Source organism: Phacochoerus africanus, chromosome 15 (genome assembly GCF_016906955.1).
Source record: "Phacochoerus africanus isolate WHEZ1 chromosome 15, ROS_Pafr_v1, whole genome shotgun sequence".
NCBI lineage: Eukaryota > Metazoa > Chordata > Mammalia > Artiodactyla > Suidae > Phacochoerus > Phacochoerus africanus.
In genome coordinates this window covers 31,611,062-31,755,240 of record NC_062558.1, presented here as the reverse complement: position 1 = coordinate 31,755,240, position 144,179 = coordinate 31,611,062, and the positions used below count along the sequence as shown (strand labels likewise).

The window sequence follows — 144,179 nt, the reverse complement described above, 5'->3', positions numbered from 1 at the left end:
AAATGGAGCCAGAGGAATCAGGATCCCTGGCTTCACACTATACTACAAAGCTACAGTCATCAAAGCAGTATGGTACTGGCACAAAAACAAAAATATTGATCAGTGGAATAGGACAGAAAGCCCAGAATTAAACCCATGCACCTAGAGTCAACTAATCTATGACAAAGGAGGCAAGAATATACAATGGAGAAAAGACAGTCCCTTCAATAAGTGGTGCTGGGAAAACTGGACAGCTACATGTAAAAGAATGAAATTAGACCACTCCTTAACACCATACACAAAAATAAACTCCAAATGGATTAAAGACCTAAATATAAGACTATAAAACTCTTAGACGAAAACATAGGATGAACACTCTCTGACATAAACCACAGTAATATCTTCTCAGATCCACTTCCTAGAGTAATGACAATAAAAACAAAACAAAACAAAACAAAAAAACAAATGGGACCTAATTAAACTTAAAAGTTTCTGCACAGCAAAGGAAACCCTTAACAAAATGAAAAGACAACCCACAGAATGGGAAAAAATATTTGCAAATGAAGCAACTGACAAGGGATTACTCTCCAAAATATATAAACACCTTCTGCAGTTCAATATCAAAAAAAAAAAAAAACAAAAAAACAAAAAAACAAACTCCATCAAAAAATGGGCAGAAGATCTACATAGACAATTCTCCAAAGAAGGTGCACGGATGGCCAAAAAACACATGAAAAGATGTTCAACATCACTAATTATTAGAGAACTGAAAATCAAAACTACTGTGAAGTATAACCTTACACCAGCCAGAATGGCCATCATCAAAAAGTCTAAAAACAGTAGGAGTTCCTGCCGTGGCACAGTGGAAATGAATCTGACAAGGAACCATGAGGTTGCGGGTTCGATCCCTGGCCTCACTCAGTTGGTTAAGGATCTGATGTTGCTGTGAGCTGTGGTGTAGGTTGCAGATGTGGCTTGGATCTGGCATTGCTGTGGCTGTGGTGTAGGCCGGCAGCTGTAGCTCTGATTAGACCCCTAGCCTGGGAACCTCCATATGCCTCAGGTGCAGCCCTAAAAAGACAAAAGACAAAAAAAAAAAAAAAAAATCTACAAACAATAAATGCTTGAGAGGGTGTGGAGAAAAGGGAACACTATTACACTGTTGGTGGGAATGTAAATTGGTGCAAACACTATGAAGTTTTTTCAAAAAACTAAAAACAGAATTACCATATGGTCCAGCAATCCCAATCCTGGGAATCTATCCAGAGAAAACAATGACTTGAAAAAATACTCCAATGTTCACTGCAGCACTATATAAAATAGCCAAGACATGGAAGCAACCTAAATGTTCATCGACAGAGGAGCAGATAAAGAAGATGTGGTACATACACACAGTAGAATATTACTCAGCCATAAAAAGGAATGAAATAAGGGCATTTGCAGCGATATGGACGGACCTAGAAATTATCACTCCTAGTGAATTTAGTTAGACAGTGAGTCACAACCATCACATGCTATCACTTATATGTGGAATCTAAAAAAAGGATGCAATGAACTTATGTGGAGAACAGACACTGACTCGCAGACTTTGAAAAACTTATGGTTACCAAAGAAGACAGGTGGCAGGGAGATGGACTGGGGATTTGGGATGGAAATGTTCTAAAATCAGGTTGTGAGGATGGTTGTACAACTGTAAATATAATAAAATTCATTGAATTTTAAAAAATATATAACAATAAGAAATGTCTGAAGTTGACAAATTATTTAATGTGGAAAATCTGAGGTGTTAATTTTGCCTGCCATGGAATATAATACTTTTATATAAAAACACATTTCCTGGTAACCAAGACGAAACAACAAAAAAACCACACAAAATACTAGCTAAGTGAATCTAGCAAGGTATAAAAATGACTATATACCATAACCAAGTGGGATTTATCCCAGGAATGAAAGGTTGGTTTAATCTGAAAGTCAATTAATATAATCATAATAATTGCAAGCCAAAACCTACATGCTCTTCTCGATAGATGGAGAAAAAGCACTGGACAAAATCCAACATCTTTTTTTTTTTTTTTTAGTGACAAAAAGCAATATAAGATAATTTCCTTAATCTGATAAATTAAATCTCATAAAGGACATCCAATAAAATCCCACAAGTATGAGCATACATAATGGTGAAAGACTGAATGCTTCCTGCCTAAGATCAGGAACAAGACAAGGATGTTTACCCTTGTCAATTCAATTCAACATTGTTCTGGATGTTCTAGCCCGGGCAACTAGGCAAGAAAAAGAAATAAAAGGCACCCAGATTGGAAAGGAAGAAGTAAAACTATTTCCATCAGTTTACTTTTTTTTCCTTTTTCTTTTTTTGGTCTTTTGTCTTTTTAGGGCTGCACCTATGGCATATGGAGGTTCCCAGGCTAAGGGGTGAATTGGAGCTGTAGCTTGCTGGCCTACACCACAGCCAGAGCAATGCCAGATCCAAGCCACGACTGCAACCTCCACCACAGCTCACAACAACTCCGGATCCTTAACCCACCGAGCAAGGCCAGGGATTGAACCCACATCCTCATGGATACTAGTCGGGTTTGTTAATCACTGGGCCATGATGGGAACTCCTCTATCAGTTTTCTATTAGCATGGTCTTGCAGGAGGTCCCATAGTGGCGCAGTGGTAATAAATCCTACCAGGATCCATGCGCTCACAGGTTCGGTCCCGGCCTCACTCAGTGGGTTAAGGATCCGGTGTTGCTGTGGGCTGTGGTGTAGGTTGAAGACACGGCTGGGATCCTGTGTTGCTGCGGTTGTGGTATAGGCCCAGAGCTGTGGCTCTGATTTCGACCTCTAGCTTGGGAACTTCCATATGCCCTAAAAAGACAAACAAAACAAAACAAAACAAAACAAACCATGGTCTTGCATATAGAAAACTCTAAGGAATCTATTAACAAAAACTATTAGAACTAATTAATGAGTTCAGAAAAGTTTCAGGGTACAAGATCAATATACAAAAACCGGTTTTTGGTGTTTGGTAGCAGTGAACAATCTGAAAACAAGTTCTATCTATAACGGTATCAAAAAGGAATAAAATACTTAAAAATAAATTTAATAAAAATGCAAGACTTGAACACTGAAAAGTACAAAAACTTTTAAAAGCAATGAAAGAATACCTAAACAAATGGAAAGACATCCCGGATTTAATGGTTTGGAAGACTTAATACTGTTAAGATAGCAATACTACCTAAACTGATCTATGGATTCAATACAGTTCCTGTCATTTTGCAGAAGTTGATGAGCTGATCTTAAAATTCATATGGAATTGCACAAAAATTAACTAAAAATGGATCATAGACCTAAATACAAGAGCTAAAACTATGAAAAACTCTTAGAAGAAAACAGAAGTAAATCATTGTGCTCTTTGGATAGGCAAAGCCTTTTTAGATATAACACCAAAAGTACAAGTGTCAAAAGATAAAATGGACTTCATCAAAATAAAAAAACCTCTCTGTTTCAAAGGACACTATTAAGAGAGTGAAAAGGCAACCTAGAGGATAGAAGAAAATTATGTCTCATATGGTACTTGTATTCAGAATAAAGACCTCCTACAACTCAACAATAAAAAGACAAATAATTAATCCAATTAAAAATGGACCAAGGATCTTAATAGACACTTCTCCAAAGAAGATACGCAAATGGACAATAAATACATGAAAATTAGTCATTGGGGTAATGCAAACAAAATCACAATGCGATACTATGTTATACTTAACTAGGTTGGCTATAATAAAAAAGATGGACAATAAAAATATCCTTTTCTCCAACATCCTTGCTGAGGACATGTAGAAATTAGAAACTTCATACTTTGCTGGAAGGAATGTAAAATGGTGCAGCGTTTTGAAAAAGTTTTACAGTTCCACAAAATGGTAAACATAGGGAGTCCCGTGGTGGTCTAGTGGTTAGGACTCAGTGCTTTCACCACTGCAGCCTGGGTTCAATCCCTGGTCTGGGAACTAAGATCCCACATCAAGCTGCTGTACACTGCAGCACCCCCCCCCAAAAAAAAGAAAATTAAAAATAAAGCTATCATATGACGCAGCAATTCTATTCCAAGGTAAATAGTAAAGAGAGCTAAAAACATGTCTATATAAAAACTTATAATTAATGTTCATAATAGTATTTTTCTTAATAACCAAAAAGTGGAAATAACCCAAGTGTTCATCAAGTGATGAATGGGTGAAAAATTAGGTGGCATAGCCATACAATGGAATATTATTCAGCTATAAAAAGGAACAAGGGAGTTCCCATCATGGCTCAGTGGTTAACAAATCTGACTAGGAACCATGAGGTTGGGGGTTCGATCCCTGGCCTTGCTCAGTGGGTTAAGGATCTGGCGTTGCCCATGAGCTGTGGTGTAGGTAGCAGACCTGGCTCAGGTCTGGCATTGCTGTTGCTCTGGTGTAGGCTGGGAACTGATTAGACCCCTAGCCCGGGAACCTCCACATGCTGTGGGTTTGGCCCTAGAAAAAGACAAAAAAAAAAATGGGAATGAAGTAGAAAGGAAATTGTGACAAATGCTACAACATGAATGACAAAATCAACAGGGATATTATGTTAAGTGGAACAAATGACAAAATGACAAATGACAAAATTATTGAGGATATTATGTTAAGTGGAACAAATCAGTCACAAAAGGATAAATACTGAATGATTCAACTTCCATAAGGTACTTAGAGTAGTCAAGTTCATAGAGACAGGGTAGAATGGTGGTTGTGGGGGCTGGGAGAAGGGAAAAATGGGGAACTACTGTTTAATGGGATTAGAGTTTAGTTTTATAAGATGAAGAGTGTTCTGCAAATTTGCTGCACAATTAATGTAAACATTTTTAAAATACTGAAATATACACTTAAAAATGGCTAATATGGTAAATTTTATGTGCCTTTTCCCACAATAAAAAAAGGAATGAAGTAATGATACATACTATAACATGGATGATCTTAAAAACACTATGCTAAGGGCAAGAAGCCAGACACAAAAGACTGCACATTCTACGGTTTCACTTCTGTGAAATTTCAGAATAGACAAATCTACAGAGATAGAAAGTAGATTAGTGGTTGTCTTAGGCTAGAGGGTCTGGGAAAAATAGAGAGTGACTGCGAATTGGTACAGGGTTCCTTCTCAGGGTGGTGAAATATTCTCAAAATGAATGTAGTGATGGCTGCACAACTCTGGGAATATGCTAAAAACAGCTGAAAGTTTGAATGGATGAATTGTGTGATATGTGAATTATATCTCAAAAGCTTTAAAAAATTAAGGCAGGAAGACTGAAAATGAATGAACTGTGTGTTTTTTTTTAAAAAAATTATTACTGTTAGGTTCTGTGATCTAACAATATCTACAGTTGATGAATGCATTCTCTTAATAAACTGTGGGAGCATGAGGCTGTTGCTATGACAGAACAGAGGAGGAGTGTTATTCACAAACAGGAATACAGCTAACTCAACCTAAGAAGTTAGAAAGAATGTCTGCAGGCTTGAAAGGAAAAAAAAAAAAAAAAGCAACTCAGCAGCAGAGATATATTTGAAGACACTTGAAATGAAAGTTGCAATAGGTCAAATACATTTCTAGAAAAGCCTAACAACTAAAAACCTGCAATACAAAGGGCTTGCAAAAGGTCTTTAAGGCCTGATTGCTAATTTAACATCGAATGGCTTTTCTCAAACTGAGTAATTCCTACATTGTTTAATCACTTTATAACCTCTTTTGGTTTCTTGACAAGATAATTTGGACGTTCAAATGTGCATTTCAACTTGCTTCTCATCATTCTGTGTTTGATTATGCTCTGGGACATTAAAATAGACAATTCTTGCAGAGATGTTTAAGAGTAGAATAGACTGTACCATAAAATCAACATTAAAAAGGACAGTGGTCTGCTTTACAAAGGAAGGAAATCCTGTCACATGCTAGAGCACGGATGAACTTTGAGGATATTATGATAAGTGAAATAAGCCAATCGCAAAAAGATAAATACTGTATGATCCCACTTATATGAGGACACTAGAGACAGAAAGGGGAATGGTGGTTGCCAGGGTCTGGGAGAATGTGAATAGGGAATTATTATTTAATGGGTATGGAGTTTCAATTCTGTAAATTGGAAAGCGTTCTGGAGATCTATTGCACAGCAATGTGAATATTCTGAACCGTACACTTAAAGATGGCTAAGATGATAAATTTTAGGTTATGTTTTTCACCATAATTTAAAAAATTTTGGAGTTCCCGTCTGGGCGCAGCAGAAACAAATCTGACTAGGAACCATGAGGCTGCAGGTTCGGTCCCTGGCCTTGCTCAGTGGGTTAAGGATCTGGCGTTGCCCATGAGCTGTGGTGTAGGTTGCAGACATGGCTCGGATCCCGCATTGCTGTGGCTGTGGTGTAGGCCAGCAGCTATAGCTCCAATTAGACCCCTAGCCTGGGACTTCCACATGCTGTGGGTGTGGTCCTAAAAAAAAGACAAAAAAATTTTTTTTTTTATAAAAGGACAGTTGTGAGTTACAAGCCTTAATATAAATTTCATTTTCATTCTCTTAAGGTATGACTGACATGGAAAGAATTTTTAAATTTGATAAAGAAACTTGCTGGCTGTGTTTGTCTTTACTTTTTACTTCTGCTGGAGAATAATGAAAACAGATCCCTTGGTTTAATTTTGTGATTATTTTTACTTCCTGGTTCCTGCCTGATTATGCAATGCTTTTGGTTACACATAGAAAAAAGAGAAAGTTTATGTGCTAGACTATTATTTATATGGTATTAAGGAGGACTGGACTGGACTGAGAAATATTTCTACTTACATTAAGTTATTATACAGATTTTTCTTTTTCTTTTTTTTTTTTTTTTGCTTTTTAGGGCTGCACCCGAGGCATACGGAGTTTCCCAGGCTAGGGGTCTAATAGGAGCTGTAGCTACTGGCCTACACCACAGCCATAGCAATGTAGGATCTGAGCTGCATCTGCAACCTACACCATAGCTCATGGCAACATCGATCCTTAACCCACTGAGCGAGGCCAGGGACTGAACCTGAAACCTCATGGTTACTAGTTGGATATCTTTCTGCTGAGCCACAATAGGAACTCCAATTATACAGATTACTTTCTTTTTTTCTTTTTTTTTTTTTCCCTTTTTGCCTTTTCTAGGGCCACACCCACAGCATATGGAGGTTCCCAGGCTAGGGGTCTAATCAGAGCTGTGGCCATTGGCCTACACCAGAGCCATAGCAACGCAGGATCCAAGCCATGGCTGTGACCTACACCACAGCTCATGGCAATGCTGGATCCTTAACCCACTGAGCAAAGCCAGGGATCAAACCCACAACCTCATGGTTCCTAGTTGGATTTGTTAACCACTGAGCCACGACAGGAACTCCCAGATTTATTTCTAAATAAATTGAAAATTTGGGGCCTTGGTCACTAGGTAAGGAATCTTCCCTAAGGTCTATGAGCTAATGCTATTTTATATTTCCAAGAGTATTCTTACTTTAACTGGTTTTATAACACACTAGCTTCCTCTTTCAGCAAACTTAAAAAGTCACAGAATCTATGTTGAGTAATACATAAAATACTTCATAGATTTTTTTTTTCATCACATTAACTCCAAAATGTAACCATTGCTTGGAACTGTCTCTGACAATTTGATACAAGACAAGCCAAAAAGGACAGATGTTCATTACAATCATGTGCAATGGGTCAACTCTGAGGACAGCTACTAACTATTCCATACTTAGACTATGTACATTCCTGAGTTACCATCTCTGCTTTTAGACAATAATATACATATGCATTTTTTTCTTTTTATGGCTCCGCCCACAGCATATGGATGTTCTCAGGCCAGGGACTGAATCTGAACCACAGCTGCCACTTATGCCGCAGCTGTGGCAACCCCAGATCCTTTAACCCACTGTGCCAGGCCAGGGATTGAAGCACACTCACCTCCGCAGCAACCTGAGCTGTTGCAGTCGGATTCTTAACCCACTATGCCACAGAAAGAACTCCTAAATATGCATTTTTAAGTATGGTAAAGGCATGATACCCATTTTCTATAAACTTTATCCTAAGCGTGATGGGTGTTCTAGTATTAGATGTATATAACATACTTTTGAACACTGAGAGTGAAGTAGTGATTAAGACGTCAATGTCTCCAGGACATACTGGTGATTACTTCTAACTGTAGAGCTACATTATATTGACTTTACTTTCTATCTAGTTAATCAAGATGATAAAAGCAGTTGCTACAGTAAGCTCTTCCTGAATAGCGACTGTAAGCAGCTTGTTAAAAATAAGAAGACAACCTGGAGTTCCTGCTGTGGCAAAGTGGTTAATAAGGATACACTGTTGCTGCAGGGTGTAGGTTGTAGCTGCAGCTCAGATTTGCTCCCTGGCCTGGGAACTTCCACATGCCACAGTGTTTGCCCCCGCCCTCCCGCCCCCAAGATAATCACCTTGGAGAGAGCTCCTGGTCTCACCCACAACCTTCGTACATTACCTTATCTGATCCTTTCAATAATTCTTTGTTGTCCGAGAAAAAAATTGAGGTCCAAAACAATTAGGTGACTTACTCAAGGTCACACTATTCTACTTTCATTCACTCATTATTCATTTAACTAGTATTTATTGATCAAAGGCACCTATGTGCAAGTAGGCACAGGAAATACAACTGTGAACAGAAGCCAGTTCTTCATTCCACGCTCTTAGAGTCCAAAAGGAGAATCAGATAAGGATACATATAATTACCATACACGACTTGTGTCTTTAAATGGCTGATGTATATGTTAACCGTTTTACTGTTCCCCAGGAGTCTACTACATTTTCTGAAGGTTCTTATCCTGTTTACTAATCTTATCCTGCTCACTAATCTCATATCCTGTTTCATGTGTGTGTCTGAGAGAATAATGATTATATATGCACACATAAACATATATAATACAAATGTATATTTACACATACATATTCATTTATATACATATATTTAAAGGAAATGAGTTTGTTCTTTAAGGTATGGGATTCCTCTATCTTTCATGCCATGAAAAGATTATTGAGCTTCTCCACCAAGAAATCTGTTGGCTCCTAGGAAATCTCATCCAGTTTGAGCCCTGTTAGTGACAGGACAGTGTCAAGGAAAGAATGCTAATGATTTTTCCACTAGCTGATCCCAAAAGCTTGGCAGAGGGGAACTCAGTTCACTGAATATTTATACAGCACCTTGATTAAAAGAGCTCAAAGCAATATTCTAAGTAGCTGTATTATAACCTCATTTTGTAAACTGCGTATTTTAAGTTTTTTTTTTTGGTCTTTTTAGGGCTGCACCTGTGGCATATGGAGGTTCCCAGGATAGGGGTTGAATTGGAAATGTAGGTGCCGGCCTATGCCACAGCAAAGCAGGATCCGAGCCGCATCTTCAACCTATACCACAGCTCACGACAACGCTGGATCCTTAGCCCGGTGAGAGATGTAAGGGATCGAACCAGCATACTCACGCTTACTAGTCGGGTTCGGTAACCACTGAACCACGACGGGAACTCCTGTTAACTGCATATTTTAAATACAAGGTAAGCTCCTTTACCAACCCTCATTATTATTATTATCTTTTTGCTTTTTAGGGCCACACCTGCAGTATATGGAAGTTCCCAGGCTAGGGGTCAAATCAGAGCTACCGCTGCCAGCCTACACCATAGCCACAGCAACGCAGGATCTGAGCTGCGTCTGCGACCTATACCACAGTTCACGGCAATGCCAGATCCTTAACCCACTGAGCGAGGCCAGGGATTGAACCCGAAACTGCGTGGTTCCTAGTCAGATTTGTTTTTGCTACACCACAACGGGAACTGTGAACCCTCATTATTTGTTAAAAACAATTTCAAGATAAATTTCATAGAAAGAAGACTAAAAGTAAAATTATAACTGGTAATAATCTCTGGTGGTGAGATTACAGGTTATTTTACTTATCTTCTGTATTTAAAATTTCTGCACTTAACATTATGGATTTCTCCTTGAGAAAAAAAACATTATTTAAGAAACTAAAAAAAAAAGGCATAAAAATTCAACCTCACTTATTGCCCCCCCTTTTTTTAGGGCTGCACTCGTGGCATATGGAGGTTCCCAGGCTAGGGGTCTAATTGGAGCTACAGCTGCCGGTCTACGCCACAGTCACAGCAACGCCAGATCCCAGCCGCATCTGCGACCTAGACCACAGCTCACGGCAAAGCCGGATCCTTAACCCACTGAGCAAGGCCAGGGATCGAACCCGCAACCTCATGGTTCCTAGTTGGATTCGTTTCCGCTGTGCCATGATGGGAACTCCAAAAATTCAACCTCACTTATAATTAAAAAAAAAACCAAAGTAAAATAAATCTTTTTTTTTTTTTTTTTTTGGCCAAACCCACAGCATATAGAAGTTCCCAGGATAAGGGTCAAATTGGACCTGCAGCTGCTGGCCTGCGCCACAGCCACAGCAACGTGGGATCTGAGCCATGTCTATGACCTACACCACAGCTCATGGCAATGCTGGATGCTTAACTCACTGAGCAAGGCCAGGGATCAAACCCATGTCCTTATGGATACTAGTGGGATTCGTAGCCGCTGAGCCACAATGGGAACCCCCCCTTTATTTTCCCTTTGGCCATGTCCAAGGCATGCAGAAGTTTCTGGGTCAGGGATCAAACCCATGCCACAGTAGTGACAATGCTGGATCCTTTAACCATTAGGCCACCAGGGAACTCCTAAAAGAATTCTTTAAACCTATCATATTAACATACCTAGAACAGGCAAGAGAACAGCCAACTAGGCACTGTCATACATGACTGATGAGATTACGAATTGTCACCAGCTTTTTGGAGGGTGATTTGGTAATATCTATAGATCTAAAAATACCTATATAAAATTTTAACTGCACATACTTCTGAATCCAATTTTATTTCCAAGATTTTTTTTTTTTGGCTATAGACATATTTGCATAAGGATGCATAGGTATAAGTAGAAGAAGGTTCAATAAGGACCTTGTTAATTAAAATGTATTATATCCATATGGAGGAATACACTGCAACTGTTAAGAATAAGATAGCTCTTCAGAGTTCCTGCTGTGGCTCAGCGGTTAGCAAACCTGACTAGCATCCATAAGAATAAGGATTCGATCCCTGGCCTCGCTCAGTGGTTAAAGATCTGATGTTGCTGTGAGCTGTGATGTAGGTCGAAGACGTGGCTCGGATGCAGCATTGCTGTGGCTGTGGTGTAGGCTGGCGGCTTCAGCTCTGATTCAACGCCTAGCCTGGGAACCTCAATTTGCCCCAGGTGTGGCCCTAAAAAGACAAAAAGACAAAAAAAAAAAGAGAGAGAATAAGATAGCTCTAGATTACATATGATTATAACTTACTGTTTAATACAAAAAGCAAGTTTCATAACAGTGAATATTACCCTTTTTGCATACAAAAACTTTTGGCTGTGCCCCTGGCATATGGAAGTTCCCCTGCGAAGTAATGAACCTGTGCCACAGCAGTGACCTGAACCAGTGACAATGCAGTGACGCTGCTGGATCCTTAACCTGCTGTGCCACAGGGAACTCCTGCATACAATTTTAAAAGGTTGTAAATACATGTATCTACTTGTGTATGCAATTAAAATGTCTGGAAGAATATTCTAAAACATAACTGTGGGCAACCCCTCAGAGCTATCCAAGAGTCTGTACTCCAGGCTTAAATCCTCAGCAAGTCTGCCCAATAAAACAAATTCTCAAGTTTAAAAAAGGAAAGCAAAAACAAACAAAAGACCTAACTGTGGAAATATCTCTGAGAAGTGAGAAGACTCAGACAGGTGAGAGTTTTTTATCTTTTTAAACTAATGCTTTTTGATATTACCTGAATTTTGTTACACTGAGCTTGTATTTTTATTTTTGACAGCTTTATTGGGACATAATTCACATACCATACAATTCACAGATTTAAAGTGATTTTAGTGTATACACACATTCACCGTTTTTTAGTATATTCTGTTATACAATCACCACCACAGCATGCATTTTTAAAAATGAAAACTATTTTGAAAAATGTCCCAAAAGTAAACTTACTAGTGGCAAAAGAATGTGTATGTGAGACATGATCAGAAAAAAGTCTGAATAGTTAGGGAATGATACAGATAAATATGGAGAAAAAAATGATGGAAAGTCAGAAACAGAAAAAAATAAAGACCTTAAATTGAGTTTTAACTAGGAACATATTAGATCTGCCGTCATTAAATAAACACATCAGGATTCTATAACAAAAAGATCAAGGTAAGATATTTAGGCATATGAAAAAGAAAACAAAGAAACCCTTGATTTGATGGTACTGCACATATTTGGATAAACCAGATTCTGTATAAATCTGAAGAGTTGGAATGACTTCCATCTATGGAAGACAGATAAAAAGTGTTTAAAGAAATACATTTACTTCGTAGTTGCTAGAAATCTCTCCTGTATTAGGAAGTTCACAGAGAGATACTAATTCTCAAACAACAAATACTTACTGAACATCAATAATGTTCTGATTTGGTTAAGAACACTTGAGAATATAAGAGCTGGATAGAGAGAAAAAGGCTCCTGAAACATAACAGCAAACTTAATAAGCACAAACTATGCAGGGACATTCTGACTCTTTAGCTCAAAGTTTTGTATATGGTTTTAGAAGAAGGATAAAGAAAACATACACTTGAGGAGCTCCCATTATGGCTCAGCAGAAACAAACCCAACTAGTATCCTTGTATCCATGAAGATGTGGGTTTGATCCCTGGCCCCACTCAGTGGGTTAAGTATTTGGCGTTGCTGTGAGCTGTGGTGTAGGTCGCAGATGCAGCTTGGATTCTGCATTGCTGTGGCTGTGGCATAGGTCAGCAGCTGTAGCTCTGATTTGAGCCCTAGCCTGAGAACTTCCATATGCCACGGGTGTGGCCTTAAAAAAAAAAAAGGCAAAAAACCCCATACACTTGAAATGTAATATTTTATGAAAACAGTAAGTAAATAATCTCTGCAGTAGTTAAAATTACCTTTTCTCTGAGACTTTTCCCTCATTAAAATCTTTCTTTAGCACTATAGACCTTAGGCACATTTTACAGAATATCATCTTATTTTCCTTTTTTTAATATTTTTAAACAGCACAGTTCAAAATTTGCACAGTTGGAGGAGTCTCTGGCATGAGGAAAAGCAAACTTTAGCACTTATTCTATAAAGTCAATTAGCTTGGGTACTATGAGCACTTATATACTTAAACAGGGCACTGTGGTGACTGTAGCAACTGCTCCAGTTTGGCATCAATAAAATAATGGAAATGTACACAGGACAGCCACACCCATGCAAAACCTGTTTTTTATAAAGAAGTAAATGTCAGATTAAAAATAAAAGTCACTAGTTTTGATTTAGGAAACTGCAAAGTAACACTGGTGCAATTATTTTTTAAGTAGCAATAGTTGTAAAATCTGTTGACTATCTGTTCAAAATTACCTTGTGGCTAACAGCTGACATAATACTTGATTCAAAATCAAGAAACAAGGAATCCTGGAGAGGAAGCTCCCTTTTAAAAATTACAATGTGTTTTTATATTTCTACATGTGCATTTAAATGTGTGCACGTGTGTAACACAATCTTTTAATGGGAATTAATGTACTGTGCATGCTGGATACTGTTGCTAACAACATCATCACCTCTATAAATGCTCTGATTGACTATAACATCTTAGGAAACCATATGAAAATAGAAAATGTTATTATCCCTGGTAATATGCCATATAGAACAATGATCAGTCTATAACTAGTTATTTGCTTAAAAGTGAAACTGCTTTATCAAAAAGGTTACCTAAGTCTTGTCCTGTGACTGTGACAACAAATTAAAAATGGAACTGCTTAAACCTCCAAAATATGCAAAATGGTAACTGAAAGACTATCACTTTAATGACAGTTAAAACCATCCATCTCCATGGGCTAAATGTAGATACATTTGGAAGCTAACCTTGGATTTCAGGCTTGAGGTTAGACCAGTAGGACTTCTATTGTCATCTGGACAGGTGGCAATAACCTTAGACGGGGAAGTCAGAACCTCCAAAGTCTTCTTTTAGATCTTACATCAAGCTACAATGAACCCTGGCTTCAGAACAAATTTTGAATGCCAAAAAGCAAAGGCGAAGGGTTAACTGCTCGTTATTTTTTATTTCTTAGATGGTAAAATATTTTAAAAAGCAAAGACAGCTCACTTTAGATTATAAAAAGGCATCTGATGAAAAGCAAATGTGTTCCTAAATGTATTTTGAAGTAGATGGTTAGAAAGCTAATATAGAGCTTGTGGTCTAAATATATCATTCTTTTAGAGGCAGAACATATTGCTGGAGGAAAAATTCTCTATCATAGGATTTATGGCATATAGTAACAAAAATGTTTTTCCATTCGTTGAATTTTCAATGTTGGGGAATATTATTCAGTAGACCCAGAGAGAAGTCCTAAATTGGAAAAGCAGCTGAGTCCAAGGTCATCTCTCTTGTTTCCAAATATATCTTGAAACAAATGCAAGAAGGGCACTTTGCTGAGTGTTATCTGGACATATATAGTTTCAATCAAATTCTTCAAGAAGTGTCAGAATAAAAGTTGAACATTTGTTTGACACTGCCAAGTCACTAGCAAGTGGGTCTCTTCAAGGGCTGAGGCTCTCCTTGGTGACTTGGCAATCAGTACAACATAAAGGAGATCTTTCTCTTACTCTCAAGAAAAAGAAATCACGCATTGTTAAACACCAGCTCTGATTTTTCTTCTCTTACTGTTTTGGATATACAGGAACCTGTGTAAACTTATAAAAATGCTTCCCAACAAAACTATAACTTTAAAATATTCTATTTCTCAGCTAAATTCCTTGGAATTATCAAATCTTTTATCATATCTAAACATTTTATCATATCTAAAAATGTGCCATGAAACAAAAAAGTGATGGTATAAGATGAGATGACATGGATTGTGAACTGAATCCAAGAATAAATGTTGACTTTTTGAGTTAGTGTAAAAAATATTCCCCAGAATACAAGGAAACAAATAACTGGCTTATTGCCTATACTGCTCCCTTTTGTCACAAAAAAACAAATCAAACTTAGTCCATGATAGCAGTCTCTCATGGAGATGATCATTTATCATCCCCTGCAGTGTAGTGAATCTCTCATTTCACCAAGGGTCCAAAAGGAAGCAAGGTTATCAAGAACAACTCTGACAACTGTACCAGGTCAGGATCTTCAGCAATTTGGTTTCCAGTTCCTTTTGTAGCTTCAACTCTCTTATTCTCTTCAGCCCTATCTGGCTTGTACCTCGGGGCATTCCTTTCTTGGGGCTTCATTTTTCCCATGGAGCTCTTGCTCCCTCCCTAAGCCACATTCTACTCATGCTTCCAGAATGGTTTTAACTTATACCATCTCCTTCTCCAGTCTGCCCAGAATGCTCTAGCCCCACAGTGCTTTTATCTGCCGAATTCCCAAAGGACTACTAACTCTTGATCCCATTCCAAAGAGCTGAGTTGAAAATTAGAGACCCTAAACCCTAACAGAAGTGCAGGGAAGCCTAACAGTTTTTATTTTTCTAACGAAAACTTCTTTATTTTCTGAAAGATCAAATATTAGGGTACATCTGTTTGCCTACTGGATAATCCAGCACTGAAACTGCTTCGATTGCTGGTTCCATTTCTCATCTAGATAACCACACTTTAAGTTCTGAAAGGAGGAGACTGATGGCTTTTCCTTCTTGATGTGCTTGATACAAAGCTGGATGCAGGACAAGGCCAATGATTACTTGCTAGTTTCATTCCTGTTGTCCTCTCATGCTCTTCCATTTACCTATCCAAATTTTGCCCATCTTTCCAGGCCCAGATCATTCCTTCCTCTTTGATGAAGCCTCCTGGACTCCCCTTTAGCCTTTCAGTCTTCCCTAGATCTTTTTTCTTTTCTTCTTTTTTTTTTTTAATGGTAACACCTGCAACATATGGAAGTTCTCAGGCCAGGGATGGAATCAAAGCCTCAGCTGCAATCTATGCCAAAGCTGCAGCAATGCCAGATACTTTAACCTACTGTGTTGGGCCAGGGATTGAATCTGTGTCTCTGCAGCAACCAGAGCTGATGAAAGTGGATTCTGCAACCCACCACACCACTTCCCTAGATCTCTGTTTTATATATATTTTTTCTTTTCTTTTCCTTTTTAGGGCTGCACCTGCAGCATATGGAAGCTCCCTGGTTAGCGGTTGAATTAGAGCTGCAGCTGCTGGCCTATGCGACAGCCACAGCATGGCAGGATCCAAGCTGCTTCTGTGGCCTACAGCACAGCTCATGGCAATGCTGGATCATCAACCCACTGAGCAAGGCCAGGGATCAAACCCGCACCTTCATAGATACTAGTTGGGTTCGTAACCCACTGAGCCACAACGGGAACTCTCTAGATCTCAGGTTTGTCTGTTCATTTTTTTTGTTTGTTTGTTTTTTTAGGGCCACACCTGTGGCATACGGAGGTTCCCAGTCGAGGGGTTGAATCAGAGCTGTAGCCACCAGCCTACGCCACAGCCACAGGGGATTCAAGCTGCGTCTGCAACCTATACCACAGTTCATGGTAACGCGGATCCTTAACCCACTGAATGAGCCCAGGGATCGAACCTGTGTCCTCATGGATACTAGTCAGACTCGTTTCTGCTGAGCCACAAGGGGAAGATCCTAGATCTCTGTTTTGATTGAACTTTGAGAGCACTACAAAATTTAGCACTTGGTTATTAGGATTTGATATATTTGCTGTTGTTTAATGTATTGTTAGTCCTGTTAATGACAGGGGCCATGTCTTATACTTGTACTGTACCTTTTCATAGAGTCTAGCTAAGAGCCCAACACATCAAATTACCTAGCACAAGAGCTTGGCACAATGGGAACTCCATCTTCTGGCCCCATGCAACTGGGTAACTTCTGAGCCATCCTAGACTTCTTGACATTTCCTGAACATGCCATGTCCTTAAATGCCTTTGTCTTCTACCTTTCATATGCCTATCAAAATCTTAACTCATTCTTACAAATCCCATTTAAGTCCAACCTCTTCATTAATCTTTCCTCAATCCTCCACATCAGAATTAATTGCTTCTTCCTCTGAGCTCCTTGTTCTATACATAAAACAGTTTTATTTTTGCTACTTAATACTGGAGTTTTTTAGACTGAGAGGTCTTTGAGAGCAAAAACCAGGTCATGTTCATTTCTATTTTAGTGCTTAGCACAGTGTCGGAGACACGGAAAATAAATATCTGCATACAAATAAATGGGTGAACTTATTTCATTCTCCAATTAATCAAGTAATATCTTTTTCTTTTTGGCTATAGTCATGGCATGTCAAAGTTCTTAGGCCAGGGATTGAACCCATGCCACAGCAGTGACCAGAGCCATAGCAGTGACTATATCAGATCCTTAACCCACTGAATCACCAAGGAACTCCTAATCAAGTAATACCTTGCTATTTTTTTTGGTTTAGCCTTGGCATTTTCATAGAGGAAGGCAAGAAGTGTCCATAAAACTATTTAGTACTATAACCTGATACAGCAGCTTAAGGATTTGGCATTGCCACTATTTCAGATCAGGTTGCTGCTGTAGTTTGGGTTCAATCTCTGGCCCAGGAACTTCCGCATGCCTTGGGGATGGCCAAAAAGAAAAAAAAAGCAAAATTTCACTGTAATGTATTTCAATCTTTTTATTTATCTATCAATCAATCTATTTATTTTAGGGCCGCATGTATGGGAAGTTCCTCGGCTAGGGGTCGAGTTGGAGCTGCAGCTGCCAGACTATGCTACAACCATAGCAATGAAGGATTTGAGTCTTGTCTGTGACCTACACCGCAGCTCACAGCAATGCCGGATCCTCAACCCACTGAACAGGGCCAGGGATCGAAACTGCATCCTCATGGATAATAGTCAGGTTTATTACTGTTGAGCTACAATGGGAACTCCCTTGAATTTAAATCTCTAAGTTTCATCGCAGAGCTGTTCATAAAGTAAAAAACTGGAATCAATCTAAATATCCAGCAACAGGAGACATACATGATTTAAAGACTTTCACAGATAAAATTTTAAATTGCAATCTATAAAGCTTCTATTTGCACTGTATCTAAAACTATTACTCCTTTTTTAATTTTTCTTTTTTGACTGCACCCGTGACATATGGGTTTCTGGGCCAGGGATTGAATTCAAGCTGCAGCTGCGATCTATGCCACAGCTGCAGCAATGCTGGATCCGTAACTCACTGTGCCTGTCCAAGGATTGAACCCAGGCTGCTGAAAAGACAATGCCAGATCCTTAACCTGCTCACCACAGTGGGAGCTCCTCCAATTTTATTTTTGGCTGTACTCGCAGCATGTGGAAGTTTCCCACCAGGTCAGAGATCGAACCCATGCCATAGTAGTAACCAGAACCACAGGAGTGACAACGTTGAATCCTTGACTGCTAGGCTACCAGGGAGCTCCTATTACTCATTTCTTTGATGCGTTTACTTGACGATCATTTTTACTATATTTCTCTCATGTAATTGGTAGAATTTTTTTTCCTTTTTCTTTTTAGGGCCACTCCTGCAGCATATGGAAGTTTCCAGGCTAGAGGTTGAATTGGAGCTGCAGCTGCTGGCCTATACCACAGCCACAGCAATGTGGGATCTGAGCTGCATCTGTGACCTACAACACAGCTCGTGGCAATGCCAGATCCTTTAACCTGCTGAGCGAAGCCAGAAATTGAACCCGAATCCTCATGGATACTAGTCGGGTTTTTAACTCACTGATTTACAATAGGAACTCCAGTAGAGTTTATTTCTAATCATTTAGAAAAGCAGTTAAGTTTGTTCTTCAGGTACAGTAAGGAAACACATTTAAAAAAAAAGAATTGTAAGAAGCATTAAATATAATTTCACACATATTATAGTTCATAAACGGACATCAACCTGTCTGGATATACACAGCCAGTATATTCATGGGTCATACTGCAGGACAACATGGCAGTTAAAGTCTTAGACTCTGGCTCTGCCATGGTTATTAGCTGTGTAATACTGTGGAAGCTTTTCTGTGCCTCAGTTTCCTCATCTATAAAGTGGGGATAAGAGTATCTACACTTCATAGGGTTATTTTGAGAGTCACATTGGTTCCTGTACATAAAGCACTTAGGACAGTGTCTCGTACATACTAAGTGTTCAATAATGAGTTAGCTGCCAGCATCATCATCTTCACCATCATCATGATTATAACGACTACAGAGCTTCAGGGAGTAAAATTTGTTCAATCTTGCTTTGCCTAACTGCTATTTAAAAAAATTTTCCCGTCCTCTGTAAATCTGCTTCACTTTTAGAACCAACAAACTAATCAAGCTGTGTCTTTAACAGTGGAACAGGCTCCCTCGTGAGGAGTGAGCTGCACTGCGGTTATCTACTGAGGCTGGAAAGCAAGTTGCTACAGGCACTACTGTATTGATTTCTGACTGTGTAGAGGTTGAAAGAGATCCCTCAAAGGTTCCAACAGATCTAATGAATGATTACACGAATCATTCTGAGGCTCCTTTCAAACTCCAAAATTCTATGACTTTACCAGGTTATCATGGGCAGTGCTAAAGTAGCAGTCTTGCCAGGAACCTGCCATTAGTTAACACTCTGAAGTGAGGCAGAAACAAAGACTTTCACTGAAAAATAGAGATCTTTAATTTCCTCTGTGTTCCGAATAGTGAATTTCCATAGCAGTAAACCAAGTTCCGTGACTCAAGTCTCTCAGCAATTCTAGAAAGGAAACTGAAATTATCAGTGTTTGCTGAGAAAGTACTTACAGTTTGCCAAAAGAGGGAGCATGGGAGCAGAAAGCATATTTTGTCCATCTTTAAAAAAATGTTTGTTTGGATTTTGTGTTTTAGTTTTTGATTCCTTTTGCAAGGACAGGATGAGACTGCACGACAGTTACAAATAACTTTCTTTTTTAAAGACTGCCTTAAGGCAGAAGGGTCAAAGACAATATATAGATGACTTTAAAGGATCCCTCTCTTTCCTCCTCAGACAAAACATTCACCTCATGGCTGGTTGTGGACATCAAACAGCTATAATTAAACTGCTCTCATTAAAAGGAAAGAGAGGAGGAGCTAAGCCAGTAGCTTCTCCTGAGGAGAGAAATAATCACATATTTAATAAAAGGGCAACTTTATTTCTCTTCCTGGCTGCCATGGATTGTTTAAAAAAGGATTCATTACATGCACAATCTAGATCTCACCTTTACTACAACATTGGAGATGTTATCAATAACAACCCAGTTTAAGGAAAGTTAATTATTGGGGGGTTAACTTACCCACCCCCTAGGGCCAAACACTCCACGCCACTCAAAAGGAATGATGTAAGTGCCTAGAACCTTTTGTAGATACAAGTCTTTGATTCACACTCATTAGTCACTAACGTTGGGTGAAGGCCTGTGTAAGACAAGGAGGTTTCTATAAGACACACACATCCATATGAAGCCATTTTTCAATACAAATTTTATTTCAGTACAAAGGTAGCTCTGGCAAGCTATTCATTTGTGCATAGTTTCAAATTCAATTCATAATTCTGCAAATTTATATATTTTTAGTTTGAGCAACATATTCAGTCTCTTATTCAAATTACCAAAGAGTGCTTTGTATCGTGTTGCGTAAAAGCTTTAGAATTTCACTTGGAAAATGCACAGAGCTTAAAATTTTCCAAAAAAACTGTATGTTACATAAACTAATTATTTGATAGTTTAATGAAATGGCTTCTTTTATTATTGTTCACTACTGCATTAAAGCAAAATGATACAAAGTATTAATCTAAAGAAGAAAGTTAAATATTCTATAATTTCCTGAGATCTGGTTTAATTTCCACAGGTCTTTAAACAATGTTCTAAGAGCATTCTGCTACATTTTCTGGACCTGGAAAATACATGATGTTGGACTGAGTTGTTAATAGATTTATAACCGAAAAGACATTATCTTGTATTATAAGATTCTTCTCAAAGGATAACCTTTAAAGTTGGATTATGTCCTTAACTAATACAGAAAGCAAGATAAGCAGTGGCCTTTTGAAATTTACAGTTTAAGTCAGTCCCATGCAACAGTTGGCAACACTGGATCCTAGGAGGAGAAAATCTGTGAACACAGAAGCATATTTCACAGGCTACATTTTCTCCTTTACTTGGGCTATTATGTGCAAGACAGATTATTTTCCAAAACAATTAAGTACTCTCATCAATTAGCCAGCTAGAGTATCAATCCTGAAGGAAAAATGTAATAAGCTCTTCTTCTGTAAGTGCCACCTGTCAAAAACCATCAGAGTTAGTCAAAGCTTTGCAGTGTTCCAATCGAATCATGAAATGAGTGGAAAGACACTGTACAAAGCCTATTAAGTTGCATTACTAAATGTCCAATGTTACATAAAAACTATAAATAACTCTGTACTTTTAGGGCTTTTTTTTTTTTTTTCTCCAATTTGCTTTTCTTGAAGTAATAATGATGTTCTGCTTCAGTTAGTAAAGTAATTTTGGAGTTACCATAGTGTTTAATCCACATACTCTTTCTGTGTGGAATAAAGATGGCAAGCAATAATCAAATCAGAATTATAAGCATTCCTTGGCGTATCTGTCATTAAAATTTTTTTAAATTAAGAGAAGAGCACCAAAGACAGTGAAGGCTGAAAAAACTAATCACTAGGCTTTATAATCTTATAAACTGAAGTTCCTTTAGGGAATAAAGTGCTGTTTCTGGGAAGAGTATCTAGTCTTTTTCAAGTATTCGTAAAGGAATTCATATACTCTGGTTAAAGGAACATCGCTTACTGGCTTAAAAACAACAAGCCAGTAGCCAACACTAAACAAATACATTTACCTCAGAGTTCTCTTATACAGTGAGTTAAGGACCTGGCATTGTCTCTACAGCTGCTCAGGTCACTGCTATGGCGCAGGTTTGATTCCTGGCCCAGGAACTTCCACATGGTGGGGTGTAGCCAAAAAACCCTCCAAAACCAAATACATCTACTTCAATGTTCAAAAACTGATTTTTTTTTCTTGTCTTTTGTTTTGTCTTTTCTAAGGCCACACCCTGCAGCACATGGAGGTTCCCAGGCAAGGGGTCCAATCAGAGGCACAGCCACCGGCCTACACCACAGCCACAGCAACACTGGATCCTTAACCCACTGAGCAAGGCCGGGGATCGAACCCGCAAGCTCATGGATCCTAGTCAGATTCGTTAACCACTGAGCCACAACAGGAACTCCTCGCCTTTCCTCTTTCTGTATACAGTTGATCTAACAGTTGATCTAAGGATACAAATGAGAATGCTGTTAATTGATATTTGCCTAAGGAAGTAGCTGAGGACAAATGAGTAAGGTGAGGACCACATTCAAACCACTTAATAAACACTTAATTCTTAAGAATTAAGAAATTCTTTTTTTCTTAAAATATGTTAAAAGACTTTTCTTTCTATGCTTTCCTGGTAAATTCTTCCATACTCTAATAGATTCTATCTCTTTTTGCAATATCTCCTGGAATTACAAATAATCTCCATACTAAGAAGTTTCTCTCATTACCACGAAAGAAGCTTTCTAACAAAAACTTAGTAGAACACATTTGGGAACAAAGAGATCCAAGGCTATTAATCAAGTTTGTATATTTTGCACAGGTAGAAACAACTTTATTAATTAAAATGTTTTTTTTTTTTTTCCTCAGGAGAGCTAAAAAGAAATAACCCAGATGGACATACTAACAATTTGAAATGTGAGTTTTCAAATCTAAAGGAAAGACACTTTGAAAAACTATACTGCAACTGAAATGAGGTAAAGTGTGGGATATGAATTTAGTATCTTTCTTTACGGAAAAATCGAAAAAACTTCAAGTACCTTGCTCAAATGAAGTAGATTGGAGGCACTTCAACAATTTCTTATGTTTAGAATGGTAAGCCTTCAAGACCTATATCCTATATTAGTTTTTTGGTGAAAATAAGTAATAATCCTTAACTTTAATACAACACATAACATGAATACTTACTTAAAGAATAAAATTTGACACTATATAAAAATTTAAAAAGTAGCCATGATATGTGCACCAAGTTTTATTTACCTTTTCACAATACAAATAGAACAAATACGTTATTTAAAATTTTAAATTTTCTTGAATTTTACAGAAGAAAAAGAAACTGAAGTGAAACTGTAGGAAATTGCTGAACTTCAGATAAATGTTTCTTCAAAACAAGAGATATTAGTTCCTAAAAGATTCCTCTAAAGTTAAAAAAAGATTAAGAAAAAACATTAAGCTGCTGAGATATTACATTAAAAAAACCCTACATGTTTCTTAATGGACATATGCTTACATTTACACATAGTAAACTCAGTGTCCTGCCTCATAAAACTCAGAAGACACCACTGATGTCTAAACTAAGCAAAATAATAAAAACTCCTTTTTCTTATTAAAAACCTTTTAAAACCTAAAACTATCTTAACATTATTTTCCAAGAAAAGTTAATAGGGAATGGCTAATATGAAACCAAGACGTTGTACAAATCACTTTCAAGAAAAGAAGTACACCATGGAATCATGCTTATAGCTAGCAGTATCGCCTAAAACCCCAACTGATGACACATGAACTCAGAGGATCAGCCGGTCCTCTCCTCCCTCCTGAATTACCTGACCAATGGAAGTTTGGCTTTGTTGTTTCAGAAAGCACTGTTTCTTACATTCCATCAACTGTTCAAAATCACGCCACATTTTTGCTTGTTTCATATTTGGACCATGACTTTCTCGTACAGCTTTTTGTTTTTCCCGGAGTTTCTATCATTAAAAAAAAAAAATCAAAAATAATTAAATCTCACTCACAGGGATTAACTTCTATTGCTCTAATCAGAAGAATATGTCAGGCTTCGTACATTTGATGAAAAAGAGCTAAAAAGGGTTCTCCTATGATAGACAAAAACCAACATGATAAAAGTTAATTCAATTTATGATAGAGCTAGGACAGTTTAAACTTAAAAAGAAGAGGAAAATATAAGAGAAAGGAAGGAGGAAAACTAAAAGGAATAATGAAAGTAGAGCAGTATCATGGTGAATAAACAAATACAGATTTTGGAAGTCAGAAAATATGAGTTCCAACTCGGGCTTTGTGACTAGCTGTAAGGAAGACCCTTAATTTCTCTGGAAAGCAGTTTTCTCAATTGTCAATCAAGGCTAATAACAAGGGATAATTATAAAAGAATCTGCTTTATAAGATTATTTTTTCCACATAACAGATATGGAAATATGTGATTGTTATATATTATTATTAAATATTTTATTCTTTCCTGAATCAGTCCTTAGTATGTTCTAAGGTAAGGTGTGCTTTATGACAAAATAAATCAAATTGTATGCAAATATTTCTCAGGGAGAAGGTCTAGTAGTTTTCTAAAAAGTTCCAATTCCTTATCAGAGTTGTTTTTGTTACTAATAACCTATATAGTTCCACTTGCTAAAACTTTTCTACTTATCTACTCTAAAATTACAAACAGGAATAAGAAAAATTTTTCAATAAACTGCACAACTATACTTTGGTTCTACATTATGGCAAATTGAGAAAGGGTGATGTAAAGAAGGGGTGGCATAAAGTCACAGACAATCAGGGAAAGAGAACGAAGGAAAGAAGAGAAAAACAGAAATGACAGTACACACATAAGGAAACACAGTGTGACAGGAATACATATACTAACACAGAGTGTGAGAAATCACCAAGAAGGACAGAAAAATAAGCAAACGTACAGAAAAGGAATGCACAGGAACATCCCCATCTTTTCCCCTTTCAGTATACATGATTGATCTAATACTTGATCTCAGGACACAAGTGAGAAGGTTGGTGGTTGGTACTTGCCCAGACAAAAAGGCTAAGCTAAACAGAGGCCAGATTCAAACCACCTACTAAAGATTGCCCTCCCTACCTATGGTTAATGAAAGCAAAGTTAACAGTAGATAGAAATAGGAAACAAAATGGAATTAAGAAAATATAATTTAAATATAACCAGCTGATTCTGGACACAATACCTGGCATGCAAATATATCTAGTTAAGCCTATGTTACAAATAAATCTTACAACCAATATTTTTATCCTCATAAACGAAAACAAAGACTATTGAGCACAATTTTAAGACTAAGGTACTACTTAACTGTAACTTTTCTTATTGGAATAATTTCTTCGTCAAAAATTCTAACAACCTATAAAAGTTATTTAAAGAAAAACAGGATTTGGGCACTGTTTGTATCAGAAACAGCAAATATAATTTGCTTCATAACCATGTATGCTTGAAACTTTTAACTTTATGAACACAACTGACTTTATTATTTATTTATTTATTTATTTACTGTCTTTTGGTCCTGTTAGGGCCGCATCCTCGGCATATGGAGGTTCTCAGGCTAGGGGTCTAATAGGACCTGTAGTCACCGGCCTACACCAGAGCCACAGCAATGCCAGATCCAAGCTGCATCTGCGACCTACACCACAGCTCATGACAACGCTGGATCTTTAACCCACTGAGCAAGGCCAGAGATTGAACCCGCAACCTCATGGCTCCTAGTCAGATTCGTTTTAACTGTGCCATGACAGAAACTTCCTATAATTTATTTTTAATATTACTGTCACTTAATACAGATTTATCTATTTAGTTAGTTAGTAGTTTGGCTATGCCTGCAGCATGTATAAGTTCCTGGGCCAGGGACTGAACCTGTGTCACAGCAGTGACTTGAGCTACCACAGTGACAATGCTGGGATACTTAACCCACTGAGCCACCAGGAACTCCAGGTTTTATTGTTTTTTAAAGGAGGAGGTGGTATAGGAAGGGGAAAGTTACAACTTTCAGTACAACATTCTATAACACTTGATAAGGCAAATTCTAGCATACGATAGTGTGAATTACAGCACTATGGCTTGGTCTAATTTCAGAAATTCAGTTGGCCTGAGGAGGCCTGTGGATGTCCAGTCTTGGCTGGTTTGGAAGGCTTAGGCTATTGTCACTTTGAGAGCCTAGGTCTGTTCTGTGTCTGCCTTGAAAATTTAGATCTACTGTAGGAGTGAGAGGATCAAGAAGCTTGTTTCTTAAATGACACAGTCTGATAACTGGGGAATGAGCTAATTAATGCTCATTTTGCTGAAACATGCTTGATGTCAGAATGCAGATACTATTTTCCCCAAAGATCCTAAAATAAAACACTACACTGGAAGGGGAAAGAATAATCTTTAATCATATGTAGCAATTAAGTTTTGGGTCTTTGAAAGGATCCAAGGTTTGATAAATATTTCTCTACACAGAGCATCCATCCAGATAATTTTCAAAACAAATGAAATAATATTTTCAAATAAAAAGTACATAACTTATGAAATATATGGATGAAAGTCAATTATTGACAATCATACTAAGTCCTAAGAGCCCTCAAAATCTCGAGTAAAAATACTGTACAAATGAATGTACAACTTGTTTCAAATACATACTTTCAAACTTGAAAATTTTTTTCCTTTTGAACATAGCATGTCATCTCATAAATGGAATAAGATATATGTAACTAGCAATTTCTCTGATAAAATGGAAGAATCAGCTTTAATGTTTCTTCTCCTTTCTTACTTATGCACATTAATATGATGAACATGTATCCACAATTCATATAAAAGAAACAGATGAACACTCTTTTTTATAGATACGGCTGATTCCAGGTTTGGGACAAGAAATGTGCAAAATGAGCCTGGAACATTTTGTCATCCCAGAAAATAAAAAAGCCATCAAAGCCTAGCAGGATTATTTCAAAAGGATTCAGGAGTGGATTTCAAGAGGCTTCCTCTGGCCAAGCATGGGACAGCTTGAGACCAGATAGAAATAATAATTGTAAAAGATTTAAACATATCAAATATGTTAAATCTAGGAGTCATAAAGACACCTGAAGGATGACTAAAAAAAAAATTCATCATTTTGAAAACTAGTAATAATCAAATTAAGCAGTTATTCTGCCTTTCCTATATGAATTGTACTTTAGTGTAACTGAAGAGTTGATTAGAAGTTGCTCTTAACAGAACTATTCCAGCCAATAAATGAAGGAACAACATAATTAGAATATGACGTTCTGCAACCTCTAATGAATTAATGGATTAAGGAAGTAATTTTCAATGGCTGCCTACATTACAAAAAGAAAGCCTCCTGATAGAAGTACATACTAACACTTATGAAATATGCTTCCCAAGTACTGGTCTTTTAGTCTTTTTTTTTGGGGGAGGGGGGGCACAGGCCGGCAACAGCAGCTCTGATTCAACTCCTAGCCTGGGAACTTCCATTTGCTGCAAGTGCAACCCTAAAAAGAAAAAAAAAAAAGAAGATAGGTAATGGTTATATATGAATTCTTTACATTATTTCCTCTACTTTTTATATAAGCTTGAAACTTTTCATAATAAAGCTTTTTTTTAAGTTTCTTTTAAATATTTTAAAAAAGTTTAGCAATTACTCCATTGCTTTCTATACTATTTGTTATTTTGAAGTTTACCTTTAGAATATTACTTACAGGTTTATGGGAGCTAATTCAGCTTTTATGTAAAAACAGATAAATGTATTTTTTTATTTTTATGGCTGCACTAGCAGCACATGGAAGTTCTCAGGCCAGGGACTGAATCCAAGCTGCAGCTGTGACCTATGCCACAGCTGTGGCAATGCCAGATTCTTTAACCCACTGTGCTGGGTTGGGGATTGAACCTGCACCACTGCAGTGACCCAAGCTGCTATAGTTGGATTCTTAACCCAGTGTCATAGTGGGAACTCCCATGTGAGTTTTTTAATAATGATTCAAATGAAAAAATTTAAGTAAGAATGGATAATCCTGCCATCAGCTAAATTGTACAATGCATTGAGACTAAATAAAACAAAGCCATATTTCTCAGTTGTACTTTTGGAATAGATAAGCTTATATCTGTGTATTATAAATACATAAATATGGAGTGGATAAGCAATGATATAGCACAGGGAACAATATCTCATCTCTTGTGATGGGATATGATGGAGGATAATGTGAGAAAAAGAACGTGTGTGTGTGTGTGTAAACTGGGTCACTTTATTGTACAGCAGAATTGACAGAACATTGTAAATCAACTATAATAAAAAATACATATATAAATAATCATTTCCAGGTTACAGACTCAAAATATTTGAACACTGAAATTAGACATATATATATATATATTTATTTGGCTGTGCCCACAGCATAAAGAAATTCCCAGGGCAGGGATGGAATTTGCACCACAGCCGTGACCTGAGCCACAGCAGTGACAATGCTGGATCCTGTTTGGCCACCAGGAACTCCTAAACATCCATATGTAATCAATATTAAAAAAAAAAAACCCCGCAGCTAACAATTCCTAACTATAATGCTACAAACTTGTCACCCCTATTAGAAAAACTTACAAGAAACATCAATTTTTAATAGTGAAACCAAGTACAGATAAAATGGTATATAGTGAAGGAAGAACTTAAAATTATTGAAGATGATCTTAGAACTCGTGTAGTTATTTATTTAAAATTTTTAGTCTACCTATTTCAGTTTAAATAGGAGGAAATGAATTCCAAAATGGTCAAGGATTTTCCCTAGAACCACAAACTTAGGTCTGAAGCCAGTATACTTAATGACTTGGTGCTGATAAACACAGATCTTAAGGAAAAAAAAAAAAAAAAAGAATGACAGAGCTGGTATCTTTATAATGACTGTCAAATAATGCTTTCTGAAGTCAATTATGAAAATCAATCATTTGAATCCTGATGGTCAAGGCCCTTACTGTCTACTACCTCTTCTAATAGGACTGGCTCAAAGAACTGAGAAAATGAGACTCAGTCTTACACTCCTACTTTCAGTAACCACCACATAAGACTGGCAGGTAGGGAGTGAATATCTTAAGTATTTTGATTATTTGTATTAATTGAATAAATGTTTGCAAAGGATTTAGACCAGCCCCTGGCTCACAGTAAAAGCTTTGTGTTTATTAAATACAATAAATGGACAATTTTATACTTATCTAATAAAGAGATACCTGCAAATAATCTAAAACTTCACTACCTATGGGGTTTTTGCTTGTTATATATGAACTCTTTGTTCTTTAAAACTAGATTTTGCCCATTCCACCTCCCCCACCAAATTCATATGCCTTCACTTTTATAAAACTAAATTCCTAAGGAAGAGTCTTCATCTTTGAAAGGGAATAAGAAGCTGCCCCGAAGGTGGGCACTGTTGCTGCTGCTACCTCTTAGACAAGGATAAACCAATTCAAAGGCTAAATAAACCCTCATGGAGTTCAGTTTGAGGTTTGAAGACTTTGTAGCTTGTCCTATGGACCTCAGTACCAAGAACCACAAATTGCAAATTTAATTGGTCATTTTGTATCAAAAGGTCAATTACAAAGCGCCTAGAATTTTTTAATTAAAATAATATATTCTCTGGGTTCTGATACAGCCCAGACAGTGTTAAATTTTTTTTTCTATTGTGGGTTTTGGTTCTTTTCTCCCCCAAATTGATTTTATTTGATGTACCCAAGTCTTAAGTTTAATAAAGAAAAAAATCTCCATAAAAAAAGAAAGTGAATAAGAAGGTTCTAATTTCCTCTTGAAAACTATACTACAACCTTAAAAAAAAGGCAATGGCATAACCATGTCCTGAAAGCCTGAATTAGACACATTTTAAAAAATAATAATATATTCTTACCTTTCCAAGGTTTTCTTGTTCAGTAATATTTTTGGTATATTGTTCCCTAGGGAGTCAACATAATGATTTAGTTCACATTTATTTCAGTTGATTTGATAATACAACTAAATTATAAACTAACACATCTATCTAAATATATTAGACAATACAGTTTAGAGTACTGGAGTCAGAATGAAACCCATTATCAAACACTCCTTTTTCCCATCTTTAGTCAGCTCATTTAATAAATAGTAATATAAGGAAGAAACAAGGCAAAATATCCCTTAAGAAATTAAGAGAATGAAAATATTAAGAACTATTTCTAGTTAATCTACACTTCAAACAATGGTAACCCAATTTGCTTAAATTGCTTTTGTTTTTGAAAAGATTTGCAGAAGGGAGAAAAGATACACATTTTAAATAAACATTAAATACCATCTAACCCTGCAATCCAATTTCTAGGAAGTTATCCTACAGAAAACCTCTCATAATTTAAAAAAGATAAAAGCAAAAATATTTACCTCACCACTGCTTATAATAGTGAAAAACTACAACCAACTTAATATTGATAGATAGGGATGTTTAAATAGATTGTAGTACATCCATTCAAAGGAATAATACAGAGTTGTAAAAAAAAAGAATGAGGTAGATCTATTAATACTAAAGTTGAAAGACTTCTAGATAATTAAGAAAAAACTGTATATGTAGTTTAATTTTTTTATGTGTACACACACATATAGATATATTAATAAAAGCATGGGAAAAGAATATGGGATAATATATACCAAAATATTAACAGTAGACATTTGTGAGGCATGGCAATGTGGACAATATTCAATTCTTGTGTACCACACTTGATAATGGTTACTTTTTGTTTTTATAGGTATTTCTTTTTAGGCTAAAAAACCTACAAATTTTTAATGTAAAAACAAAAATACAAATAACAGTATTGTGTTTTTTAAACAAAATATAATTAGATTTTTATATTACATAAGACAAAAAGGAAAATTTAAAGTGTTAAGGACAGGGAGTTCCCATTGTGGTGCAGCGGAAATGAATCTGACTAGGAACCATGAGGTTGTGGGTTCGATCCCTGGCCTTGCTCAGTGGGTTAAGGATCTGGCATTGCCATAAGCTGTGGTACAGGTCGCAGACGTGGCTTGGATCCTGCATTGCTGTGGCTGTGATGGAGGCCTGTGGCTGTGATGGAGGCCTGCAGCTGTAGCTCTGATTAGACCCCTAGCCTGGGAACCTCCATATGCCTTGAGTATGGCCCTAAAAAGCAAAAAAAAAAAAAAAAAAAAAAAAAAAGACTGAGGATGAGGACAAAGGAACATGGGACAAAAGAACCAATGATAAGAGAATTTTTAGTCTTCAAATTTGGATGGAAAAAGATTCTATTTTTGTGTAAAGCTACACAGTGGCACTTATGAAGAAATTAAACAACATGGAATTGGGAATCTAAAAAAATCATACACTGCAAAGAGAAACTCTGACAGCTTGAGTGAAGGAAGATTTGCACTCATGCAATAAGTGAGGCAAATGTGATTAGACGTGGAGTTCCCATCGTGGCTCAGTGGTTAACGAATCTGACTAGGAACCACGAGGTTGCGGGTTTGATCCCTGGCCTTGCTCAGTGGGTTAAGGATCCAGCGTTGCCATGAACTGTGGTGTAGGTTGCAGATGCAGCTCGGATCCCGAGTTGCTGTGGCTCTGGTGTAGGCCGGTGGCTATAGCTCCGATTCAACACCTAGCATGGGAACGTCCATATGCTGCGGGAGCAGCCCAAGAAATGGCAAAAAGACAAAAAAAAAACAAAAAAAAATGTGATTAGATGAGAGAGAATGGCAATCAGAAGTGAGGTCCTTACAGAGCTGAAGTTAAGGTAGAATTTGTGCACAGGAATAAGGTTGGAAAGGAAGAGACATATCTTAATGAACTTTGATTGTGCCCTTGACATTTATGAGACACTAAGTCAAACTGTTTGCCTTTCTAGCTTTCGCATGAAAAACAGCAAGGAGGATGTAAATGAATATTACTCAAGAAGACTGTATGCTTATAATTCAGACAGCTTTAAATAATTCATTTATTACCCTAGGCCTGAAGAAAGTCCAAATTGTTTTAGAACTGCCGTTTACATTTTATCAAGAAATCATTGGGGAGAGGCTGGTTTCCCATAACACTAATATGTAATTTTAATTTATTCAATGAATTTTTTTTTTTTGGTCTTTTTGCCTTTTCTAGGGCCACACTCATGGCATATGGAGGTTCCCAGGCTAGGGGTCGAATCGGAGCTGTAGCCACTGGCCTACGCCAGAGCCACAGCAACAAGAGACCTGAGCCTCATCTGCAACCTACAGCACAGCTCACGGCAACGCTGGATCCTTAACCCACTGAGCAAGGCCAGGGATCGAACCCGCAACCTCATGGTTCCTAGTCAGATTCATTAACCATTGCGCCATGACAGGAACTCCTATTCAATGAATTTGTTCAAGAAGTAATTACAGAGCACTTGTTATGTACCAAGCATGCCCTGGGGTTTTAAGAAGAAAATGGATAGACAGGATCCTTGCTCTCCAGGTACTCATACTATATCATTTCCAAAATACTGCTGTATACGTTATATTTAACTTGAGCCTCTGTGGTGTATGTTGTTCTTATTTTATAGATGAGGAAGTGATTTGCCAAGGCCACAAAACTAGGAACTGGAAGTACCAGGTTAGAAACAAAATTTTATGAGACTTTCTAGAGTACTTTGATAAAAAACAGGCTGCCTCTTTAAATAAAATTAAATTTGCAGATGGTGTTTCAAAACCAAGCTAAGTTTTCTATTTCTTAGAGTCCTTTTTGTAATATTTATGTATAAGTCACTAAAAACTCAACTGTAATCTAGAAGAAATGTGAATCCTATACTTCATTTGATGTCTCACTGAATGATAAAAGCAAAACATTTGAATTATGATGGGGGCAAAGAAAGTTTATCCTGTTTGATTCCTGCATTTTATCAAAACTAGTAATTCAATTATAAATGATTTTTTTTCCCCTTCTTTTTGGCTTTTTAGGGCCACACCCTTAGCACACGGAAGTTCCAAAGCGAGGGGTCGAATCAGCGCTACAGCTGCTGGCCTACACCACAGCCACAGCAACTCGGGATCCAAGCTGAATCTGCAACCTACACCACAGCTCATGGCAACGCTGGATCCCTGACCCAATGAGCGAGGCCAGGGATTGAACCTGCATCCTCATAGATACTAGTTGGATTTGTTTCAGCTGAGCCATGACAGGAATTCCCGTGTGTTTTTTTTTTTTTTTTAATTTTCCTTAAGAGCCACACCTGCAGCATATGCAAGTTCCTAGGATAGGGGTTGAATTGGAGCTACAGCTGCTGGCCTATACCACAGCCACATCAATACCAGATCTGGGAGGTGTTTGTAACCTACATCACAGCTCACAGCAAAGCTGGCTCCTTAACCCACAGAGTGAGGCCAGGGATCGAACCCACATCCTCATGGAGACTAAGTCGGGTCCCTAATTTGCTGAGCCACAATGGGAACTCCTATAAATGTATTTTTTAAGGCAGCATTTGATTTTTTATAGTATGCTGCAAGCTAGGATTACAAAAAGAAAAAAAATCATCACATAAGGGTTAGTGGTATTTACATACTCTTCTTTGTTTTAAAGGCTGGCATAATGCAATCACACAAATTCTAGCTGAAACGCAGTCATTCACACTGAATAACAAGCAGGCAGATGACCAGAGTCCAGGCCATGCTGGACTTTAAAAATAGACCAATGTTAGTGCATATAAAAAAAGCAACTATGAAATTGTACGTATTCCTAAGGAGGAGGTAATGGACGTCAACTGCTTAATGGTTATAAGAGTTTCTGTTTCAGGTAATGAAAAATTTTGGGTAATATATACTGGTGAAGTTTGCATAATATTGTGGATAATTCAATAATCAATGCTACTGAATTATACACTTAAAAATGGTTAAAAAGGCAAATTTTATGTTACATATCTTTTGTCACAATAAAGAAGCAACCAAGCAAGAAAATTATATGTATTCCTACTTAGCAGGGCTGGGCTATCTAGAATATGTTTAATAAGATTTACTCTTAAATAATATCTTAGTATTTACTTATTTAAGTATTCTGAATTTACATAATCCCATCTTATTTATAAAACTTCTATAGATGAAAACATTAAATAACTCAGTACAAAGACAACAAAATTACTTGCCTAATTGCCTTTCTTTTTTCTTGTTGATCAGAAGAGACATATGCCTTCATTTCATCAGTAGCACGACGAAGTTGTACTTCTAGGTTCTAAGTGGAAAGACTAGGTTTTAGGTTAAGTACCTGATACAGAAAAATTTCAGAAGTTTTTGATCCACTTTCTTTGTCTTACCTTAATCATAAAATTTGTATAATGGTATCTACTTTCTTCTTGAAGACATTCTTCACGGAGTCCTCTGACTTCCTAAATTTTATAAGTTTAAATGGGCAACATTATCAGAAGAATAATCAGATGCAGAAAGGATGACTAAACTATAACAAAAGAAATACCATCAGAGTCACTTCCTCTTCTGTGACTGAAACTTTGTTTATAATAGACTAGGTTGCAAACTTTTCTAGAGACTACTCATATCACTCCAAAACTTAAAAGTTCAGCTACTTATTAATTATTGTCTTATTATTATTTGCTATTTTTTAGGGCCGCACTTGCGGCATATGGAGGTTCCCACCTAGGGGTCTAATCGGAGCTACAGCTACCGGCCTACGCCACAGCCACAACAATGTGGGATCCGAGCCGTGTCTGTGATCTATGCCACAGCTCAGGGCAACACTGCATCCTTAACCCACTGAGTGAGGCCAGGGATAGAATCGCAACTTCATGGTTCCCAGTTGGATTCATTTCTGCTGAGCCATGACGGAAACTCCCAGTTACTTATTAAGTACCTACTGTGTGCCCAACTCTGTGCTAGGTGCTCGGGACAGAGGAGAGAACAAGACAGGTCCTTGCTCTCATTCAAGCAGAGGAAACAGACATAAACAAGGAAACGCGTAATGAAGGTAGTTTCAGATGGGGATAAGTGCTATAAAGAAAATTTGCAGCAGAATGTGATAGTGGGCAATGTTAGGTGATCAGATCTAGGAGGAGGTAACATTTAGGCTGAGACCTGAAAGGTGAAAAGGAGAGATCAAGGCAAAGAGCTGGGGGCAGAGTACCCCAGAGAGAGAAGAGCATAGCAAAAGCCCCAAGATAAAAATAAGCTCGGCTTGTTTGAAGTACAAGAAGAAGGTTGGCGTGGCTGGGTCCTGTGGATGAGAAGTAGAGCACATGGATATGAAGTTCATGAAGCAGGTAGTAGGGCCTTGTAGACCTCAGTTTTGAAGTTGGATTTTTAAGTGCAATGAGAAGCCAATGAAGGATGGCCTAAAGGTTATATAGGTTTTTTTGGCTGTCCTATGGAGAATAAACTTAGGAAAGCAAGTGTGCAAGGGGGAGAGGAGGTGGTGGGTTACTGTGGGAGTCTAAGAAAAACATGATGGGGGCCTGGACTCTGGCAGTAGGGGTCAGATAGAGAATTTAGCATGTACACATCAAGTTTGAAGAAATAAAGATCTCTGGAGCTTAGACTCAGGAGATGAGGATAAAGATTTGGGAATCTTTTGACATTGGTATAGTGAAAATATGCATGCATAGGCAGTTTCTGCTAAGTTGTTTTGTTTTTTTGGCCATGCCCAGGGCATATGGAAGTTCCTGGGCCAGGGATCAAAGCTGCATCACAGCAGTGACCCAAGCTGCTGCAGTGACAATACCAGATCCTTAAACTGATGAGCCACAAGAGAACTTCTCTGCCAAGTTGTTAAAATAAAAACTCTTCTTACCTGTTCTAATTTGGACCGATTGCTTTCGAGGCCTGCTGCACAGCTATCATACTGGGATTTCTTTTCATCACACTCCTGGGTTAGTTCCTAGTATGAAAACAGTAATTGATTGAACAAGTAAAAAACAAAGGCCTAAAATGTGGCTATGAAACAATACATGCCCTTGTCAGTCTTGTAACTTAACTCTAAGCTTCTTGGCATACTTATGAGTTATTTATACAACAATCAGACATTTGAGAATTATGACAGATGAAGGTGCTGATAAAAACAATAGCTGCCATGTATTAAGTAAGCTGTGTGCCAGACTCTGTTAGAAGCTGGGATACAACAATGAAAAAACAGCCAAAATCCCTTCCTCTCAAGTAATGCTGAGACAAGTAAATAAGCTGAGTGGTATGATGGATGAATGCAAGGCGTTCAGGAGCACATGGGACTCTCCCTGGACCTAACCCAGGCTTAGGGATCAGTGGGGACAATTTCCTGGAGAAACTGATACCTAAGATGAGGTACAAAGGATTAGTAAGAATAGTTATGGAGAAGGAACAAGAGGAGGGGAATGTTCAGAAAAAAAGGAACACTATGTATAAAGTCTTGGAAGCTCAAAGTTCAGTTCAGGATGTGTATATGGTCTACGGTAAGTATGGGAAGAGGCTGAAGATTTCAGCAGAGGCCTGACCAGAACTTTGTAAACCATGGTAGAGAGTTTGAGCTTTACCCCTTATAATAACTAATCTCAACAAGCCTTGAGGGAAGTATTAATATCCCTACATTGTGCTTGGAGAAAGTTCAGGGAGGACAAGTACCTTGAAAAGATTATACTGCTGGAAAGAGATGTTAGAATTTGAATTTGGGATGTTTAAATGGTTTCACACTTTCTTCTAATGTAACATTTTGAAATAGATAATCTGAAGAATTTCTGCTACTGACACCTAGAAATGCTAAAAGTATCTACAGATGCTCGACAAGGTAGTGCAAAAATCCTTCCAAATCCAGAGCTAACTGAACTCTCAAGGAAGTAAAAGGAATTATCAGGGCTAGAAACAAAGAACAACAGCCTGTGGCTACCCTTGGTGAAAGGTGTGGGGAGTCAGTCCTGGTAACAGAATGATTATAAGGTCCAGGCAAAGCAAAAGACAAAGCCTTTGGCTTGTGCAAGTTGGGAGGTTAGAACTAAGAACCCCACTGTAAAACTGTTATTCAACCTGGAAATCTGTGAGTAGAGGGTTAACACCAGGCCCTGAGTGATCAGACCAGCCTAGGAATGACCTTTGTTTTACACAGCACAGTTTCCTGGGGGATAGGAGAGTTAACATAAAGGGATGTGTGATGCTTTCATTGTTGTGTGGGACTGCATCTGCTTTGGGGTGATTAGCACAGTGTAACAGATTGGTAGGAAAAAGGAGCTGTGGCTTTTATGTATCAAAGCAACCTACAGATATCTATCTAAGGCTCTCATGGATGACAGTCATATACACCCCAAGTGGGAGAAGGGGCAACAGAGGCTATGTATTTGGGTAGTTGTTAGGCCTGTCAATGAGATGAAGATACTACAATAGGTAAAAAAAAAAAAATATATATATATATATTTTTTTTTTTAGTTGGTGAGTCTGATGGCCAAACTGATCAGTACATGCAGCTGTGCTGCTTCAGTGGTTGATGAAAAAAAGGGGGCTGTCCTCAGGAAGATTTGAGGTTTGCATTTACCTTACCTACATGGTCTAAGAACTCCCAAGCTTATATTTAACTCAAAGTTAGCTCCAAGTTTGTGATATTTCTAAAACACCTGGCAGAACAAGTGCAAAACCATTTTTGAGGGACACACCCTCCATCCTAGCTGTCAGGATTGAAGAGACAAAATCCTACTAATGATAAGCTCACAGTTGAAAACTATAAACATATAAGAAATAATCAGTCCATTATGAGTAAGAATTTGAAGATATAAAACAGAGCAGGATTACACCTCTATCAACTCTGAATACTAGAAACAAGTCTACTAAATAAGTATGTTTAAAATAATGAGGAACTGAAAACAGAAGATTAAAAAAGTAATGGTAAGTAAAAAAATAGACAAAAATGAAAAAAAGTCATTGAAATTAAAAACTAAGTAGATGGCATAAATATAATACTAGACACAGCTCAGGAGATAAAAGAATGAACTAGAAAACAGAACTGAAGTAATTATCCAAAATTCATCACAGAGAGATAAAAAAATGAAAATACAAAGATGAGGTGAAACAATAGGAAACATGGAATGTTCCTGTCGTGGCGCAGCAGAAATGAATCCAACTAGGAACCATGAGGTTGTGGAATCGATCTCCCTAGCTTCACTCAGTGGGTTAAGGATCCGGTGTTACTGTGAGCTGTGGTGTAGGTCACAGACGTGGCTCGGATCTCATGTTGCTGTGGCTGTGGTGTAGGACGGCAGCTGTAGCTCCGACTGGACCCCTAGTCTGGGAACCTCCATATGCCGCAGGTATGGCCCTAAAAAGCAAAAAGACAAAAAAAAAATAGGAAAGAGAATAAATATGTCTAACATATATCTAATAGGAGAACAGACTAGAAAGATCAGGGGAGAGAATATTTGAAGATATTATGTAGATTTTTTTTCAAAATGAATGGAGGACAAAAAGCACAGATTCCAGAAGAGCAAATAAAACTAAATCTGAGAAAGAAAAATACATATTGCTTATATGTGGAATCTAATAAAAAATGATACAAAAGAACTTATTTAAAAAATGGAAAAAACACAGATTTCAAACTAATATTATGGTTACCATAGGTGGAACAATTAGGAGGATGGAAGAAATGGGAGTGTGGTTATAACACATACACACTACTGTATAAAATGGAACCTACTGTATAGCACAGGAAAATCTACTCAATAATTTGTAATAAAGTATATGGGAAAAAAGAATGGATATATTTACATGTATGACTGACTCACTTTGCTATACACCTAAAACTAGTATAACATTGTAAACCAACTATACTTCAAAAAAATTAAATGAAAAAAAAATCCACCCCCCAATCTATACTTACATCAGGTAGTGAAACTAGACAACAACTAGAACTACAGATTCAAGGTGATCCCTATCAAAATAGCAATGGTACTTTTCACAGAACTATAACAAATAATTTAAAAATTTGTATGGAAACCAAAAAAATAGCCAAAAAAATCTTGAAAAAATAGGTCAGAGCTAGAGGTATCATATCCCTGACTTCAGACTATACTACAAAGCTACAGTTATCAAGACAGCAAGGTACTGGCACAAAAACAGACACAAAGATCAATGGAACAGAATAGAGAGTCCAGAAATAAACCCATGTACTATGGTCAATTAATCTATGACAAAAGAGGCAAGAATATGGAGAACAATGGGGAAGATAGTCTCTTCAATAAGTGGTCCTGGGAAAACTGAACAGCTATATAAAATAACAAAATTAGAACATTTTCTTACACCATGTACAAAGACAAACTCAAAGTGGATTAAAGACCCAAATGTAAGACCAGAAACCATAAAACTCCTAGAAGAAAACAAAAGCAGAACACTCTGTGATATTAATTGTAGCAGTATTGTGGGGGGTCTGTCTCCTAAGGCTAAGGAAATAAGAGCAAAAACAAACAAATGGGACTTAAAAGCTTTTGTACAGCAAAGGAAACCATTGACAAAATGAATGATAACCTACTGAATGGGAGAAGATATTTACAAATAATATGATTGATAAGGGTTAACATTCCAAATACATTAACAGCTCATACAACTCAATATCAAAAAAAACATGGAGTTCCTGTCATGGCTCAGCAGTTAATGACACCGACTAGCATCCATGAGGATGTGGGTTTGATCCCTGGCCTTGATCAGGTGGTTAAGGATTCGGTGTTGCCATGGGCTGTGGTGTTAAGTCACAGACACGGCTCAGATCCTGTGCTGCTGTGGCTCTGGCATAGGCCGGTGGCTACAGCTCCAATTGGACCCTTAACCTGGGAACCTCCATATGCCACAGGTGTGGCCCTAAAAAGACAAAAACAAACATCCTGATTGAAAAAAGGGCAGAAGACCTGAATAAGCATATTCTCTAAGAAGGCATACAGATTGTCAACAGACACTGAAAAGATGCTCAACACTGTTAATCATCAGAGAAATGCAAATCAAGACTACAATGAGATGTAAACTCAAATGTGTTAGAATGGCTATCATCAAAAAAGACCATAAAAGATGGACTGGGAGTTTGGGGTTAGCAGATGCAAACTATTGCATTTAGAGTGGATAAGGAATGAGATCCTACTGTGTAGCACAGGGTACTATATCTAGTCTCTTGTAATGGAACATTATGGAAGATAATGTGGGAAAAAACTGGGTCACTTTACTGTACAGCAGAAATTGACAGAACACTGTAAATCTACTATAATAGAAAAAATAAAAATCTTACCAAAAAAAAAAAAGACCATAAATAACAAATATTGGCAAGGATGTGGAGAAAAGGGAATCCTTGGTACACTGTTGGTGGGAATGTAAACTGGTGAAGCCACTGTGGGAAACACTAGAGAGGTTCCTCAAAAAACTAAAAATGTAACTACCATATGATCCAGTAATTCCACTCCTAAATATATATTTGAATTAAATGAAACCATTAATTTGTAATGATATATGCACCCCACTGTTAACAGCAGCACTATTTATAACAGCCAAGATATGAAACCTAAGAATCCAACAACAGATGAATGGAAAAACACATGGCTGGAATACTACTCAGCCATTAAAAAGAATGATTTTTTGCCATTTACAACAAAATAGATGGACTCAGAAGGCATCATGCTTCGTGAAATAAGTCAAAGACAAATACTGTGTGATATTACTTACACATCAACTCTAAATAATAAAACAAACTAGTGAATATAACAAAAAAAATGAAAACCAACTATAAGGAAGACATTACCTAAAAAAATGAGAATTAAACTGATAGCAGATCCTTCAATACAAAAAGAAAACCCAGAAGCAATGAAAATAATATTTTTCTAAGCCACTATTTAAGAAAAAAAATGAAGGTGGTTTACTTAGAGTAATGATTCTTTACTGAGGTTACTACTAAAAGAAAACAAAATAAGGAAATTTAATCTCAAGAGAAAGAAAATGAATCCAGAGGGAAGAAATAAAGTACAAGAAAGCAATGATGAGAACTGCTAAATGTGCAGGTAAATCTAAACAGGAAATGACTATTTGAAGTAGTCATTACAACAGTAATGACCACCATGACAACAGCTTTTAGAGATGAAGAAATTAAATGGAAATAAAATACTGGAATATAACAACACAGGTGTAAGGCAGAGGAGGGTGTCAAATTATTCTGAGGTCCCTGTATTGTTCAGAAGATGCTGATTAACTTTAGGCAGGAAAAAAATGTTAAAATTTAAAAGTAAACAGTATCAGAAAAGGAGAAGGCAGAAAAGGAAATAAAGGGGGAGTACACTCCATGGCTCAGTGACTAGGATCTATGAGGATGTGGGTTCAATCCCTAGTCTTACTCACTGGGTTAAGGATACGATGTTGCCGTGAGCTGTGGTTAGGTTGAAGATGTGGCCTGGGTCTTGCATTGCTGTGGCTGAGGCATAGGCTGGCAGCTGTAGCTCTGATTTGACCTCTAGCCTGGGAACTTCCATATGCTATGGATGTGGCCCTAAAAAGCAAAAGAAAAGGAGGAAGATGGCTGAGATGATGGAATAGAAGGGCTGGAGCTCACCTTCTTTCGTAAAAACAACAAAACTACAACCAAATGCTGAACAACCTTCAGCCAAATGGACTTTCAAAAAGATATTCTACTCCAGAAGACAAAAAGGAGGCCACATCAAGAGGTAGGAGGGGCGATTATATGATATAAGCAACCCCATACCTGCCAGGTGGGAAGCCCACAGACTGGAAAGTAACTGTTTCACAGAGGGTCAGCTTTAAGAGTGAGAGTTCTGAGCCCCACCTCAGGTCCCCACACCTGGGAATCTGGCATTGGTAGAAAGAGCCCTCAGAGCATCTGGCATTGAAGGCCAGTGGGGCTTATGTGCAGGAACTCCATGGGACTGGGGGAAACAGAGACCCCATTCTTGAAAGGTGTACACAGACTTTCACATGCACTGGGTCCCAGGGCAAAGCAGAGACTACATAGGAATCTGGGTCAGACCTGACTGCAGTTCTTGGAGGATCTCTTGGGAAAATAGGGGGTGAATGTGGCTTGTTGTGGGGGAAGGACATTGGAAGCAAAGCTCTCAGAAATATTCATCAGTATGTGTTCCTCTAGAGGTGGCCATTTTGGGAAAATCTGGCCCCATCCATCAGCACTGAGAAGTCCTAGGCCAAACAATAATACAGGTAGGATCACAGTTCCACCCCTCAGTAAATAGGCTGCCTAAAACACCCCCAGGTACACAGCTTCCTCTAATCTCACCCAAAGACAAAGCCCCACCCACCAGAGGGATAGGAATCAGCTCCACCTACCAATGGGCAGGCATCACTCCCTCCGATCAGGAAGCCTACAGCAAGCCCCCGTACCAACTTCAGCCACAAGGAGGGCAGATATCAGAAGTAGGAGAGGTTACAACTCTATTGTCTGCAAAAAGAAGACCACACCAAAAACCTATAAAAATGAGAAGGCAGAGAACTATAACTCAGATAAGGGAGAAAGAAAAAACCCCAGAAAAACAGCTAAGTGATCAGGAGATTCTCAGCCTCCAGGAAAAAGACTTTAGACTGATGATGCTGAAGATGGTGCAAGACATTGGAAATAAACTGGAGGCAAAGGTGGATAATTTACAGGAAACACTCAGTGAGAGATACAAGATATAAAACTTAAACAAGAAGAGATGCAAAATGCAATAACTGAAATTAAAAATTCACTAGAAGCAGCCAACATCAGAATACAGGAGGCAGAAGAATGAGTAAACGAGGTGGAAGACAGATTAGTGGAAATCACGAATGCAGAACAGAAAAGAGAAAAAAGATTGAAAAGAAATGAAGAGAGTCTCAGAGACCTCTGGGACAACATTAAATGCACCAACATCCATTCTACAGGAGTGCCAGAAGGAGAAGAAGGAGAGAAAGGGACAGAAAAAATATTTGAAGAGATAATAGCCAAAAACTTCCCTAACATGGGAAAGGAACCACTCACTCAAATCCAGGAAGCACAACGAGTACCATATAAAATAAACCCAAGGAGGAACATCCTGAGACACATATTAATCAAACTGACCAAAATTAAAGACAGAGAGAAAATACTGAAAGTAGCTAGGGAAAAGAAACAAATAACATATAAGGGAACCCCGATAAGGGTACTGGCAGATTTTTCAGCAGAAACTCTGCAGGCTGGAAGGGAGTGGCACAATATACCGTGATGAAAGGAAAAAAGCTCCAACCAAGATTACTTTATGCAGCAAGCTCTCATTCAGATTTGAAGGAGAAATCAAAAGCTTCACACATAAGCAAAAGCTAGGAGAATACAGCAACACTAAACCAGCTTTACAACAAATACTAAAGGAACTTCTCTAGACAGAAAAGAAAAGGCCACAACCAGAAACAAAAATACCATAAATGACAAGGCTCACCAGTAAAGGCATATATATATACAGTAAAGGTAGGAAATCATCCATGCACAAATACGCTACCAAAATCAGAAACTATGAGAAGAGGAGGGTACAAATGTAGGACACTGCAGATGCACTTGCAATTAGGAAACAAACCAACAACTTAAAACAATCCTGTATATATATTGACTTCCTATATCAAAACTTCAGGGTAAATGCAAACCAAAAATCTACAAATGATACACACACAAATAAGAAAAATCAACTCAAATATTAAAGAGGAAATTAAAAAATACCTAGAAGCAAATGACAACAAAGATACAGCACTCCAAAACCTATGGGATACAGCAAAAGCCATTCTAAGAGGAAAGTTGATAGCAATACAAGCCCACCTCAGGAAACAAGAAAAAGCGCAAATAAACAAGCTAACTTTACATCTAAAGCAGCTCTAGAGAGAAGAACAGACAAAACCTAAAGTTAGCAGAAGGAAAGAAATCATAAAGATCAGAGCAGAAATCAATGAAATAGAAATGAAGAAAACCATAGAAAAGATCAAGGAAACGAAAAGCTGGTTCTTTGAAAAGATCAACAAAATTGAGAAACCCTTAGCCAGACTTATCAAGAAAAAAAGAGAGAGGACTCGAATCAATGACATTAGAATGAAAAAGGAGAAGTAACAACGGACATCACAGAAATACAAAGGATCATAGGAGACTACTACATGCAACTATATGCCAATAAAATGGAAAACCTAGAAGAAATGGACAAATTCTTAGAAAAGTACAATCTTCTTAGACTAAACCAGATGAAATAGAAAAGATAATGGACCAATCACAAGTACTGAAATTGAAACTGTGATTTAAAAACTGCCAACAAACAAATGTCCAGGACCAGATGGCCTCACAGGCGAATTCTATCAAACATTTAGAGAAAAGCTACCACCTATCCTTCTAAAACTATTCCAAAAAATTGCAGAGGAAGGAACACTCCCAAACACATTCTATAAGGCCACTGTCACTCTGATACCAAAACCAGACAAAGATACCACAAAAAAAGAAAACTACAGGCCAATTTCATGAAGAACACAGATGCAAAAATCCTCAACAAAATACTAGCAAACCGCATCCAACAATACATTAAAAGGATTGTACATCATGATCAGGTGGGATTTATCCCAGGGATGCAAGGGTTCTTCAATATCTGCTAATCAATTAGTGTGATACACCACATTAACAAACTGAAGAATAAAAATCATATGATCCTCTCAGTAGATGCAGAAAAAGCCTTTGACAAAATCCAACACCCATTTCTGATTAAAAAAACAAACAAACCTTCAGAATGTGGGCATAGATGGAACCTACCTCAACATAATAAAGGCCATACATGACAAATTCAGAGCTAACATCATTCTCAATGGTGGAAAGCTAAAAGAATTCCTGCTGAGAGCAGGAACATGACAAGGATGTCTGCTCTTGCCACTGCTATTCAACATAGTTTTGGAAGTCCTAGCCATGGCAATCAGAGAAGGAAAAATAAATAAATAAATAAAAGGAATCCAAATTGGAAAGGAAGAAGTAAAACTATCACTATTTGCAGATGACATGATACTGTACCTAGAGAATCCTAAAGATGCTACCAGAAAACTGTTAGAGCTCATCAGTGAATTTGGCAAAGTTGCAGGATACAAAATTAATACACAGAAATTGACGGCATTTCTATATACTAACAATGAAAGATCAGAAAGAGAAATCAGGGAAGCAATTCCGCTTGCCACTGCATCCAAAAGAATAAAATACCTAGGAGTAAACCTACCTAAAGAGACTCCTATAGTACTCTGAAAAGTATAAGATACTGATGAAAGAAATCAAAGGTAAAACAAACAGATGAAAAGACATACCATGCTCTTGGATTGGAAGAGTTAATATTACCAAAATGACTATACTACCCAAGGCAGTCTACAGATTCAGCACAAACCCTATTAAACTACCAAGGATCTTTTTCACAGAGCTCGAACAAAATATTCTAAAGTTTGTTTGGAAGCACAAAAGACCCAGAATAGCCAAAGACATCCTGAGAAAGAAAGATGGAGCTGCAGGAATCAGGCGCCCTGACTTCAGACTATACTACACAGCAACAGTCATCAAAACTGTATGGTACTGGCACAAAGACAGAAATATAGATCAGTGGGTCAGGATAGAAAGCCCAGAATTAAACCCACGCACCTGCAGCCAACTAATCTATGACAGAGGAGGCAAGAGTATACAATGGAGAAAAGATAGCCTGTTCAATAAGTGGTGCTGGGAAAACTGGACAGCCACATGGAAAAGAATGAAATTAGAACACTCCCCAACATCATACACAAAAGTAAACTCCAAATGGATTAAAGACCTAGATATAAGACCAGACACTATAAAACTCTTAGAGGAAAACAGGCCAAACACTCTCCAACAAAAACCACAGCAACATCTTCTCAGATCCACCTCTTAGAGTAATGACAGTAAAAACAAACAAACAAAAAAACCCAAATGGGACCTAATTAAACTTAAAAGTTTCTGCACAGCAAAGGAAACCCTAAACAAAACAAAAAGACAACCCACAGAATGGGAGAAAATCTTTGCAAATGAAGCAACTGACAAGGGATTCATCTCCAAAATTTATAAACACCTTCTGCAGCTCCATAACCAAAAAAACAAACAACCCCATCAAAAAAGGGGCAGAAGATCTAAACAGACAACTCTCCAAAGAAGACATACGGATGGCCAAAAAACACATGAAAAGATGTTCAACATCACTCATTATGAGAGAAAGGCAAATCAAAACCACTCTGAGGTACCTCCTTACACCAGCCAGCATGGCCATCATCAAAAAGTCTACAAGCAATAAATGCTGGAGAGGGTGTGGAGAAAAATGAACCCTATTACACTGTTGGTGGGAATGTAAATTGGTGCAACCACTGCGGAAAACAGTATGGAGATTCCTCAAAAAACTAAAAACAGAATTACATATGATCCAGCAATCCCACTCCTGGGCATTTATCCAGAGAAAACCATGTCTCAAGAAGATACATGTACCCCAGTGTTCACTGCAGCACTCTACAATAGCCAAGACATGGAAACAACCTAAATGTCCATTGACAGAGGAGTGGATAAAGAAGATGTGGTAAATATACACAATGGAGTATTATTCAGCCACAAAAAGCAACGAAATACCAGCATTTTTAGCAACACGGATGGACCTAGAAATTATCATGATAAGTAAAGTCAGTCATACAATGAGACACCAACATCATATGCTACCACATACATGTGGAATCTGAAAAAAGGACACAATGAACTTCTTTGCAGAACAGATGCTGAGTTGCAGACTTTGAAAAACTTATGGTTTCCAAATGATACAGGTTGCGGAGTGGGGTGGATGTACTGGGGGTTTGGGATGGAAATGCTATAAAATTTGTTTGTGATGATCATTGTATAATTATAAGTGTAATAAAATTCACTGAGTAATAAAAAATAAATATAAAAAAAGAAAAGGAAATAAAGGGAAGAAAGAAAATAAGATTGCTACAATGGAGGGTAGGAGAGAGGAAAAAATAGCAAAGAAAAAGCACAGTAAATAGAATGTACCAAATAGAAATAAATCCCAATATATCACTAGTAAGGATAAATGTAAATGGCTCTAAACTCACCAATTAAATGACAGATTCTCAAAATGGATGTAGGAAACTATACCCACACAAAATCTAAGTATATGCTACTTATGAGACATATATAGGGCAGAAATAAGGGCACAGAAAGCTGCAAAGTAAACAAATAAAAAGACATATCAAGCAATACTAATCATAGAAAAGCTGGTACACTTACAATAACAGCAGACAAAATAAGACTCTTAGACAAAAGCACTGCCAAGAAAAAAGACAGTCATAAAACAATGACAAAATGAATAATTTATCAGGAAGTTTTTTTTTTTTTTTTAAACCAGGAATTTTTGGAGTTCCCGTCGTGGCTCAGTGGTTAACAAATCCAACTAGGAACCATGAGGTTGCAGGTTCAATCCCTGGCCTTGCCCAGTGGGTTAAGGATCCAGCGTTACCATGAGCTGTGGTGTAGGTTGCAGATGCAGCTCCGATCCCGAGTTGCTGTGGATGTGTGTGGGCTGGTGGCTACAGCTCTGATTAGACTCCTAGCCTGGGAACCTCCATGTGTCACAGGAGCGGCCCAAGAAATGGCAAAAAAAAAAAAAATAAAATAAAATAAAAATAAATAAATAAAATAAAAAACCCCAGGAATTTTCTTTTAAATTGTAGTAAAATAAACATAATGAAATTTACCATCTTAACCATTTTAAGGCTACAATTCAGCAGTATTAAGAACATTCACGTTATTGTGCAACCAATCTCCAGAACTCTCTTTCATCTTGCAAAACTGAAACTCTTCGCCAATTAAACCACAACTCCCCATTCACCACGAAGTTTTGAACAACAGATTAAAGAAGCCTGATCTGATGAACACATGGAGAAGCCAATACTCAACAACTGGAAAATACATTCTTTTCCAGATCAAATCACTAAAAAAAAAATTATGTTGGCTTTTATCTCTCCATAGCCACACATAACTCTAGAAGCCTGTGCAGCCATACTTTAAAAGTTCTCAAGGAAAAACAGCATTATGTAAGGATTTTAAGCTCAATCAAGTGGTGGTTGAAATATTTAAGCCAAAAACTCTAGATCATAGAAAAACTCATCAGGGAATATTGTTCTTTTATGTTTTTTTGGAGGACTCTACTAGAAAACAAATGGGATGCAATAAAAAGTAGGAAAATGGGCAGTGAGAGGATTGGTAATGAGACCTGAATCTAACAAGCAGAGAAAAGTGGGAATTAGGGTAGCAGAACAGAAAGCAAATGTTACATGCCCTGACAATGTAGACATGATAGCATAACATCTGCAGGGAGGGGTAGGGGAGAAGAAGGTGGAGGGTAATATAAGCATGCTGGTTTCCTCAATTTCTAATTGCTGGGGTTGGTGGGGGAATGTCAAAGAATATCATTTAAAGCTGACGACTCAAGTATAAGCATATTACAAGTATAAAAGCAAACAGTAAGAAAGACAATACAAAAGACCCGAATCAGGTGCTAAAGCAGAGGGAAGGGAGGAGGGACGAAAAAGAGGAAATGTACCATTGTTATCACTCTGCTCACAGTGGGGATTAATTGATACTATTTTCAGAAATGGATGATTAATGGTGGCATTACTACAGATATAACTAGTAAGGTAAAACCACAAGCCGAAAAATATGTATAGAGACAGAGAGACAGACAGAAACATAGAGGGTGGAACGAAGAGAAGAATTTATTTTTTATAGGCTTTAAAGTCAGAAGCAAAACATAAAATGCACTAAGACCAAATATGTTTGCATATCAATAAATCGTAATTGGCCAAACTTATCTATTAAAAAAATCTTTCAGATTATCTAACAAAATCCAACTCAATATCTATTCAGAGACACACCTAAAGCAAGGTAATTTTTTAGAAGCTGAAGGCAAAAGATGGACAAAGGTATAGCAGGCAAATGTAAACAAAAGGAAGCAGACACTGTTATCAGTCATAGTTGAATTCTACCCCTCTCTCTCCCTCAAAAAACCTTTGTAATTTTTAGAGAGTAGAACAAAGGTGTGGAGATCAAACAGGTAGCCAATAAATAATTATCCATTCATTAATTTTCAGAAAATTTCTGGAAAATACATAAGAAACTGTTAACAGTTATTACTTCTGGGGAGTGTGCTGGGAGTGGGGTGTAGAGAGAGAAATAATTTCTATTCTTTATACAATTCTTTACAGTTTGAATTCTTGACAAGAGAATGGTTTACTTCTATAAGAAAAAGGAATCAATGAGAAATATTTCAGTGAAATCAATAATTATCAGATTATATACTCTAAAATGAGTTTTTAGCTTTTTTGCATATATTAGCAATTATAAATATTGTTATACCATTTAATTATATATAGTTTATGGAACTGCTTTTAAGAAAACATGAAACTTTTCAAGATCTTATATAATTTTAAGTACTATAAGTTACATATCTTGTGTAACCATATCTTGTGGTGCATATGTAAGTTCTCAGGCTAGAGGTCTAATTGGAGCTGCAGTTGACAGCCTATGCCACAGCCACAGCCACACAGGATGCTAGCCAAGTTGGCAACCTATACCACAGCTCACAGCAATGCTGGATTCTTTACTCACTGTGCAAGGCCAGGGATTGAATCTGTGTCCTCATGGATACTAGTTGGGTTTGTTACTGATGAGCCATGATGGTATACTTTTTTTATTACAAAAGGTTTCTGAGTAAAAATAGAACTATATATGGATGTAGGAGACTGTCATATGGAGATAAGCAAAATGAACATCAGAGATTCAACAACTGCATTGAATTCAAACATTAAAAAAAAAAAAACCCAAACAGGAGTTCTCATTACTTGGCTAGTAACCATAGGTTATGTGCATTTGATGCCTGGCCTCACTCAGTGGGTTTAAGGATCCAGCATTGCTATGAGCTGTGGTGTAGGCTGGCAGGTACAGCTCCGATTCAACCTCTGGCCTGGGAACTTCCATATGCTACATGAAAAAAAAAAAAAAAAAAAAAGCAACCAAACAGTTAATGCAAATGTAATCAAGTTCTGTACTCTTTTTAAAGATTTTTTTAATGGCGGTAAAAATACATAAAATAAAAATCATCGCTTAAGCCATTTTCAAGTGTACAGTTCAGTGGCATTAAGTATCTTCACACTGTTTTACAACCATCACTACCATTCATCTCCAGACCTCTTTTCATGTTCTAAAACTGAAACTCAGTGCCCACTGAACACTAACTTTTCCCTTTCCCTCTCCCCTTCTCCAGTAACCACCACTCTCTTTCTCTCTGTGAGTTTGTCTACTCTAGGTACCTCATATAAATGGAATTATACAGTATTTGTCCTTAACACTTGACTTTTCAGCATGGCAGAAGACAGAGATAAAAGTGCTTTGATGACTTGATAAGTATGTTAAGAACTGGAGAGTTGTATTAGTTGGGAATGGTAGTGAGACAGTTATATTTCTTTGCAATGGGAGAGGCAGGAAGTACATGACAGTTCAAAAGAGAATTTCAGGTTCTGGTTATATTATTACAATAAATGGTTTTATAGAATTTAAGGGTTGATATATGGTTTTGGTTGGAAAACAACAGAATTCCTTCTTCCAAAAAAAAATTTTTTTTTTGTCTTAGGGCCGCACTCACGGCATATGGAGGTTCCCAGGCTAGTGCGCTGAATCGGAGCTATAGCCACTGGCCTACACCACAGCTCATGGCAACACCGGATCCTTAACCTACTGAGTGAGGCCAGGGATCGAACCTGTGTCCTCATGGATGCTAGTCAGATTCGTTTCTGCTGAGCCACGATGGGAACTCCTAAAACTTTTTAGTAATTATAATGATAAATACATTAAAAAAAATTCTTATGCATTAGTCATTGTTGTTGCAAAGTATCTTACCTGTGTTAATTTTACAACCACTCTATTAAGAAGGGACTCATTTACAAGTGAGAAAACTGAAGTTCATAGAGTTGAAGTCACTTACCCAAGGTTATCTAGAGTTCCTGATTCTGTAGCCCATGTTTTTAAATCATTCTGCCCATAGTATCTCCCTATAATTATTGCTGCCATTTGCCTTTCACCTGCCGAAGTTTAGGATGAAGCTTATCTTCAATCTATGCAACATTTGCCCTAACTGGCCACATGCTGATAGATGACAGGTTGTTTGTTTGTTTTTTAGGGCCACACCCATGGCAAATGGAAGTTCCCAGACTAGGGGTTGAATCATAGCTGCAGCTGCCAGCCTACATCGCAGCCACAGGAACTTGGGATCCGAGCTGTGTCTGTGACTTACACCACAGCTCACCGCAATGCCAGATCTTTAACACACTGAGCAAGGTCAGGGACAGATTACACAGTTTTGCATCATACACTAAATGGTTTTTTACTGAACTAATACATTAGCAGCATATTTCAAGAGAATTAACAAGTATGGATCAGAATGGCACAGTGTAGAGAAAAAGGGCTTTGAACTCATATAGACTGCAGTGTGAGTCCCTGTGCCTCATTCACATCATCTTAAACAAGTTATTTGACTTCTCTAAGCCTCAATATCTTCATTTGAGGACAATCTGAAAATACATATTTTATGATTGTTGTATTAAATATATGAATGAGGAAGCATTAATAGAACATTGTGAAGGCTCAGTAATGATTAATTTGTAGAAGTCTGCTCCAGCTCTAGAAGATTCTTGTCACTGGTATATATATTTGAAAATACCTTTAAAAATATTCTTTCAAGTAATTCAACAAATATTTATTGAACAACTGATTTTTTCTATACTTGGTTCTATAAACCAGACACTCACGACTCTAGTAGATATTATAGAAAGCTTCTTCTTCTTCTTCTTCTTTTTTTTTTGTCTTTTTGCCTTTTCTTGAGCCACTCCCATGGCATATGGAGGTTCCCAGGCTAGGAGTTGAATTGGAGCTGTAGCCACCAGCCTACAGCAGAGCCACAGCAACTCGGGATCTGAGCCATGTCTGCAACCCACACCACAGCTCACGGCAATGCTGGATCCTTAACACACTGAGCAAGGCCAGGGATCGAACCCACAACCTCATGGTTCCTAGTCGGATTCATTAACTACTGTGCCACAACGGGAACTCCAGATATTATAGAAAGCTTCTTAAAAGGGATATAGCAATTTTTTAATTCCAAAAATAAACTCTAAATACACATTTGCATCATATAGTCTTAAACCAAAACTCAACAGGGTCTTTTCTGAAGTCTCCTCAGACTTCATCTAGTCTTACTCCATGCTCCTTTTGGTGACTGCATCTTCTCCTGGGCTGTGATCAAACATCACATCTAGGCAGATGATTACAGGATTCACTTTGAGCCCTGATATCCTCTCCTGAAGTCTTGATGGATATTAACTTTGACATGTCTACAAGAAATTCATCCTTTTTCCTCTTCTTCCCTCCTACTGCCACCACCAAAACTAGCTCTTCCTCATACCTAATCTGCATTGTTAGTGGTTTCAAATCTCAAAATTATTTTTGCTATCTTTTGTTCCTTTGTCATAATTAGTGTTCTTCCATGTATCATACATATCTATCTACTCCTTCTCATCCATTTCTTCCACCAACACTAGTTTGGGACCCCATTACCCTTAACTAATACCATCAAAAGACACCTGATGCTACTTTTATTTATTGAAAAGAATAATTACAAAGACTATGGCAAACAAGGGAAATATATTAACTGAACAGACACTTAAAGTAACTAAATGAAATTTATATTTCAACCACGTAAAAAAGCATAATAAGAGGGCAAGATAAAATGCAAAGATCAATACTGTTCAGCTGTTAATAACAGGGTAATGGGTGGTACACTAAAGATGTCAAGTGCCCAATATGCCCATAGCCTCTCCAGAGGGAAACACCTCTAGGCAGCCATACTAATACCATATCACCTTCCTTTCTTCCAAGCTTTACCCACGAGCATAGCCAGTTAAACTAAGAATGGATCCATGACCTGACCTGTGAGATAGCCAGTAATCTCTGAGTTATTCTGGAGTGAAAAAGTGCCCCCAAAAGAGAGGAGCTACATGTGGAATTTGAAATTTAAAATGCAGGGAAAATGGAGGCAGTTATAGTGAAAACTTCAACAAAAACTACATACAGAGAAAGGCCACACTGTGAGATCTGAACAGTGAGGAGCCATAAGCAAGCTAAGGTTATAAGTATGCTAATTCAAAGGGTGAGCAGAAACTATAAGATGGAGAAAAGAAACAAGTGAAAACATGGCTGGTGGCAGGAACAGTGAGAAACCAATACCAAGTGATTCACTGAATCATGTTAAGGGTATTAGTATGACAACTTGGGTTTGCCATTTACAAGCTTGGACAAGTCCTTTACCCCTCCGTGCCTTATTTACTCATTTGTGTAAAGGAGAGTCTCCATTTAACTGGGTGTTTGGTTATGAGGCCTGAAAGAGTAATTTAATAGTGCCTGGCACATAGGAAGCACTTAATAAATGCTATTCTTATCACATTCACCATCACTATCCACAAGCTCCCACTAAGGTTCCTGAAGCTCCCCCGAACCCAAATGCTCAGGTAGAAGTATAGTACCTCTACCTGCTCCAGAAAGACTATAGTTCTGATCCTTGGATTTCCATGGCAGTGTATTTTCTTTAACATCCTAAATATTCTTTCAATGATATTTCTCTTTTAAAATATAAATGGATTTAATAAGAGAACTATAGGCATACCTTAAAGATATTGCCAGTTCTGTCCCAGACCACCACAAAAAAGTAAATATTGCAATAAAGCAAATCACATGAAGTTTTTGGTTTCCCAGTGCATATAAAAATTACATTTATACTATACATTCATTAAGTGTGCAACAGCATTATGTCTAAAAAATGTATGTACCTTGATTTTAAAAGATGTTATGGCTAAAAAATGCTAACAATCATCTGAGCCTTTGGCAAGCCATAATCTTTTCACAACATTAACATTTTGATAACAGAGTAATGATGAAAAAGTTGGAAATATTGAGAGAATTAGCAAAATGTAACACAGAGACATGAAGTGAGCAAATGCTATTGGAAAAATGGTGGCTACAGTCTTGCTTTATGTAGGGTTGCCACAAATCTTTAATTAAAAAAAAAAAGGTGATATAATAAAACCCAGAAAACAGGGACTTGTCTCTTCAGTTTCTTTTGTGATGGCCGTAGTGTGTAATGAAATAAGCAGGAGATTTTAAATAAGGTGATGATGGAACATGAGGGAGGACAATGTGATAAAAAGAATATATATATGTATATGACTGGGTCACTTTGTATAGTAGAAATTGACAGAACACTGTAAGTCAACTATAATGGAAAAAATTAAAACTATAAAATAAAATAAATAAAATAAGATGATATAGGGAGTTCTTTGTGATGCTGTGGGTTAAGGATCTGGTGTTGTCATTGCAGTGGCTCTGGTCACTGCTGTGGTTCAGGTTTGATCCCTGGCCCAGAAACCTTCACATGCTGTGGGAGCGAGCAGCCAAACCAAACTAAACCAAACAAAAACAAACAAACAAAAAAACCAAATACAGATGCTAGAGTCAAGTCCCAACTCTCACTTTCTACTTGTCTATTTTGATGAATCACAAAAGTCCACGCATTTTCTAAACAAAGGAAATAACGTCTATCTGATTTCAAAGTCCATGTGATTTTCGGTCTGCTTCTCTGACTCTGATGAATAGCACTCATGAAGAGTTACACAGTGCATCCTTAGGCACATGCAATACAGCTCACATTCAAAACTAAAATTACTACATGGAGAATGATAAAATAATAACTGTTAATAACAAATGGCAAAGGCCAGCTGATCTGAATTTGTAGAGGGCATTTACTTTCTTACAGTTTATCTTTAAAGCAGTTCCTAGAATTAGCTTTCAGGTAATGGTATTTCATCACTTAATCATAAGCTATCATCGTTGCTCCCTACTATGCTCCCCAGAAAAGCAGGGTCATTAATCTAATATTAACTTGTGACTTCATATTTACAGTTCTGACATAGATGTGATTTAAAGCAAAAATCTCATTTGGCTACATCTGTGATTCAGTTTAAACTCTTTTTTTTCCCTTTTTCCTCCCCCTCCAAAATTAAGACAAAACAAATAGCATAAAATAAACAAAAACCTTTGTAGGTCACATTATTATTTTATTTCAACAGAATTATATAAAATAATAATTTTTACTAAAAATTACATATAAGATTTGTGATTCTACCTAATACATCTGAACAAGAAAGAATATCAAAAGTATCACAAAATAAAATTCTCTTACCTGACATTTCTGACGCAACTGTCGTAGTTCTTTTATAACTGGAGCTAGAGCTGACTTCTTTTCAGTTACCAGAGAATTTAGTTTTTTTACCTGTCATTTAAACAAAATACATGACATCTAAAAAAAGAATTTAAAAGAACAAAAACACTATATGCATAAATATATTTATGAACTGTTATATATAAAAGAGAAATATATATAAATTATTTCAATGCCAAACAATGGGGAAGTCATTTAGTAAGTTTTGATTCCTCAGAAAGATGGAATATCCTTTTAGCTATTCAAAATGTCAATTATTAAGACTGCAAACCATAAGGGGGAAATATTTATATATAGCACTGAATAGCTAAAAAAATCACAAAGTTGCAGGAGTTCCTGTTGTGTTTGCAGTGGAAACGAATCTGACTAGTAACCATGAGGTTGTGGGTTCGATCCCTGGCTTTGCTCAGTGGGTTAAGGATCCAGCGATGCTGTGAGCTTGTGTGGCTCACAGATGTGGCTCGGATGCTGCATTGCTGTGGCTGTGGTGTAGGCCAGCAGCTGCACCTCCAATTCAACCCCTAGCCTGGGAACCTCCATGTGCCACGGTTGAGGCTCTAAAAAGCCAAATAAAATAAAATAAAATAAAAAAATTACAAAGTTGCGTGTAAAACTTTGTAGTAGTACAAAGTACATAATTATGTAAGTTACATAAAATATACATAAACATGGATGAAGCGCTATTCAAATATTTAATAACTGGACAAGGGCTGACTCCAGGTTCCTATAAAACAACTGGGCTGTGTGACGCTGGAGGTGAAGAAATTAGGGCAAAGGATAAGGCATAAAGAACCTGAACCTCAGTGAGTCCAGATAATGGATCAAGAAGTAGAAGTGAAGAATACATAGTTAACAGATAACCAGTTCTCTTCCCTGGCTTCCCCTTCAGCAAATCTCATGAACAAATTGTGTGAACAAGACTACATCTAAAGAAAAATAATAATAAGTCGACAAGCTGCATACAGTGGGGGATGGCACATCTTGGATATAGGTGGGTGGAAGAGAAGGACTGGAGCTCAACTTCTCTCCTAAAAACAACAAAATTTACAACCAAATGCTGAGAAATCTTCAACCAAATGGGACCGGAGACTTTCAAAAAGATATCCTACTCCAGAAGACAAAGATGAGACCACATCAAGAAGTAGAGGGACGATTAAGCAATATAAGCAACCCCATACCTGCCAGGTGAGAAGCCCCACAGACTGGAAAGTAACTGGTTCACAGAGACTCACCTACAGGAGTGAGGGTTCTGAGTCCCACATCAAATTCCCAAGTGTTGGATCTGGCACTAGGAGAATGAGCCCCCTGGAGCATCTGGCATTGAAGGCCAGTGGGGCTTGTGGCACAGCAGCTCCACGGGACTGGGGGAAACGGAGACCCCATTCTTAAAAGGTGCACACAGACTTTCACGTGCACTGGGTCCCAAGGCAAAGCAAAGTCTCCATAGGAATCTGGGCCAAACCTGACTGCAGTTCTGGAGGACTTCCTGGGAAAAACAGGGGTGAATGTGGCTTGTTTGGGGGGAAGGACATTGGAAGCAAGCTATCGAGAATAGCAGCACGCATGCCTTTCTCTGGAGGTGGCCATTTTGGAAAATGTGGCCCCAACCATCAGCGCTGAGAAGCCCCAGGGCAAACAACAATCCAGGGGGGTCACAGCCCCACCCTCAGTAAACAGGCTGCCTAAAGACCCCCCAGGCAGAAAGCTCCCCCCTCTGATCTCACCCAGCGAAGAAGTCCCACCCACCAGAGGGATAGGAATCAGCTCGACCTGCCCACTGGTAGGGGCACCAGTCCCTCCCATCAGGAAGCCTACAGCAAGCCCCCGTACCAACTTCAGCCACAAGGAGGGCAGATATCAGAAGTAGGAGAGGTTACAACTCTATTGTCTGCAAAAGAAGACCACACCAAAAACCTATAAAAATGAGAAGCAGAGAACTATAACTCAGATAAGGGAGAAAGAAAAAACCCCAGAAAAACAGCTAAGTGATCAGGAGATTATCAGCCTCCAGGAAAAAGACTTTAGACTGATGATGCTGAAGATGGTGCAAGACATTGGAAATAAACTGGAGGCAAAGACTGATAATTTATAGCAAACACTGAGCAAAGAAATACAAGATTTAAAACTTAAGCAAGCAGAGATGAAAAATACAATAACTGAAATTAAAAATTCACTAGAAGCAGCCAACATCAGAATACAGGAGGCAGAAGAATGAGTAAACGAGGTGGAAGACAGATTAGTGGAAATCACGAATGCAGAACAGAAAAGAGAAAAAAGATTGAAAAGAAATGAAGAGAGTCTCAGAGACCTCTGGGACAACATTAAATGCACCAACATCCATTCTACAGGAGTGCCAGAAGGAGAAGAAGGAGAGAAAGGGACAGAAAAAATATTTGAAGAGATAATAGCCAAAAACTTCCCTAACATGGGAAAGGAACCACTCACTCAAATCCAGGAAGCACAACGAGTACCATATAAAATAAACCCAAGGAGGAACATCCTGAGACACATATTAATCAAACTCACCAAAATTAAAGACAGAGAGAAAATACTGAAAGTAGCTAGGGAAAAGAAACAAATAACATATAAGGGAACCCCGATAAGGGTACTGGCAGATTTTTCAGCAGAAACTCTGCAGGCTGGAAGGGAGTGGCACAATATACCGTGATGAAAGGAAAAAAGCTCCAACCAAGATTACTTTATGCAGCAAGCTCTCATTCAGATTTGAAGGAGAAATCAAAAGCTTCACACATAAGCAAAAGCTAGAGAATACAGCAACACTAAACCAGCTTTAAACAAAATACTAAAGGAACTTCTCTAGACAGAAAAGAAAAGGCCACAACCAGAAACAAAAATACCATAAATGACAAGGCTCACCAGTAAAGGCATATATATATACAGTAAAGGTAGGAAATCATCCATGCACAAATACGCTACCAAAATCAGAAACTATGAAAGGAGGGTACAATGTAGGACACTGCAGATGCACTTGCAATTAGGAAACAAACCAACAACTTAAAACAATCCTGTATATATATTGATCCTATATCAAAACTTCAGGGTAAATGCAAACCAAAAATCTACAAATGATACACACACAAATAAGAAAAATCAACTCAAATATTAAAGAGGAAATTAAAAAATACCTAGAAGCAAATGACAACAAAGATACAGCACTCCAAAACCTATGGGATACAGCAAAGCCATTCTAAGAGGAAAGTTGATAGCAATACAAGCCCACCTCAGGAAACAAGAAAAAGCGCAAATAAACAAGCTAACTTTACATCTAAGCAGCTCTAGAGAGAAGAACAGACAAAACCTAAAGTTAGCAGAAGGAAAGAAATCAAAAGATCAGAGCAGAAATCAATGAAATAGAAATGAAGAAAGAAAACCATAGAAAAGATCAAGGAAACGAAAAGCTGGTTCTTTGAAAAGATCAACAAAATTGAGAAACCCCTTAGCCAGACTTATCAAGAAAAAAGAGAGAGGACTCGAATCAATGACATTAGAATGAAAAAGGAGAGTAACAACGGACATCAAAATACAAAGGATCATAGGAGACTACTACATGCAACATATGCCAATAAAATGGAAAACTAGAAGAAATGGACAAATTCTTAGAAAAGTACAATCTTCTTAGACTAAACCAATGAAATAGAAAAGATAATGGACCAATCACAAGTACTGAAATTGAAACTGTGATTAAAAACTGCCAACAAACAAATGTCCAGGACCAGATGGCCTCACAGGCGAATTTCTATCAAACATTTAGAGAAAAGCTACCACCTATCCTTCTAAAACTATTCCAAAAAATTGCAGAGGAAGGAACACTCCCAAACACATTCTATAAGGCCACTGTCACTCTGATACCAAAACCAGACAAAGATACCACAAAAAAGAAAACTACAGGCCAATTTCATGAAGAAACAGATGCAAAAATCCTCAACAAAATACTAGAAACCGCATCCAACAATACATTAAAAGGATTGTACATCATGATCAGGTGGGATTTATCCCAGGGATGCAAGGGTTCTTCAATATTGCTAATCAATAGGTGTGAACACCACATTAACAAACTGAAGAATAAAAATCATATGATCCTCTCAGTAGATGCAGAAAAAGCCTTTGACAAAATCCAACACCCATTTCTGATTAAAAAAAACAAACAAACCTTCAGAATGTGGGCATAGATGGAACCTACCTCAACATAATAAAGGCCATACATGACAAATTCAGAGAACATCATTCTCAATGGTGGAAAGCTAAAAGAATTCCTGCTGAGAGCAGGAACATGACAAGGATTGCTCTTGCCACTGCTATTCAACATAGTTTGGAAGTCCTAGCCATGGCAATCAGAGAAGGAAAAATAAATAAATAAATAAAAGGAATCCAAATTGGAAAGGAAGAAGTAAAACTATCACTATTTGCAGATGACATGATACTGTACCTAGAGAATCCTAAAGATGCTACCAGAAAACTGTTAGAGCTCATCAGTGAATTTGGCAAAGTTGCAGGATACAAAATTAATACACAGAAATTGACGGCATTTCTATATACTAACAATGAAAGATCAGAAAGAGAAATCAGGGAAGCAATTCCGCTTGCCACTGCATCCAAAAGAATAAAATACCTAGGAGTAAACCTACCTAAAGAGACTCCTATAGTACTCTGAAAAGTATAAGATACTGATGAAAGAAATCAAAGGTAAAACAAAACAGATGAAAAGACATACCATGCTCTTGGATTGGAAGAGTTAATATTACCAAAATGACTATACTACCCAAGGCAGTCTACAGATTCAGCACAAACCCTATTAAACTACCAAGGATTTTTCACAGAGCTGAACAAAATATTCTAAAGTTTGTTTGGAAGCACAAAAGACCCAGAATAGCCAAAGACATCCTGAGAAAGAAAGATGGAGCTGCAGGAATCAGGCGCCCTGACTTCAGACTATACTACACAGCAACAGTCATCAAAACTGTATGGTACTGGCACAAAGACAGAAATATAGATCAGTGGGTCAGGATAGAAAGCCCAGAATTAAACCCAGCACCTGCAGCCAAACTAATCTATGACAGAGGAGGCAAGAGTATACAATGGAGAAAAGATAGCCTGTTCAATAAGTGGTGCTGGGAAAACTGGACAGCCACATGGAAAAGAATGAAATTAGAACACTCCCCAACACCATACACAAAAATAAACTCCAAATGGATTAAAGACCTAGATATAAGACCAGACACTATAAAACTCTTAGAGGAAACAGGCCAAACACTCTCCAACAAAAACCACAGCAACATCTTCTCAGATCCACCTCTTAGAGTAATGACAGTAAAAACAAACAAACAAAAAAACCCAAATGGGACCTAATTAAACTTAAAAGTTTCTGCACAGCAAAGGAAACCCTAAACAAAACAAAAAGACAACCCACAGAATGGGAGAAAATCTTTGCAAATGAAGCAACTGACAAGGGATTCATCTCCAAAATTTATAAACACCTTTGCAGCTCCATAACCAAAAAACAAAACAACCCCATCAAAAAGGGGCAGAAGATCTAAACAGACAACTCTCCAAAGAAGACATACGGATGGCCAAAAAAACACATGAAAAGATGTCAACATCACTCATTATGAGAGAAAGGCAAATCAAAACCACTCTGAGGACCTACTTACACCAGCCAGCATGGCCATCATCAAAAAGTCTACAAGCAATAAATGCTGGAGAGGGGTGTGGAGAAAAATGAACCCTATTACACTGTTGGGGGAATGTAAATTGGTGCAACCACTGCGGAAAACAGTATGGAGATTCCTCAAAAACTAAAAACAGAATTACATATGATCCAGCAATCCCACTCCTGGGCATTTATCCAGAGAAAACCATGTCTCAAGAAGATACATGTACCCCAGTGTTCACTGCAGCACTCTACAATAGCCAAGACATGGAAACAACCTAATGTCCATGACAGAGGAGTGGATAAGAAGATGTGGGTAAATATACACAATGGAGTATTATTCAGCCACAAAAAGCAACGAAATACCAGCATTTTTAGCAACACGGATGGACCTAGAAATTATCATGATAAGTAAAGTCAGTCATACAATGAGACACCAACATCATATGCTACCACATACATGTGGAATCTGAAAAAAGGACACAATGAACTTCTTTGCAGAACAGATGCTGAGTTGCAGACTTTGAAAAACTTATGGTTTCCAAATGATACAGGTTGCGGAGTGGGGTGGATGTACTGGGGGTTTGGGATGGAAATGCTATAAAATTTGTTTGTGATGATCATTGTATAATTATAAGTGTAATAAAATTCACTGAGTAATAAAAAATAAATATAAAAAAAGAAAAGGAAATAAAGGGAAGAAAGAAAATAAGATTGCTACAATGGAGGGTAGGAGAGAGGAAAAAATAGCAAAGAAAAAGCACAGTAAATAGAATGTACCAAATAGAAATAAATCCCAATATATCACTAGTAAGGATAAATGTAAATGGCTCTAAACTCACCAATTAAATGACAGATTCTCAAAATGGATGTAGGAAACTATACCCACACAAAATCTAAGTATATGCTACTTATGAGACATATATAGGGCAGAAATAAGGGCACAGAAAGCTGCAAAGTAAACAAATAAAAAGACATATCAAGCAATACTAATCATAGAAAAGCTGGTACACTTACAATAACAGCAGACAAAATAAGACTCTTAGACAAAAGCACTGCCAAGAAAAAAGACAGTCATAAAACAATGACAAAATGAATAATTTATCAGGAAGTTTTTTTTTTTTTTTAAACCAGGAATTTTTGGAGTTCCCGTCGTGGCTCAGTGGTTAACAATCCAACTAGGAACCATGAGGTTGCAGGTTCAATCCCTGGCCTTGCCCAGTGGGTTAAGGATCCAGCGTTACCATGAGCTGTGGTGTAGGTTGCAGATGCAGCTCCGATCCCGAGTTGCTGTGGATGTGTGTGGGCTGGTGGCTACAGCTCTGATTAGACTCCTAGCCTGGGAACCTCCATGTGTCACAGGAGCGGCCCAAGAAATGGCAAAAAAAAAAAAAAAAAAAAAAAATAAAATAAAAATAAATAAATAAAATAAAAAACCCCAGGAATTTTCTTTTAAATTGTAGTAAAATAAACATAATGAAATTTACCATCTTAACCATTTTAAGGCTACAATTCAGCAGTATTAAGAACATTCACGTTATTGTGCAACCAATCTCCAGAACTCTCTTTCATCTTGCAAAACTGAACTCTTCGCCAATTAAACCACAACTCCCCATTCACCACGAAGTTTGAACAACAGATTAAAGAAGCCCTGATCTGATGAACACATGGAGAAGCCAATACTCAACAACTGGAAAATACATTCTTTTCCAGATCAAATCACTAAAAAAAAAATTATGTTGGCTTTTATCTCTCCATAGCCACACATAACTCTAGAAGCCTGTGCAGGCCATACTTTAAAAGTTCTCAAGGAAAAACAGCGTTATGTAAGGATTTTAAGCTCAATCAAGTGGTGGTTGAAATATTTAAGCCAAAAACTCTAGATCATAGAAAAACTCATCAGGGAATATTGTTTCTTTTATGTTTTTTTGGAGGGACTCTACTAGAAAACAAATGGGATGCAATAAAAAGTAGGAAAATGGGCAGTGAGAGGATTGTATGAGACCTGAATCTAACAAGCAGAGAAAAGTGGAATTAGGGTAGCAGAACAGAAAGCAATGTTACATGCCCTGACAATGTAGACATGATAGCATAACATCTGCAGGGAGGGGTAGGGGAGAAGAAGGTGGAGGGTAATATAAGCATGCTGGTTTCCTCAATTTCTAATTGCTGGGGTTGGTGGGGGAATGTCAAAGAATATCATTTAAAGCTGACGACTCAAGTATAAGCATATTACAAGTATAAAAGCAAACAGTAAGAAAGACAATACAAAAGACCCGAATCAGGTGCTAAAGCAGAGGGAAGGGAGGAGGGACGAAAAGAGGAAATGTACCATTGTTATCACTCTGCTCACAGTGGGGATTAATTGATACTATTTTCAGAAATGGATGATTAATGGTGGCATTACTACAGATATAACTAGTAAGGTAAAACCACAAGCCGAAAAATATGTATAGAGACAGAGAGACAGACAGAAACATAGAGGGTGGAACGAAGAGAAGAATTATTTTTTATAGGCTTTAAAGTCAGAAGCAAAACATAAAATGCACTAAGACCAAATATGTTTGCATATCAATAAATCGTAATTGGCCAAACTTATCTATTAAAAAATCTTTCAGATTATCTAACAAAATCCAACTCAATATCTATTCAGAGACACACCTAAAGCAAGGTAATTTTTTAGAAGCTGAAGGCAAAAGATGGACAAAGGTATAGCAGGCAAATGTAAACAAAAGGAAGCAGACACTGTTATCAGTCATAGTTGAATTCTACCCCTCTCTCTCCCTCAAAAAACCTTTGTAATTTTTAGAGAGTAGAACAAAGGTGTGGAGATCAAACAGGTAGCCAATAAATAATTATCCATTCATTAATTTTCAGAAAATTTCTGGAAAATACATAAGAAACTGTTAACAGTATTACTTCTGGGGAGTGTGCTGGGAGTGGGGTGTAGAGAGAGAAATAATTTCTATTCTTTATACAATTCTTTACAGTTTGAATTCTTGACAAGAGAATGGTTTACTTCTATAAGAAAAAGGAATCAATGAGAAATATTTCAGTGAAATCAATAATTATCAGATTATATACTCTAAAATGAGTTTTTAGCTTTTTTGCATATATTAGCAATTATAAATATTGTTATACCATTTAATTATATATAGTTTATGGAACTGCTTTTAAGAAACATGAAACTTTTCAGATCTTATATAATTTTAAGTACTATAAGTTACATATCTTGTGTAACCATATCTTGTGGTGCATATGTAAGTTCTCAGGCTAGAGGTCTAATTGGAGCTGCAGTTGACAGCCTATGCCACAGCCACAGCCACACAGGATGCTAGCCAAGTTGGCAACCTATACCACAGCTCACAGCAATGCTGGATTCTTTACTCACTGTGCAAGGCCAGGGATTGAATCTGTGTCCTCATGGATACTAGTTGGGTTTGTTACTGATGAGCCATGATGGTATACTTTTTTATTACAAAAGGTTTCTGAGTAAAAATAGAACTATATATGGATGTAGGAGACTGTCATATGGAGATAAGCAAAATGAACATCAGAGATTCAACAACTGCATTGAATTCAAACATTAAAAAAAAAAAAACCCAAACAGGAGTTCTCATTACTTGGCTAGTAACCATAGGTTATGTGCATTTGATGCCTGGCCTCACTCAGTGGGTTTAAGGATCCAGCATTGCTATGAGCTGTGGTGTAGGCTGGCAGGTACAGCTCCGATTCAACCTCTGGCCTGGAACTTCCATATGCTACATGAAAAAAAAAAAAAAAAAAAAAGCAACCAAACAGTTAATGCAAATGTAATCAAGTTCTGTACTCTTTTTAAAGATTTTTTTAATGGCGGTAAAAATACATAAAATAAAAATCATCGCTTAAGCCATTTTTAAGTGTACAGTTCAGTGGCATTAAGTATCTTCACACTGTTTTACAACCATCACTACCATTCATCTCCAGACCTCTTTCATGTTCTAAAACTGAAACTCAGTGCCCACTGACACTACTTTTCCCTTTCCCTCTCCCCTTCTCCAGTAACCACCACTCTCTTTCTCTCTGTGAGTTTGTCTACTCTAGGTACCTCATATAAATGGAATTATACAGTATTTGTCCTTAACACTTGACTTTCAGCATGGCAGAAGACAGAGATAAAAGTGCTTTGATGACTTGATAAGTATGTTAAGAACTGGAGAGTTGTATTAGTTGGGAATGGTAGTGAGACAGTTATATTTCTTTGCAATGGGAGAGGCAGGAAGTACATGACAGTTCAAAAGAGAATTTCAGGTTCTGGTTATATTATTACAATAAATGGTTTTATAGAATTTAAGGGTTGATATATGGTTTTGGTTGGAAAACAACAGAATTCCTTCTTCCAAAAAAAAATTTTTTTTTGTCTTAGGGCCGCACTCACGGCATATGGAGGTTCCCAGGCTAGTGCGCTGAATCGGAGCTATAGCCACTGGCCTACACCACAGCTCATGGCAACACCGGATCCTTAACCTACTGAGTGAGGCCAGGGATCGAACCTGTGTCCTCATGGATGCTAGTCAGATTCGTTTCTGCTGAGCCACGATGGGAACTCCTAAAACTTTTTAGTAATTATAATGATAAATACATTAAAAAAAATTCTTATGCATTAGTCATTGTTGTTGCAAAGTATCTTACCTGTGTTAATTTTACAACCACTCTATTAAGAAGGGACTCATTTACAAGTGAGAAAACTGAAGTTCATAGAGTTGAAGTCACTTACCCAAGGTTATCTAGAGTTCCTGATTCTGTAGCCCATGTTTTTAAATCATTCTGCCCATAGTATCTCCCTATAATTATTGCTGCCATTTGCCTTTCACCTGCCGAAGTTTAGGATGAAGCTTATCTTCAATCTATGCAACATTTGCCCTAACTGGCCACACGCTGATAGATGACAGGTTGTTTGTTTGTTTTTTAGGGCCACACCCATGGCAAATGGAAGTTCCCAGACTAGGGGTTGAATCATAGCTGCAGCTGCCAGCCTACATCGCAGCCACAGGAACTTGGGATCCGAGCTGTGTCTGTGACTTACACCACAGCTCACCGCAATGCCAGATCTTTAACACACTGAGCAAGGTCAGGGACAGATTACACAGTTTTGCATCATACACTAAATGGTTTTTTACTGAACTAATACATTAGCAGCATATTTCAAGAGAATTAACAAGTATGGATCAGAATGGCACAGTGTAGAGAAAAAGGGCTTTGAATTCATATAGACTGCAGTGTGAGTCCCTGTGCCTCATTCACATCATCTTAAACAAGTTATTTGACTTCTCTAAGCCTCAATATCTTCATTTGAGGACAATCTGAAAATACATATTTTATGATTGTTGTATTAAATATATGAATGAGGAAGCATTAATAGAACATTGTGAAGGCTCAGTAATGATTAATTTGTAGAAGTCTGCTCCAGCTCTAGAAGATTCTTGTCACTGGTATATATATTTGAAAATACCTTTAAAAATATTCTTTCAAGTAATTCAACAAATATTTATTGAACAACTGATTTTTTCTATACTTGGTTCTATAAACCAGACACTCACGACTCTAGTAGATATTATAGAAAGCTTCTTCTTCTTCTTCTTTTTTTTTGTCTTTTTGCCTTTTCTTGAGCCACTCCCATGGCATATGGAGGTTCCCAGGCTAGGAGTTGAATTGGAGCTGTAGCCACCAGCCTACAGCAGAGCCACAGCAACTCGGGATCTGAGCCGTGTCTGCAACCCACACCACAGCTCACGGCAATGCTGGATCCTTAACACACTGAGCAAGGCCAGGGATCGAACCCACAACCTCATGGTTCCTAGTCGGATTCATTAACTACTGTGCCACAACGGGAACTCCAGATATTATAGAAAGCTTCTTAAAAGGGATATAGCAATTTTTTAATTCCAAAAATAAACTCTAAATACACATTGCATCATATAGTCTTAAACCAAAACTCAACAGGGTCTTTTCTGAAGTCTCCTCAGACTTCATCTAGTCTTACTCCATGCTCCTTTTGGTGACTGCATCTTCTCCTGGGCTGTGATCAAACATCACATCTAGGCAGATGATTACAGGATTCACTTTGAGCCCTGATATCCTCTCCTGAAGTCTTGATGGATATTAACTTTGACATGTCTACAAGAAATTCATCCTTTTTCCTCTTCTTCCCTCCTACTGCCACCACCAAAACTAGCTCTTCCTCATACCTAATCTGCATTGTTAGTGGTTTCAAACCTCAAAATTATTTTTGCTATCTTTTGTTCCTTTGTCATAATTAGTGTTCTTCCATGTATCATACATATCTATCTACTCCTTCTCATCCATTTCTTCCACCAACACTAGTTTGGGACCCCATTACCCTTAACTAATACCATCAAAAGACACCTGATGCTACTTTTATTTATTGAAAAGAATAATTACAAAGACTATGGCAAACAAGGGAAATATATTAACTGAACAGACACTTAAAGTAACTAAATGAAATTTATATTTCAACCACGTAAAAAAGCATAATAAGAGGGCAAGATAAAATGCAAAGATCAATACTGTTCAGCTGTTAATAACAGGGTAATGGGTGGTACACTAAAGATGTCAAGTGCCCAATATGCCCATAGCCTCTCCAGAGGGAAACACCTCTAGGCAGCCATACTAATACCATATCACCTTCCTTTCTTCCAAGCTTTACCCACGAGCATAGCCAGTTAAACTAAGAATGGATCCATGACCTGACCTGTGAGATAGCCAGTAATCTCTGAGTTATTCTGGAGTGAAAAAGTGCCCCCAAAAGAGAGGAGCTACATGTGGAATTTGAAATTTAAAATGCAGGGAAAATGGAGGCAGTTATAGTGAAAACTTCAACAAAAACTACATACAGAGAAAGGCCACACTGTGAGATCTGAACAATGAGGAGCCATAAGCAAGCTAAGGTTATAAGTATGCTAATTCAAAGGGTGAGCAGAAACTATAAGATGGAGAAAAGAAACAAGTGAAAACATGGCTGGTGGCAGGAACAGTGAGAAACCAATACCAAGTGATTCACTGAATCATGTTAAGGGTATTAGTATGACAAACTTGGGTTTGCCATTTACAAGCTTGGACAAGTCCTTTACCCCTCCGTGCCTTTATTTACTCATTTGTGTAAAGGAGAGTCTCCATTTAACTGGGTGTTTGGTTATGAGGCCTGAAAGAGTAATTTAATAGTGCCTGGCACATAGGAAGCACTTAATAAATGCTATTCTTATCACATTCACCATCACTATCCACAAGCTCCCACTAAGGTTCCTGAAGCTCCCCCGAACCCAAATGCTCAGGTAGAAGTATAGTACCTCTACCTGCTCCAGAAAGACTATAGTTCTGATCCTTGGATTTCCATGGCAGTGTATTTTCTTTAACATCCTAAATATTCTTTCAATGATATTTCTCTTTTAAAATATAAATGGATTTAATAAGAGAACTATAGGCATACCTTAAAGATATTGCCAGTTCTGTCCCAGACCACCCCAAAAAAGTAAATATTGCAATAAAGCAAATCACATGAAGTTTTTGGTTTCCCAGTGCATATAAAAATTACATTTATACTATACATTCATTAAGTGTGCAACAGCATTATGTCTAAAAAATGTATGTACCTTGATTTTAAAAGATGTTATGGCTAAAAAATGCTAACAATCTTCTGAGCCTTTGGCAAGCCATAATCTTTTCACAACATTAACATTTTGATAACAGAGTAATGATGAAAAAGTTGGAAATATTGAGAGAATTAGCAAAATGTAACACAGAGACATGAAGTGAGCAAATGCTATTGGAAAAATGGTGGCTACAGTCTTGCTTTATGTAGGGTTGCCACAAATCTTTAATTAAAAAAAAAAAGGTGATATAATAAAACCCAGAAAACAGGGACTTGTCTCTTCAGTTTCTTTTGTGATGGCCGTAGTGTGCAATGAAATAAGCAGGAGATTTTAAATAAGGTGATGATGGAACATGAGGGAGGACAATGTGATAAAAAGAATATATATATGTATATGACTGGGTCACTTTGTATAGTAGAAATTGACAGAACACTGTAAGTCAACTATAATGGAAAAAATAAAAACTATAAAATAAAATAAATAAAATAAGATGATATAGGGAGTTCTTTTGTGATGCTGTGGGTTAAGGATCTGGTGTTGTCATTGCAGTGGCTCTGGTCACTGCTGTGGTTCAGGTTTGATCCCTGGCCCAGAAACCTGAACCACAGCAGTGGGAGCGAGCAGCCAAACCAAACTAAACCAAACAAAAACAAACAAACAAAAAAACCAAATACAGATGCTAGAGTCAAGTCCCAACTCTCACTTTCTACTTGTCTATTTTGATGAATCACAAAAAGTCCACGCATTTTCTAAACAAAGGAAATAACGTCTATCTGATTTCAAAGTCCATGTGATTTTTCGGTCTGCTTCTCTGACTCTGATGAATAGCACTCATGAAGAGTTACACAGTTGCATCCTTAGGCACATGCAATACAGCTCACATTCAAAACTAAAATTACTACATGGAGAATGATAAAATAATAACTGTTAATAACAAATGGCAAAGGCCAGCTGATCTGAATTTGTAGAGGGCATTTACTTTCTTACAGTTTATCTTTAAAGCAGTTCCTAGAATTAGCTTTCAGGTAATGGTATTTCATCACTTAATCATAAGCTATCATCGGTTGCTCCCTACTATGCTCCCCAGAAAAGCAGGGTCATTAATCTAATATTAACTTGTGACTTCATATTTACAGTTCTGACATAGATGTGATTTAAAGCAAAAATCTCATTTGGCTACATCTGTGATTTCAGTTTAAACTCTTTTTTTTCCCTTTCTCCTCCCCCTCCAAAATTTAAGACAAAACAAATAGCATAAAATAAACAAAAACCTTTGTAGGTCACATTATTATTTTATTTCAACAGAATTATATAAAATAATAATTTTTACTAAAAATTACATATAAGATTTGTGATTCTACCTAATACATCTGAACAAGAAAGAATATCAAAAGTATCACAAAATAAAATTCTCTTACCTGACATTTCTGACGCAACTGTCGTAGTTCTTTTATAACTGGAGCTAGAGCTGACTTCTTTTCAGTTACCAGAGAATTTAGTTTTTTTACCTGTCATTTAAACAAAATACATGACATCTAAAAAAAGAATTTAAAAGAACAAAAACACTATATGCATAAATATATTTATGAACTGTTATATATAAAAGAGAAATATATATAAATTATTTCAATGCCAAACAATGGGGAAGTCATTTAGTAAGTTTTGATTCCTCAGAAAGATGGAATATCCTTTTTAGCTATTCAAAATGTCAATTATTAAGACTGCAAACCATAAGGGGGAAATATTTATAATATAGCACTGAATAGCTAAAAAAAATCACAAAGTTGCAGGAGTTCCTGTTGTGTTGCAGTGGAAACGAATCTGACTAGTAACCATGAGGTTGTGGGTTCGATCCCTGGCTTTGCTCAGTGGGTTAAGGATCCAGCGATGCTGTGAGCTGTGTGGCTCACAGATGTGGCTCGGATGCTGCATTGCTGTGGCTGTGGTGTAGGCCAGCAGCTGCACCTCCAATTCAACCCCTAGCCTGGGAACCTCCATGTGCCACGGTTGAGGCTCTAAAAAGCCAAATAAAATAAAATAAAATAAAAAAATTACAAAGTTGCGTGTAAAAACTTTGTAGTATGTACAAAGTACATAATTATGTAAGTTACATAAAATATACATAAACATGGATGAAGCGCTATTCAAAATATTTAATAACTGGACAAGGGCTGACTCCAGGTTCCTATAAAACAACTGGGCTGTGTGACGCTGGGAAGGTGAAGAAATTAGGGCAAAGGATAAGGCATAAAGAACCTGAACCTCAGTGAGTCCAGATAATGGATCAAAGAAGTAGAAGTGAAGAATACATAGTTAACAGATAACCAGTTCTCTTCCCTGGCTTCCCCTTCAGCAATCTCATGAACAAATTGTGTGAACAAGACTACATCTAAAGAAAAATAATAAGAAGTCGACAAGCCTGCATACAGTGGGGGATGGCACATCTTGGATTACGGTGGTGGAAGAGAAGGACTGGAGCTCAACTTCTCTCCTAAAAACAACAAAATTTACAACCAAATGCTGAGAAATCTTCAACCAAATGGACCGGAGACTTTCAAAAAGATATCCTACTCCAGAAGACAAAGATGAGACCACATCAAGAAGTAGGAGGGACGATTAAGCAATATAAGCAACCCCATACCTGCCAGGTGAGAAGCCCCACAGACTGGAAAGTAACTGGTTCACAGAGACTCACCTACAGGAGTGAGGGTTCTGAGTCCCACATCAAATTCCCAAGTGTTGGGATCTGGCACTAGGAGAATGAGCCCCCTGGAGCATCTGGCATTGAAGGCCAGTGGGGCTTGTGCACAGCAGCTCCACGGGACTGGGGGAAACGGAGACCCCATTCTTAAAAGGTGCACACAGACTTTCACGTGCACTGGGTCCCAAGGCAAAGCAAAGTCTCCATAGGAATCTGGGCCAAACCTGACTGCAGTTCTTGGAGGACTTCCTGGGAAAACAGGGGTGAATGTGGCTTGTTGTGGGGGAAGGACATTGGAAGCAAAGCTATCGAGAATATTCAGCAGCATGCCTTTCTCTGGAGGTGGCCATTTTGGAAAAATGTGGCCCCAACCATCAGCGCTGAGAAGCCCCAGGGCAAACAACAATCCAGGTGGGGTCACAGCCCCACTCCTCAGTAAACAGGCTGCCTAAAGACCCCCCAGGCAGAAAGCTCCCCCCTCTGATCTCACCCAGCGAAGAAGTCCCACCCACCAGAGGGATAGGAATCAGCTCCACCTACCAATGGGCAGGCATCACTCCCTCCGATCAGGAAGCCTACAGCAAGCCCTCATACTGACATCAGCCACAAGGGGGGCAGACACCAGAAGTAAGAGAGGCTACAACTCTATTATCTGTAAAAAGTTCACCACACCAAAAACCTATAAAAATGAAAAGACAGAAGACTAAAACTCAGATAAGGGAGAAAGCTAAGTGATCAGGAGATTCTCAGCCTCCAGGAAAAAGACTTTAGACTGATGATGCTGAAGATGGTGCAAGACATTGGAAATAAACTGGAGGCAAAGGTGGATAATTTACAGGAAACACTCAGTGAGAGATACAAGATATAAAACTTAAACAAGAAGAGATGCAAAATGCAATAACTGAAATAAAAAATTCACTAGAAGCAGCCAACATCAGAATACAGGAGGCAGAAGAATGAGTAAACGAGGTGGAAGACAGATTAGTGGAAATCACGAATGCAGAACAGAAAAGAGAAAAAAGATTGAAAAGAAATGAAGAGAGTCTCAGAGACCTCTGGGACAACATTAAATGCACCAACATCCATTCTACAGGAGTGCCAGAAGGAGAAGAAGGAGAGAAAGGGACAGAAAAAATATTTGAAGAGATAATAGCCAAAAACTTCCCTAACATGGGAAAGGAACCACTCACTCAAATCCAGGAAGCACAACGAGTACCATATAAAATAAACCCAAGGAGGAACATCCTGAGACACATATTAATCAAACTGACCAAAATTAAAGACAGAGAGAAAATACTGAAAGTAGCTAGGGAAAAGAAACAAATAACATATAAGGGAACCCCGATAAGGGTACTGGCAGATTTTTCAGCAGAAACTCTGCAGGCTGGAAGGGAGTGGCACAATATACCGTGATGAAAGGAAAAAAGCTCCAACCAAGATTACTTTATGCAGCAAGCTCTCATTCAGATTTGAAGGAGAAATCAAAAGCTTCACACATAAGCAAAAGCTAGGAGAATACAGCAACACTAAACCAGCTTTACAACAAATACTAAAGGAACTTCTCTAGACAGAAAAGAAAAGGCCACAACCAGAAACAAAAATACCATAAATGACAAGGCTCACCAGTAAAGGCATATATATATACAGTAAAGGTAGGAAATCATCCATGCACAAATACGCTACCAAAATCAGAAACTATGAGAAGAGGAGGGTACAAATGTAGGACACTGCAGATGCACTTGCAATTAGGAAACAAACCAACAACTTAAAACAATCCTGTATATATATTGACTCCTATATCAAAACTTCAGGGTAAATGCAAACCAAAAATCTACAAATGATACACACACAAATAAGAAAAATCAACTCAAATATTAAAGAGGAAATTAAAAAATACCTAGAAACAAATGACAACAAAGATACAGCACTCCAAAACCTATGGGATACAGCAAAAGCCATTCTAAGAGGAAAGTTGATAGCAATACAAGCCCACCTCAGGAAACAAGAAAAAGCGCAAATAAACAAGCTAACTTTACATCTAAAGCAGCTCTAGAGAGAAGAACAGACAAAACCTAAAGTTAGCAGAAGGAAAGAAATCATAAAGATCAGAGCAGAAATCAATGAAATAGAAATGAAGAAAACCATAGAAAAGATCAAGGAAACGAAAAGCTGGTTCTTTGAAAAGATCAACAAAATTGAGAAACCCTTAGCCAGACTTATCAAGAAAAAAAGAGAGAGGACTCGAATCAATGACATTAGAATGAAAAAGGAGAAGTAACAACGGACATCACAGAAATACAAAGGATCATAGGAGACTACTACATGCAACTATATGCCAATAAAATGGAAAACCTAGAAGAAATGGACAAATTCTTAGAAAAGTACAATCTTCTTAGACTAAACCAGATGAAATAGAAAAGATAATGGACCAATCACAAGTACTGAAATTGAAACTGTGATTTAAAAACTGCCAACAAACAAATGTCCAGGACCAGATGGCCTCACAGGCGAATTGTATCAAACATTTAGAGAAAAGCTACCACCTATCCTTCTAAAACTATTCCAAAAAATTGCAGAGGAAGGAACACTCCCAAACACATTCTATAAGGCCACTGTCACTCTGATACCAAAACCAGACAAAGATACCACAAAAAAAGAAAACTACAGGCCAATTTCATGAAGAACACAGATGCAAAAATCCTCAACAAAATACTAGCAAACCGCATCCAACAATACATTAAAAGGATTGTACATCATGATCAGGTGGGATTTATCCCAGGGATGCAAGGGTTCTTCAATATCTGCTAATCAATCAGTGTGATACACCACATTAACAAACTGAAGAATAAAAATCATATGATCCTCTCAGTAGATGCAGAAAAAGCCTTTGACAAAATCCAACACCCATTTCTGATAAAAAAAACAAACAAACCTTCAGAATGTGGGCATAGATGGAACCTACCTCAACATAATAAAGGCCATACATGACAAATTCAGAGCTAACATCATTCTCAATGGTGGAAAGCTAAAAGAATTCCTGCTGAGAACAGGAACATGACAAGGATGTCTGCTCTTGCCACTGCTATTCAACATAGTTTTGGAAGTCCTAGCCATGGCAATCAGAGAAGGAAAAATAAATAAATAAATAAAAGGAATCCAAATTGGAAAGGAAGAAGTAAAACTATCACTATTTGCAGATGACATGATACTGTACCTAGAGAATCCTAAAGATGCTACCAGAAAACTGTTAGAGCTCATCAGTGAATTTGGCAAAGTTGCAGGATACAAAATTAATACACAGAAATTGACGGCATTTCTATATACTAACAATGAAAGATCAGAAAGAGAAATCAGGGAAGCAATTCCGCTTGCCACTGCATCCAAAAGAATAAAATACCTAGGAGTAAACCTACCTAAAGAGACTCCTATAGTACTCTGAAAAGTATAAGATACTGATGAAAGAAATCAAAGGTAAAACAAACAGATGAAAAGACATACCATGCTCTTGGATTGGAAGAGTTAATATTACCAAAATGACTATACTACCCAAGGCAGTCTACAGATTCAGCACAAACCCTATTAAACTACCAAGGATCTTTTTCACAGAGCTCGAACAAAATATTCTAAAGTTTGTTTGGAAGCACAAAAGACCCAGAATAGCCAAAGACATCCTGAGAAAGAAAGATGGAGCTGCAGGAATCAGGCGCCCTGACTTCAGACTATACTACACAGCAACAGTCATCAAAACTGTATGGTACTGGCACAAAGACAGAAATATAGATCAGTGGGTCAGGATAGAAAGCCCAGAATTAAACCCACGCACCTGCAGCCAACTAATCTATGACAGAGGAGGCAAGAGTATACAATGGAGAAAAGATAGCCTGTTCAATAAGTGGTGCTGGGAAAACTGGACAGCCACATGGAAAAGAATGAAATTAGAACACTCCCCAACATCATACACAAAAATAAACTCCAAATGGATTAAAGACCTAGATATAAGACCAGACACTATAAAACTCTTAGAGGAAAACAGGCCAAACACTCTCCAACAAAAACCACAGCAACATCTTCTCAGATCCACCTCTTAGAGTAATGACAGTAAAAACAAACAAACAAAAAAACCCAAATGGGACCTAATTAAACTTAAAAGTTTCTGCACAGCAAAGGAAACCCTAAACAAAACAAAAAGACAACCCACAGAATGGGAGAAAATCTTTGCAAATGAAGCAACTGACAAGGGATTCATCTCCAAAATTTATAAACACCTTCTGCAGCTCCATAACCAAAAAAACAAACAACCCCATCAAAAAAGGGGCAGAAGATCTAAACAGACAACTCTCCAAAGAAGACATACGGATGGCCAAAAAACACATGAAAAGATGTTCAACATCACTCATTATGAGAGAAAGGCAAATCAAAACCACTCTGAGGTACCTCCTTACACCAGCCAGCATGGCCATCATCAAAAAGTCTACAAGCAATAAATGCTGGAGAGGGTGTGGAGAAAAATGAACCCTATTACACTGTTGGTGGGAATGTAAATTGGTGCAACCACTGCGGAAAACAGTATGGAGATTCCTCAAAAAACTAAAAACAGAATTACATATGATCCAGCAATCCCACTCCTGGGCATTTATCCAGAGAAAACCATGTCTCAAGAAGATACATGTACCCCAGTGTTCACTGCAGCACTCTACAATAGCCAAGACATGGAAACAACCTAAATGTCCATTGACAGAGGAGTGGATAAAGAAGATGTGGTAAATATACACAATGGAGTATTATTCAGCCACAAAAAGCAACGAAATACCAGCATTTTTAGCAACACGGATGGACCTAGAAATTATCATGATAAGTAAAGTCAGTCATACAATGAGACACCAACATCATATGCTACCACATACATGTGGAATCTGAAAAAAGGACACAATGAACTTCTTTGCAGAACAGATGCTGAGTTGCAGACTTTGAAAAACTTATGGTTTCCAAAGGACAGTTTGGGGGTATGGGGGGATGTGCTGGGGTTGTAGGATGGAAATCCTATAAAACTGGATTGTGATGATCATTGTACAACTATGAATGTAATAAATTCATTGAGTAAAAAAGGAGTATTTAATAACCAAAATGGTATTAAGTAATGCCCAATCAGAATGGACACCAGCCATAGAGATAAACATGGTCTTGGGGCTGCTGCTGTGTTAAATTTTAATCTTTTTAGGAGTTAGACTATGATGTAATCCAGAGTGTTCTGGTACCAATGTGGACAACAAAGGTGGAAGTAGGTACTCTGAGAGTTGGCAGCAGCAGCTATTTACCAATGGGCAATGAAAGATTTCAACATTTTAACACCTGATGAAGCTGTATCCAGCATTCTGGTTGAACAGCAGTCCTGAATATGGAAAGATACTAAGGACATACATAAAAACAAACAAAATCCATGTACTTACCATTTCAGACATGTCATCCAGGGTTCGTCCTTTCACTTCATCAACTTCACTCTTCAAGGCGGATACTCTTTCTAGCTCTTCTTGGGTGTAACTATATCCAGATATACCCTTTTTCTCCTCAAGTGTTTGCTAAAAGTAAAGAATAAAATAGGTGTAAAAAATGGGGTCTACAAAATGGGTTCAAAACCTTGATAATCATAAAAAGTATATGGATTTAACACATAACAATAAAGTTGTAAATAAAAAAAAGTAGTTTAGAATTCTAAAAAATAAGTACATGGATTTTGTTTGTTTTATTGTCTGGCTCTAAGGCAAATATTTTTGTATTTGTCCTCTTTTCAATGAAACATTCAGATTTTCATTTCTGTGCATTATTTACTTTATATTCTTTCGTCTGTCTTTATTACTCTCTTTTGAATTTTTGCATTCTAGTAAGGTTGTACAGCTTGTAATCGTTTATGCATTTTGTGGATTTTGAAGTTTGTAAAAATTACATAACATTAAAGAAATATTTAAGGTAAAAAGTGTTTTCCCAAATCATACTACTTCACTTAATGTAATTATTTCATGTTTATGTATGTCCTTAGTATCTTTCCAGATTCTGTATATATTCTGAAGATAGATTCAACAAGCTATTATTACGGATTAGATGTGGGATACAAGGGAAAGTGAAGGGTAAAGACTGACTCCAGGGTTTTTGGCCTGAAGAACTGAGAGGATGGAGCTACCATTTGCTGAGATGAAGAAGACTCAGGAGGAACAGGTGGGAGTAGTGAAGATAAGAAGTTTAGTTTTGAACATGTTAAAATTTTGAAATCTCTAGTAGAAATACAACAGAGAGGTCAAGATATTACATGCACAAGATTGGAACTTGAGGAGAAATCTAGGCCAGAGATAAAAATCTGTGAGTTGTTCATGTAGACAATGCGTTTAAAGCCATAAGAGGATAGGATCACCAAGGGAGTGAGGGCTGAGAAGAGATGCAAGAGCTAAGCTTGGGGAACACCAACATTGAGGCTTTGGAGAAATGAAGCTGTTTTCAGTTGGGAATACATCCCTGCTTGGCTTTTTGCTGCTGCTCCATGTGTTTCCCTCATTCCCCTTCTTCTGAACATGTTCTCTCCCTCTGTAAATCACTTACACAAAGTATTCCCTTCTCAGGCTATGCTTCTAAGGAACCCAGCTTACGAAAAACTGTAAGGCAAAAACTGATAGAACTAAAAGGAGAAAGATATAGTTAGATATTTTAAAACACCTTTCTCAATAACTGATGGAATAAAGTAGGTTAAAATATCAATAGAAATATGGAAGATTTGAATATCATGGTTAACATACTGGATTGAATTGACATATATGGAACACCATCCCCAACAAGTGCAGAATATATATTCTTCTCAAGTGCACATGTAACAACTATCAATATAGACTACATGCTGGGTCATAACGCAACATTCAAAAATTTTAAAGGACTGAAATCCCAGAGTATGTTCTCTGGTCACAGCAGAAATAAGCTAGAAACTGGAATTCCTGCTGTGGCGTGGTGGCTTAAGAATCTGACTACAGTGGCTTAGGTTGCTGTGGAGGCACAGGTTTGATCCCTTCCTGGCTCAGTGAGTCAAAGGATCTGGCAGGGTCACAGCTGCAGCCCAGGTCATGGCTGCAGATCAGATTCAATCTCTGGCCCAAGAGCTTCTATGTGCCACGGGTGCAGTAGCAGGAAAAAAAGAAAAAGAAAGAAAGAAACAAAAGAAATAATCTAGAAATCAGTAATAGAAAGGTAACTAGAAAATCCCCAAGTGTTTGATTTTAAGCAATAACCATAGGTCAAAGAGATCACAATCAAAATTGGAAGATATTTTGAAGTAAGCAAAAATGCAGTTACTATATATCAATATTAAGCTAGTGCTGTTAGAATCTATGACACACTGTAAATTTTCTTTCTTTTCTTTTTAGGGCTGCAACCACAGCATATGAGAGTTTCCAGGCTAGGGGTCAAATTGGAGCTGCAGCTGCCAACCTATACCACAGCCACAGCAACATCAGATCCCTGACCAGGGATCAAACCCGCATCCTCATGGATACTAGTCGGATTTGTTTCTGCTGCACCAGAATGGGAACTTCCTGATGTAAATTTTCCATCTTAAGTTCCCTAGAAGTAAACAATACTTAATAGCTTGATAGAGAAATGTTCATATTGCCAGCTAACCACAACTGGTTGAAACTTCATTTGCCTCTACCAGATTATTGCTAGCTGGTAAACCAACATCCTGATGAAATAATTTCCTCATGGGTGAAAGAAAAAAAAAAAGCTAAACCAAGAAAACTCAGAGGAACTGATACGCACAATGAGAACAACTCTGCGGCTGTTAGAGTGATTTCTATGGGTTTAACTTTTTTTCTGACAACCAAGGAACAAATATTTAAGGAACAAGCCTATAGGCAAACTTCTATATAGCACCCTTACTGGATATTTCTTTCCAAAGCTCCATGCAAGTGGCTGCTTAGATTTCTGCCCAGCAGGCCATGATAAATAAATATTTTACAGTCGATCTGTTAGTATTATCACTTTGGTCATATTAACTAGTAATAAAAAAAAACCTACTTGGAATTCAATTTCTATTAATTATCCCAAAGTTAGCACACATAAAAAAGTTAGTACTTATTGCTACATTATATATCAATTTATATGTCATCTCTGTAATTAATCAGAGAAAATTAATAATTTTATGGTTTTTCTAATAAAAGCAATGACCACAAACTATAACCATAAACCTCCTGGCATTTGTTCTTTCAGAACTGCAAAATAATATTATATTACCAGTTGATGTTGAATATTTTCATGACGTTGCTTAAGAAGTTCTTCTGTCCTCTGCAAGAGACCAAATTCAGCTTTAAATTCAGCTATTATCTGATGCTTCTTTTTGAAAATTGTACTCTTGCTTCGAAGTTTACTGACATATCGTTTGAACTGTAAAAGAACACCATATGTAGTTTAATAAGCAGAAAAACAGTTGCTAAATATCATATATAACCTCAATGTTACAGAAATTTTCTTTTCTACTGTCCAACATGTGTGACACAAGTATATAATAACCAGTTTAGTTTTATTAGAAAAGTCAGAAAGATTCAGTTAAAATATTTTGTTTTGATTTTTTTGACCCATTAAATACCGTAAATCCTAATATAAAAGCTATTCATATTGTACTTTACAAATAAGAATTAGGAAAACAAACTTCAACTCTATGAAAGTAAAAAGGTTAAAAAGAAGAAGGAAAAAAGTAGAAGACCCAGCCTGACTGTGGTCTTATCATGATATCTCTTATGTGTTGTACTATTTTGGTGGCACTGGACCTACTGGGATTAATATAGCCAATCAGAATAGTCAACGATTGTAGGTACTATTTATGATTTAAGAAATGTCAGTGGGAGTTCCATTCTTGGCTCAGTGGTTAACAAACCTGACTAGTATCCATGAGGATGCAGGTTCGAGCCCTGGCCTCACTCAGTGGGTTAAGGATCTAGCATTGCCTTGAGCTGTGGTGTAGGTCAAAGATGTGGTTTGGATCACCCATTGCTGTGGCTGCGGCATAGGCCAGCAGCTGTAGCTCCAATTCTACCACTAGCCTGGGAACTTCCAAATTCCATGGGTGGGGCCCTAAAAAAAGCAAAAAAAAATGTATAGTGACTGTATACCTTTAGAAACCCATCCCAAATGTTAAACACTAACAATATTCCAAATTAGTGGGAACTCATAGTTGCTTAATTCAGCTATTTAACTACTAATGATATTAAAGTTATAATTAGTCTACTCTAAAGGAAAGACTCCATTTTTTTTTTTTTTGGTCTTTTTGCCATTTTTTGGGCTGCTCCAAAAAATGGAGGTTCCCAGGCCAGGGGTCCAATCGGAGCTGTAGCCACCAGCCTACACCAGAGCCACAGAAACGCAGGATCCGAGCCGCATCTGCGACCTACACCACAGCTCACAACAACGCCGGATCCCCAACCCACCAAGCAAGGGCAGGGATCGAACCCGCAACCTCATGGTTCCTAGTCAGATTCGTCAACCACTGCACCATGACAGGAACTCTGAGACTCCATTATTAAATAATACCAGTTTGAGAAAGCAAATGAAATGAATATTTAAAGGAATCATTTGATAAGTATAATTTATTAACAATTACTTGGTAGGCACTGTGCCAGACATTGAGAATACAACTCTAAATAAGATACATGTCCTGTCCTCATCAAGCTTAAGGAATAGTGGGGAAAATAAACCCTGAACTGAGGTTTTCAATCACGGTGAACATTATGAAGCAGTGAAGGAGCCCTGAGAATAAATAACAGGAGTTTAACTTGGGTTGGAACGGAGGTAGCAAAAGTGGGATGGGATTTAAGTGAAGTGAGTTACGGCAAGCTTTTCAAAAATAATTTAAGCCAACAATGACAAAAACAAAAATGTAAGTCCAGACTGAGGACTGGAGGAGGTAAATGCAGGGAAGAGCATTCCAGGTAGAGGAAACGACAGGTGTAAAGGTCCTGAAGCATTCATTTATTAAAAGTATTGCTCAATATGACAAGCAAATCTGAAAAATTTCTGAAACAGGACGTAATATTTAAATCACTTTCTCTTATGTAGCATTAGTACTAATATTTTTCAGGTTTGTTTTTTTTTTTTTTTTACTACAAAACAAAAGATTTTTTTCTGCTCCCTTATTTCCCACATTATTTAAAAAATGTCCATAGTATATAGGAAAACACAGGCAGAACATTCTTTGACATAAATGCAGCAATATGTTTTTGGATCCACCTTCCAGAGTAATGAAAATAAAAACAAAAATATACAAATGGGGCCTAATTAAACTTAAAAGCTTTTGCACAGCAAAGGACACCATAAACAAAGACTGGAGTTCCTGCTGTGGCCCAGTGAGCTAATAATACAGTACTGCCTCTCTGGTGGCGTGGGTTTGACTCCTGGCCCAGGGCAGTGGGTTAAGGATCTGGCATTGTCACTGCTATGGCTCCAGCTGCTGCTGTGGAGCAGGTTTGATCCCTGGCCTGCCGAGGAACTTCCACATGCTGTGGGCTTGGCCAAAGGACTCCCCAACCCCAACAACTTAAAATAGAATTACTACATGATCTAGCAATCCCACACTTGTGAATTTACCTGGAGAAAACCATAATCTGAAAAGATACATGCACCTCAATGTTCATTGCAGCACTGTTTATAATAGCTAATACATAGAAGCAAATTAAATGTCCATCAATTGAGGAAGGGATAAAGATGCGGTATATATATGCAATGCAGTATTACTCAGCCATAAAAAAGAATGAAATAATGCCATTTGCAGCAACATGGGTGGACCTAGAGATTACTATACAAAGTGAAGTTAGTCAAAGACAAATATTATATGCTATCACTTATACATGGAATCTAAAAAATTTGATACAAATGAATTTATTTGAAGAACAGAAACAGACTCACAGACTTCAAAAAGGGAAGAGGTAGATGGGAGGAATAAATTAGGAGTTTTGGATCAACATATATGGACTGCTCTGCATAAAATCATCAATGAGGACCTCCTATATAGCACAGGAAATTCTACTCAATATTCTGTAATAACCTATATGGGAAAATAATCTGAAAAAGAATGTATATAGGTATATGTATAACTGAATCACCTTGCTGTACACCTGAAACTAACACAACACTGTAAATCAACTATACTCCAATATAAAATAAAAATTAAATTAAAAAATAAAATATGTCCATAGTAAGAATCTGACCTATTATATTTAAATACATCACTTCAAATCAAAAGTAAGCCTCTATATTACCTAATGAGAAAATTATTTGATAATCTTAGCCTTTTAAATGTCTAGTTCTTTATAGGATAAATGGGGGGTTATAAATAATTTTATAACTAACAGAAGTAATGAATATATTATTGAAATTTTATTTTATTTCTTTTTTTTTTGTCTTTTTGCCTTTTTTTCTAGGGTCACTACCACGGCATATGGAGGTTCCCAGGCTAGGGGTCTAATTGGAGCTGTAGCTGCCCGCCTATGCCAGAGCCACAGCAATGAGGAATACGAGCCGCGTCTGAGACCTACACCACAGCTCATGGCAATGCTGGATCCTTAACCCACTGAGCAAGGCCAGGGATTGAACCTGCAACCTCGTGGTTCCTAGGCGGATTTGTTAACCACTGAGCCATGACAGGAACTCCACTGAAATTTTAGAAAATAGAAAAAAGGAAAAATTCACTCAAAGCCACTATTCCAGTACAAGCTCTAGCATGTTGATATTTTGCCTAATTTTTTTTTTTTTTTTTTTTTTTTTGCTTTTTAGGGCCAAACTGGAGGCATATGGACCTACACCATAGCTCACGGCAGCACTGGATCCTTAACCCACTGAGTTAGGCAGGGATGAAACTCAAATACTCATGGATACCAGGAGGGTTCCTGAGCCACATCAGGAACTCCTAAGGTCAGTAATTTTAAATTGTAAGGTAGCAAAACAGAAAGTAGTGCATTTCTAAAATTTGGGTTTTTCTTCCTTAAAGACTTGATTGATTATTGAATATACAAAAGTCCTTAAAAATAGTAAGACGAAAATTCTTTCACGTAAAAATAACCCTCTGATTCCTGGTTTAGACATATTTTAACCTTGACTTAAACTTTTTTTTTGTTGTCTTTTTAGGGCTACACCTGTGGCATATGCAGGTTCCCAGGCTAGGGGTCAAACTGGAGGTGCAGCCGCTGGCCTATACCACAGTCACAGCCACACCAGATCCAAGCTGTGTCTGTGACCTACACCACAGCACACAGCAACAGTGGATCCTTAACCCACTAAGTGAGGCCAGGGATCAAACCTGTGTTCTCATGGATGCTAGTCAGTCAGACTTGTTTCTGCTGAGCCACCACAGGAAGCCCAAACTTGACTTAAACTTTGAAAGAAATGAGGAACACATTTTGTTTTAGAGAAAGTTCAAAATATTTTTCTATCCATGATTGAATTAGTTTTAATATTAGGAAATCCAGCCCACACACAGCAAATTATCAATGACTGGATTGCAGAAATAGTTTAAAAAATTTAAGTCATACCAATGTACCCCTAGAATCTAAAAGCTCATAAGTTTTTCTTCTAAAGAATAAATGTATAAGCCTGACATAACCACAGATTCCGAATCCCCAGATTAACTATATGTTCTATTAAAAGTGTCCTGGGCAAAGTGCCCAAAATGAAATCAATCCTGTTCATCTGCTACCCTCTGTATTATCTAGGCCAATTTTCCTCTTCTCTATCTTGCTGTGCTCTGAACTATTTTTAAAAGCTAGAAGCTATAAATGTTTTTGGTGAAAGAACAAACCCACCGATTACTCAATGTGCTCTATGCTGATTGGATATAATTTGACATTCATTGGATGAACTACCTAGGGGAACTGTAGTCAGGGTCAGATTAATGACAGTTTCACACAATTAAGGAATAGGTGGCCATCAAAGCACTCTAAGGGCTCTACCACCAGTAAATTAGAGGGGGAAAAAAACCATTATCAATGATTTTCTTCCATTGGAAATTTCCTCTATCATTTGGATTTTAGGTTATTGATGAATTTGCAGATTATTAAAACAAATCATGGTGGGAGTTCTCTTGTGGGGCAGCAGATCCAGTGTTGTCACTTGTGTGGCACACATTCAGTCCCTTGTCCCTAGAACTTTCACATGCTGTGGTTGCAGGCAAAAAAAAACAACCAAAACCAAACCCAACCTGAACATACTGAAACTAAAACTTCAGACACATTTTTTTTTTTTTTAAGGGCTGCACATAGACATATGGAAGTTCCCAGGCTAGGGGTTGAGCTGGAGCTACAGCTGCTGGCCTAGGTGACAGCCACAGCAATGCCAGATCCGAGCTGAGTCCGTGACCTACACCACAGCTCATGGCAAAGCTGGATCATTAACCCACTAGGCGAGACCAGGGACTGAACCTGCAACTCATGGATACTAGTTGGGTTCGTTATCGCTGAGCCACAATGGGAACTCCTAGACACATTCGTAATAATTTCTATAGGTCATACTTCCAAAAATGGTCAGAAGGAAATAGGGTTTTGATACATTCTGCCAAACTGCCCTTCAAAGGCTACAGTACTGTTTATAATTGTTAACATGATAAGCAAAATAGTATCTTATTTTTTATTTGCATTTATTTATTAGGGAAGGTCACTTTTTGTCATGTTAAGTGTGCATTTGTGAGGATTTTTTAAAAATGACATGACTGTGTTTGGCTCATTTACAAACATTAAAATTAAAAATTGGAGACTTTGGAGTTCCCATTGTGGCTCAGCAGTAACTAACCCAATTAGTATCCATGAGGACACAAGTTTGATCCCTGGCCTTGCTCAATGGGTTAAGGATATGGAGTTTCCATGAGCTGTGGTGTAGGTTGCAGATGTGGCTTGGATCCTGAGTTACTGTGGCTACGGTATATGCTTGCAGCTGTAGCTCCAATTCTACCCCTAGCCTGGGAACTTCCACATGCCACAGGTGCAGCCCTAAAAAAAAAGAGAGAGAGGAGAGACTGACTTTCCTATGGATCTGTAATAGTGATTTTCAAACTTTTTGGTCTCAGGAGCCCTTTATTGAAGATCTCAAGAGGATTTTGTTTATGTAGATTGCTGGTATGAAAAATTTGAGTGAAAAGAACAGAATATTCGTTAGCAAACTGAATTCAACAACACATAAAAAGGATCATAAACTATGATCAAGTTGGATTCATTTTAGGAACACAAGGATGGCTTGACATAGGCAAATCAATCAATATGATACACATCAAAAAAAGAAAAGACAAAAACCACATGATTGTTTCAATAGATGCAGAGAAAGCATTTGATAAAATTCAAAATCCACTCATGATAAAAAAAGTCCTCACCAAAGTGGGTATAGAGGGAACATACCTCACCATAATAAAATCCATTTATGACAAACCCATAGCCAATATATTCAATGATGAACACCTGAACGCCTTCCCACTAAATTCTGGAACAAGACAAGTATGCCCACTCTTACCACTTTTATTCAACATAATATTCTAAGTCCTAGTCACAGCAATCAGATAAGAGAAAGAAATAAAAAGCATCCAAATTAGAAGAGAAGAGGTATAACCATAGTTATGCAGATGATATTCTACTCTACATAGAAAACCCTAAAGACTCTACAGAAAAACTATTAGAACTAATAATTCAGTAGGTAGCAAGATACAAGATTAATATACAGAAATTTGTTGCATTTCTTTACACTAACAATGAACTACCAGAAAGAAAAAGTAAAAAAAAATTCCTGTTTAAAATCTAGTCCCCCCCCCCACAAAAAAAAACCCTAGTAACAAACCTAACCAATGAGGTGAAAGACATATATGTTGAGAACTATAAAACACTGATAAAGGACACTGAAGATGATTCAAAAGAGATGGAAAGCTATCACATGCTCTTGGGTTGGAAGAATTATTGTTAAAATGGGCATACAATGCAAAGCAATCTACTGATTCAGTGCAATCCTTATTAAATTAAACTTGACGTTTTCCACAGAACTAGAATAATCCTAAAGTCTATACGCAGCCACAAAGGACCCAGAATTGTTAAAGTGGTCCTGAAGAAAAAAGAGTAAAACTGAAGGTACACTCTCCCAGACTTCACACAAAGCTACAGTAATCACACCAGATTGGTACTGGCATAAAAAGAGACATAGGTACAGATCAACAGAACAGACTAAAGAGCCCAGAAATAAACCCACACACCTTCAGAAAATTAATCTTTGACACAGGAGGCAAGAATATACAATGGAGAAAAGATAGTCTCTTCAGCAAGTGGTGTTGAGAAAGCTGGACAGCTATATCTAAACCAATGAAGTTAGAACACTCCACCATACACAAAAATAAACTCAAAATGGCTTAGAGACTTTAAATGTAAGATATGACACTATAAAACTCCTAGAAGAGAACACAGGCAAAACATTCTCTGACATAAATCATACCAATGTTTTCTTAGGTCAGTCTCCCAAGGCAAAAGAAATAAAAGCAAAAATAAACAAATGAGACCTATTCAAACTTATAAGGTTTGCACAGCAAAGGAAACCATAAACAAAACAAAAAGACAACCTATGGAATGTGAGAAAATATTTGCAAATGATGAGACCAACAAGGGCTTAATCTCCAAAATATACAAACAGCTCATATAACTCAATATCAAAAAACAAACAAACAAAAACCAAACAAATTCCCTGACTGAAAAATGGGCAGCAGACCTACATAGATATTTCTCCAAGGAAGACATACAGATGGCCAGTAAGCACATGAAAAGATGCTCGACATCACTAATTATTAGAGAAATGCAAATCAAAATACAGTGAGGTACTACCTCTCACTAGTCAGAATCCCCATGTTAATAAGACTATAAATAACAGGGTTCCCTGGGGGCCTAGCGCTTAAGGATTTGGTGTTGTCACTGCTGTGGCTCGGACTACTGCTGTAGCTCTAGTTTGATCCCAGGCTCAGGAGCTTTCCCATGCTGTTGGTGCAGACACACACACACACAAACACACAAGTCTACGGATAACAAATGTTAGAGAGGGTCTGGAGAAAAAGGAACCCTCCTACACTGTTGGTGGGAATCTAAGTTCGTGAAGCCATTATGAGTAACAGTATGGAGGTTCCTTAAACAACTAAAAATAGAGTTGCCATATGATCCAGCAAACCTATTCCTGGGCATATATCCAGAGAAAACTATAATTTGAAAAGACACAGGCACCCCAATGTTCACAGCAGCACTGTTTACAATAGCCAAGACATGGAAGCAACTTAAGAGGCAACTGACTGATGAATGGTAAAGAAGATGTGGTATATATACATGATGGACTATTACTCAGTCATAAAAAGAATGAAATATTGCCATTTGCAGCAAGCTGGATGGACCTAGAGGTTACCATACTGAGTGAAGTAAGTCAGGCAGAAAAAGACAAGTATTATATAATATCACTTATATGTGGACTCTAAAAAATAATACAAATGAATTTATATGCAAAACAGAAAAGATTTGCAGACATAGAAAACAAACTTATAGTTACTAAAGGGGAAAGGGGGGAAGATATATAGAGTAGGAGTATGGGATTAACAGATACACACCACTATATATAAAATAAACAGCAAGGATTTACTGTAATAGCACAGGAACGATATTCAATATTTTGCAATAACCTTGTGGCACAGTGGGTTAAGGCGCTGGCACTGCCACTGCAGTGGCCTGGGTGGCTGCTGTGGCACAGGTTCAGTTCCTGGCCTGGGAACTTCTATATGCTGTGAGCATGGCCAAAAAAAAAAAAAAAAAAAAATCTAAAAAAAAAAAAGAAAAGAATATTCAATTAATGGACCCCTTTCTTCACAACATATAAAAATAAATTCCAACTACATGCAGGAAATAGGAGATCCAAAACAGAGTGGTAAGAGAAATTCCCAGGATAATGACTGGGAAGCCTAGATTACCACTGTACAGCAAGCCTAAAAATTAATTTTCTCAGATTGGAACAGAAGAATGAGAGGGGCTTCAGAAAGAATGAATCCACTGTTTAAAAAATGTAATTAATAGATTACTGTGTATGACCATATGCCACAATAAGAGAAATTGTCCAGTTATTTCAGAAGGTTTAGCGCTAAGTGATAGGTACATAAAAAATTAAACAAAAACAAAAAATGAGGTCAATATTAATTTAAAAAGCAACTATTCAATTAAAAAAAGAGGGAGTTCCTTTGTGGCCCAGTGGTAATGACCCTGACTAGTATTCACGAGGATGTGAGTTCCATACCTGGCCTCGCTCAGTGGGTTAAGAATCTGGCGTTGCTATGAGCTGTCGTGTAGGTCGCAGACGCAGCTCTGATCTGGTGTTGCTGTGGCTGTGGTGTAGGCCGGTGGCTACAGCTCTGATTAGACCCCTAGCCTGGGAACTTCCATATGCCACAAGTATGGCTCTAAAAAGACCAAAAAAATATATAAAAAAGAGAGAGAAAACAGGAGTTCCTTGGTGGCTAAGTGGGTTAAGGATCTGGCATTGTCACTGCTGTGGCTTGGGTTGCCAGTGTGGTTGCCAGTGTGGCTTGGGTTGCCAGTGAGTTCAATCCTTGGCCTCAGAACTTTTGTGCGCCGTGGGCAAGCCCTGCCCCCCCCCCCCAAAAAAAAGAGAGAGAAAAATAAAAGAAGTGAACAAGAAAGTAAATGTAATCATCGTATACTATATGGCTTAGCTGTAAAAAATGTTTATACAATCATCATAATAAATACAATAAATAATGATTTAATCAAAATTAGGAGGCTAGAAAAAATGGAAGGATGATATGGCGGGCAGAGGGGAAATGGAGAGTATAGAGCTAAATTCTCATTTCCTATGGCAGTATATCAAAAGTTGAAAAAACAATCAAGAAATTTTGTCATAAACATGATATTTAGAAATACAGAGGTAAATACTAGAAGAAACAACTAAAAGTATTAAAAATGGTTGCCTTGGAGTTCCCGTCATGGCGCAATGGTTAACGAACCCAACTAGGAACCATGAGGTTGCGGGTTCAATCCCTGGCCTTGCTCAGTGGGTTAACGATCCGGCATTGCCGTGAGCTGTGGTGTAGGTCACAGACGCGGCTCAGATCCAGCGTTGCTGTGGCTCTGGTGTAGGCCGGTGGCTACAGCTCCGATTCAACCCCTAGCCTGGGAACCTCCATATGCCTCAAGAGTGGCCCAAGAAAATGGCAAAAAGAAAAAAAAAAAGGGTTGCCTTAAGGAAACACGACTTGGGAGCATGGAAGGGGATCATTATTTTTTCATGAGTTTTATAGTACTGTTATACTTTTTAAACTAGGTATTTGTATTAATCTAAGAAATTATAATTAAAAGAACAATCCATTCCAAAAAAGCCCATCACCAAAAAAAACCTAATAGGCGATAGATTTTATTGTCAATAATAAATACTCAATAAACTTTGAGTATTTAAATTAACCCATAATCCTGTGTTATAATAACTTATTTGGGCAAAAATTCACAAATAATTTTAGTTATAACAATGATTAAAGATCCTAATAGCTGAAAGATTTTACTGTGAATAAACTTTGAGTATTTAAAATTAAATTTACTCATAATTATTTTATAACAACTTATCTGAGCAAAAATTCACAAATAATTTCAGTTATAACAATCATTAATGCAGTATAACAGGGTCACAGAAGCAGTTCAAAGAATTGTTGAGATCACAGGCTTTAGAGTCAGGAAAACAATTTCAAATCCTGGCTCCACTGCTTTAAGCGGCCTTGGGGAAGTTTTCAAGGAAGATCTACAAAATGTACTAAAGTTCTACAAAGATGTTATAAAAAGTAAAAATGTCTATAAACCATGATTGGGAGAGAATGAAGAGACAAAAATAGCTGTTGTGTTGGGCAGATAAGGTCATGAGTCAATTCCTTGAGCTTTCTTAAATATTAAAAAATTTTTAAATATTTTAAAGGAACTCTGTCATAGGAGATAAGCAACAAATCCTTGGAACATTAAGGAAAAAGCTTTTAATAGTGCACCATAGCAGTTCAATCAAGCAAATTTGTCATCAAAGTGAACTATAAAGATTGCTACTGTGCAGGAAGACCCATTACTAATCATCTGGACCGATACATATTTGTAATCTAAATTTGCCATTTAGGAAAGAGCAGCCATCATTTTAGATGTTGAGATCATAAGATTAAGGCTTTAACAGTGCTAGCTTCTGGCTTCAAGGCCAGTTTTATAGACTTGGCTTATTTGTGATCAAAATGGAATTTGACATATCTTCTATTTCCTTTTATCCATTTAATATGTTTCAGAACCTTTAACAGTAATGATCAATATCTGGGTTAGCTTTTTCAAAGAACAAGGCAGTTTTCCCCCCCTAAGTATGTAACCATTTACAAATGCTTTTCAGGCCTATCTGGAACTCAAAAGTATTACTGGATTCCATCATTCTGGATATTTACATGGAAACAAGAATATTTTCTAACTCATCTGTAATGAAATTATGTTCACAGTAATTAGCTGTGAAGACTTTAAAAGACAACCATATAATAAGTATTTTATACTGTTAAGAACCACAAAGAGCTATGTTTTAAAACACTATTCTCCCTTTTATAGAAAAGGAAACCTATAGAGAAATTAATATAACTTACCAAAGTTCAGAAAGTTAGAAAAACTGGGTTAGAATGAGTATTTTTCTCTTCAAAACCTGTTAGTCCACTCTCCATGCTATTTTCCACTTGTTAATTAAAGCACATCTTTGTCAGTTATTTCATCAAATGATTTTTTTTCTATAGCTGCACCCATGGCATATGTAAGTTCCCAGGCCGGGGACTGCATCTGTGCCGCAGCCGTGACCTAGGCCAGAGCTGTGGCCAACGCCAGAACCTTTAGCCCACTTTCACCAGGCTGAGGATCAAACCTGCGCCTTCACATGGACCAGAGGCACTGCAGTCAGATTCTTAACCCACTAAGCCACAGCGGGAACTTCAATCAAATGGTTCTTAAACACAGAAAACTACAGAAATAGGCCCAAGAGAGTTAGGTGTGAGATGAGGTAACACAAACTGTTTAAGAGTGGAATGAATATGCCCCAATGGCCACAATTTCTTTTGCCAATTTATCAGTCTCTATTCTGTCTAAACTCAGACTTACATAAAACCTGAAAAGGCCATCTTTTCAAGGCAACTCCATGTCATAAATCATTTGGACTCCCTGAGGATTGGTCTCAGAGTTGTTACTTGCTTTTAAGGGAGAAAAAAGATTTCAAAGCAACTTCTGTTTTCTGCTAAAATATTAGTCTTTTTCAAATCACCCATCATGACTAGTGCAACATAAAAATATAGACATACAAATACTATTCTAACCTTTTCCAACCTGTTAGTACTACGTTTTCAATTTTAAATTAGAAAATCTCACCAAGCTAAGCATAAACAATGTAATTACCTACATATGGTAGCATATAGTTAACTGCTGACTCTCTTGAGAGAGTCTATAATAAGCAACATGATACATGCTAGCAGAAATCTTTCTTAATAGAAACTCGTGGCAAAGGAACATCCATCTGCGAAACACAGTTAATCATACCATCCAAGGTCTCTGTGCTTCTATTATAAATCAAATCACCACCACACAACTGTTACTATATCTCTAATGGGTTTTTCAACTGCTGTCCAAGCCAGTTAACTCTCAAAAAATTTTCTATGAAAAATTTTCAAGTTTGGAGTTAAAATTGTGGCATTACCTAGACTGCATATATGCCATACTTCTATTACAGTGAATTGAGCCAAATGTATTTGATTCTGTTTTGTTCCATCTCCTGGGAAATTTTAGGGGCCTCAGGTCCTGCTATGAACTCTAGAGAGTGTAATGTGATTTGAAAGGTTCTAAAAATATCACAGGTTTGCCTGGGCTCACTTAGAAGGGTGGATGATTCAATTACAAGTGTCAAAATTTGATTCCTAATTTTTCAGGATCTGACAGCTGCAGCAAATCTTGCCAGGATTTCCTTATCTTCATTGCTTCCCTTTGAAGTATTTAAAGAAGATTTCATAATCTTTGCAATTTGGCTCTAGGATTTCTGTCAGTAGCTGTAGAATGAATTGGTTGGCTCTTTCTAAAGCTGTTTATACACATTACTTGATCAAGCACATTTTAAAAGTAGCCATTAACTGCTAAACAGCTGAGCTTCTTGTAATGGTTAAGAAAGAAAACACAACGAACTTTAAACCTATACACCATAAACCAGGAGTGACCTTTCAATGCATGAATTGCTAATGGAATCTTAACCAGAGGTTCACTCGCTATAAAAAAGTCCAGACGCACAAGGCATGCATTTATTTGAGAAGGGTACTGGCACTGCATCACTAGGGTTGATTTTTTATTTCGAATTTCAAGATTCAAAGATATCAAGGTGACGAAGATAGTAAAGATCAGTAGCTATGTGGCACTACTACAAGAAGTACAGCCTCTTTGCTCTTCTATAAGTGAAAGTCATCAAGCTCAAATTATTGCCTATGAAAGAGTAAAAATCATATTTACCAAAAGAATCAACTAGGGGCTACTATATTAATGGTAAATTTAAGTATTTAAAAATAACTATACAACAAAATAAACTATGGTTAGGATGAATATTTACTTTTTTTTTTTTTTTGGCTTTTTAGGGCCGCAGTCACAGCATATGGAGGTTCCCAGGTTAGGGGTCAAATCAAAGCTACAGCTGCCAGCCTGCACCACAGCCACAGCAACAAGGGATCTGAGCCGCCTCTGTGACCTACACCACAGCTCACGGCAATGCCAGATCCTTAATCCACTGAACGAGGCCTGGGACTGAACCCTCATTCTCATGGATGCTAGTAGGGTTTGTTAACCACTGAGCCACAAAGGGAACTCCCACATATAATTTTTTTTATCAAGTGAAGTGCCAAGACATTTTAAAAATTTTATTTATTTATTTTTGGCTGTACCCGTGGCATGCAGAAGTTCCCAGGCCAGGAAGTTGTGCCACAGCAGTGACAATGCCAGATCCTTAACCTGCTGAGCTGCCAGGAAACTCCAAGGCATTTTAAATATTATCGACTTTCTAATGAAAAATTATATATCTAGATAATAAAGGTTTTCTACACATTTACCAAGTATCTATAACATGACAGCTATTAAGTAAATAGTAGTGAAAAAAAGATATGGCCCAGCCATCATGGAGCTCACTGGATTCTTAGGAGAGGCAGAAATTTAACAAGTGATCTTAAGTGTGTATATTAGAACACACATGAGCAGAGTATATGCTATGTATATGCTTCAGAGTTGTGGTGTGTGAACTGGGAAAATAATAACACAGTATGATTAGTGGGAGGGATGCTACTTAAGCTCTGTTATCTTAAAATCATACTGATTATAGCAACTTTTTATGACAACTCAGTCATAACTATGAACACTTAGTATAATACTATGCTATAACACTATGTTTTTCTATCTTCTTTCCCAATGAATCCTGCATAAAGCAAGATATTTCTAGGTACTATTTTTATGACACTCTGAATTATGGAAAACTAGGGCCACTTAAGTATTAAAACTCTATCCCAAGGTATGAAGTTATCATAGCTTGGGCCAACAGCAACAATTTGCACTTTAAATATATATATATGTGTGTGTGTGTGTGTGTATACATATATATATATACATATATGCAGTCTGTTGTTAATTCTCTCTATGTATATATGTATATGCAGTTTGTTGTTAATTCTATCTCAAAAAAGCTGTTTGAAAAAAGGGAGAAAACCTGTGTGACAAAAGATAGCACATACAAAGAGACAAATGATAGACTAGAAGAAAACAATTACCTAGATTAATATCTAGTATATAAAATATATATTCATTTATATATATTTAAGAATATATATTCAGTCCATTAGACTGTAAGAAAAAACATTCAGTCCATTAGAAAAAAATGAAGAAAGAGAAGTTCCCTGGTGGTTTAACAGTTAAAGGATCTGGTGTTGTGGCTGTTGTGGCTTGGGACACTGCTATGGCAGATTCCATCCCTAGCTTGGGAACTCTCACATGCCATGGGCAATGCCAAAATAAATGAGAAGGACAATAAAAAGATAAATTACAGAAGAAACATAAATCATCAAATATGTAATTGGATACTCACTCTTATTTAAGAAAAATGAAAACTAAAACAAAATACTGTCAAATGATAAAAGATTTCAGATCAAGTGCTGTTTTAAATAACAGAGGAAACAGATGCTCTTGTACATTTTTGCTGGAGTAAAGCATTGTACATATATTCTATGGAACACAATGTAGCAGTTAAATTTTTAAAATTTTTAATTATATTTATAAAATGCTTCCTATAAGCCAGCCACTGTTGTATACTACTTAGCAGTATTAACTCATTTAGCCCACACAATCACCACATGAGATTGTGAGTATATAATGAGTAGAGTACATAGGTGAGTACTGTTATTAGCTCCCCTTTATAGACAAGGAAAGGGAGGCACAGAGCAATTAGGTAACATGTTTAAGTTGTTATAGGTGGTAATAGGTGGCAGAGTAGAAATCTGCAGACAGGTGTTCTGGCTCCAGAACTGATTCTCTTAACCTCCAAAGAATAGCCTCTTCATTTACTGACATGGAAAAATCTCTAAGACATCTTATTAAAAGCAAGTTGCACAATACACAGAGTATAATACCATCCTTAATTTTTAAATTCCATAAAACAATATTATCTATATCTGTATCTATTGCCATAGAAAGGACTGAAAGAATTTACAAAACTGGTATCAGTGGTTTCTCTTTGGAAAAGGGTCTGAGGGACTGGGAAAGTGGGAAGGGGGTCATCAGCGGGGACTTTTGTTTTATGTATATTGTTTGATTTTCATACCATGAAAATGCATTGGGGTATCATTTGTATAAGCTGATTTAAAAATATTATTCTAGGAGTTCCCGTCATGGTGCAGCAGAAACGAATCTGACCAGGAACCAAGAGGTTGTGAGTTCAATCCCTGGCCTCGCTCACTGGGTTAAGGATCTGGCATTGCTGTGAGCTGTGGTGCAGGTCGCAGACATGGCTTGGATCTGGTGTTGCTGTGGCTCTGGTGTAGGCCGGCAGCAACAGCTCCTTTAGACCCCTGGCCTGGGAACCTCCATATGCCACGGGTGAGGCCCTAAAAAGAGACAAAAAGACAAAAAAAAATTATTCTATTTTATTATTATTATTTTTAGACACTGGGATAAATCCCACTTGATCATGGCATATGATTCTTTTAATATCTTGTTGAATTGTTTGATTTTGGGATGGAAAAAGGTGTTCCATGCAAATGGGAACAAAAAGAAACCTGGGGTAGCAATACTAATATCAGATAAAATAGACTTTATTATTTATTTATTTATTTATTTTTGGTCTTTTTGCCTTTTCTAGGGCTGCTTCCACGGCATATGGAGGTTCCCAGGCTAGGGGTCTAATAAGAACTGTAGCCACCAGCCTAAGCTAGAGCCACAGCAATGTGGGATCCGAGCTGCATCTGTGAGCTACACCACAGCTCATGGTAACGCCGGATCCTTAACCCACTGAGCAAGGCCAGGGATTGAACCTTCAACCTCATGGTTCCTAGTCGGATTTGTTAACCACTGTGCCATGACGGGAACTCCAAAATAGACTTTAAAACAAAGACTACAATAAGAGACAAAGAAGGACATTACATAATGATAAAGGGATCAACCCAATAGGGAGATATAACAAATGTAAATACAGATGCACCCAAAATAGGAGCACCTAAATATACAAAGCTAAGATTAACAAACAGAAAGGGAGAAAATGACAGTAACAACAATAATAGTAGGGGACTTTAACACCCACCTATATCAATGGACAGATCATCCAGATAGAAAATCAATAAGGAAACACTGGTCTTAAATGACACATTAGACCAGATGGATTTAAACAGATATACAAAGAACATTCCACAAAGCCAAGAATAATACTAATCCATCTGTATCAAGTGGCCCCCAAGACCACTCCCAGTTCAATGATTTGCTGGACCTCACAGGACTCAGCATAAAATCATCTGCTTGTCTATGCTTTATTATAGTGAAAAGGTACAGACCAGAACCAGCAAAGGGAAAAGGTACATGGGATGAAGTCAGGAGGAAACCAGGGGTAAGCTTTCAAGAGTCTTCTCCCTTAATTTCTACAACAATGACTTGTAATAATCTATGTGAAATGCTGCCAACCAGGGAAGCTCATTAGAGACTTAGAACTCAGGGATTTTACTTGGCGCTGGTCATGTAGGCATGCTCTGCATAGCCCACACCAAAATTCCAGACTCCAAAAAGAGAAGCAGGTATTCAACATAAACCACACTCTTCGTACATACAGTTTAAGCACATGAGCCCTTCTTATCAAGGAATGGTGGGAATCTTCTAAAATCCAAGTTCCCAGATGTCATCCAAGGGCCAATCTTGCAAGCAAGTTTTTCTAATAACAGCAGTTTCAGGCCTGCTAAGTTAACTCTTTTCTGCATGCCATCCTTCCCATAACCTTTTGATTTTTAAATGCAATTCTATTATGTCGTTCTCTAGTTTTTTGTTCTCAGCTAATTCATAATTAATTCTTTCCATGAATGTTTCCAGACTTTTCATTTGTTTTAGTCACCTTCATCTTGATTCTGGCTTGACTATGTCTCTCTTAAAACACGAAGCCAATGCATTCCTGTTGTGGCTCAGGGGAAACAAATCTGACTAGTATCCATGAGGACTCAGGTTTGATCCCTGGCCTCACTCAGTGGGTTAAGGATCCGGCATTGCTGTCACCTGTGATGTGAGCCACAGATGTGGCTTGGATCTTGCGTTGTTGTGGCCTGTGGCTGTGGTATAGGCTGGCAGCTACCTCTCTGATTCAACCACTAGCCTGGGAACCCCTATATGCCTCAAGTGCAGCCCTAAAAAGAAAAAACAAAACAAACCAAAAACAAAACATGAAGCCAAAAATGTAATATAATATTGTCGGTATAATTTCACATAAATGGAATATTGTATTTTTATTAATGGAGTATCATATTTTTTTATTCATTTTTATCTTTTTTTTTTTACTTTTTAGGGCTGCACCCATGGCATATGGAAGTTACCAGGCTAGGGGTCGAATCAGAGCTGTAGGTGCTGGCCTACACAACAGCTACAGAAATGTGGAATCCGAGCTGTGTCTGTGACCTACACCACAACTCACAGCAACACCGGATCCTTAACCCACTGAGTGAGGCCAGGGATGGCACCTGCGTCCTCATGGATGCTAGTCAGATTCATTAATCACTGAGCCACGATGGGAACTCCTAGACTCTTCATCTTTAATAAGAAAAATCAAGGGAACACTAATGAAAAAGTCTTTTAAAGAACAAATGCCTCTACCATTTGTCATCTGCAATCAGAAGAGCTAAAATTAAAAAAAAAAAAGAGCTAAAATTCTTAGGCAAAATGTAACATCCAGAATATTGACTTTAATGGCAGTAGGAAGCATCAAAATGCACACTTCAATATTGAACTTTAAAAATGAACTGACCTCTAAAGAGAAAATGACAAAGGAATATAAATTACTATATGTATTATATGTTACATTATTCTTACTAACATATAGTCAGATTCCTGAATTAATCCAAGAAAAGATTAATCAACTGTGTATGAATAATCAAGGAATGAAGGCTTATTACCAAACAAATGGCTGTTAGACTTCCTAGGCAAGCTAAGTTTTCAGTTAATGACTATCTACAATGTAGTCTTAATTAGAGTCAAATATGAATTTAAAAAAAATTTTTTTTTTTTTTGCCCATGCCCGTGGCATGTGGAAGTTGCCAGGCCAGGGACTGAACCTGTGCCATAGCAGTTACCCAAGCCACCAGCAATTGCAGTGACAACATTGGATCCTTAACCCACTGTGCCACAAGGGAACTCCCAAATACGAATCTTAAAATTAACTCAATAGTGCCTTGAAGAAGAGCTCAGTGTTCACTTAGGAGCACAGCTGCAGAGGCATTCAGATGAGTTCAAATCCTTGCTTTGCGACTCACTGTGTGACTTCAGGCAAGTTACTTAAATTTCTCCAAGACTGTTCCATTATAAAATGGATATAATATTTACCTAGTAGGCTTTTTGAAAGGATGAATTAGGATATACTGTATGTGTGTTTTATTGAAGTTAAATATACCTAATATAAAATTTGTTGGAGTTCCCATTGTGGCTCAGCAGTAATGAACCAGACTAGTATCCATGAAGTTAAGGTTCGAGCCCTCGCCTCGCTCATGGGTTAAGGATCTGGCATTGCCATGAGCTGTGTGTAGGTCACAGATGTGGCTCAGATCTGACATTGCTGTGGCTATAGCATAGGCCAGCAGCTGCAGCTCTGATTTGACCCCTAGCCTGGGAAGCTCCATATGCCAGGAGTGGCCCTGAATTAAAAAAAAAAAATTGTCATTTTAACCATTTCTAAGTATGCAGTTCTGTGGCATTAAGTGCATTCAGGAGTTTCCACTGTAGCACAGTGGGTAAAGAGTCCAAGTGCAGTGACTCAGGTTGCTGCAGAAGTGCAGGTTCAATCCCTGGTCTGGAGCAGTGGGTTAAAGGATCCGGCATTGTAGAAACTGTGGCTCAGCTTCAATCCCTGGCCTGAGAACTTTCATAAGGCACAGGTGCACCCACTTAAAAAAAAAAAAAGTGCATTCACACTGTGCAACCGAGATAAAGGATATGGTTTTAAAGTGCTCAAGACTAAGCACACAGTTACTGCTCAGTGAACGGCAGCTAAAATAACTCTCATTAGTGTTATCCCACCTTGAATCTGAGCAAATTATTTCTAAACAGAAACTTTTGTACTTATTTCTACTGAACTGTCCCAATCTGGTAAATACTAATTTCAATTTTTAAGCTATAAACTATATTCCTAGCTTTCAAATTCTTCATCTACCTAAATGACAAATACATAAAAATATTAAAAGCTAATACTTACTGAGCATTTAAGTACTATTCTGAGCACTTTACAGGTATTAACTCATTTAATTTGCACAATAATAGTTCTAGGAGATATATATACTAAATAACAGTTACATTTTACACCTGGGTACAAAGAAGTTAAGGAACCTGGCCGAGGTCACCCAGTTGGTAGGTTGACAAAACCAGGATCTGCACTCAAACCAAATTCTAGAGATCATGTTTTTACCTATTCCACTATCCTGCTTCTCTGATGTGCAGTAACATGAGGCCCATAAGAAAAATTACTTTGGGAGGCTGGATGTTACATGCTGTCTTAGATATGACTTTCTCAGAGGCTTGGATATCCATTATTTCATGTATTCTTACCAACAGCAATGAAGAACAACTCCCATTCTACAGTTGGAGAAATTATTTGCTCAAGGCCAACAGGAATACATGAGAGAGAGCTGGATCCTGCTTACCCACTTATTGGTTGTATAAATCTATAATTTCCCCAAGCTTCAACCAACTATAATATGGAAATAATAATATTTCTCACAAGAAGTAGAGAAATGTATGTTTGCAAAGTATCTAGCATAGAGGCTTGTATAAAAATTGCTCAATAAATGTTAGCTCACTCTTTCTTTATTCTCCTATTTGTGACTTTGGGTGAAGTATTCTTTTCAAACATCATGCTACTATTTCTTGATACTCTCTTACCAACTGCACTAACAGATGCGTGGCAAAGAACATGATTTTTTGGTAATTACCATGAGATACCAAATGAAACCTCAGTGAAGTCCAGCTATATTATATAATTTTCAGTATAATAAACTTCCTCCCTTTTGTCCATATGGTCTACCACTTTATCGAAGCAGAAAAAAAAATTGGTCTACTAAGATTTGTTCTTTATAAAATTATGCTTAATGTTCCCCAATACCTTATGTTCTTTTAGGCAACTGCCAAATGATTTACTTGATTTGTCCTAGTTTCTGACCAGACATTGTTTAAAAATTAAGTTGACCATATCATATCTAGAGTTATTTTTTTCTTCTTAAAAATATGTCTTTTTCTATCATCTTCTCTTATTTACCATAATTTGTCAAAAATAAAAGCTAATGGCATGGTACTAGGTTCTTTTCCATCACATTTGCATAGAGGGAATACCTAATATTGGATTACAAGCAATATCCATGCCAAATATAGCCATAGCAGTTGGTATTTGTCAAGTGGGCAGTATTTTCCTAAGAAAAAATAAAAATGCTAGGAGGTAGCATGTTCTCTTATAAAGCCAAATTGCTTCATAATTAATCTTTCTCCTGAACAGCAAGAATATCATGACGTATATACTCTGTTGGTTTCCAAGTATCATTTAATATACTCCCAACTCTTAAGGCAATCCGGAAGTCGATGTTCCAAAGGAATTTTTCAAACAAGTGTTGACTTCTGAATTGTACTACTTCCCCAATAAGCTAGAAGGCATATTGGGAGGCTACAATCAGAAGCACCAGAGAAAAGTGGTACTGTGGAAACAATACATTTGTGTTTGGCATAGTGGAGGTTCACTGCCAATTTGTAACAGTATGATTCAATAACTTTTCAAAGCCAAAAGCTGAGCAGTTTTTCAAAGTAGCTTTTGCTAAGGGCTAATAGCTAATATAAAATTAAAATGCTGTAAGAGTGGTAAAGTGAGGCAATGTTTAAGAATTAAAATATGACCTATTATTTGATTTGCTAAAAAAAGGAAGATATTAATCTACTCTTTCCTGAGCTAACTTTATGAAAAGGAGATGGGGATTACATTTTTGGTGCTTAATTCTGGCCATCTATAAACAACAATATTACTTGTCCTACTAATCTCATGAGTCTGACAGAAGGACAAGTGAAATAACAGCTATTAAAGCATTGTTCAAAACATAAAGTAGATAGCAATGCAACACATAATTGTATTTTTTAAATTTATAACCATCTACAATAAATTATTTTAATGGTGCCAGTCCCACTAGCCAAATACACAATATTGACAAGGTAAATTAGTGATACTTCCTCAGCCATTTATGAAATTATATTTATAAACAAATATGAAAATTTATCTTATCTGTTAGTTCCTACTTATTTGGTTTCATTTTTATAAACTAATACTTACAATAAATAAATCCAATATAAATACACTTAATTAAAAAGTGAAAATTTGGAATATTATCTTATAAAATCATTAACATCTGTCATTATATATCAAGAATATCTCAATATTACTGCAAAGAGTTTTCAGTTTTAAATAAACAGGTTTGATCCAATAAATTAACTTCCCATTACCGACAAACTAAAAAGAAAAAAAACTTTTATGACTTCAAACAAAAACAATACTCACATACTTGTCCCATTAGACATCTCAACTTACCTCATCTCCCTTCAAAACTTCAGTGCCATCAAATTCACGGGTCTGATTTGTCTTTACTGACACTTCTCTCTCTAGGTTGGCTAACTTCTCCTTTGCTTCCTGAAGTTCCTCAGCTTTGGCTTCTTTTTTATGAGAAATGATGGAGGCCTAATTGGGCATTAAATATGAATGTAAAATAAGATATATACAATCAACTTCCTATTATCATGTGGAATTATGTATTTTAAAAATTTTACTGAGATAAATTTTCAATATCAGATTGACTTCTCTTGATCAGTACCTCTTATCCTACTACCTATTATCACTAGTTATGTATTTAATATGATTATACAATGTATATTAAATAGCAACCAGAAAACATTTTGGAAGACAAAAGCCCTAAAAATATAGGACATACCAGCAGCAAAGAAACAGAAATGCAACAGTAATAAAAATACTAAAACCGTACCAAGTAACACTCAAATGCTAATGAAAATACATTCTAAGCAAGTAAATAGAAGCTAACACTAAGTCTATTGTTTTTCTGTATGGCAGGTTTCCTTTCACTGGAAGAAAAGAATGCTTTACTTTTAAAACTATATATCATATGACCTAAATTCAATATCCATATTTTTAAAATAAAAAGTTAAAACACCTATTTGAGAGCATTCTAAAAAATAAAATGTAGTTTCAAAAGCAAACTCACCAGAATTATGCAAATATTTACACAATCCAGATAGCTGTGCTTAACCATAAATGCAGCATTAGTTAGCAATATTAGTTAGCAACCCTTGGGGACTTCCTGAAATGAATTGTGGCTGTACTAGTTTAAGAAAAGTAATAGCAAAACTGTCTTCTCAAGTGAAATAGCATACATATTTTCTTCAAAAATTTGACAAGAGGAGGAAATCTTCAGTGTAAACTATTTGAAAAAATGAAATACAGGTGATAAAGAAAGGTTTTCCTCTATGGTATTATCCCAGCCAAAGGAAAGAGAGAAGGAATGATTAGAGTATCAGAATTGTATAGGAATTGATGGTATGCTTCTCTCATAACATGGTAAAATAAATAAATAAAAACCTCAGCCCCAAACTAGGATTTTATTTAATAGAGAGATATGAGGGTATATCCCACCAAAATCTGAAACGAGACAGCAATGTCCAGTACCTCCACTACTTAATTTAATACTGTGTTGAAAGGTATTTACTTATACCATTACTCAAGAGAAAGCAACTGAAAACAAAAGAATTTGAAAGGAAAAATTGGAATTTTCATGCTACATAATTATGTACCTAAAAAAACCAACAGAATCTATGGGAAAAAAAATCAATAGCTTTCACAGACAAATCAGTCAGAAGACATAAGGAAAGAAAAGCCCACATTTATAAAAGGAAAAAACAAAATTAAATACGTAAACCTAAGTTTAACAAGAGAAGTTCCAAAATTTTACGAGGAAAACTATTAAACACTCCTGAAAGACCCCAAAATAAACTTGAACAAATGGAGAGACATACCATGTTCTTAGATAGGATGATTCAATATTGTAAAATATAAGTTCTGAGGTAGTTGATAAATATAAAGCAACCCTAATAATTTTAAAAGTATGATTTTTTTTGCTAGAGCCAGAGCTAGACAAGTTGGTAATAAAGCTTATTTGGAAGAATATACAAATAAGAATCATAAGGAAAACCTTGAAAAAGTAAAGCAATTGGGAGTGAAAGTGGCTACTTTGATATTGGAATTCGATGATAAAACTTCTATAATTAAAACAGTTGATACGAATACACAAACAGTTCAAAGGAACAACACAAAAACTAGAATTAGATTCAATTAAAATTTTAAATCCTGGAGCTCCCGTCATGGCGCAGTGGTTAACGAATCCCACTAGGAACCATGAGGTTGCGGGTTTGGTCCCTGCCCTTGCTCAGTGGGTTAAGGATCCAGCGTTGCCGTGAGCTGTGGTGTAGGTTGCAGACGCGGCTCGGATCGCACGTTGCTGTGGCTCTGGCGTAGGCCGGCGGCTACAGCTCCGATTCGACCCCTAGCCTGGGAATCTCCATATGCCGCGGGAGCGGCCCAAGAAATGGCTAAAAGACAAAAAAAAAAAAAAAAAAAAAAATTTTAAATAAAACACAGAATGGAACAACTGAATAACCAGATAGCCATATACAGTAAATACCATACACAAAAAAAGTTCTAAATAGATCAAAGGTTTAAGTATAATAAATTGAATCACAGCATTCCAAAAAGGAAACTTGAGTAAATTTCTATATAACTTGCAAGAGGGAAAAAAAATTCCTAAATATAACCTGAAATATGAAATAAGAGAAAAAACTTAATAAATTTGATTTTATAAAAATGAAGAATTTTCCCATGGCAAAAGAACACCATAAACAAAGTAAAAAGGCAAATACCAAACTGAGGGGAAATGTTACACCTTTAAGGTAGATAAAGAGTAAATATCCTGAGATATATATATATATATGCATAGTTTCTAAAATTAGGAAAAAAGCCAAAAATCATATAGAAAAGTAGGTATAGATATGAAGGGATAATTCACAGAAAATAATTAAAATGACTGTTACTCATGTGAAAAGATGCTCAACCTTGTTTATAGTAAGATAAATGAAAATTAAAACTATCATAGGATACAATTTCTCAACTAGAAGGATGGCAAAAATCTACAAGTTTGACAACATACTCTATAAGAAAGGCTGTAAGGAAACAGGTTCTCTCACATGTTGCAAATAGGAGTAGAAAATGCTAAAACCTCTGTGAAGAGGAATTGGGCAATATCTAGAAAACCTACCTATGCTTTTACTGTTTGATGCAGCAATCTTACTTCTGAGACTATATCCCAAAGATACACAGCAATAAAATGCAAAGACAGAGACAAAAAGCTGTTTATTGAAGCATAATTATAGCACAAGAATTTCAACAACCCAAATGTCCATCAACTGGGGATTGGTTGAATAAACTATGATATATCCACTAAGGAAGTATGTCTATGAACAGGAATTAGCATATTTACTAGGACAACTTAAAAAAAGACAGATAATAAGTGCTGACAAGAATATGGAGAAATCAAAACCTTCATACACTATTGGTGAGAATGCAAGATGGTACAGCTGTTTTGAAAAGCAGTCTGGCATTTACTCAAAATATTAAGTACAAAATTCTCATATGAACTAACACTTGCACTCCTACGAATATACTCTAGCAAGATGGAAACTTATTTCCAAACAAAACTTGTACAAGAATGTTCATACCAGCATAATTCATAACAGCCAAAAAGTAGAGAGAATCCAAATGCCCATCAAGTGGTGAACAACAACAACAAAAATGTGATATATCTGTGCAATAGAATATTATTCAGCAATAAAAAGGAATAAAGTGTGAATGGATACACACTACGACATGGATGAACTTTAATAACAGTATGCTAGGAGTTCCCTGGTAGCTTAGCAGGCTAAGGATCCAGCCTTGTCACTGCTGTGGTGTGGGTTCAATCCCTGGCCCTGGAACTTCCCCAAGCTGGGTGCAGACAAAACAAAACAAAACAGTATGCTAAATGAAAGACGCCCGTCACAAAGGGCCATGATTGTACGATTTCATTTATATGAAAAGGCCATGATTGGCAAATTTACAGATAGTTTGGTCTCTGGTAGTTGACTGGGGCTGGGGGTTTGGGGGAAATGGGAAGTGACTGCTCATGGATTTAGGGTTGCTTTCTTTCTTTTCTTTTTTTTTTTTTTTTGCTTTTTAGGGCCACATCTGCGGCACATGAAGTTCCCAGGCCAGGGGTCTAATCAGAGCTGTAGCCACCGGCCTACACCACAGCCACAGCAACTTGGGACCCAAGCTGGGTCTGCGAACTATACCACAGCTCTGGGCAATGCCGGATCCTCAAACCACTGAGCAAGGCCAGGGATCGAACCCGCATCCTCATGGATGCTAGCTAGTCGGGTTCATTAACCACTGAGTCATGACAGGAACTCCAAGGGTTTCTTTTTGAGGTGATAAAAATGTTCTAAAATTGATTATGGTGACAGAAGTTCCCATGTGGCACAATGGATTACGGACCTGACAGTGGCCACAGCTGTGGCATAGGTTGCAACTGTGGTACAGATTTGATACCGGGCCCAGAAAGTTTGACGTGCTACAGATGTGGCCAAAAAGAAATAAAAAAGTTGACTATAGTTATGGTTGTACAACTCTGCAAATATACTAAAAACCACTGAAGAGTATATTTTAAATGGGTGAATTATATGGTATGTGAATTATATCTCAATAAAGTTATAAAACAAAGGAATAAAGATTACTATTTACCAGCATATATTAAGAAAAAATATAGCACAGAGAATAATGTGTATAATATGCTTTTCTTTCTCTAAGGATGGAAATACATATGAATATATGTATATACATTCTTTTTAATGGAATAATACACTATAAAATTAAGAAAAATAGGAGTTCCCATCGTGGCACAGTGGTTAACGAATCTGACTAGGAACCACGAGGTTGCAGGTTCGGTCCCTGTCCTTGCTCAGTGGGTTAAGGATCTGGTGCTGCCGTCAGCTGTGGTGTAGGTTGCAGACGCGGCTCGGATCCAGCGTCGCTGTGGCTCTGGCGTAGGCCGGTGGCTGCAGCTCCGATTAGACCCTTAGCCTGGGAACCTCCATATGCCACAGGAGCGGCCCAATAAATAGCCAATAAAGACAATAAATAAATAAATAAATAAAGTAAAATTAACAAAAACACCTATGGGGAAGAAAAGTATAGGGTGGAGAGCACAGAAGTAGATGCTAGAAATTTCTTTGAATATTTCTTGTTTTGTAGGTTTTGACTTGAAATATGTAAATATTTCAAATAATTATAAAACAGACTAAGCTCTAAAAATCAAAATGACCATATATTTGTATCCAGTTTATTTTGTGTCATAACCATTACAGAATAACTATTCCAAGTAACTTTAAAACAGTAATTTGGGAGTTCCCACTGTGGCTCAGCAGTAACAAACCCAACTAGTATCCATGAGGATGCAGGTTTGATCCCTGGCCTTGCTCAGCAGGTTAAGGATCCAGTGAGCTGTGATGTAGGTCCCCAGACACAGCGTGGATCTCCTGTGGCTGTGGCTATGGCGTAGACCAGCAGCTGCAGCTCCAATTCCACCCCTGGCCTAGAAACTTCCATATGCCACAGGTGCAGCCCTAAAAAAAAACTCTGTAATCTGACTATATATATCCCTAGTGGGCTATATCCTAAAGATATAACAAACTAAAAAACAATATTTAGCAGCAATCATATTTTTGGTGGTAGTATTGGTACTTTTATTTTGAAACTGTTATGTGAAATGTATAGGTTAAAGCAAATAGTGAATTATGTTGGTGCCAATGGAATAAAGCAAATAATGAATTCAATTATGTTAGTGTTACTGAGAATCAGAATTTTCAATGTGGGATAAGGAGAAAGATGTGAGATTGATGAGGTTAGGTAAAAACCCAGTGGTCTTGAATTTGAACTGGATGGAAGGATTAGTATGAACCCATGGTATACTTTATGAGAGAAAAAGAGAAAAAATACTTCCTGGCTCTGTCCACAGAAAAGACCTAAAAACAATGGCCAGGCCAGTAGTAATGAGAAGTCCCAATACCCAGACTGTGGTCTGTAAATATCATTTCCTACTACAACAAATCAGGCTGACAGAAGAAAGTCTAATTCCAGGACTAGGGTAGGAAATGCAAAAGATGAGCCTAGAAATATCTTAATCATACCAGAAAGCAAGGACATTATCAAAGACAAACAGAATCTTAAAAGGACTCAGAGGTTAACCTGAAAAGCCTCCTACCAGCCAAAAATGGGACAATTTCAGGATCATTAAGAGAAATTTTTGAAACTTTTCAATATTCATCACGCCTAAGTTTCATAATAATAATTAAACAGACAAGCAACCAAAAAATTTAAAACTAACCCTAACTGATCACTTTTACTGTTAGAGGAAAATAACTTGAAAAATAAAAATAAGAATCAAGTTGTACCCTGACTTTCCTATACAAACTACAGCTCAGGATAACCGAACAGTTGATGAGAGGAGGTTTCTCTTATCAGAAGTAGTCCAGCTAATAAGTGTAGAAGAAATCATAGTATCAACATTTCGCAATCTCTAATGAAATGTATGGACATCAACAATAATCAATGGTTGCTAACATTGCAAAAAAAACCAACTAGACATTATTCCTTCCAAATAAAAGTACAAAAATACCACCTAGAAAGTAATCTTGGAGTTCCCATCATGGCTCAGTGGTATGACTATGAATATGACTAGCATCCATGAGGACAAAGGTTCAATCCCTGGCCTCGCTCAGTGGGTTAAGGATTTGGTGTTGCCATGAGCTGTGGGGTAAGTTGCATATGCGGCTTGGATCCCGTGTTGCTGTGGCTCTGGCGTAGACCGGCGGCTACAGTTCCAATTGGACCCCAAGCCACTGCAGAGACAATGCTGGATCCTTAACCTGCTGTACTACAAGGGAACTCCTAGAACATATTCTTGACCAAAAAAAAAAAAAATCAAAATCTATTCAAGCTCCTAGTTCTAGTATATAGGAAATATAGGTAATAATGGAACTTTTTAAAAGGACACCATGGGGTTGCAATCAGTAAAATATAAATTATGTGAAATTCTATAGGTTACATAAATTTTTTCAATAAATAAATTATACAAGAAAATTATTAAATAAATGGACAAATAAGTAGGGAAGAGAGCCAATAGGTGAAAAGAAACTTAAACACATCAACCAAATGCAATGTATAAATCTTATGGGGATCCTACATAAAACAAAGCAACACAAAAAAAGAAAGAAAGAAAGAAAAAGAGACAATCAAGGAAATCTGAACACTGGATATTTTCCAATATTAAGGAATTATTAAAATTTTCAAATGTGGCATGTTGTTAAGTATTTTAAAAGCTTTTATTTTTTAGAGATACATTCTGAAATATTTATAGATGAAATAATATGAAGTCTTTTGCAGCAACATGGATGGACCTAGAGATGATCATCTAAGCAAAGTCAGACAGAGAAAGACCATATGATATTACTTATACGTGGAACCTAAAATATGACATAAATGAACATATCTACAAAACAGAAACAGACTCATAGACAGAAAACAAACTTCTGGGTTTTCAAGGGTGAAGGGAGATGGAGGAGAGAAGGACTGGGAGTTTGGGATTAGCAGATGCAAACTATTATGTAACAGGATGGATAAATAACAAGGTCCTACCATATAGCGCAGGGAACTATATCTAACATCCTATGATAAACCATAATGGAAAAGAATATGAAAAAGAATATATATGTTCTTTGCTATGTAGCTCAGTATTTTTTGAGGTTATAGAGAGCTCTTTACACTAAACTCCTCTTGTTTAGGTTCTTGTCAGATAATCCATGGCTGTCATTTGAATCTTAAGTCTAGAAATACATAACAACATATATAGCCTCATGATTTAATACTTTTGGATAAAATTATAAATGCCTCAGTACTAAATTTTAATTTATTCCTATATTTTTGCAAACTAACATTAAACTTGAAAAAGTGTATTACCTTTAGTTCATTAAAGATTATATTTTTATTTATATCACTACGGTAAGCTTTCACATAAATCAAATTCCATACTCACAGATATAAACACAAAGAGCTCTATCACCACAGTTGGCAGACACTAAGGAAACTAAGCATTACCAGATGTATTGAATTTTAGACTTATAAACAAGCGTCTTTTGTGGCTTCTGCCCAAGTTCTTTGTTATAATCTGCAGATTAACAATGACAGAACACTTATTCTTAACTTCCTTCTCACTTTTAAGACTATTGATAATATAGACCATGGTGTTTATGAAGATGTTCATCAACAAGATTACAGATCTAAATATGTGCGCCAAAGAGTGGTCTTACCTGTTGCCTATATAGTGACAGTCTGCCTTCGATTGGCTCATTTCTAATCATTTTCTTTTCAATCAGTTGATTGATCTGAGTGTTTATTTCATTTATCTAAAATAGTATGAAAGTAAAAAAAAAAAAGTTAAACTCTCCCAATGAGTACCCAAACTAAAGGACATCTGGCCAAACAAAGCTTTGAATTTACAGTTGTTACTATAAGTGATTTGCTGGGAAAAACAATTCCATTAATGCTGAGTGGATTGTTATGATCACTTTTAGAAACAATTTGTATTTCATGGTTCATAGTATATATTTACATAATTTGTGGGGTGTTTTTTTTGTCTTTTGTCCTTTTAGGGCCGCACCTCCGGCACATGGAGGTTCCCAGGCTAGGGGTCTAATTGGAGCTGCAGCTGCTGGCCAACTCCAGAACCACAGCAACGCCAGATCCAAGCCACGTCTGCGACCTACACCACAGCTCACGGCAATGCCGGATCCTTAACCCACTGAGCGAGGCCAGGGATTGAACCTGCAACCTCATGTTTCCTAGTCGGATTTGTTTTCCGCTGCACCATGATAGGAACTCCCTATATCTACATAATTTGATTTATTACATGGATTTAACCATCTATGTCTAAATTATCCTAAAGTATTCTGCATGAAATATTTATACATTATTATCAAAAAGACAATTTCTAAAAATATGAAGTTATCCCTTTACCTAGGCTGTGACTTTCAAGTAACTGTTAGTGACAAAGCAAATTTAAACTAACATTTCCCCAAGGATTTCCTACAAGGAATTCACAAAACCAGCTGCGAGCTGACATGAATGACATCTACAAACCCTTCCTGTTCTAATAAATGATCTGTGATTCTATGACAGCTGTCATTTATCTTACTAATTTATCTAAACCTTTCCCAAATGTAATAAAATAAAACTGAATAAAGCCAATAGAAGCATACAGTCCTCAATACATTTTTTAAAATTACATGGCTTTCAGTATACTCATTCTTTGATAGTACTAGAGAGAATTCTCCTGTTCATTCCAGGACATTGAATTTGAGCCAAATCTGACTTGGACAACCAATTTCTATACATAAAGTAAAAGAATGGTCAGAATTATATATTTAATTGCAGTGGCTACCAAGCACATTAACAGTTTGGCAAATCAAAATATTTCAATCAATTTTCATGATATTTAATTATTAATTAAATGGAGCTCCCTTGGGGCACAGAGGGTTAAGCATTTGGCATTGTCACTGCAGCGGCATGGGATGCTGCTGTGGCTCAGGTCTGATCCCTGTCCCAGAAACTTCCACATGCCATGGGTGCAGCCAAAATACATACATACACACACACACACACACACACACACACGTACAAACACATCTGATTAGTGTTTTATTTTTAGAGAATAAAAATGTTATGATACCAGGTTTCAATGAGCATTACAAGAAAGTTTAGAAATTTCAAAGCAAGCATAAAAAGCTAATAAAAAAATGAGCTCTAATTATAACACTGCTATAATATTATTCTTGGAAATAAAAATTAACGATATTTAAAATATTAAAAAATTTGCCCATCTAGGGAGTTCCTGTCATGGCTCAGCAGAAACGAATCTGACTACTACCAATGAGGATGCAGGTTTGATACCTCACCTTGCTCAGTGGGTTAAAGATCCGGTCTTGCTGTCAGCTGTGGTGTAGGACACAGATGTGGCTCTGATCCAGTGTTGCTGTGGCTGTGGTGTAGGCCAGCAGCTCCAATTCGACCCCTAGCCTGGGAACCTCTATGTGCCGTGGGTGTGGCCCTTAAAAGACAAAAAAAAAAAAAAATTGCCCATCTAAATGATTATATTATGAATATAGAAACCTGTGAGTCAATCATATGCATTAATTTATATATTCAAGTTACCCAGTTTCCTACTCAGCTGATTAGGTTTTTATAACACAATGTGGATGAAGTAACAATATTATGTGCTATAATTTCTCATAAAGAACAACTCCTCAGAGTCCCCTCGTGACACAGTGGGTTAAGAGTCCAGCAATGTCACTGCTGGCTCAGGAGCTTTCACATGCTACAGATGCAGCCAAAAAAAAAAAAAAAAAAAAAAGAAGAAGATGAAGAAGAAGCTCATAAGAGCTGTCAACTCTTAGCACAGGTTAACTTAAGAGTCAAAAGTAAAACATGATAAAAAGTCCACATAATTTTCACAGAATGGGGGATGAGATAAAACTGAGAGCTTATAAAAAGATGATTATTACTTACTTTAGATTCAAGTTCAAGAAGATCAGACTGGCCCATAGCAGGCTCTGAAACTACTTTTTGTAAAAAATGCAATTCTTTTTTCTTGTTCTCTAATTCTTTAGGAAATTTTTCAGTTACCATATATGAGTTAAACTTTATCTCTTCCTCCAGCCTCTTCATTAAACCTATAAAAATAAAATAAATGAACATTCAGCCCAAGAGAGTAGGTATAGTGACGCTTTTCACACTTTAAAACATAAAACCTGGATAGTAGGGCACATGCATCAAAAGCATTCTGTATAATATCTAGTATAGAACAATAAAAGATTGGCCTTTGAAATTTTTTGATGTTGATTAGAAATGATAATGAAGGACAATTTATATAGAATATTTCAATTACAGAAAAAGTATATTATGATATTCCTAAATTACCATCTAATTTTTTATACTCCACAATATGCAAAAATAGTATTTACAGAGCCAAGTATAGAGTTGGGTCACATTTTATCTTCTAAGTATTTAAGGAATCCACAAAACAAATGACAATGAAAAGGAAATCTAACCCAGGTTTTTTCTTTCATAAGCAGTCATTTTTTCTTTTTCTTTTGTAGTACTTATGATGTAATTTACATTTCTATTTTAATACTTCATAAATGGCAATACAGTATAATTTTTAAACCAATGAAGACATTACTAAGAGTATAAGTTAAAATCTAAAAAAGAGCAATTATCTACATTCATGAACATTTTTAGTTTCCATGCTTGGTAGTTTTGATTTTTTTAAAGTATTAGTTTACAGTTAAGTGGAAACAAATTATATTTTTAAGATTTAATAGTTTTCTTATTCTGGCAGATTGCACAAATACACATACACAGATTTTCAGTGAATAATGGTTTTGTTATAAATTCCTAGCCTTGAGAGCTTTAAAAAGTTTACTGCAGATCTTTCCATTACACATTTACAAATTCTGGCTTGACTTTTTAAAACACTGGATTTCCGGTTTAAGTAATCTACGTACGTAGATTGCATAATAAATCTGGCCCAAAGCCTTAAATTTATTTTTAGTTCTGCTGTGCTAACCACATATTAATGGGTAAAAATTTACTAATGGCAAATTCACAAGTTTTCCATTCATCCCTACAATTTCCTACCCCTTTCTAGTGACTGGGGATAGGGAGGGAAGAGAAACTGTTTAATGAATCACTATAATTAGGCAGTCATTCCTATATGGGTTTTGATTAGATCTACATTCTGGCTTCTTTGGCTCTTAGATGACTAATTTTTCCATCTTCAAGTTCTTGAACAGACCACATATAATCAGAGATGCAGGAAATCAAAGTCTAAAATATTTTTAAAGATTAAAAATTCTTAAATATTATTTTTCCTATTTAATAATAGTTTCTAATTCTAGAAAAAACAAACTAATCTATATTAAGAGAAAGCAGATCAATGGTTTCCTGGGGAGGGTTAGAGAGGCAGAGAGGGGAAGGAGTGAGATATTACAAAGGGGCATAAGGAAATGTTTGGGGTTGATGAATATATTTGTTATTTTGATTAAGGTTGATGGTTTCACCAGTGTATATGTATGTCAAAACTTATAAAGTGCATACTTTAAATATGTGCAGTTTATTATGTCTATTTTACCTCAGTAAAGCTGTTAAAAAACATAAAAACAGGGATTCCATCATATTTTTGTTTTTTACTCTTTTTTTTTTCTTTTTTGGCTGCTCCGTGTCACATGGAGCTCTGAGCTGCAGCTGCTGACCCTGTTGTGCCACAGCGCAAACTCTCATTTTTTATTCTTTGTGTTCTCCATTTTAAAAAAATTGAAGTATATGATTTATAGTGCTGTGTCACATTTTAAATTCTTCTCTTATAACTTATACCTTGAAAAGTAGACATGTTTCTATGTAGTTTTTAAAAAATTATCTTTCAAAATCCTGGTGAAATTAAATATAAAATCATGAAGATCTAAGTAAACATTTTAATTAAAAATCCTCTGAAAATATCTTACTGATCCTATTATAATTGAATGAGTAGCTTCCTCTACATAATAAATCTCAAGAATATGTAGAGTATAAAGATGAATTAACTTCATTGAATGTTTTATAATATGACTGTTCCTCTGAAAAATACTGAAAATACATTTTTCTTACTTTTTTTTTATAACATTTATCTTTTTCATTACAACCATTCTAGGTATTTTACATATTCACACACCAGAGAGCCTCCCTTCACAGTGGTTTTCATACCGTCACCCTCTGAAAAAACAGTGAAAGGGAACTAAAAACCCCAGGTGAAAATTTGATGTCTTCATCAGGGTGGTCACTTACCTACGAAATGATGAAATGATGCCCCAAATGCTGAGCTATCACTTGATGATAATTCCCATTACTTGACTGCTTTAAGGAAGACTACTGATTTAAACTAATATTCTCACTAATATGATCACCTATATTATATAATAATTTCCACTTACTTTCAGGCTTTGCATCTGCTGCTGCATGCCGCATACTTTTCAGCTGGTTTTGTATTCTTTGCAGTCTCTGCACTGCATGAAATAGCTTTAAAATACAATTAGATCTATTACTTGCTTGGTCTACTGAAACCTACCAATCATATAGACAAGCAATGAAAAAATACAAGTTCCACATAATTCCTGTGACGTAAAAGGAACAAATAATAAGAACTAAGAAAATTACTGAGCTAAACTCAAAATGTACCTGATTTTCTCAATACCTTTTCATGTAAAACTTTTTAAAAAAGCTTTCATAAATTTTTTCTTTAGTTATTTGTTGAATCAGGTGATTAAGAAAAAATGCTTGTTAAAGAAATACATGCACCAGACTTTTCTTATGAAAACACGTTTTTCTTAATTTTAAGGAATGCTGGCCTTCTCAGAAATGAGGTCTCAGAATCAGAAACTGATGCTAAGTAACCTTTCAGGGCATTGGCAATGCAGCTTATTGCTGCAGTGTAACTACTATGATTCCAAGTCAAGTTCCAAAAGAGCCAAGACTACTCTGAGGTACCACCTCACACCTGTCAGAATGGCCATCATTAATAAGTCCACAAAGAACAGATGCTGGAGGGGGTGTGTAGAAAACAGAACCCTCCTACATCATTGGTGGGAATGTAAATTGGTACAACCACTATGGAAAACAGTAATGGAGGTACCTCAGAAAACTAAATATAGAACTACCATATTACCCAACGATCCCACTCTTGGGCATATATCCAGACAAAACTTTCCTTGAAAAAGATACATGCACCCGTATGTTCATTGCAGCACTATTCACAATAGCCAAGACATGGTAACAACCTAAATGTCCATCGACGGATGACTGGATTAAGAAAATGTGGAATACTACTCAGCCATAAAAAAGAACACAAATAATGCCATTTTGCAGCAACATGGATGGAACTAGAGACTCTCATACTAAATGAAGTAAATCAGAAAGAGAAAGACAAATACCATATGATATTACATATCTGGAATCTAATATACAGAACAAATGAAACTTTCCACAGAAAAGAAAGGCATGGACTTGGAGAACAGACTTGTGGTTGCCAAGGGGGAGGGAAGGGAGTGAGATGGACTGGGAATCTGAATGCAAAATATTGCATTTGGAGTGGATAAGCAATCAGATCCTGCTGTATAGCACTGGGAACTATATCTAGTTACTTGTGATGGAACATGATAGAGGAAAATGTGAAAAAAAGAAGGTATATATATGTGTGTGACTGGGTCACTTTGCTGTACAGTAGAAAACTGACAGAACACTGTAAACCAACTGTAATGGAAAAAATAAAAATCATCAAAAAAAAAAAATAGAGGGTTAATGAGAACCTACTATAGAGCACAGGCAAACCTACTCAATAGTCTGTAATAACCTATAAGGGGAAAAGAATGGATATGTATGACTGATTCACTTTTCTGTACACCTGAAACTAATACAACATTGCAAGTCAATTAAACCCCAATAAAACAAAATTTAAAAAAGAACCAAGTATCTAAACTGCCCCTTTAGTAGGAAATTAAACTGATCTGAAATATATATATTTCATATATACATGTTTTCCTTTTTGGCTGTGCCCACAACATGCAGAAGTTCTGGGGCCAGGGATTGAACTGGCACCACAGCAGTGACCTGAGCCACTGTGGTGACAATGCCAGATCCTTAACTTGCTGTGCCACCAGGGAACTCCTGAAATATATTTTTAATGTGTAAGTCTAGTCAGTTTTAAGATAGGTATTTAATAAAATAAAAGAAATACTGGAGTTCCTGTTGTGGCTCAGTGGGTTAAGAACCCAACTTAGGATCCATGAGGATGCAGGTTTGATCCTTGGCCTTGCTCAGTGGGTTAAGGATCCGGCCTTGTAGCAAGGTTCAGTGCAGGTCGCAGATGCGGCTTAGATCCAGTGTTGCTGTGGCTGTGGTGTAGGATGGCAGCTGCAGCTCCAATTCAACTCCTATCCTGGGAACTTCCATATGCTACAGATTCAGCCTTAAAAAGAAAAAGAAATAAATTATGGCCAAATTATTATTTTTTTATTTAAGGCAAAGTCTAAAAATGTGGGATATGGGTGATTTGAGCCTTTTCATGATGTACTTATTTGCCACTGGAGTAAACTATAAAGAATACCGTGATCAGCAGAATGAAATGGATGTTCTCATAGCCCTAGAATCTCAGGACTTTAGAGATTCTAGAAGTCTTATTAGCAGTTACTCTTACTGCTTAACATTACAATGAATATTCTGTAATATTCAGTATGAGTTAAGCATAGGCCAAAAGACAATGTATCGATATATACAGAGGATAGCACCCAAAAGATGGTATTGGTGCCACACAATCCGTTTAAAAAGAGTATTTCATGGAGTTCCTGTTGTGGCTCAGTGGTTAACGAATCCGACTAGGAACCATGAGGTTGCAGGTTCAATCCCTGGCCTCGCTCAGTGGGTTAAGGATCTGGTGTTGCCGGGAGCTATGATGTAGGTGGCAGACATGGCTTGGATCCCTAGTTGCTATGGCTCTGGAGTAGGCCACCGGCTACAGCTCTGATTGGACTCCTAGCCTGGGAACCTCCATATGCCGAGGGTGCCCTAGAAAAGACAAAAAGACAGACAAAAAAAAAAAAAACCAAAAAACCCCAGTATTTCATCATGTTAACAAAGGGAAACATGAACTTCAACAATTCTAAAAACTTTCTTCTTTACATTTGAATGATTAGAAGGAACTATTTCTTTCATCATAAGAATAGAAACTTTTATGTGGATACCTGATTCTTTTGTTCCTGTTTCTGTTGTGCAAGAAATTCTTCTCTCTCTTTCTCAACTCGAAGTTGCCTTGCTATTTTCAGCATCCGCTGATGATTCTGAACTGTCTCCACCTACAGTAAGGGAATAAGTAGTATATGTTACTGTCAGGTTTAAGAAAGACATTAGCATGTCACATGACTAGACATCCATTTCTCATTTCCTTTTGGTAAACAGTATTCGCCAGAGAAGACACTAAAGCTCCAGAATCCAGGTCCTTAAAGGTTTTGGGCTACTGCCTAGGGAGATTCCCTTTCTGTCAATGTTATTTGAGTCCATCCTCAGATGTACACTCATGCCTTGCTTAATCTTTATTTGCATTCCTAAATGTTTACAAGTCCTTGGGACTTGGGGCCAAAGTCTTACAGTGCTAATTCTTGCCTTACCCTTTTCTTCAAACGTTCAACCCTCTTAATGAGCTGATCCTTTTCTTCCTCCATTGCACTGATATCCTAAAAAGTAGTCAAGCAGACATTGTCAGAAAGAATATTCTTTGTCTGTAGAGTTCAGATAAGGCTTTTATATAATTATGCATCTACCATTCCTATCACTTATAACCAGAGCATTAAGGAACAAGATTTTCTTTTGGATGAAAGGCATTTCTATTCCCTGCAACACCCCCTGCCCCAACCAGGATTCTTTATGCAGGATAATTTATTTGGCAGCTTGGTGTTCATCTAGAAAAGCAACTGAAACAGGTTATAAAGTAGCAAGGTTAAGGGTTCCCTGGTGACTTAGCCAGTTAAGGATCCAGCACTGTAACTGCTGTGGCTTAGGTCACTGCTGTGGTGCAGATTTAATCCCTGTCCTGGGAATTTCCACGTGCCAAGGGGCAGCCAAAAAAAAAAAAAAAAGTTACAAGGTAAAGCTGCCAACCAGCACATTTGTGTTCTGATTCCAAATATGGGCACATGATTTCTCAAAACTTTTCTATAATGGAAAGTGTGTAGGTCTAAAAACATGAATAACAGCTGCTGACATCCCATCTGCTCTGTTAAATACCAAACTATATATTCTGCCAATTTTCTATCAAAACCATTTTTAAGGCTATAGTGTTTTCCAGACATAAATTTCTATTTGGTTTTGTCAATTAACCAATTCCCTTTCTAAAAATAAAGACTTCAAAAAACTTTTAACCAGCTCCACAATAATTTTTAGTGAAAACAAAAAATCCTTCTCAAACCTAAAAAGTAATAATAAAATGAAAAATATACATGGTAGTCAGTATTGATAGGATTTAGGGAAATAGGCACTGTTACCACTGGTGGCATTGTATTGTACTGGTGGCACTGTATTAAAAAACAATATCAAAAGTCTTAAAATAGGGAGTTCCCATAGTGGCACAGTGGTTAACAAATCCGACTAGGAACCATGAGATTGCGGGTTCAGTCCCTGGCCTTGCTCAGTGGGTTAAGAATCCGGGGTTGCCATGAGCTGTGGCGTAGGTTGCAGATGCGGCTCGGATGCCACGTTGCTGTGGTTCTGGCATAGGCCGGCGGCTACAGCTCTGATTCGACCCCTAGCCTGGGAACCTCCATATGCCGTGGGAGCGGCCCTAGAAAAAGGCAAAAAGACAAAAAAAAAAAAAGTCTTAAAATAAATGAGCATACCTACTGGCCCAGGATTTGCACCTCTGGGAGTCTATAAGGATTCTCATAGATGCTGATGCTGATTATGTCTAAAATTTGGAAATGACCCAAAGGTCTGAGGGTTATTAAGTAAATTATGGCACAACACATGAAAGTCACTAAAAATTATGCAGAAGATGGTTGAATGACATGAGAAAAAGTCATGATATGAAATAGGCAGATTAGGAGTTCCCATCATGGCTATGTGGTTAATGAACCCGACTAGCATCCATAAGCATGCAGGTTCGGTCCCTGGCTTTGCTCAGTGGGTTAAGGATCCAGCATTGCTGTGAGCTGTGGTGTAGGCTGCATATGTGGCTCGGATCCTGCGCTGCTGTGGCTGTGGCATAGGACAGCGACTATAGCTCTGATTGGACCCCTGGCCTGGAACCTCCATATGCAATGGGTGTGGCCCTAAAAAGACAAAAAGACAAATAAATAAATAAATAAATAATGAAGAGGGAGATTATATATATATATAAATACAAAATATAATACCAAGAAAAAGGTTTAAATATATTCACTAAAATATCAGTAGTAGCTATTGCTAGAGCATGTGATTATGAGAGAATTATTTTCTATTTTTTTGGTTAATCATATTTCCTTACAAAGATATGTTCAAAAATACTTTGGTAATAACAATGAAATTAAAATTATAACTCTAGGTTATTTTATCATTTCAGTTTACTCATACGACATTCTGGAGGAACTCACTACATAATGGAGGAACAAATAGTACATGGACATCTATCACTCTTGTTCCATACTTAATGTTTTAAGACCTATGAGTCTTTCTTTTCCATTAGATATGAGTTCACCTTTCATTTTTAACACATTCAACAAACCATTATCAAGAACCTACCACATGTTCAAGGCACTGTGATAGGCACTGGGGATATCATGGTGAACAAGATATATAGACATTGTCCTTGCCTTCATAGAGTTTAAAATATGGTTGGGAAGACAGATATTAAAATAATCATAAGTGCAATGATTATTACAAATGAATTGGAGGAACTAATCTATCTAGGGAATGAGAGAAGGCCTCCCTGAGGAAGCAACTGCTAATGTTTCCTGTTGAATGAGAAGAGACATATGTTATTTCAATGGATGGGCCTAGAAATTATCATACTAAGTCAGACAGAGAAAAACGAATATCATATGAGATCACTAATATGTCGAATCTAATAAAAATGATACAAAAGAACTTACAAAGCAGAATATGGTTACCAAAGTGGAAATATGGGCAGAAGTGATAAATTAAGGGGTTGGTATTGACATACACCCACTACTACACAATAAATAGATAGCTGACAAGGACCTACTGTATAGCACAGGGTAGTCTACTCAATAGTGTGTAATAACCTATATGGGAAAAGAATCTGAAAAGGAATAGATATATGTGTATGTATAACTGATTTACTTTGCTGTACACCTGAAACTAACACAACTTCGTAAGTCAACTATACTCAAAATTTTTAAAGATATTATTTCTAAAAATACAAAATCTATGAACATGAGAATTAGCAGTGTTTAGAAAAAAAACTTATATGTCTGGTGAAAATATAAAGTTTTTTTGGGAGTTCCTGCTGTGCTACAGTTAGTTAAGAATCCAACTGCAGGCAGCATAGGTTGCAGCTGCGGCTTGAATTCAATCTCAGGTCCAGAAACTTCCATATGCCAGGAGTACAGCCATTAAAAAAAAAAAGATTTTTTTTTGAAGAACATTAAGTAACATGCATCAAAAGTCCTAAAAGTTCTCCTATGCTTTAATAAGCAATTCTAGAAATTGATTTCAAGGAAACAATCACAGATATCCCAAAATAAAGTTATGTAGAAGATAATCAGAGCATTATCTATAAAAGCAAAAATGAAAACAAATTACAAAAAATAATTAAACTATCCATACTACAGGATATTATTTAATCATTAAAAATCATATTGTATGAGTTCTCTTGTGGTGTGGCAGGTTAAGGCTCTAGCGTTGTCACTGCAGTGGCTTGGGTTGTTGGTGTGGTAAAGGTTTGATCCCTGGCCCGGGAACTTCCATATTCTGTAAGGGTGGCCCCCCAAAAAATCATACTGTAGAAATAACCATGGGAACATATTCATAATATAATGATTAAAAATACAAGATACAAATAATTATGTATATAGCATGATCTCAAATACACACACACACACAAAACCTAAAAGTATATAGCATAACGAAATGCTAACAATTGGATTTTTTTCCTTCTCTCTTCCATTTTCTATAATATATATGTGATATATATATATATATATATATATATATATATATATATGATAAAGCTCTAAAATGTAATTACTTTTAATCCATGGTAATGGTTTGTATTGTACATAAGAACTAACTATGAATTTACCCTGGCCTCAGTAAAGTGCTAGCAAAGGTCCTACAAAAGAAAATCTGCCATTTCCTATCACTAGTTTTTGTTTTTGTTTTGCCTTTTGTCTTTTTAGTACCGCACCCACGGCGTATGGAGGTTCCCAGGCTAGGGGTCTAATCGGAGTGTTGCTGCCAGCCTACGCCACAGCCACAGCAATGCCAGATCCGAGCCACGTCTGTGACCTACACCACAGCTCACGGCAATACCGGATCCTTAACCCACTGAGCTAGGCCAGGGATTGAACCCGCAACCTCATGGTTCCTAGTCAGATTCGTTTCTGCTGCTTGGAGATGGGAACTCCTGCTATCACTAGTTTTTAAACAGTCTTAAGACTCATACAACTAAAAATAAAATTGCTAAATCTAATATTACTCAAATCCAAAAAAATTCTGTTTTTTCTTTACCCTTCTAATTTCTGCTGTAGAAAATCCAGATGTCTTGAGCTGCTCACATTCTTTATGCAAAGTTTTAAAGCCTTCCATCAAATCTTCATACTAAAAGAACAAATACAAAAATTATAAACTAATGACTAGATCCAGCACTTTTCTTAATTAGGTTATCTATTAACATATAGGGGTTACTTAGTGATTATTTACAGTGATTACTTAAATTACTTAACAGTATTAAAATATATCCTTAAATGTTTACATAGGATAATCCTGCTGTGACACAGTGGGTTAGGGGTCCAGTGTTGCTGCAGCTGTGGTGTAGGTTGTAGCTGTGGCTTGGATTCAATCCCTGGCCCATGAAGTTCCACATGCTGTGAGTGCAGCATAAAAACAAAAACAGCATTTATACAGGACACAAAAAAGTTGGTATATATAATCCAGTCGCTAAAAACTTCTCAATTTACAATCTGTACTCTAGCTATGGTGATCTTTCAAGCCCTGGAATAGTCCACCTTTGCTTTCCATACCCTATTCTAAGAATACTCTGTGACTACCTCACCCCTAGCCTGGATAACTGTTATTCATCTTTCAGGTTTCAGCATAGATAACACTATCCTCAAAGAAGCCTTCTCTAGCTCTGTGCCTATTCCATATCAGCATATCATGATATCAGACTAAATAACATAAATTATAATGGCCTGTTACTTGTCCGTCTCCCTCCTTAAGACAATGACATTCAGGAGGACAAGAATCGTATTACTTGTGTAGATTTCTGTATCCCTAGGGCCTAGCATAGTGCCTGATAGAGTGTATTCAGTAAAAAGTAGTGAAATGAATGAAAAAAATCACAACTCACATAAAAATTTTTAAATAGATTTTTGGTGGATAATGACAGGAAATTAATAATATTCTTTCTCAACTGGTCATATTCTGCAAGTACAAAAATCAATCATTCTAAAACTCTTCATTTAGAAAAACAATGTGCATTTTTTATTAGGCTGCTAAATGTGTCTAAAACACTTTATTTTTTATTTTATATTATTTAGTTTTTTATGTTTATTTTTAATTTTTGTCTTTTTAGGGCCGCACCTGGGGCATATGGAGGTTCCCAGGCTAGGAGTCTAATCAGAGCTGTAGCTGTTGGCCTATGCCATAGCCACAGCCACACCAGATCTGAGCTGTGCCTGCAACCTACACCACAGATCACGGCAATGCCAGATCCTTAACCCACTGAGCAAGGCCAGGGATCGAACCTGCAACCTCATGTTTCTTAGTCGGATTCGTTTCCTCTATGCCACAATGGGAACTCCTGTCTAAGTCATTTTATACACACATCTCAAATATGCTTCAAGAACAAACATGTCTTTATTACTATTATCCCTTCCATTAATAATTAGCTGGGGTGTTTCCACTGTGGCACAATGGGTTAATGATCCAGCCTGTCTCTGTGCAGGCAAGGGTTTGATCCCTGGCCCAGCACAGTGCATTAAGGATCTACTGTTGCTGCAGCTGTGGCATAGGTTGCAGTTCTGGCTCAGATTTGATCCCTGGCCTGGGAATTTCCATAGGCCATGGATGCAGCCAAAAAAGAAAAAAAGAATTAGCTGGGCATGCCTGGTAAAAACTATTAATAAACTTCCTCCAGAGGAATTAGTTTCTATCAAATTTACTGAGGGGGGGAGGGTAGGGAGGAGAAAATGTTTTTACACCTCTCTATTTCTTACATTATGTAAATCCTTCAAAGGTAGTGCTGTGGTGGTCTCGTTCTTCTGTACTTTTCTCAAGGCATCTACTATAACATTTGATGTAATTATTTGCATAAATTTTTCAACCCCAGAAATGTCTTAAGAGATCAGTACTGACTCTACTTCAAATGACAGCTATGGCTACGCAAAATAACAAAATACATGGATGAAAAAATATATGGTTGATTGTTCCAGTTCAGTCCAAAGTTTGAGTACATATCACACAGAAGCAACCCTATAAAACCATGAAGGAAAACAAAGAGACAAGACGGGACACCTGTCTTCACAGATCTCATAATCTATTGGGAGAGATAGATAGACAAACTATTCACAACAAACTGGTACAAATCAGTCTATGAACCAACTATGGAATAAAAGTACAAATGCTAAACAGAGACAATTTCTTTTCTTTTAAATCAAAGTCCTTTGAAGTCTTAAGCCTAAATTCTTTCCATAGTCTTTGGTCAGCAATGTGCTTTGAAATCTCAGTTTCAGGAGCCAGGTCAACTAGAATCCTGAGTAGTCAAGAGTTTTAGGACCTTAAAGCCAGAACTCAGTATCACCCCAAAACTCTGGTGGTGAAGGTACACTGAAATTGCAAATTCCTGGTCCTTTCTCTCCTTCTACTAGATTGGCATATCTTTTGAGATCATAAGCCTGGCATCTTTGCCCACAAACAATCTTTGAAGGTGTTTACATGTTCCAATTTGCCTGGGATAGTGTCAGTTTACACCTTTTGCTCTGGTGTAATTATTATGATAACCCCTTTGCTCTCTGATCTGGATGACAAATTGTGTAGTCACCCAACTGATCAACAAAATGCTCTGTGTTTCCAAGCCTAGGATCATACCTACCCACAATTCTTCTTTTTTTGGCCACACTCCTAGCATGTAGAAATTCCCAGGCCAGCAATCAAATCTTGACACAGCAGTAACAATATCAGATCCTTAAATCACTGTGCCACAAGGGAATTCCTACCCACAATTCTTAAGTAATAAATTATTCTACAATCCTAATTTCAGGAGTTTTTTTCATTCCATATAGTCTATCACTTTAATAGTACTTGTGTGCAAAAAATCAATATTTTCATACATGATTACAGCTAAACATTAGCTGATAAATATTTTACCTTTTGATGTCACTGGAAATACAGAGACAACAAATAGAGATGAACATATATTGAACATGTGTACCCTGAAATCCACTACAGATAGTTTAAAAATACCACTTATATATTTTATACCTGTTTATTGGTATCAGCCACAGTTTCGTCCTGAAGAAACTCACTTGGTACCTCAAGTTTTATTAAAAAACGAGCTAAATATGCTCTTTTCTTCAGTTCATTAGTCCTCTGAAGAAGCCAGTGGAGCACTGGGTAAATTACAGGTTTACTTCCAATCACTAGACCCTGACGGAATGTACTCCTATTAAAAGAAAATACACACACATACACACACACAGGTTTGTAAGTAAATCTTGAAAAGAGATAACATTTGCTCAAAATCCAGTTTCCACATTCCTGATTGCTTTCCATAACTATTTAAGAAAGATAAAACCAAGGCTATTCTAAAATCTGCACATTAACAATAATCATAAAATTAGGCCCTTAATAAATTACTGGAATATACGAGAAGGTTGTTTTTAAAACCATTAACTGGTACAGTCAGCCTTAATACCTCACTTCATTGACTGGGCATGTTTAAGTTATTGTTTCTGTTTAGGAAGGCAGATAAATGATAAAATGGAAAAGTGGATTTGCCTTTTTTTTTTTTTAAGTTGTACCTGTGGTATGTGGAAGTTTCAGGGCCAGGGATTGAATTAAGTCACAGCAGTGACAATGCTGTATCCTTAACCCATTAAACTACCAGGGAACTCCCTGCCTCACTTTTTTGATTAAGAGAAAGAAGTGATACAGTTAAGGCTTCTGCATGATGAAATAAAAGTTCAAGATTACTTTGAAAGTCAGTGATTTTCTGAGGCCAATGACTTAGGGAAAATAGGTTATTACCTAGAAAAACTGACTCTGAAGCTTTGGTTATTAAAGCATAGCTCTAAGAAAGTAACACTTGAACAGATTCTTACATGTCCGTGGCACTTCCTGGAGGTTTGTATTTAAGGATGCCAAGAAGGCTCAACATCCGCTTGGCTGTCTGCTCTGGCATCTCCTCTCTGATATCAACATCTTGCTAACAAATAAAAAAATTGAAAAATGTTATTACTGTATATTTAACACAGTACAACATTCAAACTCACTCACAAAATTGTTATGCTAGAGCATTAAAGTCACAATGGTCTCTTCATAAAACAGATTAAGTATGGAGGCCTCCAGATTCCAAGTGAGGGTACATACAAGTCAGATCAGGATTCATATTAAGACTGTCAAACTTAAAAAAAGTCTCCAGTGGAAAAGAGCAGTGTATGAGAGACATGAGCTAACCTGCAATACAATAAAACCTTTTATAGAAGTATTTTTCATTTCAGGACCAAGTCTATTTATATTTGGAAGTAGACAAATAATTTCTAAATAAGGTACAAGTAGATAGTTCAATTTTTTAGCTAGGACAAAAATCTTAAAAATCGTTTACTATCACTTTACAGGCATGGAAAATTAGGCCCAAAAAGGTTAAATAATTGGCCAAAGACTCAGATATTTAGTGGTAAAAACTAGCTTTCTTGACACAATTTTCATCACAGATAAAAAGAAAACTTTTACCTTTGGGTCAATCTCAGCCAGAACATCATTGAGAACCTGTAATAGCTGCATTGGCTCCAGGGAATCAAATGTGATTAAATTATAGTTCTTCCTAAAAGGTTCTTTATTGAGATTGTCCACGATGAATTTGATTTGATCACTCATAGTTATTTAGGTCTTATAATTTAAACTAAAGAGTAAAAATACAGAAAAAAATGACAATATTGGTAACAAAAGTTCTGTATTAAAAAAATACAATAAACAGAAAATCAGTTTTAAGTTCATAGGAAGCAGGCATGGAAAGTATAATTCTACCTGGCATACAAAATGCTATGAAAAGGGTTATTTTGTTTAAAGAAATCAGAGTGTGCAGACTTTATAGTACATACTGTTAATATTTAATGACATCTTTTTGTATATGCATCTGGTGTAATAGCAATCACCTGGGTTAACATCAAATTAACATGGACAGATGAACGATAAATCACTGTTCTCTAACTAGTTTCTCCATCTCTGCCTTCAGTTAGTGCTGTTCTCCCTGTCCCCCTTCTCCAGAGGTGCAAATCCTAACCTTTCAAGCCCTGCCCTCCAAATGCAAGTTCCTCTAGGAATTCTTTCTCAAGCTATCTCCTAGGGCTGTATCAGAATAGCAGCAGCTGCCCTCCAGGTTGACCACTTTATCTCTCCTTTTTTTTTTTTGGCTTTTTAGGGCCACACCCATGGCATACAGAGGTTCCCAGGCTAGGGGTCGAATCAGAGCTGTAACTGCAGGCCTAGGCCACAGCCACAGCAACGCCGGATCTTTAACCCACTGAGGCCAGGGAAGAAACCTGCATCCTCATGGATGCCAGTCAGATCCATTAACCACTGAGCCACGACAAGAACTCCTATCTCTCCTTTTCTATTTTGTACTAGTTATTTACATAGTTTCTCTTCTCTACCAAACTGTAAATTCCATGAGGACATATCTGTGCCTAATTCTATCTCTGAATATCCATTCCATCTAAAATGGTGACTTCTTCCACTAGACTGAATGTATCTGTTCACAGTCTCAAGGCCAGAGAAACAAAATCAAAACCAAAACCCATAAGCCTAAATAGGGTGGCAGTGAGAAAGATCACAATTTTTAAAAAAAATTATTATCTGATTGTTAAATTGCTGAAACAGCTTAACCAAGGCTTGTAGTGTTTCTGGCATGCAATATTGTTAGTATGGGAAGAAGCAGTAGAAATTTGAAGACAGACAATTTTTTAAACTAGCAATTTAAAAAAATGAATAAAAGATGAACTGCTAAAAAAAAAATAAGATTACTTCAGTGCTCCCTAGTAGTTATTAACCATGAAATGAAGAGATGATATTTTATCTAAGACATTTGTTGGAGCTGCAAGAATCTTGCTCTAAAACAGGTCTTTTAAATTGGGTGGAGCTGGATATTTAGAAAACATCAAAATGTAAAATTATCATTTCCTCATAATTATGATAAAATTATGAGTAAATGATTATTATTGTTGAAAATAACCTAAAAGACAGTAGGGAAGATAACCAATGTGATTTAAAATTTTGAGGTTTCCTTTAAGCTATAAAAGGAAACCTTTACATAAATTAAATAAAAATCCACATTGGAGATGCAAATTTTCCACTGTTGAGAGTATTTCAAGTAAAAGGTCACGTCACAACCTTCGCATATGGATATATTTAAATTATTTAACTATTATATATAAAGAGAAATTATATATGACATAACATACATACATACACACACACACACACACACACACACACACATTTTTTTCCCTTTCCAAAAACCAAAATACTTGGATAAATGAGTAAAACGTTACCAGGACAGGAAAAGAAACTAGTTGGGTTTCCTGCCTAGTTGCCCACCGGCTTTCAGATGGTTACCCGCTGAGGGCAAAGATGTACTGAACAGGTAGGCTGTCTATGCCCAGTGGGCTCTGCACTCTAAAATTAGTAAAAGCAATTACTCTCTCTCTTGCAGCGGAAAGTCGCCACACTAATTCACAAGCGCTCACCCACATAAGGACTCGAGGGGGTGGCGAGGGTAGGGGGGGAATAAAAACCAGGACGCGCGTTTATCTTGGGACAGAAACGACGCCGTCCTGGTCCCAGGCTGGCATGAACTCTGAACCAGGAGCCTCCTAAGATTATGCCAAATAGTATCCTCCCCGCGCCCCCACCCTCTGTCCCTTGGGTTCGGGAGAGGGGATAAGAGGCCCCCATGTCCGACCCAGACACCTCGCGGCGGCTTCTCTGGGCTTCCGAACGGTTCGTCCCGCGCGGGAGCCGCCTCGATCACCGCGAGGCCGCACAGAGGCCGGCCTAGATGTGGGGGTTTAGCTGCTACGACCCTTCCACTCTCGAGGTGTTGCACTGGGAAATGGGAAGGGAGGGAAAATTCTCTCCTGTTTTGGGGTTCAGGGACGTTTCCAACCGAGGGTTCGCGAGGTTACCTCAAATTCTCCTCACGAAACTACTTTCCCCGCCCAGGAGGAATCCGGGCACTAGTGGGTTCCCAGAGACGAGCTCCTTGGCAACGGTTGCTAGGCCGTGGAACGTCACTTCCGGCGAGGGAGGGCTGGAGCGTCTCCGCTGGCCCCGGGCGCGCGCTGTGAGACCGGGCACTGGAGGCGGAGAGAGGAGTGTGCGGGGCTCACTTGCAATTTTGGGTTCACAGGTTTTGAGCCACTGCGGACAGCTGAGGGTTGTTACCATGGCAATAAAGTTTACCAAACGTCCTGCAGTTTGCGGTTTTCAAAATACTGTCTTCATTATTAACACATGTTAAATGAGTGTGCCCTGACTTTTCTCCCTCCTCCTTCGCTTGCTGCCTTCACCGAACATCAGTGATGACTTGGAGGCAGGGCCGGTAGGATTCGGACTGAGGAAGCATTTGGCCTGAACTTCAAATTTAGGTTATTGACATAAGTATCTCCAAATTAGGTTATACGTAGGAACAATTGTCGAGTCTCTGGCGGGATTAAAAGAAGACATTCATCATAGAGATTTCAGCTTCTTTGTCACATTATTGGGCCACATATCCTGTATTGGGAATTAATTTTTTTTCATCCAGAATTTTTTTAATATGCTAAGATAGCCTAAGGAAAAAAAGTAAATGGCTTAAGGCTTCTGAGAGCCTATTTTTAGGCACCTGGAGAAATGAATCAAGTCCTCCTTGCATCTTCATGGAGTTCGCATTCTGTGAGGTAGGTGGGGAGAGATCTTCATGCCCAGGTCACAGAGGAGGCCAGCAGTCTCCTGCAGCAGACAGAACCGCGGACTACATTAACCGGCTTGGGCAGAGACCTTAGTTGGTGAATGGTATTTTGAACTGCCCCTATTAGAGTAGAAACCACTGTACTTTGTTTATGTCTGCTGGCAATGAAGAGAGGAGCAGAAAAAAATGAAATTCCTCACACCCTAAAACTTAGTTGCCTGCTCTAACATCTTGGAAGAAACCAACTGCAGATTTAGCATCAGACTTACAAAACAAAGCAAAACAAAACAAGTTCCATCTTGGGCATCTCCTATATGCCCTGTTCTGTGCTGGCTGCTGAGGATGCGTGGAGGGCGAGGAATTACCTGGCCCCTGTCCTCACAGAGCTGATAGTTTAGTGCAGGAAGAGAGACAGTTGAATGGGCAACAACAATACAACTATTATAAATGCTATAATAAAAGGAGCTGAGGGGATCATACTGTCAGGAGAGGTTCTTTGGGATGAAGTGAGTTTTTTAAGGTTTTCAGGTTCCCTTCAAACAGGAAAGGGGAGAATTTTTTGGGCAGAGCAAACAGAACATTCCAAGATGGGTACATCGCTGGCTGCAGGGCATTTGGAGAGACACTAAGACAGGTCCCAATTCAGCTACTCTCAAGACTAGTTGGAGGAGACAACACTTAAAACCTTGAAAAGTTAACTTAAATAACTCTGGGAGAAACAATGGAAGATGCATACAAGGGATTATATAATTATTTGATCCTGTTGGGTGTGTTAGAAGATTCTTCCGGCTGTCTGGATTCGAATCTTGAATTGCATGGCCTCACCTGTGGTGATTTCATTTCTTCATCTACAAAATGTGGCTATAATGATACCTTCCTAAAAGGGATGATATGAGGATGAAATGAGCTGATATGGGTATAGCGGATTAGAGCAGAGTCTGATATTGGAAGAACTAAGGAGATTTTACCTTTTTTTCCCCCTTCTTAAAAAAAAAATGATTTCCCCTTGTGGCTCAGCAGGTTTAAGGACCCAGTGTTGTCTCTGTGAGGATGCATGTTCAATCCCTGGCCTCGCTCAGTGAGTTATGGATCTGGTGTTTCTGTAGGTTGCAGATGCAGCTCGGATCCGGTGTTGCTGTAGCCATGGCCCCAGCTGCAGCTCTGATTTGACCCCTGGCCAGGAAACTTCCATGTGCTGCAGGTGTGGCTGTAAAAAGATAAATAAATAAATAAATAAATAAATAAATAAATAAATAAATAAAATTTTAAAATGAGATGGTTAGATTTGCTCCTCCTATAGTCTACAGATAGAGACTATACAAAGATAGTGACTTTTCTAAGTTGTTTTTAGCTCCTCCTCTGCCTGTGGCTGCTGTTATGGAAACACTATACATTTCAGTTATGAGAATGCAGTCCTGTGTAAATTCAAGTAAGCAAGGGAATCTACTCTTTGCACTGAAACTGGAATTGATTTTTTGCTTAATGTGATTGCTCTGAACACAGGAAAGAATTTGAAGCCAGTCAGCATGCTTCCTGGGATCCATTTCTGAGAAGCTTATATTCCAACTTGAAGCAAAAAAGAGAGACATGGAGAGGCCTTGTACTTGTTGGGTCCCTTTCTATCTGTCCAACCCACACACAGGCCAAAGGAAGACTTGTGACCCATCCCTTGATTCATTTAAGATAAAAAGATTCGTTGAGGGATCCAAGAAGAACTTAGCGACAATTTCATAACAGTGAAGGCATTGCTGATTACATCCCGAGTTAAGCCACCCACGTGAAGACTTTTCTTTCCTTTAATGCTATGTTGAGTCTCCCTTGTAACCCCCAAAGATGCCTCTTGGCTGAACTATAGCTGAGCTTTTTAATAGGTGAAGGGAAGTCTCAGTCATAGAAGACAGCCTTTCTGTAAGATTCCCACTCTTGTCCTGACTCTGTTTTTTAAAATAGCTTCTTAAAATATAATAATCCACATACATACAGTCCACCCATTTAAAGTATACAATTCAGCTGCTCTTAACATAGTCACAAATTTGTATAACCATCACCACCACCCAGTTCCAGAGAACATCTTCATTACTCCAAAACAAAACCCTATTCCTTGTAACCATCATCTCCCAGTTGGTGATGAAAAAACACTATATTTCAGCCCCTGGCAACCACTAATCTGCTTTCCTTCTCTATGGATTTGCCTTTTCCGAATATTCCATATAAATGGAATCATAAAATATGTGGCTCTTTGTGTCTGGCTTCTTTCACTTAGTGTAGTACGTTCAAGGTCCATCCATCTTAAAGCAGGTGTCAGTACTTCATTCCATTATATGGAAGAGTATTATTTCATTGCATGAATCTTTTTTTTTTGTCTTTTGTCTTTTTAGGGCTGCACCTGTGGCCTATGGAGGCTCCCAGTCTAGGGATTGAATCAGAACTACAGCTGCGGGCTTTCGCCATAGCCGCAGCCACAACAATGTGGGATCTGAGCCACTTCTGTGACCTACACCACAGCTCACAGTAAAGCCCGGATCCCTAACCCACTGAGCAAGGCCAGGGATCAAACCTCATGGTTACTAGCCAGGTTCGTTAACCACTGAGCCACGATGGGAACTACCATTGCATGAATTTGTATTCATCTCTTTATCTGCCGATGGACCTTTGAATTGTTCCCACTGTTTGGCTCTAATGAACAGTGCAGCTATGTACATTCATGTGCATACTTCCACTGCTTAGGAACAAAGCACTTCCATGAGCTAAGTCAAATGAGGAGCATATGTACATCAGAGAGATGGGTAAGTGGAGGGGTGGCCTTTCTTGCATTTGTCTTTGCCTTTCAATTCTTTTTAATTTTGTCCTCTTGGGTGTTCATGGTTGCAGTCTACAGGACTCCAAATGTGGTTTCTTTAGCAGTTTCTGGTTGTAAAAACAGACTCTTGTTGAAATCTATTCTTTCCTTGCTACCAAAGCACTAAAATTCTCAATCTGCTTCTCAGTCAAAGCCTCTGAACAAGAAAATGCAGCTATGTGGTATTATCCTTTAAATGTTCACCAGCCATGGAGGAGAGGGTGGGGAGAAGTGTGGAGGAGATGAGAGAGAAATTGGAAGCTGCCCTTTTTACCTCCATTATTTAACCTTGTAGATACTTGCAAGGACCATCTACAGTTGTGAACCTCTACTCTCGTTATTCAGAGAGGAAAAAAAAAACCCACTCCCATTCAAGTGCTTTTTCAAGACTGCGTTTAGTACTACATTAAAAAAATAAGGAGACTAGTCATTATTTCATGTAATTGTTAAGTCCAAGGATATCATTACTTTCAGGTATGGCTCAGCAATGTCATCTTAACTTTCCTTCTCCCTTTATCTCTCTGTCTCTTATCCCCACTTTCCCCTGAATGAGCTGTCAGTAGCAAGAGGCTTACATTCTTCTAGTCTAGCAACCTCAATAAAAGTAAAATCTTTGTTTCAATAATTCTAGCAAAGTCCCAGGGCCAACTCTCAATTGTTATGATTCTGATAGACATAGTAATAGACTAGGTAAAGGTGGTTTCCCAAAAGGAAGGGCTGGATATTGTTACCAGAGGTAGAGGTACTATGCAAACAAGAGCAACAGATGTCCTGTTCACGTGGTCAGGGAATGTGGTTAAATCTTAAAAGTTGGGTAAACAAAACCAGAAGAGGAAGAAATGAGGAATAAACATGTCTGTGCTTATTGTGAGGAGTATGTATATCAGTGAGAACCTTCTCCCTGATTTCATTCCAACAAATTGTTTTTCTTCAATGCAGGCTTCCATCATGGGCCAATGATGGAATAACAGCAGAGCCTCCAAGTCCCCACACAAATCTGAGGATGCTGTGAACTTAGTGTCTCCAGCCCCTTCTCATTTCAGAACTTCCAAACAAGAATTTTCCTGTGCAGAGTACATGGAAGCCAAGCCAATTTTCTGTTTTTGATATTAAATTTAGACCTTTCATCCTGACCATGAGATATTTCTGGATTCTGCATGAGTATTCAGAGAATGCCAGTTTTCAAGATGCTATCCCATCTGGGGCTACTCTGCACACTGCCCATTTTATCTCATTCTTTTAAAACTGGGAAAAATGACCCAGACACAGCAACAAATTCGGAAGTGGGTTATTCTGTTATCCATTAATTGTTGCTTAATGCCTTTGCCATCTAGGTTATTTGGAGACAAGAGAAATTAAATCTTAATGGAAACCTGAATTGAGTTTTGCAGATATCCTAAATTGTCTCTGTTCTGGCAATTTAATCTTGTGGGTATATTTAGTAGCACAATGTGCTTTTCTAAAAGGTTAAAAGGTAAATAATATGTGAAACATTAAACTGAATGGATGAGATTCCAAAGGTCTTATTAAATGTGTGCCTGGTGCTACATTTTTGTCAAATGGTTTTTAAAATGGGTTCTGTGAGATGAATGGGCAATGTAGAGGAGCCAAAATAATATGCAATTCATATTAGTTCCTTGGTTATAATTATGGGTTGAAATATAGAAGGCACCTAACATTCTTACTGGGCTCAAATCATAATTATGGCATCACTTACTGAATGCTTACTGTTTGTCAGGAACTTAAATACTTCACGTATGCATCAGAATTTATTAAGGTATTCATTTATGTGAGTACTCCTTCTGTTTCTCCTCCTCTTGCAATGATTTTCATTGCCTTGAGATTTGCAGGCTGACATTAGAAGCTGTACTATGTCTTTTGTAGAAGTCTGAAGTCTTCAGAGGAGCTGATACTAGTTGTCCTGAAGTGGGGAGTGGAGGGGAAAGTTCCTTCTAGAATAAGAAGAGAGATACAGTAACAGAAAAAAGGGTGGGGGGAAAAATGTATACATGTAAGAATAACTTGATCCCCTTGCTGTAGAGTGGGAGAAAAATTAATTAAAAAATAAATAAATAAAATAAAGAAGAGCGATACTAAGAAAACAGGAAAAGGATCACAGGTAGATAAATTTGGGGCAGCTCATGAGAAAGCAGAACTACCCCTGGGAGGTCACATCATCAGTCTAGTGGCTTCCAGTGTGGGCCAAGCTCTCCTCATCCCAGATCAGACATGGGAGCATCAATGCGATTGGATCTAAGCAGGCAGCCTGGGATGTTGAGTGGGTGACCAGGCAGTCACCAGGATGGGCCATTGCAGAAGACTACAGGTGACTCTCTGAAGCTTTGTCTCTGCAAATGAACCCTGAGACTTGGCATCCCCCAGGATGTGTGTGAGGGAGAGAGGCCCAGTAATGACAGGATGAGGGCTCAGAGTTGGATTCCAGTTGACTATAAAATAATACACACCTATTATATCTGTGGTGTTCTTATCTGCCCTATTTTATTTTATTCTTCATGTCTAAACCCATCCCTCATTCAATGAAGGATGCTCTCTTGTCCTGCCTATGTCAACTATTCTTCAAAACAATGCAGTCTCTTTCAGCACCATTAGCCTTTTTTTCTTGCATTTGTCACAAATTAATGTGTTTATTTGATTAATGTCACTCACCCGCAATGATTATTATCTCTTAGTCTAGGAATGATTTTTTTTTCCGTCTTTTTAGGGCTGCACCCACGGCATATGGAGGTTCCCAGGCTAGGGGTCGAATCGGAGCTGTAGCCACAGGCCTATGCCAGAGCCACAGCAACGCGGGATCTGAGCCACGTCTGCAACCTGCACCACAGCCCAGGCAACGCTGGATCCTCAACCCACTGAGAAAGGCCAGGGACCGAATCCACAACCCCATGGTTCCTAGTTGGATTCGTTAACCACTGCGCCACGATGGGAACTCCATGGAATGACTTTAAAAAAAAAAAAAAAAAGATTTTCCCCATATCCCTGTTATGTAACTAGGTGATAGGTGATATGTAAATAAATATGAACATTCAGTACATTTAAAAAATATATACTTCCTCTAGCAAATCTGAGTCATGGACTAAAATGGGTAACCTTTGTATCACTTAGCTTGCTGACAGGATAAAGATGGCACACTCTGGGCAATTGAGGAGAGCTTAATAGAGGACTGTTTCTAAAGGTGTGGGTGTTGGTTTTAGGGAAACCAACAAGGATCCAGCAACAAAGGCAGCCATTTCATCCCTAAGCCTGAAGCAGCCAGAGAAGGGAACAAGTACCAGAAGCTCAATACAGCACTACATGAAGAGGGGGACCACCAGGAAACTTTAGAGGCAGCCAGTCTTTTTTTTTTTTTTTTTTTTTTTTTGTCTCTTTAGGGCTGCACTTATGCCATAGGGAAATTCCCAAGCTAGGGTTCAGATCTGAGCCAAATCTTTGATCTACACCACAGCTTAGGACAATGCCGCATCCTTAACCCACCTGGCAGGGCTGGGGATGGAGCCCGTATCCTCACAGATGCTAGACGATTCATTACCGTGGAGCCACAGTAGGAAATCTCTAGAGGCAGCCCATCTTGACCTCACTCTCCTTCCACCTTCTGATCTCCTGCCTGGCATCCTGTTGGCTAAACCTCAGAGAGAACCAAAAGGGCAGGCAACCCCTTGAGATCACCCATGAAGACTGGCCACCTAAGGGAGAAAATGGCAGCGTGGGGATCTGCAGGGGCAGATGGAACGGATTACATGTTGAATTATACAATCACAACGACAAGCAGAAAGGCCTTGTGAGGTCAACCCGCACATCTCCCAGCTGCCCTGGTTCTCCAGCTGAAGTTCTAGGTATCACACGGAGTTAGGCCTAATTTCATTTTGGCTTACTGCCCACATCATCTCATTTAATCCTCACAACGGATCTGCAAGGACAGTGTTTCTTTTTCCATTTTATAATTAAGGAAATTCAGCCCAGGAGAGGGCCAAAGGTCACATAGCTAGTGGCTGGCTGAGCCAAGATTCAAACATGGGTCTGCCCGATCCCAAAGCAATTTTCAACAACCTAGTAAATGGGCTCAAAACTGGCTCAGTAGAGTCTGGAAGAAGGACCATAAATCAGGCCTCTGAAGCAAAGCGATTTTCTGTGTGAGGCAAAGGGATTTTCTGTGTGGGAGGGCCAGTGTTAACACGCTGTCTGGCTTCCTCTGCCTACAAAGGCTTTGCCAAGGAAACTCTTTGCTTACCCAGGTAGGGTTAATGGTTTGAAATCCAGGCTCTTACCCTGGAATCAAAGCCTGGGGTTGGGGGTAGGATATGGAGAGAAAACACTTGGCTGGTGATGGGAAAAAAGTATATTTTCATTTCAGATGCCTTTCAAGTTCTTTTTTTCCCAGCTGAGTGTTGGTGTATTTATAGAATTCAGGGGGAGTATTTAAGGGTAACCAGCAGTGGAGCTGCATTTGGGGCCATCAGGAAGCTCAGAATCATGCAGGAAAATGTTGATGGGAGGGAACAAGCAAAGGGCAGGAGCGGCAGGGAACAAACCTCCACCATGTTGCCAAGACCTTTTTTTCCTCCTGGCCTCATGATGTCAAATCAAGGTCAATAAGAGGGCTATAGATGGAATCAGAGAATCAAAAAGGGTGGCTAAACAATTTGTGGTATAAACATACAGCAGAATATTATTCAACCATAAAAAGTACAGAGTCTTGGTGCAATAGAGCTGAACCTTGATAACGCTTTAAGCGAAAGAAGCCAAACACAAAAGGCCACCTGTTGTATGATTCTATTTCTATGAAATATCTAGACAAGGCAGATCCATAAAGATGGAATATAGACTAGTGATGGCCAGGGGCTGGGGATGGGGGGAGGGGAGAAGGTGGAGCAACTGCTTGGTGAGTACAGGATTTCCTTTGGGGACGATGGGGATCTGGAAATAGACAGAGGAGGTGGTTGCACAATATTGTGAATATACCCAATGCCACTGAATTTTCCCTTTAAAAAGGTTAATTTTGTATTATGTGACTCTCACCTCAATTTTTTAAAAAATGGTGAGGAGTCAGGGCCTTTGTTGGTCACCCTGTCTTCTAAGCTGTCTTTGCTGCCTACAGCAAGTCCCAGGTGCTGTATGGCGTAAGGCCTGAGTTCCTTCTAGGCTTCCCTTCTCTCTCTACTCCCTGACCATTGGTTTCCGTTCAGTTGCTCAGATACACCAAACCTGGCCCAGGCTCAAGACCTTTGCACTGCTGTGTCTTCTCTCTGGCTGGTCTCTCCCCACATCTTCCCCAGCCTGGCTCCTTCTCCTCATCCAGGTCACAGATGTTGGTTTCTTGGGAGGCCTTTTCTGCCCCCGCCCCTATATTTAGAGTAATCCACTTAGCAGCCATTCTCCATCACTGTGTTTTTCAGACTGTTGGTTATGTCCCATTAGTGGGTATTAAAATCAGTCTAATGGGCTTTTTTTTTTCCCTTTTTTTGCCACCCTTTGGCATATGGAGTTCCTGGGCCAGAGGTCAGATCCCAGCCACAGCTGCAACCTATGTTACAGCTGTGGCAACGCTGGGTCTTTAAACCACTGTGCCAGGTTGGGGTATCAAACCTGTGTTCTGGTGCTTCAGGGACACCACTGATCTCACTGCACTACAGCAGGAACTCCAAGGGTGTTTTTTTTTTTCTTTGGGGGTGGTCATGTGGAAGCTCCCGGGCCAGGGATTGAACCTATGCCACAGGAGCTACCTGAGCCTCTGCAGTGACACCACCAGATCCTTAACCCAATGTATCACAAGGGAACTTCAGTTTAATGGGTCTTGACATTAAAAATAAATAAATAAATAAAATGGAATAGAAAATACCACACAGAATAAAGGTAAATATTTCTGTCAGAAATATTTTTGCTGTGTAATAAACCACTCCAAATTTACTGGCTTAAAAACAACACTTTTTCCCCTGCAACTCTGTGGGTCAGCTGGTCTCAGCTGGGTAGTTCTGCTCTATGTGGCACCTGTCGGGGTCACCATATGACTCAATTTAGGTGGGGGTTTGCCTGGGGCTGGAACATCGAAGATGGTTTCCCTCCTTTCTGGGGCTTCAGTGCTGGCTGCCATTTCTCCCTTATGTGGACTCTTTCTTTCTCCTTGTGGTCTCATCATTCAGTGGTCTAACCTGAGCCTCCTTACATGGCAGCTGGGTATTAAGGGCATAAAAGTGAAAGCCAGCAGTCCTCTTAAATTTCAAGCCCAGAACAAGCACAGTATCATTTCCATTGCATTCTTTTTTTTTTTTTTTTTTAGGGCCACACCCATGGCATATGGAAGCTTCCAGGCTAGAGGTCGAATTGGAGCTGTAGCCATTGGCTTATGCCACAGCCACAGCAATGCTAGATCCAAGCTGTGTCTGCAACCTACACCATAGCTCAAGGCAACGCTGGATCCTCTAACCCACTGAGCAAGGCCAGGAATCGGACCTGAGTCCTCATGGATACTAGTTGGGTTCCTTACAGCTAAGCCACAGTGGGAACTCCTGCATTCTTTCCCCCCCCCCCACCCCCCGACACTCACAGCAAGCGGAAGTTCCCAAGCCAAGAATTGAACCCACACCACAGCAGCAACCTGAGACACAGCAGTTGCAATGCCAGATCCTTAACCTGCTAAGCCATGAGGGAAATTCTCCATTGCAGTATATTAGTCAAAGCAAGTCATAGGCCCTCTCATGTTCAAGGAAAGGCGACATAAACTCTACCTCTTGACTGGGGAATGGCATGTGCATACCAGGAATGATGTTTGCCAAATTGTTGGCAGACATGTTTGCAGATAATCTACCACAACTGTTTTGTGGAAGTTTTATTTCAGCTGCATAAACTGCATGTGTGTTCACTGGGTCACACAACAAACATATTTCTTACTGTGAGTCACAGCCAAAAGGTTTAAAAATCACGCTTCTTCCACAGCCCTTTTTTTTTTTTTTTTTTTGCCATTTCTTGGGCCTCTCCCGCGGCATATGGGTTCCCAGGCTAGGGGTCAGGGGTCGAATCGGAGCTGTAGCTGCCAGCCTACGCCAGAGCCACAGCAACGCAGGATCCGAGCCGCATCTGCGACCTACACCACAGCTCACGGCAACGCCGGATCATTAACCCACTGAGCAAGGCCAGGGATGGAACCTGCAACCTCATGGTTCCTAGTCGGATTCGTTAACCACTGCGCCACGACGGGAACTCCCCACAGCCCTTTTTAAATATCTTCCATAGCACTCAGTATTCACAGAACTTAATTTACTTTATTGTATATCGCCCCCATTAGAATACAAGCTCTCTGAAGGCAGGGACCTTGTCTGTCTTGTTCACTGCTATATCCCCAGCACCTATCAGGGCTTGGCACTTAATAGGTGCTTAATAAACACTAGTTGTTATTGAGTAGGTAGTAATGGTTATCACTTATTGGGTGCTGAGCACTTAAAAGCATTATCTCATTTAATTTGTTCAACACATTTGAGCTTCTGCTATGTGCTGGTGAAACAACACTGAACAAAACAGACAATGATCGCTGCCACACAGAGTTTACGTTACACTATGATACTAGAATAGTATCCAGTAGATTTGGTGATTCTGTTTTGACAGATAAGGAAACTGAGAGTCAGAGGGGTCAGGCAATTTGCCCAAGGTCACGCAGCTAATAATTTCACCCTGACACCTGGCTCTTTTCCACTCTGCCGCAGATGTTGGGTTTTACCCAGAGATGGGCCTAAATGGTTACAGATTTCAATTCCTGCAATTGCATCTCTGAAGGATCAGACTTCTTTCTGGGAATCAGGCACAAGGCAGTGGGAAGAGGCGAGTCCCATGACCTCAGAGTCCCTGTCTCCCTCGCTCCCCCCCCCCCACCAATTCGTGATGACGTCTCACACCTGGGGTGTTGCAGATTTGAGCTACAGGTCTCAGTCACCCCCCACTGCCTTATCGGCATGTGACATCCCCAAGTGGCCGGGGCCTGCAGACCTGGCAAAGAATGCAGCTCGAACAAAAATAAACCTGCCACATTCTTTGGCAGCCCCTTGCCCCTTCCCGCTCCCCAGCCATCCATCCTCACAGCAGAGCCTGCCAGGGAAGGCCAAGTGAGGGAGCGCAGGGTGGAGGAAGTGCTGCTGCAGTCCAACCCTGAGAAAGAGAGCGAGAGGGGAAGAGAGGAAGAGAAAGAGAGAGAGAGATCACCTTATATGGGAGTGTGCGCAGACAATGTGTGGCAATGGCTTAGAGGGCAGCGGAGGGCAGATACCAGACAGATGGAAGAAATTAAACATGGGACAGAGCGTGTTCCTGGGCCCTGAAAACAGCTCTTGTTTCACAGCAAGTTCGCACAAAACCTGGCCCGTTTTCCTTTTTTGCCTAAGCCAAGGAAGATGTGTGTCCTAAACTCTACATGACTTTGAGTCAGGTCCCTGACTCTGGCTTTGGCCAAGGTCTCAATCCTCTCAAGTCATTTCTTTGACGAACAAGATTCCTCTCAGCAAAAAAAAAAAAAAAAAAAAAAGACTGGGCCTGTTTCCCAAGAGTTTCCAATATTTCTCCAAGGCACATAAATTAGTGGTTAATGAGTAACTACCCCTTCATTTCTCATTCATTCCTTCATTCAACAAATATTGAAGACCAGTTATGCCCTGTGCACTGAGCCAGGGTCTGGAAAGACAGTGATGATGACGATGGTAACAGTCATAATAATAATAGTAAGAGTTACCATTTGTTGATTTGCACTTATTGATAAATATTTCAATTCATAATAAGTTATTTAGTACCTTCTATGGTCTAGTCATTAGTGACACTGAATATTAATTCAGAGTTATCCGGTCCTTGCCAGTGTGGAGTTTACAAGGGGGAAGGGGAGCAGAAATGACAGCTATTGAACAAGTGATCCTATTGGATCTTAACAACAGCTTTTTGAACTGGGGTTTTTCAACCTCAGTGCTATGGACATTTTGGTTGGATCATTCTTTGTTCTGGGGTGTGTGTGTGTGTGTGTGTGTGTGTGTGTGTGTGTGTTGGGAGGGGCTGCTCTGTGTACTGAGGGATATTTAGCAACATTCCTGGCCTCTACCCGCTAAGCATCAATAGCAATAACTCCTCTCCCTTTAGTTCCTCAGTTGTGACAACCAAAAGCTGTCTCTAGACATTGCCAAATGTCCCTGGGGGACAAATATCACTTCTGGTTGAGCATCACTTTTTCAACAGATGAGGAAGTAGAGACTCAGGGCAGGTTATAAAAATTCCTTAAGATCGTACCACTGGCAAGTAGGGCTCATACCCTGGTCATTCTGATTCCAAAGCCCATGGACCTAACCATTACAGTGTAAAACCCCATTTCCTAGGCAACAGATGCCTGTAGGTTTGGATGGCTAAGACCTCATTAGCTCATTTCACAAGATGGAAGTCAACTGTGCTAATACGGATCCTCTGAGAAGCAGATGCCAAGATGGGCATCGACTTGCAAGAGATTTACTTAGGATTTACTTATTTATGCCTTTGGAGGATAAAGAGGAAGGGAGTGGGGGTAGGCAGGAGACTGTTCAGACTGTGCTGCTGGTCTGATACCTTGGAAGGAGAGGGGGAAGGAAGGATGTGGTAGGAAGAGCCTTGGACAGTGGCACAGTTCTAAGAGTTTTGGCTATGCTGAAGGGGGCTCCCCAGCCACAGTCAGCTATAAGAGGAATTCTAGGTTGGGAAGCAGGGACGCTACACTAGTACTCCCACTGTGCTCTGTCATTGGCTGCGAGCAGCCCGGGAGGTATGACCTCAGCATGAACTTAGTGGACCCAGAGGGGTGGGAGTGAGGCTGTCAGGCAGCCAGTCTTATCGAAGCAGACTCTATTGAAGGAATTCTGAGCGGTGCGCTCCAACGCTACCATGTCATCAGGGAAGTGTTACCCAGAGTGACATTCAACTTAAGGCAAGGAGATGGAAAAGGCACTGGTGATGTGGTGGGCAGCAAAGCCACGCTGGCATCCTTTAAGCAAAAGGGCTCATTTTCCTTGAAATATTTTAAGCTATTAGTTTCAAATCTAATGGAAAAGGACCTTTTCTTTCTAGACGTTCCCAATAAATATAGTTGGGTCTCACTGATCCTGATTGGTCTGATCTAGTTATGTGCCCACCCGTGAGCCAATCACTGGCCAGAGTGTGGTGTTTTGAGTGGTCAGTTTCGGTCATGTGACCACCTCCAGATGAAGGGGTGGGGGTAAGGGTTGAGGGTTGATAACGGAGAAGGAGTGACTCCACAGAAGAGAACTGGATGTAGTTATTAGAAGGGGGATGAATTCTGGACAGGCCAAAAAACCCAGATACCTGTTACATCTAGAATCTTCTCCACCACCTTACAATAGACCCATTGTCTTCTCTACTCCCACCCCCCACATTCCTACCCTCTTATTGGAAGGCCACCCTCATACCCTCTTTTCTCATTCAAGACACCCAGGTCAATATATAACTGAACCACTTTGCTGTATGCCTGAAACTAACACAACATTATAATTCAACTCTACTTCAATAAAATAAAAATAAAATAAAAAGACCCAGGTCAAGCCTCTCCTATTCAACCATTCTGATTGTAGAACTAGAATAGTTTAGATCAGCAGTGGTACTCCAAGCAGACTATCAAATGATACACCTGTCCCCAGCTCCAGATTCTGATACCCACCCTTAACCACCCAGATTATCACTGTTTTTGACTATTCCAGTTTCAACAATCAAATTATTCTTCTGGGAACTCCTAATACAGTGAGAATATAAACCACAGATACACAGACACAGACACAGACACAGACACACACACACACACACACACACACGCACTCAGCTCCATTGCTGTTGAATGAATGAATGAGGAGATACTTTACATGCATTTCCATAAATAGAAATCAGGGTCTAGTTTGGAAGGAAATAAACAAACAAGTTAGTGGTAGCTATCTTGATGGATCGTGAGTCATTGTGACTTTCCTTTATTCTTATCAATATTTTGTTACAATTTTTAAAAAGAGATAATAGAAAAAAGGAAATCATGCAAGTCTGGTTTAAACATCTGGACTATAAGCAAGGTGAGGGTAAGGGACCAAGTGTTGATTCTGATATATCCAAGTGGGAGCTAAATTAACAGCATCAAGGGCTTATAACAGAGACTGTGGATTCTCTTCCCCAAAGCCAGTCCTCCTTTCCTCTTTCAGACTCTCCAAACCCCAGTTGTGTGTGGTGTCCTCTGCCTCATCCTCATTGCATGTGCTTCATTGAAGCCAATGCCAGCCCCGTTGCCTGATCCATCTAATCCAGGGTTTCTCAACCTCAGCACTATATATATATACATATATATATATATATATATATATATATATATATATATATATATATTTGTCTTTTTGCCATTTCTTGGGCCGCTCCCACGGCATATGGAGGTTCCCAGGCTAGGGGGCTAATCAGAGCTGTAGCTGCTGGCCTACACCAGAGCCACAGCAATGCAGGATCCAAGCTGCGTTGTATAGGTCTGCGACCTACACCACAGCTCACAACAACGCCAGATCCCCAACCCACTGAGCAAGGCCAGGGATAGAACCCGAAACCTCATGGTTCCTAGACGGATTCGTTAACCACTGAGCTACGACGGGAACTCCAACCTCAGCACTATTGACATTTGGGGCAGGATTAATCTGCTGATGCTGTTGAGTTGCTGCATGTGCCACTTTGGAGTTGACTTGTTATATGAAGTAAGGTTTTCCTTAATGTTTAAGTGTTTAAGCTAATTTGAGTTGTGCCTTTCTGTTACAGCACCTTAACCGATCTGGGGGTCTGTTAAAGACATTGCACACACATGCAAATAAAATGACCATCAAAAACAGTGATAATCTGGGTGGTTGAGAGTGGGTATCAGAATCTGGAGCTAGGGACAGGTGTGTCACTTGATAGTCTCCTTGGAGTACCACTGGTGATCTAAACTATTCTAGCTCCACAAGGAATTGCTGGGAACTTATGCAGATGTTGAAACAGGGGAGGAGCTTAATTTCTTTCACAAATAAGAGCAACATTTGGATTCGAACCTGCTATGGCCCATCATATGAAAACTGCTGCAAAATACCAAGTCCTATAGTTAAACTAACGTTTCTTCTAAGACAGAGCTGATTAAGAAAAATGCTAAGCCATGGGATTCCCATCGTGGCTCAGCAGTAACAAACCTGACTAGTATCCACAAGGATGCAGGTTCGATCCCTGG

General features: G+C 37.9%; 1 protein-coding gene across 1 annotated transcript; it reads right to left on the bottom strand.

The window, feature by feature from the left end:
• Positions 1 to 23,086: 23,086 nt before the first annotated feature.
• Positions 23,087 to 128,448, bottom strand: IFT81 (intraflagellar transport 81). The gene is made up of 19 exons (XM_047761595.1): positions 128,336 to 128,448; positions 125,886 to 126,054; positions 125,255 to 125,358; positions 124,416 to 124,596; positions 121,443 to 121,532; positions 117,389 to 117,454; positions 116,966 to 117,076; positions 114,164 to 114,248; positions 111,705 to 111,868; positions 109,451 to 109,546; positions 101,520 to 101,666; positions 79,407 to 79,556; positions 76,589 to 76,717; positions 69,859 to 69,948; positions 35,602 to 35,688; positions 34,118 to 34,189; positions 33,950 to 34,035; positions 29,731 to 29,776; positions 23,087 to 23,816 (listed from the first exon to the last, which is right to left on the bottom strand). The coding sequence occupies exons 2-19, from the start codon at positions 126,027 to 126,029 to the stop codon at positions 23,634 to 23,636; spliced, it is 2,031 nt and encodes a 676-aa protein (XP_047617551.1). The 5' UTR covers positions 126,030 to 126,054; positions 128,336 to 128,448; the 3' UTR covers positions 23,087 to 23,633.
• Positions 128,449 to 144,179: the final 15,731 nt, after the last annotated feature.

Bases quoted from the DNA above. Each gene is read 5' to 3' on its own strand.
- IFT81 (XM_047761595.1), bottom strand. From the start codon at position 126,029: ATGAGTGATCAAATCAAATTCATCGTGGACAATCTCAATAAAGAACCT. The intron at 121,533-124,415 runs GTATAAAATATA...TTGTTCTTTTAG, and splicing joins TGGCTGATACCAATAAACAG to TATGAAGATTTGATGGAAGG. The intron at 109,547-111,704 runs GTAAGTAATAAT...ATACTATTTTAG, and splicing joins TTCTTGAACTTGAATCTAAA to ATAAATGAAATAAACACTCA.